The 139,267-nt window shown below is 50.5% G+C and overlaps 3 protein-coding genes across 8 annotated transcripts in view; all 3 read left to right on the forward strand.

Annotated features, from left to right (window-relative positions):
* The first annotated feature begins 609 nt into the window (after nt 1-609).
* On the forward strand, nt 610-57,764 carry ATP2A3 (ATPase sarcoplasmic/endoplasmic reticulum Ca2+ transporting 3). Of its 4 annotated transcripts, none has more exons than XM_059865627.1 (22): nt 610-820; nt 20,886-20,903; nt 21,322-21,404; nt 22,577-22,681; nt 23,363-23,501; nt 26,367-26,447; nt 26,796-26,881; nt 27,422-27,886; nt 35,153-35,241; nt 38,306-38,408; nt 38,607-38,738; nt 39,538-39,663; nt 40,750-40,968; nt 41,403-41,738; nt 42,490-42,710; nt 43,352-43,554; nt 44,319-44,404; nt 45,042-45,175; nt 45,590-45,707; nt 46,328-46,449; nt 48,720-48,777; nt 53,040-57,764. In XM_059865627.1, the coding sequence occupies exons 1-22, from the start codon at nt 703-705 to the stop codon at nt 53,094-53,096; spliced, it is 3,099 nt and encodes a 1,032-aa protein (XP_059721610.1). In that variant the 5' UTR covers nt 610-702; the 3' UTR covers nt 53,097-57,764. The 4 variants fall into 4 exon arrangements, with proteins under 4 accessions (XP_059721610.1, XP_059721607.1, XP_059721608.1 ...); XM_059865624.1 differs by having other exon boundaries at nt 46,328-46,445; nt 48,705-48,777; XM_059865626.1 differs by lacking the exon at nt 610-820 and adding an exon at nt 8,189-8,210 and having other exon boundaries at nt 46,328-46,445; nt 48,705-48,777.
* Nucleotides 57,765-62,856: 5,092 nt separating this feature from the next.
* Nucleotides 62,857-74,668, forward strand: P2RX1 (purinergic receptor P2X 1). Of its 2 annotated transcripts, none has more exons than XM_059866089.1 (13): nt 62,857-63,188; nt 66,483-66,630; nt 67,036-67,107; nt 67,559-67,628; nt 68,125-68,221; nt 68,467-68,547; nt 69,739-69,880; nt 70,983-71,113; nt 71,718-71,808; nt 72,471-72,536; nt 73,168-73,260; nt 73,772-73,819; nt 74,135-74,668. In XM_059866089.1, the coding sequence occupies exons 1-12, from the start codon at nt 63,052-63,054 to the stop codon at nt 73,814-73,816; spliced, it is 1,173 nt and encodes a 390-aa protein (XP_059722072.1). In that variant the 5' UTR covers nt 62,857-63,051; the 3' UTR covers nt 73,817-73,819; nt 74,135-74,668. The 2 variants fall into 2 exon arrangements, with proteins under 2 accessions (XP_059722072.1, XP_059722071.1); XM_059866088.1 differs by having other exon boundaries at nt 74,138-74,668.
* Nucleotides 74,669-81,331: 6,663 nt separating this feature from the next.
* CAMKK1 (calcium/calmodulin dependent protein kinase kinase 1) overlaps nt 81,332-139,267 on the forward strand; it is a 98,192-nt gene continuing 40,256 nt past the window's right edge. Inside the window, exons 1-4 of one of the 2 annotated variants that reach the window (XM_059865958.1) lie at nt 81,332-81,391; nt 120,627-121,145; nt 130,557-130,604; nt 132,621-132,674. In XM_059865958.1, the coding sequence (XP_059721941.1) occupies nt 120,705-121,145; nt 130,557-130,604; nt 132,621-132,674 (543 nt within the window). In that variant the 5' untranslated portion in view covers nt 81,332-81,391; nt 120,627-120,704. Of the gene's footprint in view, nt 81,392-81,848; nt 82,069-120,626; nt 121,146-130,556; nt 130,605-132,620; nt 132,675-139,267 lie in introns of those variants that run through there. The other variant, XM_059865957.1, reaches the window with a different exon arrangement.

Consider the following 139,267-nt stretch of genomic DNA (forward strand, 5'->3'; position numbering starts at 1 on the left):
TCTCCTCTTAACTGCTTAAGACACAGCTATTTCCTCTGGACTGCTTCCACTGCCCACAAACCTGCCCACTTCTCAGCCTGGAAATCTGACAAAACACCGACAGGCTGAGAGAGCTGGGCTGTTCAGCCTGGAGAAGAGAAGGCTCCAGGGAGACCCTTGAGCCCTGTCCAGTGCCTAAAGGGGCTCCAAGAGAGCTGGAGAGGGACTTGGGACAAGGGCCTGGAGCAACAGGACAAGGGGGAATGGCTTTAGGCTGAAGGAGGGGAGATTTAGGTTAGATATAAGGGGGAAATTCTTCCCTGGGAGGGTGGGGAGCCCTGGCACAGGTGCCCAGAGCAGCTGTGGCTGCCCCTGGATCCCTGAAGTGCCCAAGGCCAGGCTGGACAGGGCTTGGAGCAGCCTGGGACAGTGGAAGGTGTCCCTGGCCACGGCAGGGGTGGCACTGGATGAGCTTTACGGTCCCTTCCAACCCCTGCCCCGGGCGGCAGCGGGGACGGAGCCGCAGCGCGGGGGTCCCTCGGCGCCGGGGCTGCCGAGGGGGCGGCGCTGGCCCCGGGGGAGGCGGGGAGCGGAGCGGGGCGGTGTCGGGGCGGTGCCGGGGCGGGCCCGGCGCCGGGCGGGCCGAGAGGTGCCGAGGCATCGCCGTGCGAGCGGCGCCCCGTGTGCCTCCTGCGCCCCCGGCCAGCAGCCCCGGGCCGGGGCATGGAGGCGGCGCACAGCATCCCCGTGCTCGACGTGCTCCGCCGCTTCGGGGTCAGCGAGAGCTGCGGGCTCAGCCCGGAGCAGGTCCGCCGCAACCGGGAGAAGTACGGCCCCAATGGTCAGTGCTGCGCGACGGGATCGCCGGGGGATGCGGGGCGGGGGTGGGACGGGGCAGCGCTAACGGGACACCGGCATCCCGGCTGGGACCCGACCGGGACCGGCACTGGCACCGGGATCCTCCCCGCCGGGATGGGGATGTGCACCGGGATCTTCCCCGCCGGGATGTGGATGTGGACCTGGACCGGGATCCTCCCCGCCGGTAGCGGAAGGGTCCAGGGTGCTGCCGTGGGTCGCCCCCGGAGCATCCTCCCGGCCCCGGCTGTGCGGAGGATCGCTGGGGATGTGCCGCGGGACACCTGTTGATCAGGGCAATATTTACCGGCTTTAATTGAGGGCTAATTACTGCGGGTTCGGGCGGCCAGGAGCGTCGGCAATTAGCGGGGTGTTAATTCCGCTGGCAGAGTGACAGAAAGCGGGGAGGGACAGCGATAGCTCGTTACCAGGAAGGAAGGAGGGGAAGGTCTCGTTGCCTGCGGGTGACAGAGGGAAGCCCCAAAAGAGCCGTGAGAGGTGTCCTGGGGGGGATCTCGCTCGCCCCCACAGCAGCCCTGGCTGTGGGTGCTGTGGGAGAGGGAGCGGTGGTGGGGACACCGTCCGTGTCCTGCCGGTGTCACACTGACCCAGGGGACCCTCTGCGAGCACCTGGGCATCTTCACGGCACTGAGAAGGGGAATTTGTAAACGTGTGTTTTGTGGGGTCCGTGTGCCCAGGAAGGGCTGGCTGGGGTGTCTGCACCTACCCAGGTGATTTTAGGGTGGCTTTGCTCAGGCTGTGACCGAGGTGGGTCGTTCACTCCGCATAGGAAACAGGGGGGTCAGGGTGGTTTGCTCCAGCGCTTGGAGCAGTGAGTCCCTTCTCAAACTTCTGCAGGAGATCAGCGTGTAAACTCTCTCCTGGGTTGGAGCTTATTGCATCTGCTTTTTGCTTGATCCTCACGGATGAGGCTGAGGAAAGCCTGAGTAGATGCTGGCAGCATTGCTGTCTGCATTTCTGTTTGTTGGGAGGGCTGTATTTCTGTTAGGTGGGATCAGAGGGCTGTGACTCCTCCAGCCCTGTGAGCAGCTGTCCTGTGCTGAGCTGTGCTCAGGGCCCCCCATCCCACCAGTGCTCCCTGTCCCAGGCAGCCTCAGCTCAGTTCCCTGAGCCAGCCTGGTCAGGGCTGCACTTGGGAGCTCTTGCCGTGGAGCACCTGCACAAGCTGCAAGCAATGGAGCATCACAGCTGCTCCTGTTAGGCTTGATTTTGGAGAAGGGCAGCTGGAGACCTGTCTGGTTAATGGGAGGAACCCCTTTGCTTTGGGGGCTGAAGGCAAAATACATCCTTAATGCAAAACACATCCTTATCAAACAGGTGGCCGCTCTGATTTCAGGGTATAATTGCAGCCAGTTTCTGGCCCCACAGGAGCCTGTGGCTGAGGGGTGGTCTGTGCTGTGCAGCAGGGTGCCACCATGGGCATCACCACAAAGCTCCTGGTGGCTTTGTCCCTCTGCTGTTTGCCCAAGTGAATCATCACCACTGAGTCAGGCACGTTGGCTGCTCGGTGGCACCGGGCTCTGCCTTGACAAAGGGAGCTCAAAGCTGTGACGTAGGTGCAGAGCAAAGGGTTAGTGGGGGTAATTAGTTTGCCTTTAATTTTTTTTCTTTTTTGCTTCCTCCTCTTGCAAGCTGTAGCTCTGTACTCTTCCCCACTTAGCAGTTTGTTCCCCAAGCACCCCAGCACTGGGTTTCTCACTGTTGGCTCACAGGAGCTGCTGACTTTGGGGTGTCCTGTGTCCTTCACCTTCCAAGCACAGCTCTGCAGCTCCTGTACTGCACAGCTCGCAGGGATGTGCCTGAATGTTGTGGGCAGTGCAACCCTCAGTGAAATGTGGTCAAAGGTTTTCAAGAATTCTGAACTTCTGCAATTTCTGAGCAGTACTTATATTTTTCTCATGGTGCAAATGGGACGTAGACAGTTTAGAGTGGCTTAAAACCATGTAGATAGGGACCTGTGTGGTTTGCTTGGTTTAAAACCTTAGTTTTAAGCCAAAAGTGGGGGTTTTGTCCAGCATGGTGAGAGCTTGCAGGTTGTGTTGTGGCAGCAGGCACCTTGGGTGTGCTGGGTAACCCCTGAGTGTCCTGTTTGGGAGAGCTGCTTGGGGTGAGGGTGCCACAAGGGAGCAGCTTGGGACAACGAGCTGGGCTGTATGAAATTGCATTTCAGTTTAGGTTTAAATTAAACTCTAGCAGCAGAAGTGTGGGGCAATTTGGTGACTCGTTTGAGCTCGCGCAGAAGGGGAAGAAAAATCTTGTGTGGCTCGAAGTGCAGAGCAGGCCTTGAGCTCCAGCTACTTTCATTTTCGCACCCTCCTGTCTCACATTCATTCATTTCCTTCTAATCTTGAACTCCAAACTGCCAGTGTGGTTGTGAATCACAATCTAAAATACATCATCTTTCTGAAAAACTGCCTCCTGACATGCTTCACAGAGCTGCTGGCTGCTGCTTTTTTATTGCATTTAAAAAAATGCGAGCTGCAGCGAGCTCTGACGTGAAGTGAGAAGCAGCCATCATTGGTGTGACTGATATAAAATTATTTCATTTTTTGGGGGCGGTATTCTTTTGGAGCTTAAAATTGTTTTTTCAGATCCAGGGCTCACAAACACGTTTGCAGGAGGAAGCAGAGAGCAGTAGTGATTATTTGGTATCTCCAGCTCGTGGCTGGGGAGCCAAGCAGTGTGGTACAGATTACTGGAGTGGAAGAAGACATTCCTCCTTTAGGAAGAGCTTGTGTTCTCGTTTCAGCTCTGTCATCAGTGCTGTCAGCATGGCCTTTCATTTGCCAAGGAAACTGGAGAAGCCACAGAACATTTAGGTCTCACCATGGCAATTCAGAACCTCCCAAGTCAATTTTAATTAATAAATGCTTTGGATGTCTCACATGTGCCTGGCAGGTGCTTCCCCATACCTCATCCCACCCACCAGCTCCAAGCTCCACAGGTTGTTTTTTTTTGTTTTGTTTTGTTTTTACCACAAAACTTTAAAAAAAACCCCAAACAAACAAAAATGCACATCTGTTATTTTATAACAGACTAAGCCGAGGGTGCAGGCATGCACCCTTCCTAAATGTAAAACCAGGGGCACAATTTCCCTTGAAATTATTTGATTTTTGCCAAGGAACGACAGATGTAAACAGGAGTTGCTTTGTGGACAGATAAGTGATTTTTCTGTTTTAAATATAGCTCTGATTTATCTCTTCTAAATGGATTTCTGAGTGTAAATGAGCATCCATTTCAGGCAGGATATTGCTGGCATTAATGTGTATGCATAATTTTATTTGCTTCATCGGTAACCTAAATGGGCTGTGAATGTCAGCAGAGTCAAACTCGAGGCTTCAGCATAGGGGTGTTTATCTCATCTTGTGTTTCATCTCCTCTGACTCCGAAGCAGAAGCCCTGCTGTGGTTGGAAACTCAGCTGGGCAGGACCATTCTGCCCATGGGCCTCCTTGGGGCTCACCCATCCTCCTCTTTGCCTGCCCTGCTCTGGGGGTGACCCCACTGTGGTACCCCATGCTCTGCAGATCCCGTGCCTTGCTGCAGGTGCAATGGAGCTGTGTCTAGGTGTTATTCAAACCAGCTTCAGCTCAAAGCCCACTAGAAAATTTGCTTGTTTTTTCCCCCACCCCTCCCTGTGTCTCTGCAAGCCTCACTCAGCATCCCCAAACCCTTGTGTGTATTTTCCCACGTGCGTGCCGAGCCTGCCTGGGCGGGAGGAGGAGACATCCCCGAGCCCAAATCCAGCCTGGGCTGTGCTGCTCCTCTCCTCAAACCCACCAAGGCTCATTCTCGAGGCATGAGCACACACCTGAGCCCCTGTTTTGCTGGAAACACCACTGATGGCTGAGTTGTTTGCACCCTTTTCCCGGGATGTGTGTGTCGGCACACGCGTGTGTCTGCGCCTGCGGCGGGGGCTTGATGCTGAATTAGCTGCTGGCGGTTGCTAACGAGCCAAGGTTATGCTCCAGCTCTCTCTTGACAATAATAAAAAGCCCAAAAAGAAAAAAAAAAAAAGAAATAAGATTTCTATTTCATGCTGAAGTATTTGAGGTGGCAGCAAGAAGAGGAAAAGCAGCATTTTCTGACTCATCAAACTCTGCGCTCTGTTCCTCTGTGCATCGCCCACCTTTCCACCCCCGAAACACACGCTGAACAGTCTGATTCATAAACATGCTACGGGTTGGGGGGGGGGGGGGTTTCTCCTCCTCCAAACCCTTTCCCTGAGGAGACATGCTCAGGCATTCAAACCTTGCGAGTGCCTTCAAATTTGGGGAGAGACTACACAAAGTTTTCGTAATTGGCAGGGAAACTTGGGATTTTCATCTCCGTGCCATCCTCTGAGGTTACCTGCATTCACACCTACCTTTAAAAAACACTGTGAATCAAGAGCAAGGTTCAGAAAAACTGACATCTGCTGTCTAAATGCTGCAGGAACCAGGGAAGGAAGGTTTGCAGGGAAAGAAGACACAGAAACTGCTGTGGGAGAAGGGATTGTGCCTGCAGGTCTTGTGTTTGCCCCTGGGGTTGGTCTGCCTTGTGGCACAAGTGTTATTTCATGAGTATTTTTATTTCATTGCTGGTTTTAAAGCTGGGGCTGGTAGAGCTGGTGCTGCAAAACAGTGATTTAAGAGGAGCTGGATGCACTGTGGGTGCCCAGATGCTGGCTTGGGATGTGTTGCTTCCAGTAAGGGGCTGGAGCACATCCTCCAAAAACACCATTAGCAGCAAAATACCCCCCTTCTCCCAGGGTAATCCTTTTCCTCAGTAATTCAGGTGTCTTCTTTGAAGTCCCTACTCCAGCCAGGAATGTATGGCCATCCTAGAGCCATACTTGCCATCACCACAAGGTCCCACCTCTGCTCTTTGCCATTTCAGCACCATTGGTCTTTCTGTGTGTTTTAAGTCTTTTCTTACCTCCAGATCTGATTTGCAGTGTTCCATTTCTGTGGTCATCTCCCCCCCAATGTAAATCCCTGAAAAATCCTATTGATAATTACGTTGCAAGTAAGTTTCCCTTTCTAAAGCTTCCCTCAAACCCATTTTTCTTGAGTAAAAAGCCTCACTCCATGCCTGCTGTTGCTGTTGCTTTCTTCCTCCCAAGGAGAATTTTAATTTTTGAGAAGCATCCAAGCTGCTGCCTTTTCACTCTGCGTTTGATCTGCTCCTGCAGCAGGGATGGTGTGAGAACAGGAGGCTCCTGGCTGTGGGCTGGCTCTGTCCTGGCACAGCCACAGCCCAGGTGCTGCCTCTGGCATGGTCCCCATGGCACATCCCTGAGGAGGGGCCAGGGGTGCAAATGCTGGCACAAAGCAGGGCTGGGCAAGGGAGACCTCAAGTGCCTTCAAGCAGGTGGTGGTTGTTTCTGGTGGTGGCAGCTGCCCTGTGCAGCTCTCAAGCCCAGGGCTGATCCTCTCTGCACAGAAGCTCCCTGGAGAGCAGCGTTCCCAGGGCTGCCCTGTGATTTGCATCAGGGATCTGAACTGCCCATCCAAGGGCACCAGGAACCTCACAGGGCTGCTGGCAGCCCCGAGGTGCTTCTGTTTTCATAGCCCTGAAAAATGAGGTGGTTTGATGCTTTTTGGTATGCTCAAACCTCTGGAGGAGCCAGCTTTGATTTTTCTCCCACACACAGCGCTTGCAGAGTCAGTTGGGATGCTGATACCCCTCCAAAATATTGTTGGGGGTTTTTTTAGGGTTATTTTTTGTGAGCTATGAGCCAGATGCTGAGTGTTTGCATCCTGTGCCTTTTACCCAGCTGGGGCTGCCCCACTCCTGGGGAAGGGGCTTCTCCCTGTGAGGCATTGCTGAGGCTGGAGCTGCCTCAAAGCCCCCCTCTTGGTCCATCGAGCTCACCTGGGGGGCCAGTGGATGCTCCACCCCTCTTAACATTTTCAGGGCTCTTGAAAGAAGGACTGAGAAATTAAGAGCAACACCTGGCTTGCATTCCATGGGGGGATTAGGGCATTAAAAGCAGAATTACAAACCTCTTTGGGCAGGTAATGCTGCACATGTGGGTGCTGACATTGCACAAGGGTGCTCTAGAATTCCTGCTCACTATTTTTGGTGGGAGAAGCCCATCAGGGCACTTCAGCAGTGCTCCCTGCCCAGCCCCTTGCTTCTCTCTGCTGATCAGGAGCAGTGGAGGGCAGGCATGAGGCTGTTTTCTCCTGGGCTGGCTGCTGGGATGTGGGTTAGGGCAGCAATGGGCTGGAAAAGGGGAGGGGAGGCACTGGGAGTGGGATTGGACCAGGAGCTGAGCAGGGTGATGTTTTCTGGCACTGCTGGTACTTTGGCCTCAGTTACAAGGTAAAAATACATGATTATCAGAAGAGTCTTGGGTTTTTCTGCTTGCTTTTTTATATTTCTTTCAGTTTTTTGCTTTTCACCCTCCTTTTTTCCCTTCCCCTGCTTCACCACACATGGATGAGCTCCCCTGGCATCTCACCTGGGGTGAAGGCAATGCAGGCAGCCCCTCCTGCTCAGCTGGAGCACCTTGGGCAGGAGAAAGAGCTGATGCTGGGGGCACTGGGATGGGCGGAGGAGAAGGGGCCTGTGGCCACTCTGGGTGGCAGCAGGACAGAGCTGTCCAGGGGTTCAGTCCAACCCAGTGCAATGTTAGCACACAGAAAACTCAGAAAGCACCAACCCCACGGCCTGTTTATTATTCTGCATAAGATAATTATTTTTTGGGTGATATTGTTACTTTTTTTTTTATTTATTATTTCAGTGTTGATAGCACTGGAAGTAGAAAGTATATCAATAACCTATATTTAAAACAAAATCCTCAGTACTCAGTGGGGCTGTTAGTACCAGTTACCTCGCTGGAAAACAGGCAGCAGAGATCTGGTCTGGGTCTTTTTTTTTTTTGTATTTCAGTATTGGTAGCACTGGAAGTAAAAAGTACATCAATAACCTATATTTTAAAAAAACCCTCAAAGCTCAGTGGAGCTGCTTTAAGTAGCAGCTCCCTCGCTGCAAAACAGGTAGCAGAGATCTGGCCTGCGAGTGTAGAAATGTTGAAAGAACCGGAGCCAAACAGCAGCAGAGAAAATTGTGGTTACTCCAGTATTTCCATGACGTGAGCGAGCACCGGAGGCTGCTCCGTGGGCGGTTAACCCCTGGCGGGCCGGGCTGCAGGGCTGCCTGCAGGACACGCAGGAGCCTCCCCATTCCCGTCAGGATTGATGGCATTCGTGCTGATGGCTCTCTCCATGATTCTCCTTCAGCCACCTCCTGAAGGAAGGGAGGACTCACAGCTGAGTCCATCGAGATGCAGAATTAGATGCCAGCGATTAACCCGGTGTCTGTACCGAGCATTTGCTGGTTTGCCGTGGGAACCTCCCGGTTTCTGAGGTTTGCCTGCTCGTTATCACTCTATAAAAACCTTTTCTCTTTCTCACCCGCGGAGGTGGCGAGTCTGAGGTCAGGCTGTGGTTTGGTGGTGATCCCATCTGCCCTTTCCAACACATCCCTGGACATTCAGGACATGGGGTGGCATCAGTTTGTGACCTGGGATGGCTGAAAGCTGAAATGTTGTACCTGCTGTTAAAGTCCAGATCTAATAGTGCTAAACCTGTGTCACTGCTTTGACCATCAAAATCCTCCCAAAATTTAAATGCTGAGAAACCTGCTGGATGTGCTGATGCAGGTCCTGGCTTTGTAGTCCTACCTGAGCCCACTTGAGATGATATATACACTTAAAAATCCCAGCTGTGATTTTATATACATGTTCTTCATTTGAGATTCTATATGTGTGTCCCATTTGAGACTACACATATGTGCTCCATTTGAGAGCAACATATGTCCCATCTGAGATTTTTATAACTACACATATATGTGTATATATATCTCCCATTTGAGATTTTATATATGTGTATGATTTCCCATTTGGGATTATATATATGTGTCTTATTTGATAACCAACTAATATAATTTATTAACCTACTGATAACATACATATGTATATATTATATATATAGTTTGAGATTTTATGTACATATTTTTCATTTGAGATTGTATATGTGTGTCCCATTTGAGACTACACATGTGCTCCATTTGAGAGCAACATATGTCCAATCTGAGATTTTTATATCTATGCATATATATATAGAGAGAGAGAGAGCATTTGAGATTTTCTATATGTATATAATTTCCCATTTGAGATTTTGTATGTATGTCTTATTTGATAACCAGTTAATATAACTTTTATACATATAATATATATTATATCTAGTATAAATATAGTATATATAGAGTGTATATATAGTATAAATATACTATTATCTTTAGTATATATATACTATATATAGAGTACTCTATATAGAAAGAGTATATACACATATATATTATACCTATATATATACATAGATATACAGTATATATTTTAATTATATGTATAATATATACAGTAGATATTTTAATTATGTGTATAATATATGCAGTATATATTTATTTGTATATTTATATTTATATTTATATTTATATTTATATTTATTAAAATACCCGGCCCTAAAATCTGCAAGTAACTCTGGGACACCCTTGAACTAAAGACCCCTTTCTGGAGGGAGCAGGCAGCCGAGGCAGTAACAAGCTGTTTGTCGTTCTGGGAGCCGGCAGGTCCCTGCAGGAGGGGGCGGCTCTCGGGGCAGGGCAGGTCCGGTGCCGGTGCCGTCGGAGGTGCGATGTTTGGGGAGGAAATCCGCTCCTCGCTCGGCGTGTCCCCTGTGCCCCTGGGTTCCTGCCCGCGGTATTTTTGCTTCGGGTGTTTCCTGCTGTTGGAGCGCTCCGTGTGTGTGAGAGCGGCGGGGGAGGCGGGAGGGGATGGCGGAGAATCCGGGCTGAGCTGGGCCGGGCCGGGCCGGGCTGAGCTGGGCTGAGCTGGGCTGAGCCGGGCCGGGCTGGGCTGAGCTGGGCCGGGCTGAGCTGGGCTGAGCTGAGCCGGCTGCTCTGTCCCTAAATGCGCTCCGGGCACCCGGGGGTCCCCAACGCCACCAGCTGTGCCCGGACTGCCTGGGAAAGCTGCTCCCTGTCCTCCTGGGGTCATCAATGGCCAAAACGCCTTTTTTTCCTTTGTTTTGTTTTGGTTTGGTTTTTTTTTTTTTTTTTTTCCTTGTGTTTCTGGAGAAACCCCCTGGAGCGCTGGCAGAGCTGTCCTCAGAGCAAATCCGGGTTTTTTGTCTTAGGCGTGTGCTTTATTATACAGGCTGGGTTTAATAATAATAATAATTATTATTCTTGTTGTTGTTTTGGTTTGGTTTGGTTTTCATGTTTCTTTTTCTGGTTTGGAAACAGTTTTCCTTGCATGGGTTGGTGATAGAAAGCAGTTGTTTTTTGGGAAGGCTGTGTGGGTGGGGGAGATTCTCTCCTCTTCTGCTTCCTTCGCCACGGCGAGTGAAAGCTCAGAGATGCTCGAGGAGGGGCTGAGCTTGGCTGGCTTGAGCTGAGCTTGGCTGGCTTGAGCTGAGCTGAGCGGTGTCCCGGGCTCCGGCAGTGCCCGAATCCCCCGGGACCCGGCTGAGCTGGAGCTTGCCCAGCAGGAGCCGCCGGGCAGCCGAGGTCGGGATAACCCTCCCCTCACCTGCCTGTCTGCACTTTCCTTTTTCCATTCTGAACCTCCCAAGTCACCAGAAGGGCTAAATTAAGGAATCTGTGGGGAGCGAGTGGAAAAGTAAAAATGGAAAAGGCTGGCTCAGCAGGGCGGGCGGGAGAGGGGAAGTGATGGAGCTCCGTTCCTGGTCCGTCACAGAGGGTTCCCCTCGGGTCATCCTTGGGCTGTTCTTGGGGGGTTGGCAGTTTTTCTGGGCTTTTCCACGCTTTGAGAGCCAGGGATCTTCCCTGTTCCCCTCCAGAGGGGATTCCTGCAGTGACCCAGGAGAAGGGGCTGCTCTGCAGTGCTGGTTCAGAGCCGCTCTGGGGTTCCTCTTCTGCTTATAAAGCCTAATTCAAATTGTTCTTCCCTTTTCCACACAAGTATATTTCTATTTCCCTGTATTTTTATATAAATATATAAAAGATCTTATCCTTAGGCAGAAATATATGTTGTGTATCCTGTTTGTATACATATATATATAACATTTCATCTTCATAGTCACACACATAGATATTAGCTATATTTGGAAGGAGATTATGAAAAAGAACCCCTAGAAGGGACTCATATTTCCAGGGATCTCCAAGTATCTCATTCCAGGAAAGGAACTCCTTCCACTACACAGAAATGTGTGATCCTCAGAGAGTTCATCCATGAAAAGCATTGATTGTCCAACTCGCCCCTTTTTCCCATCCAGAAAAACAGATCCTTTCTATCCTACAGAAATTTTTTTCTTGTGATATAATCCAAACTAAGGGCTGGGTAGACTTCATTTTCCATGAAAACCCATCCAAGGGATTGCTGAAAATAGACTGTTCTCTGAGAGCAGATACCAGAAAAAGCAAAGGGAGGGGTGGAGGCAGGTCATCTGGGGCAAGGAGTTCTGCAAAATAAATTAATGATTGATAATCTCAGTTTGAGTTAAAAGCAACCCATGTGGATTAAGGGATGCATCCCCCTGCAGACATCCTGCATGTGTTTTATCATCCTGATTTTATTGATCATGGGAGATGGGTTGGGATGGGATGCCATGTTCAAACTTTGACATTTCCTCCAGAAAACAAACAAATGGAAAAAAGACTCCAACCCAACTCCCTCCAGACCACAGCAGACTGAGGATGGAGTTGGATCCATTCAGCTCCGAGTTTGGGGCAGGGAATTTTTCCACCCCAGTGTTCACAGTCTGGGTGCTCATGATCCATAAAAGCACAGTTTGGGCCCTGGGGCCTGGCTGCAGGCAGCAGCAGGATTGATTAAAACATGTGGATTAAAAGATAGCAATTAAACAAACATCAGCTTTTGGAGGGGTCAGGGTGAGCAGGTTCCTCATCTTGGCAGGGAAGGGGAAAAGATGCAGTTTGGATTTAAAAGCAGTATCCTGTAGTTCTTGGTTTTGGGGGGTTTTTGTCTGTTTGTTTGTTTGTTTTGGGGTATTTTAATTTTTTTTTCTTTTTTAAATGGATGCTGCAAGTTTGGAGCTCTGTTTCAGTAACTTTAGTTACATTTGTAATGTAATTTATTATTTCTGTTCCTTACTTATTTTTATTATTTATTGGTTTATTTTCCAAGACATACAGATGTGGTATACTTAATGGTTGCTTACAGCTCCAAGAAGTTGCTTGTCTCAGTGTAAAGGGATGTTGGAGCTGGTCCTTGGGGAGGCAGTTTTGCTGCTCCCCCACTGAGCACAGCAGCATTTGCTGTGTTCTGAGCAGCATCTCTCCTCCAGAATCAAACACATCCCTGTGGCAAAATGCATCCTAGTCTCATTTTCTTACCTGGAGTCTTTTCAGTTCAAATATTTTTTGGAAAAATTGGATTTTTTCTTAAATCCTTTGGGATTTTTAGAAAAACAAAAATCCCTAACACGGTTCCACCTCATTCTTTCCCAGTTCTTGCAGAATTCAGCTGAAAGACTCAACCCAGTTTTGGTTCTTCCCCTGGAGTGTTTGCATCTTCCTGGTGCTGAGCTGACCTGGCAGTGAGGGCATCCCTGGGGCTCCTGGCAGTGCCACCTCTGCAGCTCCCTGTGCTTGGTTTCCTGAGCTGCTGCCCAGCCCTGCCAGGAAAATGTTCTTGAGTTTTTTCACTGGGTTTTGGAGGCACTGCAAGAGGCCAAAGTTTGCCCAGTGTGCCTGGAGGGGGCACAGACCCCCCCTGCACTGCCCCTGGCCTGGCTGGGGCTTTCTGGCCACTCTGCTGGCTCTGGGGGTTGCTCTGGGGAGCAGCTGAGGGCTGCAGCAGAGCCCAAAACAATGAGACAGAGATTCCCTATTTACTTGACACTTAGCCAAAGAATTGGGTTCAGGGTGATAAAGGAGGAAATAAAATGATATTTCTGGGGTGGAAGAAGAGAATGTATTGAGGTTGCAGCATGTGCCTTGGTTGGGGTTGTGGTAATTTTGGCAGAAGGTTCCCAGATGAGGCAGGGTCACTCCCTTGCCTTTCCCTGCACTTGTGGAAAGGGCCTGCCTGAAGCAGAGGTAGGAAGAAGCAAAAAAATACCCAACACGACCCCAAAACTAAAAATAAAATCATGGAACCTTTAGCTTTATTTTCTTCAAGCTCCTGTAGTGGCTGTGGGGTTTTTGGTTTGTTTTCTCCTTTTTCCACAACTGTTACTATTTCAAAGCAGATTTTTAGCTTTTCCACCCGGGAGCCGGAGCTGGAAATTCTTTCCACTGCGTTGGTGCAGGAGGGAACAAACTGCTGCTTTTAGTTTGCTCAAATAATCCATCCCTGGCTGGAGCCATGGGTTTCCTCCTTCCCACTCCCTCCCACTCCCAGAGCAATCCCAGGATCTGCTGGGGGTGCTGATGGGGACAGGGGTGAGGGCTTCAAGCCCCATTTCCCTGAGGTTTTTCCTTTCAATGTCTCCAAGACTTTATTCTTGCAAACACCACTGGAGGGGCAAGCCCGAGTGACAGCTTCGTTTTTCAGAGCAAAATGGGCAAAATCCTCTGTCCTTGTTTTCCTGGCAGTAGGGAAAGGAGGTGGGATATTGGCAAGGAACCAATTTGTTTTTCTGTGGCATGGGAGGAGGATGCTCAGGGCTGGGCAGGGTTTGTGGCCCTGTGCCAGGACCCCCTGAACTGCAGTGAGGGGAAGCTTGTGCTGCCCAACATTTTGGGGATGAGCCATTTCCAAGAATAAAGGAAGGGAAGTTTAAATTGGGATGGGTGAGGCTTTCCTTATTTATTTCACACTGCTTCTTGGACCATTGGTCTGATGCCACAGTCCCTCCTCCAGTCCTGTTTCCCTGTCCCTGGACAGTGGGGCATGGGCCTGGTGGCTTCTCCTTCAGCACAGGGATGTCACTTCTGATGTTCTGGGGAGAAGGAGATGGCACTGGGCTGGGTTTGCTGGTGCTCTGCTGCTCTTGGGGGGCACATCCAGGATCACTGCGTTTGCTGGTCCCTGACCTGCTGAGAGCAGCTCAGCTGGCCAAAAAAGGAACAAATGAGCTTTCAGCTTTCCCCTCTGGCCGAGCAGTGCCCCCATTTCTCCACTGGGACCCCTTCACTGTCCTGGGGGCATCGATGGTGCTGGGCTGGGTTCAGAACCTGGGAGTTTGAGGGAGGGATGAGCAGCTGGTCTGGAGCTCTGTCTGCCCCAGGAAGCCTTGTGACCCAAAGCAGAATTTTTTGGGGCTGAATTTTTTGCCAGCCGTTGACAGAGCCCAGGTGCCAGTGAGGAAAGCAATTGGATCATTTTACCCTAAAGCATTGCCTGGAAAACAGCAAGAATGTTTCTGGCCCTTAAACCTCTGCTATCCCTCCTCATGTGCTACTCACCCACCCTGGGCTGCTGCCTTCCCCAGCTGGCCTGAATTTGCTTATTTTTGGGGCAGTGGATCCCCCAGCCAGGAGGGTTCTGGGCTCTTGCAAAGTGCAGGGCACGGCTGGAGCAGGGGTGAACGCTGGGGAATGACAGGAGCAGCAAGCCAGTGGTGTTTGCCATGGGAGGGGGGGGTTGTGTCTTGTTTATTTTATCTTTCTGATGCCTTTTGAAGCAGCCCTGAATGAGTGGCTGTCGCTGGTGTGAGCAAACCTCACCTGGCACACAGGAAGAAGCAGCTGTGAGGAGATAGGCAAATAAGGGCTGGGGCTGGAGGGCCTCCCCACCCAGGGCACACCCAGAGCCACCACTGCCTGTGCCCTGCAGGGGAAAGCACTGCAGGAAACCCCCCCAGCTTTGGGACCAGCTCCTTGGGGGTGCTGGGGGACAGGGGAAGGGCTGAACCCTCTGGGACTGTACCTGGTTGTGGTACAAAGCAGAGCTTGGCTTGGCTGTGGCATCCCCCAAGGATGGGGATGGATGCCCCATCCCTGGAAGTGTTCAAGCCAGCTTGGAGCAGCCTGGGATGGTGGAAGCATCCCCAAAGCAGGGGGCTGGAACAGGATGATCTTTAAATTCCCTTCCAAACCAGTCTGTGACTCTGTGTCCCCAGTGCTGCACCCCCGAGGTGGTTTTTCCTGCAGGGTTATTTCCTGTGCTGCCAGAGGCTCAGCACAGCTGGAAACTCTGCTGGCTGCAGGCCTGGGGGCTCACACACTCTCCCTGCAGCTGTGCCCCCCCCAGGGCTGGGGTTTCCCTTGTGGGTGCTCAGGCTCAGTGCCCCCCTGCCAGGGGGTGCCCCAGGACAGCCTGGGTCTCGGGGGGCTGCCTGCCTGGTGGGTTTAACCTTTGGGGCTCTTCTGGGGGAAGGCTAAGTGAGCTTTGGGGTGTGTGTGCCCCCACGTTGGTGCAGTAGCAGGTGGGGATCACAGAATCCCAGAATAATGAGGCTGGAAGAGACCTCTAAGACATGGAGTCCAACCCATGCCCTAACACCTCAGCCAGACCATAGCACCAAGGGCCATGTCCAGTCTCTTTTGAAACACATCAGAGATGGTGATTCCACCACCTCCCTGGGAAGAGCCTTCCAGTACCTTATTATTCTTTCAGTGAAAAATTCCTTCCTAATACCCAACCTATCCCTTTTCTTAATACCCAACCTATCCCTTTTCCTAATACCCAACCTGTACCTTCCCTGGTGTAGCTGGAGACTGTGTCCCCTGGCTCTGTCAGAGACCGACCCCACCTGTCTCCAGCCTCCCTTCAGGAAGGTGTAGAGAGCAATAAGGGCACCTCTGAGCCTCCTCCAGGCCAAACAGCCCCAGCTCCCTCAAACGTGGGGTGTGGGGGCAGAGGCTGAAGGTCCCTTTAGCTGCACCCTGAGGGTGCCACTGTGCCCGAGCACAGCCACCTCCTGCCCTGGCACACGGTGCAGGGCCAGCTCCAGGGATGCTGTGGTGCTCAGGGGCTGTGCAGGAAGGGAAGTGGTGAGGGTGAGTGAAGTCATGCACAGCCAGGCACTTGGACCGCTGAGTTTTGTCCTCTGGCAGCATTAGCACCATCAGGCTTTGAGTGTTTGCATGCAGATAAGGCTGAAACACCCAGCACACAGCTCCCAAACGCTGCCTTTCACACTCCTCACCTCCAGGGTGGGATTTATGGGCTGAGTGTGAGCTGGAACACCCCAGCAGAGCCTGTCCTGCCCGTGCAGCCCAGCAGTTCTGGGGGGTGGAGGTGTGCAGTGCTGGCTGTCAGCGGGGCTGAGGCAGAGCAGACATCCCTGCAGGATGGGATCCTTCCCATGCAGCCGGCCCTGGGAAAGGCAGCCAGTTCAAATAACAGTTTATCCTGCCTGCTGTCGTGTGGGATGGTGGAAGGATCCCAGAGCAGCCCTGCCTGGGCTCCTGCTTTGTGTCACAGGACAGGAGCTGCTCTCCCAGCTGGGGTTGTTTGAGGGTTTTCTTGCCCTTTTCACTACTATTTTACTGCCTGTCAGCAAAGTCCAAAGGAATTGGATTCATTATTTTGCACATCCATTTCCCCCTCCCTGCATAAGGGAAAAAATATTAAAGGTGGGGGGGGGGAAGAGTGATTACAACATAGAAATACAGCTTGAATTAAGTTATTTAGAGCAGAAAGCTGGACGTGGTGCTCATCATTATTCTCCCAGAGGGCATCATGCTCTTCCCACATCATCTGGGGGCAGAAGGGTTTCCCATGAGGGAAATCTGATTTTATCCAAGGGAAGCTCCTGAAATGGTGAGGGAAAATGGAATTTCAGGATGTTTGCTGTTGTGGATTGCACCCTGGACTGGAATGTGCACCAGGAGTTGCTTTGCCACGTGCTGGCCTCTGAGAGTGTCACCTTGTTCCTCGCTTTCCCCAAAGCAGAGTGGGATCAGTGCAGGATGAGAAACACCAGCTGCTGCAGGGATGTGCTCCAGGGACTTTTTGCTCCTGTTACAGCAGGAAAAGCTCAAACATTTCCCTGAAGAGCCCCAGTGCCAGCCTGTCCCTGTGTGTGTTTGCTGGGGCTGGAGCCCGGGGCAGGGGCTGTCCCAGAGCCCTGGGGCAGTGCTGTGCTGTGCTCCTGGGTGCCACCACTCTTTATTTACCTTTTCATCCCCTGGCTGCCGTGCCCTGCCGTGCTGCAGGCCCAGCCCCTGGGCTGCCAGCCCTGTTTGAGTTGGCAGGAGCTGGGGATTCACCTCCTGCTGAAACAGCCCCACGGCTGCCCGGGGTGCCTGAGCTCCTTGCACACCCTTGGAGCATCTTGTGTGGAGATTTTGCAGCCTGGCATGGGCTAAACATCCCCACAGATGTGATGGCACAGTGGGGAGAGATGTGATGATGTGACAAGCTCAGAGCAAGTTGCAGATGCTCAGCATCCCTGGAGCTGTGGATCCCTGCAAGGCAAAGCCCTCAGAGGTGGTGGTGGTGCCTTAACCCAGAGGGGACAGTGCTCTTTTGCTGGTGGGAATGGCCCTGAGACATCTGAATTTGCTTAATTTGACTGAATTTGCTTATTTTTGGGGCAGTGGATCCCCCAGCCAGGAGGGTTCTGGGCTCTTGCAAAGTGCAGGGCATGGCTGGAGCAGGGGTGAACGCTGGGGAATGACAGGAGCAGCAAGCCAGTGGTGTTTGCCATGGGAGGGGGGGGTTGTCTCTTGTTTATTTTATCTTTCTGATGCCTTTTGAAGCAGCCCTGAATGAGTGGCTGTCGCTGGTGTGAGCAAACCTCACCTGGCACACAGGAAGAAGCAGCTGTTGGGATATCTCCACTTTCCTGGCTCTGCTCTCCAAAGCTGCCATGCAGAAGAGCAGGAGCAGAGGAACCACAGAAGTGTCCACAAGCTGCAGGTCCTGTGATGGGGCTGCTCAGCTGGGGAAGCTGGGTGTTTATGGTGCATGTGGGTGACCCATTTTGGGATTCTCTGAGCCACCTTTGCCACTTTCCACCCCTGGTGGTGTCACTGCATTTGTGCTCTGGCTGGGTTTCTGTGCTGAGCCACCCTTCAAAGAAAGGGGCTGTTCAGGTGCCAGCCAGGAGTTTCCATCCCAGCCTGTTTGCACTCACCATGTTGTCCCAAGGGAATGACAGGTTTGGGATTTTCCTGGTTCCCTGCCTGTGGTGGGTTTGCCTGCAGGGTGGGACATGGCAGCACTGCTGGTGCCATGGGGCTGACTCACATAGAACTTGGGGCTTGGGGAGTAGCAAACCCTCTTATTTCTAGGGAGACTTTGGATGTGTCAGGAGGAAGCTCCAGCCCCAAACCTTCCTGTTTTCCAGTGTGTTTTTATCAGTTCACACCCAAAACCGTGGGCTTACTGTGACTTTCTGCCCCTTTTCTCTGGGTCTTTGGTGCTGAGCTGCCACTTGAAGAGTGGTGCAAGGAGTCACTGGCAGCAGGAGCTGCCTGGTTGTCACTGTGCTCAAACTGGGGGCTTTGGGAGGTGCCTGCAGCAGCATTGCTGCCTTGAGGTTTGGTGGCAGCAGGGCAGTGTCCCTGTGCCCCTGCAGGGTTTCAGCTGCCTGCCCCTGTGCACGTGTTTCCTGAGTTCACAGAAACCCATTTTTGTGAACTTTCATCAAGATCTCATGCAAAGTCCCAGCCCTGTGAAGGGTGCTGCTGCCACTCTTGATGCAAGCACAGCGTGGGACAGCCCTGAGAGCACTGGGCTGTTCCAGGTGGCTGCTCAGCGTGGAGAGTCACCCTGGCTGAGCCAGGACCTGTGGCACCCCCAGCTGCCTCCCCCAGGGCACCTGCCTGCCCTCAGCCCTCTTGCACCCTTTAAAGTGGAGTCTGGATGGAAATAGCAGCAGCAGATCTCTTCTACTTTTAATTTTGGAGGCTCTCTGGGCTGGGGAGAGGAAGCTGGGGGTGGAGAGGACAGGAGCCACTTTGCTCTGACACGCTCTGCAGAGTGAGTTGAAACACTAAAGGTGCTCCAAGATTAATTTTATATATATATATAAAAATAATGATAGGCATTGTGTACTGGTCTGGGATCAGAGCAGCCTGACCCAGGGGGAATGTGGGTTTAAAGCAGCTCACAGTGGGTGTGTCTGTGAGGACTGAGGACCTGGTAGGGTTTGAAGCATGAGCACATTCAGGCTTCTTGTTTTCACTGGTTGGTTTAGTGAAGGTAGGTTTGGGTTGGGTTTTTTTTTCATTCCTCTGAATGAAAATAGGTGATGGAAAACAGATGAGCAGGTTTCACTTCCTGCTTTCACTCAGGGGGTGTTTGGAGACAGCCACAGTGGTGGGGCAGCAGTGTCTGCCTTGGGCTGGTTCCTCTTGGACTCATCTGGTCCCTTATTCCCTCCCAGAAACACAAGGAGCTGGAGAAACATCTTGTTTGGAAAACACCTTTGAGTTCATTGAGTCTGAGAATTAACCCACCTGTTTCTCTTCACCCCACGGGGTGCAGAAGTACCCTGAGAGATCTGGGGGGAGGAGAAGGCTCTGGGGAGACCTCAGAGCCCCTTCCAGTGCCTAGAAGGGCTCCAAGAGAGCTGGAGAGGGGCTTTGGAAAAGGGATGGAGTGACAGGAAAGGGGAATGACTTCCCACTGGCAGAGAGTATGGTTGGATGGGACATTGGGAGGGAATTCTTCCCTGTGAGGATGAGGAGGGCCTGGCACAGGTACCCAGAGCAGCTGTGGCTGCCCCATCCCTGGAAGTGCCCAAGGCCAGGCTGCATGGGGCTTGGAGCAGCCTGGGACAGTGGAAGGTGTCCCTGCCAATGGCAGGGGGTGGAACAAGAGGAACTTTAAGGTCCCTTTCAACCCAACCCACTCTGGGATTCTGATGGGGGCAAGTGGAGACAGACCCCCATGAGCCCCCAAAATCAGGGGGGTCACTCCTGAGCCCTCCCTGGGTGAGGGCTGGTCCTGGTGCCAGCCTTGCCCACAGCAGGGCCAGCTCACCCCGTGCTGCCCAGGAGCAGGAGGATTCCCTTGGAGGGCACCAGGGTTGGAGCACTGATGCCTTTTTGGGACTACCTAAAAACAGAGGCCAGGCATAATTAAGATAATAAAATCAGTTTATTTATATTTATTGAAGGGCCTTCAGGTACATTTGGGGCAGATGAAGCCCCCCAGGGGCTGCACCCAAAATGGACAGCAGGTCAGGGGTTTTCACACTTTTATAAATTTGGTTCATTTGCATATTGGGGATTAATCTTCCAATTACAGCTTCAGGTAATGAAGTCATTTACCCCAAGTTTGCTCCCCCAACTCACTTTTGTTCACATCTCTTGGGCACTGAAGCAGTGAGGTGTCCTTGATTCCCAGGTCTGGGGAGGAATTGCTTTGTCTGACCAAAATGGGAAAGCAGCAGCTCACACTCTACATGGAGTTTGGAGTTAGACACTAAAGAACTGCAGGATTCCAAATATATGGAACATGGAAAAGCTCAGCTCTTAGGGATCACCCTGCCCAGTGGTGGTGGGACCCATGGCTGCCCACAAGGGTCCCAGTCACCTCCTGGGATGTGGGAATCCTGGGCAAACTGTGCTGGGTGCTGGGGAGCCCTGGGGTTTCTCTCAGGTTCTGCAGGTGCCTGGGCTTGGGTTTGGCTGGGAGCAGTGTGGCTGGAGGCTCTGCACCCCCTGGGGTGGCTTCAGGAGGACAGCTTGGAGCAGCTGAGCATCATCCCTGGATTTGTTTCCTAGAGCTTTGCAGGCTGTAATGTACAACAGATTAATAGGAAATATGGTCTGAAAGTTACAGTCCCCAGTGGGGCTGTATTGGGTTTCTGGCAGGGCATTTTATGGGATGGTTGGACTTCTGTGTCTTGGATTTGCGGAGGGCAGCTCCTGAGGAATATTTTTTTAGGCAGGCTGAGTGTAGGAATAAATGCTGCTGGAGCCACTTGAGCAGGGAAATGAAGTTTCCAGGGCTGCTCACTTGGTGTTGGACTGAGAAGTTTGAGGACAAACTGCCTTGATGTGGGAATTTGTGCAGAAAAATTTGCATTTTGGGATGCTGAGTGAGGCATAAGGGAAGGGATTGCTAATCTGGGTCCAAATCACTAATGATCTTTTTATTTTTATCATTTGTTGCTCTGTTGTGCTCCTTGGGCTGTTGATGGAAACCCACAGAGCTCCCTGCAGAAGAAGGTAAGTCATGGGCTGGAGGTGGCAGTGCATGCCTTGAGTCTGGGTGTAGTGTGCTGGGGACAAGGAAGAGGAAACCTTTGGGGTCTTTTAATCTTGGTTTTAACCCCAGAGAAAGCTGGGCTGACAGTAGAGCTTCCCTCTGCTGGTGAGGCTACTTCTGTGAATAGAAACAGAGAGGATTTTTACAAACCAGACCCAGTAAAAGCAGGGCAGTGCCAGAAATGGAAGCATTTCATTTTGGAGAGAAGCCCCCCCTGCAATGCTGCATGTCCTCACCAATGCCCACGGGGCACTGGAGCAGCCCTGAAGCAAGCAGGGGTGTGGTTCTGTGGGTCTTAGGGCCTCAATGGTCCACCTGTCTTCTGGGGATTTTTTTTTTTGAGCACTGATTGTGCTTGGCTTCATGTTTTCCCACCAGGAAAGTCCCTCTGGGAGTTGGTACTGGAGCAGTTTGAAGACCTCCTCGTCCGCATCCTTTTGATGGCAGCTTTTCTGTCCTTTGTGAGTACCCAGAGCTTGGGGTGGCACCTTCTGGGGCACACACAGCCTCGGGTGACATCTGAAGAGGAAAGGAGGGCAGGTGCCTGTGGGATGAAGGAGATGCAGCAGCAGAGCCGTGGTTTCTCAGGCATGGTGGCAATATCACTGCATCTGCTTAAAGATGGGTCTGGAGGATTTTTCAGTAATGCTGATCAAAAAGCACCAAGAGTGATCTCAAAGAGCTCCCTGGGCTGCCTGTTGTTGACAGGGGGCTGTTCCAGGCTGATGATTTGGTTTGCTGTGCCCCAGGACTGAGCTGCCAGTGCAGTTTTGCCCACAGCCTACCTTGGGAGCATCTCTGTGTGAGGAGATGTTTCCCACCAAGGTGCTGGAGAACAACTGGGGGGTTTTTGAGTGTAAGTCAGTGTGTTTGGCAGCAGGATGGCAAAGCTGAGACTCCTGTCTCTTCCTTTCAGGTGTGGGCCATGGGTAGGTTAGGAGGAAGGCTGGTCCCTTGTGGGGTTAATACATTCCCAAAACAGCCTGCAATGAAGTGAATGTAGGTAAAGCCCTGTGCCTGAGCTCAGGTCCTTGTGCCAGTGCCTCTGTGACAGAGCAGAGAGGTGCTGCTGTGTTGACCCAGTGCAGGTGGATGAGCAGTTAAATGGAGTGGAAACATTTGTGTGTGTGCTTCGTTTGTACAGTGGTATGAGGCCTTTTGGGATGGAGAGGGGGGCTCAGGGTGGTGGAAGCCACAAGGTCAGCCCCTGCTCTGCAGGGCTGCTCTTACTGCACGGATTATTCGTGTTGCTTCACTGACCTTTGCTCAGGAGGGGCTGCAGTGCTGCCTGGTCTCTCCATTCATCAGCTCATGGCCGTGGTCTCCCCACAGGAGCACTGAACACAAAGGGAGAGGCTTTCCTGCTGCAGACACTCATTCAGGCATTGCATGGCTCTTTGCTCCAGCCCCACTTGCTCAGTGCTTCAGCTTGTCCCAGCAGAGCAGTGGAGGCTCCAGCAGTGGGATGTGGCAATTCCACTCTTTGACCAAACCATGTGGGTCTGGCCACCTCCAGGTTGTTTCCTCTCCAGCAAATAACCACCTTGTTTGGCTCTTGTTTCCATCATCCTTCTTAAGATGCTGCTGCTCTGGTTTGAACCACATTGTGCTCCTTCTTTTCTCTTGCCACCAGATCCTGGCCTGGTTTGAAGAGGGGGAGGAGACCACGACAGCGTTTGTGGAGCCCATTGTCATTATCATGATCCTGATTGCCAACGCTGTGGTGGGGGTGTGGCAGGTAAGGCACAGCTGCCCTCAGGGTCTCTGCTCCACGAGGCTCAGAGCCTTCATCTGAAGGTCTGATTGCTTCGTGCCCTTAGAAATTAATTTTCCAAAGGTTCAGTTTTCATGTTGGCCATGCTTCCCCATCCCCTGCACATATGGCTGCCTCTTGGCTCGTTCTTTCAGTCTTTTTTTGGTTGGAGCTTATCTTGCACTTATCCAGGCAAAAACTGCTTGTCTCCTGGCCAGGGCCAAATGCATTTTCCAAGGGAAGGTCTTTGCTCTGTCTGTCCACAGAAAGCCACAGTGCTGCTGCCCCTCACCTCACTGTGTCCCTCCTGGGGAATGAGCAAGTGATGCTCCTCTTTTCCACCTATTCATTATAAAGCCATTTATTTATCTGCAGCTTGGTCTGAGGTGAGGTTGCTGGATGGGGAAAAATGCAGTTGGTTGGGACATACTGCATCTCAAACCAAGAATGAGATGATCAGCCCCAAAGGTCCAGGCAATGTCCAGGACCTGGGGTGGTTTGAGCCAGCAGGAAGCATTTTGCAGAGGCTGAAGAAGACGCACTGCTCGTCCCATCCGTGGTGGGAGTGGATTCCAAAACCAGAGCTGGGCTTTGGGTTTTCCAGTCTTTGCAGTGGGTGGGAAGGAGCCTGCTGGCACCAGCAGCTCTGCTCCTCTCTGCTTGCAGGAGAGAAATGCTGAGAGTGCCATCGAGGCCCTGAAGGAGTACGAGCCCGAGATGGGGAAGGTGATCCGCGCCGACCGCAGCGGCGTGCAGCGCATCCGCGCCCGCGACATCGTCCCCGGGGACATCGTGGAGGTGGCAGGTAGGGTGCCACCACCCCGGGGTGGGGCTGGATGGGAAGGTGGGACTGGCCAGGGAATCCCCAGAGCTGAGGCTCTTCAGCCCACCAAGGCTTCGCCTGAGCATCAGGCAGTAGAGAACAGCAGAGAGGAGAAAAAAAATCTCCATTTCTGACGCGGGTTTTGGGTCTCGGGAGGGTTTTCCCTTTTTCTGGAAGAACAAGGAGAACTTTTAATTTTCCACCGAGATTCCCTGTTTCTGGAAGCTGCTCTCCCACACACATCCCTGGACAGGGCGTGGGTGAAGGGCCAGTGCTGGGTGCTGCTGCAGGCACCTGTGTGGGGAGGCTTCCTTGGGAGCTGGGGCTGCTCATCCAGGCAGGGGGGATGAGCTGCAGGGTGATTTTCCTCTGGGTGGGTGGTACCCCCCAGCCCTTCTGTTGGAGCTTGCCTGGGGGTCTGCTGCCTGCCCCAGCAGAGCTGAGGAGGATTCATTCCAATTATTCTGTTTTGTTTGTTCCTAAAACGATGCCGTAAACCCCCAGAGCCACAAAACTAATCCTCTCCTTTCCTCCTCGTGGCCCTGCTGGTGGAAACATGCTGCAATCCCTCCCTTGCCCAGCCAGCTTGCTGTTATTTATGTCTTCAAGTTGGGCTTCAGCTGGAAGATGAATAAAAAAATAGTGGAGGGAGGATCAAGGCAGCCAGATCCTCAGCTGGGTGAGCTGGCAGCACTCCCAAACTAGCTCTGACAATGCAGTCCAGCTGCTGACCTGGCCCTTAATTAAATGAATGAATTATTAATAAAATTCTGCCATCTTTCCCCATATCAAGTGCAAACTGCCTGCCCATCAGCAGCCCAATATTACTTTTTAATGGCACAATCAGCATTGCAACTGGAATGGAAAGAGCTGGGCTGTCTGGAGGGGTTTTGCAAATTATTAGCAAATTGTGGGTTTAGGAGGTTATGGAAAGTGGTGAGGGTGCTGTCAGGTGCCTGATAGGAAAGCACACCAGGAGGAAAAGCTTTGAACCTGCCGTGGACATCCAGGTGATGCCCTGGATGTGTGACAGCACAGGCAGGAGGGGCTGGCTGCTGTTTGCATGTGCAAATGCAATGAATTTGGCAGCAGGGAGCAGGAAACCTGTTAGGCTGAGACAAGGAGGGGGTGGCTGGAAGTTGGAAGGCTGCTCAGCCCTGCTGAGTTTTGCCCTGTTATGACAAGGCCATGGAGGTGAGTCCTGGTGCAGGCAGCTTTTGCCTTTCCCAAAAAGGGCAGGCAGAGCCTCCCTTTGGAGCACCAGAGGTTGCTGTGACCCCATGGGGCTCAGGCAGGGCCAGTGGCCACAGCCAGGCAGTGTCCCCCTGCTTTCCTCTCTTTCTCTGGGGAGATCTGTGGTGCTGGGGGGATCAGCACATGTTCAGTACCTGGCTAATGGTCTGTCCTGTGGGATAAGAATCACAGAATCCCAGAATGATGAGGCTGGAAGAGACCTCTAAGATCATTGAGTCCAACCCATGCCCTAACACCTCAGCCAGACTAAAGCACCAAGGGCCATGTCCAGTCTCTTTTGAAACACATCAGAGATGGTGATTCCACCACCTCCCTGCAAAGAGCATTCCAGTACTTTATTATTCTTTCAGTGAAAAATTTCTTCCTAATACCCAACCTATCCCTTTTCCTAATATCCAACCTCTACCTTCCCTGGTGTAGCTGGAGACTGTGTCCTCTAAAGAAGGCACTGTGCACCCTGCAGCAAGTGCCACCAGGGCTCTCTCTGTCCCCAGATGTTGCAGGAGTCTTCCTCTGCAGGTTTAGCTCCTGTTTGCAAGTCCTCCTGCCTTTCCCAGGGGAAGAGGAGCTCTGCTCCCTCTGAGATGCTCCAGCCCCCTTGGACAGATGCAGAGTCTGAGTCTGTGCTTGATGTTTTGGGGAGGTCTGTGCTGGCACCCCCAGACAGGTGTGACAGGGAGCTGGGGGGGTCTGGCAGATGCTGCTGCTGCATCCTGGAGCGTTGGGATCTGCAGCTGGAATAACTGGCTGGGTGGTGGAGCAGTGCCAGCCCCCTCCTGCTGCTCTGGTGGGGTTTATGAGCCCCGGGAGGAAGCACTGGTTACAGTCTGGGATTGGAGAGCATCGTTAGCAGCCAGGCCAGCAGTGTTGTGTAAGGGATGGGAGGGGCTGGGAGCCAGGGCTCCCCTCAGTATTTCCAAAACTCAGAGCGTGGCTGTGTTCAGCCGATAAGGGAGCAGGAGGAAGAGCCAGGGGGAAGAAACCCATCAGGAAAAGCAGCTTAAAATGTGTTTTAAAGGAAGCACTAGTGCCTTGGGTGGTGTTAGGTGGCAGTGGATGGGGCAGCTTTCACCTGTGCCCACTGTGCCGTGCCTGAAGAGCCAGGGATGGTTTTTTGTCTTGGAGACAGAACATTTTCCACTGTTAACAGCTTCCAGTCAGCCCAGAGAGACCTGAAGCAGGGTTAAGACTGGTGTTAGGAAGCTCAGATGCTTCACCTTGGGGGTGTTCTGGTTTTTTTGCAGGGATAGAGGCAAGATGGGGGTGCAGGGGGAGATTGCAGGGAAGAGGAGAGACAGGGACATGGTGGGGAATGGATGCAGCACAGCAGGCAGGGCACCACCAGGGTTTGGCTGGGGGCACACTTGTAAATTACAGACAGACAAAATTAAACTTCAACAAAGCTGTAAATGCAGAAATGAGGTGTCCCAGGGCAGGACCCCTTGCCAGGGGCTGCGCCCCTCATTTCTCCAGGCTGGGTGCTGCTGTGCACCTGCACGTGGCTGGTCTCATCTGGGGGTTTGCTGTCCCCATTCCCAGGGTGTTGGGTGCTGCCAGTGCCACCTGACAGAGCTGCTGTCCTTGTCCTTGCAGTTGGTGACAAGGTGCCAGCAGACATCAGGATCATCGAGATCCGCTCCACCACCCTGCGGGTGGACCAGTCCATCCTCACAGGTGAGTGTGGGCAGCTTCCTCCTGCTGCCTTCCTGGAGGCCAGCTTTGGAACTGATGCTGGGATAAGTGCTTTGCTGGGGTGGGAGAGCAAGATTTAGGTGATGGTTGGACCCTCCCAGGTCCTCAAAGGCACGGCATAGGTGAGATGTGTCTGGTGCTTGGGTGTCCTTCCTGCAGAGCACAAAGCCTGGGGCTTTCCTGGGTGACTCGTGGGGTTGGACATCCCCGTGGTGGATGTTTGGGTGGTTTGGTGGCAAAGTGCTGCTCCAGAGCACTGTGTGGAGCAGGGATGGGCTGGGGCTGGAGAGGAAACATGGGTGGTCCATCTCTCCCCTCTTGTCTTGGCAGGGGAGTCTGTGTCGGTGATCAAACATGCTGACCCCATCCCTGATCCCCGGGCTGTCAACCAGGACAAGAAGAACATGCTCTTCTCTGTAAGTCCCTTACACCTGTCTCCACCTCTCCTGTGCTTTTCCAACGTGCAGAGGCTGGTGGATGTGGGAGATCTCTGAGCAGAGAAAGGGAGTGCATGCCTAAGACCCAAATCCATAAAAAGAGCCCCAAATCCATAAAAATAAGAACCTGCTTCTTTTGGATTCCATTTGGGCTGTGGCACATGAGGACTTTAAATACCTTGGGCAATCTCGGAGCACTTTTTTCCCATCAAGCAGGATGCATTATGGATGGGGAAGAGGTTTGTGGTGAGCCTGGAGCTATTGCAAATTTGGGTTTCCTCCTTTCTCATGTTCTTCTCAGGCAGAAGCCAAGTCCTCGAGGGGTTACAACTCTGAGGAAGGGCTCTCCTGCTCCTTAGGGTGGGTTTATATAAAAAACCCAAGATGTCCCATTTTCCCTTTAACCAAAGGGGAAAAAGAGCAACCCATTTCCCTTTCACAAAGAGCAACCCATTGCCCTGCTCAAACCAAGAGGTTTCATGCCCACATATCCACTCTGCTGCCTTCCTCCCCTCCCAGGGCACCAACATTGCAGCTGGGAAGGCCGTGGGGATCGTCATTGCCACGGGGGTGTACACGGAGATCGGGAAGATCCGGAACCAGATGGTGGAGACCGAGCCTGAGAAGACGCCCTTGCAGCAGAAGCTGGATGAGTTCAGCCAGCAGCTCTCCAAAGTGATCTTCCTGGTGTGCATCGCCGTCTGGGTCATCAACATCAGCCACTTCAGCGACCCCGTGCACGGCGGCTCCTGGTTCCGCGGGGCCATCTACTACTTCAAGATTTCGGTGGCGCTGGCGGTGGCCGCCATCCCCGAGGGCCTGCCCGCCGTCATCACCACCTGCCTGGCGCTGGGCACGCGCCGCATGGCCAGGAAGAACGCCATCGTCAGGAGCCTGCCCTCCGTGGAGACCCTGGGCTGCACCTCGGTGATCTGCTCCGACAAGACCGGCACCCTCACCACCAACCAGATGTCCGTGTGCAGGGTGAGAGCCGGGCACGAGGGGCAGGGGAGAGGCTGGAGTGGGGGGCTAAGCCCTTTTCTGGCCCAGAGATGGGGCAGCTGAGAGGTGTTGGGTTTGCAGACAACCCCGACGTGGGAAGAGATGAGGATCTTGACTCCGTGTTTCAGAAGGGTGATTTGTTATTTTATGATATTTATTATATTAAAAGAAAATTATATATTAAAACTATACTAAAGAATAGAAGAAAGGATTGCATCAGAAGGCTAGCAAGGAATAGAGAGGAAAGGAATGATAATGAAATCTTGTGACCAGAGACTCTGAGACAGCTGGACTGTGATTGACCATTAATTAAAAACAACCACATGAGACCAACCAAAGATGCACCTGTTGCATTCCATGCAGCAGATAATTATTGTTTATATTTTGTTTCTGAGGCCTCTCAGCTTCTCAGGAGAAAAAAGATCCTAATGAATGGATTTTTCATAAAATATGTCTGCGACAGAGAGGTGTTTTAAAAACTTTTATTCTCAGTCTCATGTGGAGGGTGAGACAATACAGATGTTATAATTCACGCCATCACAATCAGAAGCCAACTATCTCCTAATTACAATAGAGTATAAGCATATCTTGGCCACACAATGCTGTAAATGCCTTAACGCAAATCATCTAGAACTACCCCCCGTGGGTCCTACCACAATGCATCTTTCATGGTTCTATTTCTCCAAAGTATCCAGTTTTGTTTGCAAGGCCATCCTTTGAAAGTTGTTTCTAGCCCCATTTCCCTCTCAACAATCTCTGTCCTATTCCATGGCATTTCTCAGTCAGCATTTCTCATCTCAAGGTTTGCACACAAATGCACACTGTGTGGGATTTCTGTCAGGCCCTGAAAGCTCTCTACAAATCCATTTCCCACACTTCCCATCCTGTGGTGGTGGGCTCTGTGTCCTCACCAGAGCTGTGTCGTGGTGGCTGTGTGGGGCTTATAGGAAGCCCTGAGGTTCCCCAGGGGTCAGGGGGGATCAGGGCTTCTCTTGGCTGGGGTGAAATTAGAAAACTCACTTTTAGCAGCCCACCTTTGTGGAGGTGCTGTGTTGCAGTCTCATTTCAGGGGTCACTTTCCAGGGAATGTTTCTTCCTGCTGGGATGTGGCGCTGAGACAGAGCTGATGGCAATCAGCCTCCTCTGCTCTCTTGCTCTTTTCCCTCTGTTTTTAACCCAACCAGTGAGAAATCCTGGACCATGCAAAGTTACAAAACGTGGACCCATGAAAAGCATTCTTGATGGAGGGAGCCCTGGGGTGGTTTGGTGAAGAGTTTGAAGGCTCCTCATCCACCAGAGAGTTTTGCTCCCACATAACTGGCCGTGTGGAGAGGTGACTTGTTAGGAAAGCCTGGACCATCTGAGTACTTCTCAGTTTTCCCATTAATCCATGAGTGTCAGGAAAGCTTTTTACATGCCTTTGGCGTGTTGTTTTTATAGGAGAACCTTGGAAAATGTGTTGCTGTGGGAAAAGAAGGAGCTGGCCAACATCCCTCCTCTGTGACACGCAGACAGTGTGGTGGGAAGCTGTGACAGTGCTGCAAACCAGCCACAGGCTTTGGCCACTGGTTAGCCCAGCACAAGCTGCAGATGGATGGAAATGTCTGGTGTTTCTGCCCTGTGGATGATCTAGGGCAAGACAAGGCTGGAACAAAGTAGGGACCAAACTGCCCATGTCTCACAGGAGGAGGGAGTTCCCTCCAGCCCCATTTTCAGAGCCAGTGATGCAGGGAAGCAAGGGCAGGGTGACCCCAGTGCTGAGGGAGTCCTGAGCTCTGCCCACTGCAGGAGGAGAAGGAGGAGTGACCCAAACCACTTCCTTCCAGAGGGTCTGCTCTTTGAACTTGGGAGCAAGTGCCACCATCCCCTGCAGTGTGGCACAGTCAGGACAGGCAGGGGGAGGGACAGAGTGGGGCAGTGGCAGACAAGGGCTTTGGCATCAAAAATTATTGTCATCTGCAGAATGAACTCAGCAACTTTAGAAAAACTAAAAAAAAGCAATTAAAAAGTCAAAGTATCCTCCAGCCCATCTCCCCATAATCCTGTGCCAATATCTGTTTATGTACTTGTGCCCTTCTCCCAGGGCCCAGTGCTGGGAGAAGGGCTGGCCCCAGGACACAGAGCCAGGGCTGTTGATGTTTCATGGGCAGGGATTCCCGAGCTGACGTGGGCAGGACGGGGCTGCCTGCTGGGCCCTGTGAGTGGCAGGGGAGTAAATATTAAATATTTGTGCTGGGCAGCCCTTGGCGTGTCCAGGACACGCTCCTGTGCCAAACAGCCAGCCCAGCCATGGGCTGAACAGCCAGAAAACCCTATCAATAACCTGGGGAAATGTATTACTTGAGTGTGATTTCATTAAGTTGCCCATTAACAGGGTGAGTGCAGCTGCTGAGCGGGGCCTGCTCACTGTCTCGCTGCTGGCATCAGCTCTGTGAGCTCTGAAGGGACTCTGGAAAGGCTTCAGGTCTGGTTTTGGGAGCTGTGCCATGTCTCTGGGTCCATCCCAGTGCTGGGTCTCATGGCCAGGGTGCTGTCTGAGCCAGGACACACCCAGGGGTCAGCAGGGGTGAATCTGTGTCCCCCAAAGCCACCCAAAATGAGGGGCCTTGTGCTGGGCACTTTGTGATGCTGTCCAGCCAGGATGGCCAGGGCTTTGGTGCTCTTGCTCTGACCTCAAGTCACCCAAGGTTCCAGTGATAAAGCCACAAACCCACTTAGTAAACCAGAGAAACCTGTGGTTTGTGTCACTGCATGGTCACCTGGGGGTCTCTGAGACCACCATGTCCCCCAGCCCAGGGCAGGGAGGAACCAGCAGCAGCCTCCTCCCAACCTTTAAATAACCATGGAGCTGGGAGCAGTGGGAGCCTGGCAGGAGGAGAAGGGACACAGAAGCATCACGGCTCTCTCTGCTCTCACAGGTTTAAATCACTCTCCTAAAACTTGCATGCAGCCTACCTTAATTTTCCAGGAAGGTGGCATCTGAAAATCAGGACCCAAAGAGGAGATGTGGGCTTGGGGGTGGGGGGAATGATGCTGGCACCCCATGTCTGGGAGGAGGTGATTAGTGGTATTTGGGGTGATTAGTGATTGATATTTGGGGTGATTAGTGGTATTTGGGGTGATTAGTGATTGATATTTGGGGTGATTGGTGATTGATATTTGGGGTGATTAGTGATTGATATTTGGGGTGATTAGTGATTGATATTTGGGGTGATTCGTGATTGATATTTGGGGTGATTAGTGATTGATATTTGGGGTGATTAGTGATATTTGGGGTGATTAGTGATTGATATTTGGGGTGATTAGTGGTATTTGGGGTGATTAGTGATTGATATTTGGGGTGATTAGTGATTGATATTTGGGGTGATGAGTGGTATTTGGCTGCCTGAGATGGCTGCTGGTGTTGTGGGGAGCAGGAGCAGACAGGAGTTTATTTTGCACAAAGGTTGTAGCAGAGCCTGGATGTGCAAAGTGCCATCCCTGGTGCAGTCTCCAGGGCACTGTGCCTTGGCTCAGCACTGTGGTCTGTCCAAACCTGTCACTAATTCCTGGGGGGCCTGGCTGGGGGTCCCCAGGGGCTGTGGGTTGGCTGGGGCTGCTTCCTGTGCAGGAGGAGAATGATGCTGGTCCATGGGTTGGTTGATGGAACCGTGACTGATGATTCCAGCTCTTACAATTCCAGACAGCCATCCTGCCTTGTCTCCATGAGCAGTTCTTTTAGAGACACTGCAGGAAACACAGAGCAGTGCAGATCAGTCATTCACAAGCCCACAGCTGCTGCCATGTGCTGCTCCAGGGGTGCTGCATCCACAAATGCCCTTTTCTTCCTAGAAACACCCACCAGCAGCACCCAGCTGTGTGCTGCAGCCCCAGGCTGGGCAGGATCCATGGGACAGGAGAGGGAGGGTGATGCTGGACCCTTTGGGAGAAGGATGCACTCTCTGTCAGCATGTAGTTACATTTTCCTTCCAGCCTCTGTTGCATTAGAGCCCCAAATCACTGGCATGGCTTTAAAAGGTTCAGGGCAGGGGGAAGCCCAGGGGTGCTGCTGGCTCTGTTCCCCTGGCTGGAGCTGCTGTTCACTGTGCTGTACAGGAGGGTGGGCAGCCCCTCTGAGAGCCTGACTTGTCAGCAGCCCCCAGCTGAGCTGCAGCATTCCCACCTCCTGCTATTGCTCCTAATATTATTTCTATTATTTTTGTGATGGAAACTTTAGTTCTGCTCTTAACTTCTTAAGACACAGCTATTTCCTCTGGACTGCTTCCACTGCCCACAAACCTGCCCACTTCTCAGCTTGGAAATCTGACAAAACACCGACAGGCTGAGAGGGCTGGGCTGTTCAGCCTGGAGAAGAGAAGGCTCCAGGGAGACCCTTGAGCCCTGTCCAGTGCCTAAAGGGGCTCCAGGAGAGCTGGAGAGGGACTTGGGACAAGGGCCTGGAGCAACAGGACAAGGGGGAATGGCTTTAAACTGAAGGAGGGGAGATTTAGATTAGATTTGAGGCAGGAATTCTCCCCCATGAGGGTGGGGCTGCCCCTGGATCCCTGGAAGTGCCCAAGGCCAGGTTTGAGCAACTTGGGATGGTGGAAGGTGTCCCTGCCCATGGCAGGGGGTGGGATGAGATGAGCCTTAATGTCCCTTTGACCCCAAATCATTCTGTGGTCCTCTGATCACACCAAAACCCTGCAAACACCTCTGCAGTGCCCTGGCTGCCCCCATGCTTGGCCAGTCACGCAAGCTGGGAGCAGCAGGAAATTTGATATAACCTCTGGTTGCTGTGGGTTATGTAGCACCTTTTTTTTTTAAAGGCATGGAAAAATGTTGTGGGTTTTTTATTTCCCTTTTCCCCTTTTTAATAAGAAAGACACTATTGTGAAAGCAATAATTGTTTTGTAGCCATGGGCATTTGAAAACAAACAGGCTCATATCAGGCAAACCCATCAGGCTGGGGTGGGTGCTTTCAGCTTTTTAATAAATGAGTCTGGTTGGTGTTTCAGGAGTCCATTTTCTGAAGAGACCAGGAGATTTTGATGACGTTGGATGTCTCAAAAAAGATGATGGGTGCTTAGCCTTGGAAGGTTCCTTGTGGTGGTGTCTCAGACTGGGTTTCTTAGCTCAGGTTCTGGGTCTGTCATCTCTGGGGAGCTGTTACCAAAGGAAATAGGATTTGCTTTCTTTATTGAGCTTACACCCACTGCCAGAGGAGCCCAGTGCCTCCAGGGGACCTGGGACACCTCTTGTGCAGCACTTTGGCTCATTATTTCCTTCAGAACCTTTCAGGGATGCTGATGGGCCTCCCTGATGGGCCCTGGGAAAGGAGCTGAGGGCACTGCTGCCTTGACAAGGCTGATCTAGAACAGAGGCTGGACAGAGTTAAAGAGTAAAGTAGGGATTTATTCAAAGGATCTCCTCCATGGATCCACCTTGGGCAGCACCAGAGCCCAGCCAGGGCTGCACCCAAGAGGAACCAAAATGGGCACAAAATGCATGACTGGTCACAGGGTCTCTCACTTTTATCAGTTCTGCTCCTTTTGAATATTAATTGGAGTTAATTGTCCAATTCCAGCTCCAGCCCATGCAGTCCCATCCTTCTTGTTTTTCTCTCTCCAGCCCACGTTGTTTGTGCTCTTGGGCTGAGATTTGGGTCATTTTCCTTGGTCCCCAGCTAGAGAAGGAATTGTTTTGTCTCCCTGCTCTGTGCACAGAGCTCAGCATCCCATAATATGAAGCCCAGACCCACACACTAAAGCAGCACAGAACATGAAAAATATAAAAGCCAAAACCTGAGGCATCAGCACTAGCCCAGGATAGGGTTAGTGGATATCTGCAAGTAGCTGGGAAGCCAGGGTGAGGTTGTTTTGGGCTCAGAATTACTCACACAGGAGATGTGTGCTTTGAACCTGCTCCTTTGATTTACCTAATCCTGTAAAACAGGGAGGTGAGAAACCCCTGGGCTGTCCTGGTGCTGAACATGCTGGGAGTGTGCTCCCCTGGACATGCCCCCTGTGGCTTGGCTTGTCCCCAGGCTCATACCTGGGGACACCTCCTGTGTGGGGAGGCTCACACCTGCCAGCATGGCTGCACTGATGAGGTGTCCTTGTGTCATTAACAATAATTAATAATAATAGCAAGTGAGCCTCTGTTTGTTGCCAGAGGAAATGAGGAAGGCAGAGGAGTGGGTGGTAACAGGAGCTGTTGCATCTCTGCTGCTGAGTGATGCCTGCTGATTTCTCCAGCATCTGTTGCTTCCCTCTCCTGGGGAACAACACAAATAACCAGAGGAAAATAAATAGAGAAAAAACAATTATTTTGAGACAGGTTGGAGTGGAACACTTTTCCCTGCACCTGTTTTCTGGAGGCACTCAGCAAATTCACGGAGCTGAGGAGAGCAGCACTTCTCTGCATCCAAATTAAATCCTGGCCTCTCCCTGCAGCCAGGGAAATGCATTTGCCAAAGCAGTTTCATTTCTTTATTTCTTTATTTATTTACTTATTTATTCAGTTGCTTTTGGGCTTCAGTTGCCTTATTATTCAGGGTGATAAATAATGAGAGGCAGAAATGAGCATCTCTGAACTCTCTCCTTGGCTGGGCTCAGGCCCTGCTCTTGTGCCCAGGGATGCTGCCCTCAAAGGTGGGCTGTGCTGGGGGGCACAAGGGGGACTGGGAGAGCTTGGGGAGAGGAGAATTTTAATTTTGTTTCAAAGTCTGAGGGATTTGTCTCATTATAGCAGCAAAAGAAAAACTGGAAGGATTTTGAAAGATAAAAATCACTAAAAATAGAGTGTGGGGGACTTTAATGGCTCACTGGGGTTTTATTGCTGAGCTGAGCTGTGATCCCAGTAAGGCACAAGGCTGGTGGCTGAGAGCTGGGTGGGAAGGGGTGGCAGGGGCAGCCACCCCTCCTTGGATCCTGCTCTGCAGAGGCTTTCCAGGGCAGGGGTGGAAACCTTGACCCTTCTGTGCTCCAAGAAAAACACAGGCACTTTCTTAGGAACAGGCTCAGCATCTCTCATCTCCTAGGGAAGGAAAGAGCTGGAGGAGGTGAACATGACAAAGACAGAGGAGAGCTGGAAGGATTTGGGTTCAGCCAGGAGTAGTGGCTGACCAGGGATTGGCCTGAGCCTGGTGCCAGCAGGGCTGTAGTAACTGGGACAGTGCCAGCTGCTGGCTTTCCAGGCTGGGCACGAGGGTTGTACCCAAAATGTGCTGCCTAATGCTCTGTTTGCACCTCTCCCTCCCCCTGGCAGATGTTCATCATGGAGAAGGTGGAGGGCAGCCAGTGCAGCCTGCACGAGTTCAGCATCACCGGCTCCACCTACGCCCCCGAGGGACAGATGTGAGTGAGGGTCCCCTCCCCTCCCCTGGGACACAGGGTGGCCCTGGGCTGGCAGCAGAGCTGGGGGAAGATGGGAGGGAGGGGTTCATGGCCATGAGCTGGGGAGAAAGGAGGGGTTTCCATGGTGGTTTGCAGTCCTGTCCCTGGGGATTCCCCCTGGGCTTGCAGGTGTTGGGTGATGGGCTGTGCTCTGCTGTTCATGGGGACCAGGGCAGCGTTTCCCTGTCCCTCACATGCAGCTCCTGCCCCACCTGGTTTGGGTGGTGCTCACCCTGGCTCTGCCTTCCCACTGCTCAGCACAGGGGTTCCACACTCTTGGCTCTCCCTTGGTTAGCAATCCCAATAGAACAAGGCCACCTTGAACCAAAGATGACAGATGTGGGGATGGTGATGGATGAGGCTTTTTGCAGCAGAAGGTGACTCTCCATGTTTCTGGAGCCTGCACAGTTTGGGAATTGACTGGTGGCTGTTGCCCCTGTCCTGAGCAGGATGCAGGGTGGGCAGCGTGCCTAGGAGCCACCAGCAGTGCTCAGGGGGACTTGCAGATGGCTCAAACCCACAAGGACAGTGCTCCCTGAGCCCTGTGCCCACAGCAGGGATGGCTCCCATGGCTGGTGTGCCCAGGGAAGCATCCTGCTGGTGGCAGGGTGTGTCTCAAGGCAGACATGGGCAGAGGGGCTGGGGGCTTTTCTCTGAAGTGTTACCACACACATGGGGTTCTCTGCTGTTGTATTTGTTTTTTCCTGTTCCTGAGGTGGCCCCCAGTGTGGCAAAGTCTGGGAAGAAGGCAGATGAGAAGCTCAGCTGGTGGTGGGAGCACTCTCTGCTCCCCTTTGCTTTGCTCAGTGATCCCAGACACATTTGTCAGCATGGTCCCTTCTGCTCATCCTTGGAGCAGCTGTAATTCATCTCAGCCACAGACTTAATTTCATGAATATTTATAGAGCCAATTTGATCCTTGGCTAGGAATCTCCATTAAAAACCGAGCCAAGTCATAAGCTGGTGTCAATCAGTGCATTTCAATTAAAACTGAGGAGGACCTGGGGGCTGAACTTGTGCCTGCCAACCTCTGAAACTCCGTGTCCCCTGCCCTCTGGGGGCTGCATTCAGGGCCACTCTGTTGGTCTGCAAGGTTTTTTGTTGCTCCTGAGTTTTGCTTTAGCCCTGTTCCTGTGTTGTGTATGGAGAGGGATGTGTGGGTGAGGTGTCACAGAGAGAACCCCCCTTCCCCCAGGGCTGGTGGCACTGGAAGGCTTGTTTGCTTTAACCTGGCCTTGGCAGGGGGATATTTCCTGCAGGACCCTGGCTTTGCTCCCACAGCCCCCAGCCAGCAGCCCCTTTGCTGATGTTTTTCCCAGCACGTGGGTCTGACCATGCAGGGACTGCTGACGATGGGGCTGTAACCTCCATCCCTTCCCAGCAATTCCCAGGGGATCCCGTGCTGCACAAGCCATGCTTGCTGTGTCTGCAGCTCCCTCCTCCACCCACTGTCCCTTCCTGTGAGCCCAGGGCTGGGCAGCCTCTCTGGGCAGGAGCAGAGGCTCTCCCTTCCCACTCACAGCCCAGTGTGGCTTTGTCTCCCTCAGCAAACAGATTTTTCAGATTTTCTTGGCTGCTCCGTGTTTTCCGCTCCCGAGCTGTAACAAGGGCTCCAAAATGTTCTTTCCATTGGGAACCAACAGTGGAATAAGCTGATCCTGGTAAATGCCTGACAAATTGTTTTTCCAGCCAGCAGATGACCGGCTGGGTTTACACAGCTCTAACCTGCAGTTACCTCTGCTGGAACCAGGAGAATTTTTGATTTCCTTCAAAACCACTGCTACCATTCCTACCACCAGGAGAGGAGAAGCATCTGGCTTGCCTGGAGTGTTCAGGGCTGCTCCTTTCCGTAGCAAAGAGCTGCTATTTAGGAAGCAAAGATCACAGTTCAGCACTTGCTTGGAAGCACTCACAGCAGTGCAGCTGCTAAAGTTCTCTGCTGCTCCTAAATGCTCCCCTGGGTTCCCTCTGGAGTGTGAAACAGCATCACAGGGAGGAGAAGGGACTTGCTGTTGGTTCCACAGCTCCTCTGGATTCAAAGCAAATGGGAACCCCTGAGGGGGTGGATGTTAGCATGAATTTCTTTGCCCCTTTCTGGTCCATCACCTTCTTCATCAGCCTGTGAGCAGCCCCTGCTTGCTCCTTTGAACTCCTCTGCAGCCCCCCTTGTTCTGGGCCACTTGCAGAATTTATTTGCCTCCTGTGATATTTTATTTGCAATTTAGTGCTGCCCCATTTAATAAAGTTCAAAATGTGAACCCAAGGATTTATTGCCAGCACTGGTGCTTTAACTGGGCTTTTGCTTCCACTTTCACAAGAGTGATGTGTAGGCTCTATATCCCCCTAGGAGGGATCTTTAGGGTGAGCTAACAGTATTTGAAGGTGTGAACTGGTGGGAGGCTGTGGGGGTTGTGTGGTGGTTCCAGTTGTGGGTTTCTCTGGGTCAGGATTGGAGGCACTTGAGACAGTAGCTCATGTTCAGACTCAAATGTTTATTATTTCTTATCAGTAACACAGTCTCACTATGGTGAGTTGGGCAGTAGGCAAACTCACAGTAGGCACAGAATGGCCAACAATCTCTTGGTACAAGGTCTTTTCAGACTGAACTATCCAATTAAGAACTGACACCTGGATTATTTCCCTTTTAACCCAATAACTGATCCCACAGAGCCCACAATGGGGACTTTTCTGCCCAATTACAAAATGCCACCCAAACCCATGGAGAAGGAGGAAGAAGAAGCATGAAGAAGAAACCCAGGACAGCACCCTGTGCCCTCCATCTTGCTTCCATCCACAACATACTAAAAATCCCAGAATCTATTTTTCTCACCAAGTGACACACCTACACTGCTCTCTATTATCTATTTCACACTTTTGTGGATTCCAGTCTATTCTGGAGTTTAGGAAACTTTCTCCATGAATGAGGGTCAAAGTCAGTGCTGCCCTGGGGGTCAGGGCACCCCAGAGCAGACAGAGAAATGTTCCCAGTGCCCTGGGTTTCCCCATTGTTGTTTCCTGCCTGCAGCCTGAAGGACGAGCGGCCGGTGCAGTGCGGGCAGTACGACGGGCTGGTGGAGCTGGCCACCATCTGTGCCCTCTGCAACGACTCCTCGCTGGACTACAATGAGGTGTGGGGGCACCAGGGCCAGGGTGGCACGGGGGGGATGCTCTTGCTGTGCTTCAGGGCAAAGCCAGTAGAGTTTGTCCCTTGGGATCCCCTTCCCTGGCTTCGGCTCATCCCCAGGGGATGCTCTGGTGTGGTGGGGGCAGCAGCAGTGTGTAGAGGATGTCCTCTAAAGCATAAGCTCTTTTTTTCTGCCTTCTAGTCCAAAAAAGTCTATGAGAAGGTGGGGGAAGCCACTGAAACAGCCCTGACGTGCCTGGTGGAGAAGATGAACGTCTTCAACACAGACCTCAGCAAACTCTCCAAGGTGGAGAGAGCCAACGCCTGCAACTCAGTGAGTGGGGAGAAGCCCCTGTGACCTGCAGCACTGGGGGATAGGAGGGAGAGGAGGGATTGAGGATGGCTGATATTTGGGCAAATAAACACTTGCAATGATCTAAGGGACTGATTTGGCACAAGGATGTGATTTCTGGGCTCTTGTGGTGAGCTGTTTTTGGAACAGTGGCCCCTGGGGGCTGATGCCAGGGCCTTGAGGACCAGCCTACACGGAGCTTTGGAGCAGGTGATTCCTGAGGCTCCAACTCAGTCCAGTCCCTGCTCAGGCAGCAGAGACCCTCTAAATGATAGCCTGAGCTCTGGCTGCAGATGAGGAAGTTTGGAGTTATCTTTGGGTGCCCAGTTTGCACTGAGCAGCCACCCTCCAGCAGGAACCAAAGCCTATTCCCCAGAGCCTTGCCTGCCCCAGTGACATTTGCTCCTTGGAAACATCTATTTTTGACATGAAAATATCTTGTGCTGACTATTCCCCTACTCCAATGTCTCCCTGCTCTCCTGGGTGAAAACACATTTTATTTTGGGTCTGTATTTCCTCTGCTTTAGATCTTACAATGTCTTCCCTTGCTCAGAGGGCTCTCTGTTCAGCATTTTCCCCAGGATAGATCTGTGCAGGCTGTAATAAATCTCCTGACTCCTTTCTGATAAGGAAAGCTTGTAGCTTTAGCCTTGTCCCATCCTTCCTGGCTCCTGTGGCTGCCTTTCTCCTCCCACCCCAGGGGCTCAGCAGGGTTGTCAGCCAAGGCAGAGAGCCTCAGTGTCCCTGGCATGTCCTGCTCAGCCCAGTGCTGTCCCTGCAGGTGATCAAGCAGCTGATGAGGAAGGAGTGCACCCTGGAGTTCTCCCGGGACCGCAAGTCCATGTCCGTGTACTGCACTCCCAGCGGGCCTGGCAACAACTCTGCTGGCAGCAAGATGTTTGTCAAGGTAGGGCTGAAGCACCTGCAGGGTCCAGCTGCCCCTCACACACCCAGCAGCATCTGGCCCTGGCTGCACAGGGCAGTGGTGATGCTCTGCAGCTCCTCTCACACTCTGGGGAATGTCAGAGGAACTGCAGAGCATCTCCTGCAGTGCTGGAGGAAACTCTGGGCTGCCTGGGGAGCCAGGATCCAGCAGGTAGGCTGGTGGGGTCAGGTGAGTCTTTGCCATATTGATTAGGGAAAAAAGGGGGTGAGATGGTTTGGAGGAAGGGAAAGGTGCTGAGTGTGCTGGTGCTGGGGCAAGGGAGAGCTGCCCTGGTGCAGAATTTGGGCACTTGCCTTTATTAAAGGCTTGGACCCTCCGGATGCCAGTAATGCCCAAAGGATGATGTCCAGTTTTCCACTGTAACCAGAAATAAAATAGTGTTTCATAGGACATTTTCTTCCCAAGAGAAGAGATGTGGTGGAATTTCTCCCCGCTGACTCTGAGAAGATTTGGATATTGTTGTTCCCACTGGGAGATTATCTGGGTGGGTGAACTCTGCCCTCCAGGGCAGGCTGGGACCCTCTGAAGCCTCTGGATCTGTGGCCCTGGGAGAGCTTTTTAGGAGGTGCAATGGAAGGATTGCAAGTTTTATATTAACGAGTAATGTCAGGGTTCTTTGTAAGGTCAGGAGGGCTGGGGTGAGAGGCTGGGGTGCTGAAGGACATGTTTTCCTGAGTTGCCAAGGCATCACAAGCATCCGCTGAGTATCCCACATTTTTTCCCGCACAGATTTACAGCCCTCATCCCCTGCAGGTCGGAGCAGGGGTCTGTGGGGTGGGGTGGGAGTATTTTGGGAGGATATGCAGGTTGTGCAGGAATCAGCTGGCTCTCCAGCAGAACCTGCTCTTGGTGACCTGGGTGTGATCCCAGTGTGTTCAGTCAGAGGCTGCCATCTAGTGCCCTGAGCCACGGGGCCGGGATGTGTGCTGGAATTCTGGGGAGATTTCCTCTGCTTTTGCCCAAACTTGGTGCCTTCCCTCCCTCTGGCACTTCCTGTGATCCTCCAGCTTCACCCCAGCCCCTGAGCCCCGCTCTCCTCCTCCGCAGGGCGCCCCGGAGAGCGTCATCGAGCGCTGCACCCACGTGCGCGTGGGCACCGCCAAGGTCCCGCTGACGGCCCCGGTGCGGGACAAGATCCTGGGCAGGATCCGGGACTGGGGCATGGGCATGGACACCCTGCGCTGCCTGGCCCTGGCCACCCAGGACGCGCCCGCCCGCAGGGAGAGCATGCAGCTGCACGACTCGGCCGCCTTCGTCCACTACGAGGTACGGCACCCCAGCTCTGGCCTTGGTCTCTGCCTTCCTTGTTTCCAGAGTTTCCACAGCTGTCCCAGCAGTATTTTCCCTCTGGTTTCTCCGTGGGCAGTGGAATGGCTCATCTACTCTGCAAACCTCAGGGGCTGATCTGAAGGATAACAAGCCTCATCTCATTGAGCATGTTTTCCTCTGGAGTGACTGCTGAAAGGGCCTTGGAGACCATTGGGAGGGATGGGGAGGAGGGGAGCAAAGAGAAAACGTGTGAGGAGGAGCAGAGGGATGAGAGCATCCATTGGATTGGGGCTGTAGAGTGCATCCATGGAGCAGTTGGTAGGAAACCTCTTGGAAGTTTCTTTCCAGGGGAAATCCCTGTGAAGCCCAGGGTGGGAAGTGGATGCATCCCAAGGCTTAATGTAGGTCTGGGGTGTGTTCCTCCCTCCCAGAACAACCTGACCTTTGTGGGCTGCGTGGGGATGCTGGACCCTCCCCGCAAAGAGGTCACCTCGTCCATCGAGATGTGCCGCAAGGCCGGCATCCGCGTCATCATGATCACCGGTGACAACAAGGGCACGGCAGTGGCCATCTGCCGCCGGATCGGCATCTTCTCCGAGAGCGAGGACGTGTCTGGCAGGGCCTACACGGGCCGGGAGTTCGATGAGCTGCCCCCCGAGGCGCAGCGCCGGGCGTGCCGCGAGGCGCGCTGCTTCGCCCGCGTGGAGCCGGCCCACAAGTCCCGCATCGTGGAGTACCTGCAGTCCTTCAACGAGATCACGGCCATGGTGAGCCCTCGGGGACACCCTGCCACCCCCTGTGCCCTCCTCCCTACCCTGCTCAATCCTATTGGAGTATTTACCAATACAGCCGGACAGGACGTGCCTGAGCTTGTCTGGCCCTTGGTGCTGAGCCAAACAGCGGCACTGTGGTGTTTCACCCCAGAGACACTTTTGGCTGGCTGGGTGCTGCAGCTGGGCAGGTGGGAACAAGTCCAGGCATGCAGGAGCTCTGGTGGCTGTGGGATGGAGCTTCCCTCCATAACAGGGGCTGCTTCTCGGGTTTCCCTCTGCTGGAGAAGCTTTAAGGCGATGGTGAAGGAAAGGAGTCGGTTCTGATGGAGGGTTTGGATCCAGAGCTTTATTCTGGCCCACAGGCCTCTGAACCCAGCAACAGCTCCAACAGAACTCCCAAACCGTGTGGTTGCTGTTCCTTTTAACCCCGGGGAGAGGGGGAGGGAAGGGGTTGGAATCCCACCAACCAGGTACACAGAAGAAGGTCTTAAGGGACAGAGGACACCTGGGTGGCCCAATGCCCCCCAGGGGTAGAGGGCATCCTTTGAATCTGCCAATCACTGCCAATCCGTCTGGAATTCCAGGACTGACAGACAGTACTCAGCAGGGGTCAGGGTGTGGAAAGGAGAGGTGATTGACACACCTGGGGAAGGAATCTTCAGGGAGAAACCTGGGGTGTCTGAGGCAGACCATGACATCACACCACAGCACACTCCCTTGCACGCTTACCCGCGGCTGTGTGCAGACAGGTGACGGCGTCAATGACGCTCCGGCGCTGAAGAAGGCAGAGATTGGCATCGCCATGGGCTCGGGCACGGCCGTTGCCAAGTCGGCTGCTGAGATGGTGCTCTCTGATGACAACTTCTCCACCATCGTGTCGGCCGTGGAGGAGGGCAGAGCCATCTACAGCAACATGAAGCAGTTCATCCGCTATCTCATCTCCTCCAACGTCGGGGAGGTCGTTTGGTGAGAGCCTCCCACAGCAGGCACCATGCTGCAGTGGGGGGACATGTCCCCTGGGACAGGTGACCTGCAGGCAGCAGCATGTGGTGCCCAAACTGGTAATCCCAGGCACCATGTCTCATTCCCCAAGGGCAGAGATTTTTACTTTTTTTTTGTAGTTTTACAATCCTGCCATCCTGCAGGACCCGTTCTGTCAAAGTATTGCCTATTTAAGCTCATGCAAATGCCTGATCTGGGTGCAGATATTTGTGCACAGGTTGCTGTCACCCAGTCACAGCTATCCCTGCCCCTGCCCATCCCTCTCCATCCTCAGCAACATCAGCACAACCTTGGGATCATCCTTTGCTCTTGCATTTCAGCATGGGTGTTTGTGCTGGGAATGGGAACCTTTGTGGCCTGGGGACATCAATAGTTGGGTTACAACTGCAAAGCAAATTTTTATAGGAACAGAAACTAGTTTTAGCTGCAAAATTCAGTGCTGGGCTTCAGGTTCCTTATTAGGGTCTGTGAGTTCATCTGCAGGACTTGGGGTGAATATTCAGTCTGAGGCCTTGGATCCAGATGCTCTCTCCCCCTTGCATGACGCAGAACCATGGCTGCCAGAGCTTGTCTAATTTCACATCTCTTTTTTTTTTCCCCTGCAGTATCTTCCTGACAGCCATCCTGGGCTTGCCAGAGGCCCTCATCCCCGTGCAGCTGCTGTGGGTGAACCTGGTGACCGACGGGCTGCCGGCCACCGCGCTGGGCTTCAACCCCCCCGACCTGGACATCATGGACAAGCAGCCCCGCAACCCCAAGGAGCCCCTCATCAGCGGCTGGCTCTTCTTCCGCTACCTGGCTGTTGGAGGTGGGTGCTGCTGGGTGGGTGGGTGGGTGTGTCACGGTGTGCCTGGGTGTCCTGGGCTGGGGTCTGATGGAATATGACCAGTATAGATGGACAGGATGTGCCCGAGCTTGTCTGGCTCTTGGCGCTGAGCCAAACAGCAGCACTGTGGTGTTTCACCCCAGGGACACTTTTGGCTGGCTGGGTGCTGCAGCTGGGCACGTGGGGACAAGTCCAGGCGTGCAGGAGCTCTGATGGCTGTGGGATGGAGCTTCCTACCCTGGAGGGGCTGCTCCTCAGGTTTACCTCTGCTGGAGAAGCTTTAAAGCGATGGTGAAGGAAAGGAGTCGGTTCTGATGGAGGGTTTGGATCCAGAGCTTTATTCTGGCCCACAGGCCTCTGAACCCAGCAACAGCTCCAACAGAACTCCCAAACTGTGTGGTTGCTGTTCCTTTTAACCCCGGGGAGAGGGGGAGGGAAGGGGTAGGGAGCCACCAACCAGGTACACAGAAGGAGGAATTAAGGGACAAAGGACACCTGGATGGCCCAATGCCCCCCAGGGGCAGAGGGCTTCCTTTGAATCTGCCAATCACTCGATGCCCTTCTGGAATTCCAGGACTGACAGACAGTGCTGGGACGGGTCAGGGTGTGGAAAGGAGAGGTGATTGACACACATGGCAGGAAATCTTCAGGGGAGGGACCTGAGGTTCTGAGGGTAAACCCTGAAGTCACAACACAGCAGGGGTCCCTCTCTGGTGCTGGGGTAAGGGTGTCTCTCTTGGCCACAGTGTACGTGGGCCTGGCCACAGTGGGCGCAGCGACCTGGTGGTTCCTGTACGACGCCGAGGGACCGCAGGTCTCCTTCCATCAGCTGGTGAGTCAGGAGGGAAACAGGCTGGCAGCTGGAGAGATGGGTGAGGGTGTGCATTCATGTCTTGGAGTCTTTCACCTGTCTTTCCTCTGTGTTGGTTGTAGCATTCCCAGATTCCTAGTGGAGAGGACAGTAATTTAAACCAGAAGCAAATTCTCTCACTCGGGCTGTTTTCAGCCTTGCATCTGCCAGCCACCAGCATAGTAGGGAAAGTTTCACATGCAGAAGGATTCAGAGAAGATGAAAGTAGCTTCTGTGCCTCATCCCATATTGGAAGGGATCTGTTCTCACATTACATTATTGCAGCTAATGTGAAAACTGCAGGGCAGGGGGAAAGCAGGTGCTGTCACATCCCAGTGGCAAGTGAAATGCAAGATGGATTTCTGATGGAGGCACGTGTGTGCTCTAACTCCTTCCTAACTGCACCTGAGAGCCTCAAAGCCGCTGTCCAGCCATGCCCCTAAGGCCCAGCCCCAAGAGAAGCTGGGTCACTGCAGGCACTTTATTGGTTGCTCTGACCCATGGGATCTTTAACAACACCCCAGTTCATCGTGTGCCCCCCAACCAGTCGACTCTTCCTCCTCTCCTGCCTTTCCTGCTGCTCTGCCATGTATTTACCAGCAGTTTCCTGTGCTGACAGAGGAACTTCATGAGGTGCACTGAGGACAACCCCATCTTCGAAGGAATTGACTGTGAGATCTTCGAGTCGCGATACCCAACGACGATGGCTCTGTCTGTGCTGGTGACAATCGAGATGTGCAATGCTCTGAACAGGTGTGCTGGCCACAGGGCTGCTCTCTTTGCTTTGTGCATGACTGATTTTGTCTCTTTGAGTGTCTGTGGGTGGGCTGAGGGCTTTGCTTTGGCTCAGCAGAGCCGTTCAGAGCATCCTCACAGGGGAGCACTGGGTTATCCATAGAGGAACTCCTCCTAGGCAGTGTGTTGTGGCTGGGAGCAGTGAAGGAAGGACTGGATCTGCATTCATTAGTGGTTTGGTCATTAATGGTCAGCCCTAATCCATGTGTTGCTCGTTGTATCCACATCCAGTTTGCAGCAAAGCCTGGAGATGAAAAGCCTGGAAAAGAAAGGATGTAGCATATGGCCTTGATGTTGGAGGGAAATGAAATTCGCAGCGTGGGCAGATGCAGGGAGGTGTCTGGAGCTAACGTTGTCCCCTCACTTTCACAGTGTCTCTGAGAACCAGTCACTGCTGCGGATGCCACCCTGGCTCAACCTCTGGCTGCTGGGGGCCATCATCATGTCCATGGCTCTGCACTTCCTCATCCTCTATGTCAAGCCCATGCCTGTGAGTGCCCTCTGTCACCTCCCTGTGCCCTCTGTGGACAAGGACATCCTTGGAGCAATCTTTGGGTTGGGAAACTTCTGGGATGGCTGTTCCCAGAATGTGCCCTCAGGTCCCATGGAACCCAGCATGGAAAACAGGAGTCATTCTGCCCCATGAGCCAGGAGTACAAAACTCTCCCTATGGGCAGTGCAAAGGCTCTAGATATCTCCAGAAGGTGGTTCAGCCCTTTAGGAGTTGTCTCTTTTGCAAGGTTGGGGGTGCCTTGGTTGATGCCCCAAGATGCTTAAGATGAAGTGTGTTTCTGTACCCAGGAGGTTGCATTGTCCCTTGTCACCTGCTGAACACCTGTGACCACATAAACACACAGTCCTACCTTGTGCCTCACTTTCCCCATCTGCAGGAGAGGTGAAGACTATAATTCTTTACTAATCTTGGCCAAGACCCACCTTGTATCATGACAGATCTTGAAGAAATCCTCCTGTTTGGGCTGTCTGGATGCTCCCTCTTTATACCTGTGATGACCCTCTCTCAACCTTTGCCACACAACAATGTGATCCTTAAAACAACAAAATATCCCACCTGCTTCCCTAGTGACATGTCCAACTCTTTCCACCCTGCAGCTCATCTTCCAGGTGACCCCCCTGAGCTGGCCACAGTGGGTGGTTGTGATGAAGATCTCCCTGCCTGTGATCCTGCTGGATGAAGGACTCAAGTACCTTTCCCGCAACCACCTGGATGGTGAGCATGGTCTGCACCCCCCTGGGATAGGGTGGCTCTGTGGCACTTTGCTTGGGGTTCCTGGTGGTTTTGTGGACCCCTAACTCACCTCCTCTGCTCGTGTGATGTCTGCACCTGCACGTTCACCCACCTTTGCTGTGCAAAGGGGCTTCTCCTGCTCCCTCCCTTCCTGGTGCCACGCCTGGCAGAGCAGTTGGTAATTACATCTGCTTGAAATGCTCCCTTTGGAGCTGGAGCAATTGATAAACTGCCACAGGTTATTAATTCAGCTCCTCTTGTATCTCCAGGAACTGGATCCCTTTGCTTCTGAAGCAAAACAAATCAAACATTGATTTGTAACAGGAACCTGTAGGGGGATACAGTGTGGGTAAATGAAGGTGGTATAGAAGGTAATCTTATCCCCAATGAGTGCAGCTGGACCAGTTACTAAAGATCAGAAGCAGGCCTGATCTTAACAGGCCACACCTGTAGCTAATAAGAACAAGTGGTATAAAAGAGTGGATTGGTGGGGTCTAGAGTGAGAGGAGTTAGAGGATTGCTGCAAGGACTGGGAATAGGTAGTGTATAGAGGAGCTGCTTGTGAGAAATATCAAGGAGGTAAGAAGCTCTGGTGATGTGAAATCCTTGCACTATAATGATGTTAGAACTTGTGATATCTAAGACAACAAGAACCCTTGCTTTTTTTTCCTCTCAGATTTCCACCCCTCTTTGTCCATCCTTATTTTGTGTTGGCATTCTTTATGCTGATATCAACTGAGAGCTGAACATCTTACAAACTGGTTTTAAACTGGCTGCCCTTTGCCAGCCCCTCTCAGGATGGAGCCCTTGGCACAACCAGAGGAGAAGCAGCTCCTGTGACAGTGGAGCAGCAGTTCCTGTGTGCTCCTGGGCTCTGTGCTGTAAATCCCAGCATGTCTTTGGGCAGCCCTCCAAAGGGATGATATCATCTTTTCTTTCATTTCTTGTAAAAGGTGTCGCTGTGGGGGATATCTCAGCACTGAGTTAAGCCCACAGGTTTTCCCAGGGGTGGCTGCCCAGGGCTGCTGAGCAGTGCTGTGCCTGCCACAGGGGTGGCTCCTCTCCAGAAAACAGGATTTATTTATTCATTTTTTTGGGGTGAGCTTGCCCTGACAGTGATAGCAGGGAGAAGAGCAGGAAGGGCACTGTCCTTGCTCAGGGAAGCTCTGGGGGCAGATGAACAAACTGAGTGTGAGGACTGCATTTCCTTCCATACCCTCACCTTGCTCAAACCATCTTTTCACCCCTTAGGCAACCTGTGTCAAAGCAAACCCCTCTTTTTCATTTCTCACTGTAATAACAACCCAGAAAATCTGTGCAAAGCCACTCTTGCCTTTCCAGGCTGAGGGCAGGTCTGGCCAGCCCTGCCATGGAGGGCTTTGGGGCAGTGTAACAGCTGTGTTTGGTTTCTCATGGAGCAGGGCTTTGCAAGTACCTGGAAATATGGGATGGGAAAGTATTGCAGGCAGGGAATGGTCACAAACAGATCTCCCTCCCCATCAGTGAGTCCTGGTGTGCAGGTGGTGCTCATGTCAGCCTTTCTTCCTGTGTTGAGCTGATGCAGAGACTCAGCAATTGCTCAGACAAACAGAAATGCAGGGTTCCTGTGTTTTACAAACCAAACAGAAATTGTTTCTAGCCCGTTTTCATTGTTTCATTTCTCATCAGACACCCAGGTCTGTTTTATCCCACAATTATAAAACTGTAGCAACAATTCTCCAGCCTGGCACCGGGCTGGGGTGTAGGAGAGCTGGTTCATGTTGCATCCCATGCATGCCCTTGGTCTTCACTTCATAACCTGTGGTCTGAGGCTGAGTCTTTCTCCCACGCTTTGTATTTCTCTATAAAATCTCAGCACTGTTGGAGGAAGGGCTTTTCTTTGGCTCTGCCTGCACAGCTCCAAGCACTGTGAGGTTTCTGGTAGGCACACAATCCTCTCAAGTGCCATCACAGCAGCTCAGTTTTCTCCTCCCATGGCACACTCTCAATGTTTCAGGTGCTCTGAGCTTCCCTCATCCCCACAGTCATGATGCTGCTGATGCTCATGGGTTGCTCTGTCTCATGGATCCAGGGTTTCCCGGGCAGCTCTTCTATCACAGCTGTGTGGCAAAATCATCACACTTGAAAGAAGGAATTGAAACTCTTCATCTTCCTGATTCCTCTGGGCTTTGAAAAGCAAAGGAAAAAACCTCCAAAAGCCACTTTTATGTGTGGTCTTGTGTTTTTTTTTTTTTTAACCAGGTATTCTCAGGACAGTAAGACCCAAGTGGAGCGGGGAGCACCAGTTGAATACCTGCAAGACTCCAGAGCAAGGGTTGGCTTCCTTACCTGTCTCATCCCTGAATGCTGCATCCCTGTGCTTCCTGCAGTCTTGTGGGGACCTGCTTGGAATGTGTCTGGGTGAAGAAGGCTTAGCTATAGAACAGAGATACAATAACAGAGCCAAGATACTCTACCCAGACAGGATCTCCTTTCCCACTGTGGTCTCTGTGTTTTGCTCAGGCCTAGCAAGCCTGTGAAGTGGCTGTTTGATGGCAGGTTTGGCCAGGAGCCAGGCTAGCACTTGGTCTTTGCAAGACAGTGCTTGGGAATGGTCTCCAGCATGGGATCTTCCAAGGGATGGCTGAGGGTATTCAGCTGAGGAATGCAGATGTATAGCAGTGAGTTCTGCTGACTCAGGAATTGCATGGAAAAGTTTCTCCTTTGAGATTTAGATAAGTTGTGTTTCTATTATGCTGGATTTTCCTTGTCCTTGCAGTGGCAGAAAGCTGAGACTCTTCAGGTCTCACTGTGGTCTCAGTGCTTTACATTCCTCTCCCCATCACTCTGCTCACATCCTTTGCATATCTGGCTGCCTTCATTGCTCTCTGGCCCCTCTGAGGTTTCTGCTGTCTCAGTTTTGGGAGGTGATGAGAATGTGCACAGCTGAGGTTGGCTTTGTGTGAGCTGCAGACGTTCTGGTCAGGAGCCATGGAGCTGTTCTCAGGGGTCTGTCACACACTGACAGCTCACAAGGGCTCACCACCCTCATGGATCCCTTGCTGTAGTATCTTTAATATTTTCCATGCTCTATGCATTCAAGTGTTTGTTCTCTCAGAATCCTGAGGCATGCAGGAAGAAGGTTTCCAGGCATCTGTGCCAAGGCCTTGCAGAAGTCTCTTTGTCTCTTTTCTAAGTGGTTCTCAAGAAGTACCAAATATAGGGAGGGCACTGAGAACCCCAGTGCTCATGTTCCTCTGTGCAGCATCAGCCACTGGTGAGGTCACCCTGCTCCCTTCCTGCACTGTCCCTGCAGCTCCTCATGTTCACCATCCCAAAGCAAACCCCTCACAGGTGTTGGAGTTGCTGCTGTGGTTGTTCTCAGTATGATGAGCAGCAAACCCTGTCTGGGTACTGAGCATCACCATTTCTCACCTGTGCTGTGGTAAAAGCAGGGGCAAAATCACAAAGCAGGTGTTTTCTGCCCTGACAGCAGCAGGGCCACTGAAAATTGGGAGTTTGGATGCACAGGAATTGACTTAGTGTCTTTTGTGGCAGATTAGCATTTAGGCAGCTGTTTGTCCCTGTGCCAGTGAGGACAGCAGCCCCCAGGGTCATTTTGCAGGAGGTGCAAGATGGTGGCAACCCCACCCTGTTCCTGTTCCCTCTCCCATGGCAGCCAGGTGCCCTGCAGTCTCCTGCCACTGCAGCTGATGTGCAGCTGAGGTTGCTCCCTGGGGTGAGCATCTCCACCACCGAGGGAGCTTTGGGCACTTCTCTGCAAAGCTGGCATCAGCTTTAGGCTTCAGCATCCTCTCAGAGGAGAGTGGCTGGCAGAGGTGGCAGTGCAGTGACAAGTGCATCACACTCCCTGCCAGGGGCAGATGCAGCTCTGTGTCTGACACAACCCAAAATTTGCAGGGACCAAAATCTCCATGTCCCAACACAAAAAACCCTCCAGCATATAGCAAAAAGGAGCTGTTCACCCTCATTTTCCCCCATACACCTGCACCTGGGTACGAGGGAACCTCCTGAAAGTCCCCCAGGAGCACAGGAGCTGCTGCAGCTGCCCATGTTCCTGCAGAGGAGGCAGGCATCCCTCTCCCTGGCACGCAGAGCGGGGAGCGAGCGCCTGCCCTTGTAGGGAAATCTGTGCCTGGAGCTACCTTGGCTGGGTGCTGGCAGAGGAATGTGTCCCTGTGGGCCAAGTATTCCCTTGAGCTGTGGGATGCTCTGCAGGAGAGCAGTGCTGCACCTTCCAGTGCTGGAATATCCACACAGGATTTTACAGCTCTGCTGCCTCTCTTTTTGTATTTATTTCTCTCTCTCTCCTGCTTTTCATGTGTGTCCATGTGTTGTGCTTTAGAAATGGAAGAGCAGAGGGAAGCTGCCAGTGTTGCTGCCCTGGTATTGCAAAGGGATGGGGGGACAATTTTCCTTTTGGTTTTCTCCTGGGGTCCAGGGTCTCAGCTGAAGCTCAGGGTGCCCTGCTGTGATGGGGGAGATGTGCAGTTTTCAGAGCTACAAGGGCTGCAGCCTTTCCCTTGCTGAAGGAGGTGATCTGGGCTGGCAGTGGGAGCCTGCATCCCTCCAGCAGGAGGGAACAGGAACCTGTTGAGGAAAGTCAAAAGCAGTAAGGAAAAAACCTCCCCAAAAGCCTCAGCTGTCTGGGGGGAGCAGAGCTTGGAGGAGCTGAGCTCACATTGTCCAGTTGCTGGTTTGCAAGTGCTGGAGGGCTGTGACACCCCTGGTGTGAGGCAGCATCCAGAGGGACTGTCACCATCCCATCATCCCTGCAAACATGTCCTGCATCCCCCCTGCTCCTGTCACCTGTGTTAGGGAAGGACAGATGGACACTGGCATGCAGGGACCTGCATAGGTGGGAGCTGGACCCTTGGCTGGTAGAAACACCTGACTCACTCCATGCCAGGATTGTGTCACTTTAGAGACCTGAGAACAACTTTGTGAAGAGCACCCACTGTGGTTAAACTCTGCAGCCATGTCCCCTTCCTGTCCCTGCCTGCCACATGCCATGGCATCTTCCTCCCTGTTTGCACAGCCATGGGGTGATGTGTTTAGGGGAAGTGCCATGCTTGGCAAATTACTACTGGTGTGTCACCCAGTGGGACTGTTCAGCTACTGGAGGAGAGGGAAGAGAGGCTGCTGCAGTGGGGAGGAGATTATTTTGATGCTTGCAGTGATATTTAGTACAGTGCAGTTGCCAGCATCCCTGCCTTACACCAAAGCCCGTAGTGTCATCCAGAGGGATGCTGCCATCACAGCAAACCATTTAATCCCAGCACACAAGAGCTGGGCTCTGCAGCCAGCACTGGAAAAAAAATTTGGCAGAAGTTGCAAAAAAGCCTTTTCCCTCTGTCTTGCCTGTTATTTATTAATTCCCCTGAAAGCTGTCGGCACCAGGGCTGGCAGCAGGCACAGAGCCCCGCGGGTAACCCGGGCAGGACCCTTATTTATCAAGGGCACAGGAACAGCAGTCCCCAGTGAGATGTATTTTGTGATGTGTGCAGTGATGAAAGAGAGAGAAATACAGTCAAAAGATTTGTGATAAGGGATTTTTCCAACTTTCCTTAGCAAGTGCTGCTTCTGGGTGGGTTTTTTTAAGGAAAAAGATGTGTTCTGAGTAAACCAAGCTACCCCAGGCTGGAGGGCAAGCTGCTGCCTCAGGGATCAGGGACACTCCTGTCAACTGCTTGAAAACTGAGGATCTAGTTGCTGTAAGTCAAGTTCTGGCAGGGATTTTGAGGCTGCTCAAATGGAGTTTGAGCTGGTACCATCACTTTCCTACAGGCCATATGTTGCCTGTTACCTTCCCTGTCCAACCCTATGCACGTGGAGGGAGGGAGAAGGTAAGAGGACAGCCCTGGGACAGTGGCTGTGATGAGTAGGTTGGTCCTTGCCCATTGTTTTGAAAGTATTTATGGGTGTAGGTACATGGGTAGTGTGTGTAAGTGGTGTGAGCCCATGGAACAGTGTCCATGTCTCTGGCTGCAGCAGGGCTGGGGCTCTGGGGTGGTGGGAGGATGCAGTGAGCTTCCTCCTCTCTGAGCCACTGCTTTTCCCTGCATAATGCCTCATTGGGAGCAGTAAGGAGGGATCCTGCCTCCTCGCCTTCCACGTGGCTCTACCTCAGGTTGGATATTAGGAAAAGGTTTTTCATAGAGTGATAAAGTTCTGGAATGGCTGCCCAGGGAGGTGGTGGAGTCATCATCCCTGGGTGTGTTTAACAAAGCCTGGATGTGGCACTGGGTGCCAGGGTTCAGTTGAGGTGTTGGGGCTGGGTTGGACTTGATGATCTTGAAGGTCTCTTCCAGCCCAGTGATTCTGTGAATTCTGTGAACTCATCCCTTTTCCTAACTCTTGCAGAGACCTTCCTCACCCAGGCACCAGCATCTTCCTCCTCCTCACGCAGCCTTGAGCTGCCCCAGCTTTAGTCCGGGCAGCTCTGTGCAGACAGGATCCCAGGTTCCTTCTGGGATCAGCCCAGGAGCAACCACTCTCAGTAACAAAAACACGGAGCTGGTTTCCTTTTGAACCCTCACCAACACTTTTATTTCTCTCTTTTGCCCTTCCTTTCAGGAGAAGAGGACAAGAAATGAACGACACGAGGGCGACTCTGAACTAGAGGATCCCTAACTTGTAACTGGGACTGAAGTCTTGCATGCGTGACCATCGCTAAAGCCAGCAGGACATGCATGTGTCCGACTCTCAGACAAATGCGGGTGAATCATCAAAAAGAAAAAATCCTGATTTTCGTTTTGTTCTGTAGCTTTCTTTTTCCTGTACATATGAGTGCAATTACTGGACAGCTGGCCTAGAGCTTGGGGATGGAGCTGTGTGGATCTGAGTCATTGTAATGTGGTTCCTTGGGATTTGTTTTTGCCAAATTTGAGACCCTCTTTGCAATTTTCACCCTGAATGAGTGAGCACGGGCAAGGTGGCCTTCGTGAGAGATTAAGGCATGAAGTCTGGATTTGAGGCCACATCCCCCAGTGGGATGGGATGCACAAGGCAGCTTCAGGGGCCGGGAAGGGCTTGGCAGTGAGTGAGGGCAGGGAGAGAGGAGAGAGGGCTGTGTGTTAGGGTTGTTGAGCCTTGATGATGTCCATAGTGTTGCTGCTGCTGTGCTCTCCTCCAGTGGCTGCAGCAGCTGGGCATAGCTTCAGAGTGTGTCCAACACTGGTGTGAATCTCATGTGTGTTTATACCTTGAGGTCAGGTGCATGTGGTGGAAAGTGAAGTTCTCCCTATTTATCACACTGTCCTGTTTGATCCCTGGATTGTGGAAAGCCCAGCACCTTCTCAGGCTCATCCAGCACCAAAGCATGATGAAGTCTTGTCTGTTCTCCATCTGGCATCTTGCTAGATCCCATCTGCACTATATAAGGCAGTCCTTCTCCTTGGAGGGGCAGCCATGTAAAGAAAAGCAAGGGGATGCCCACCTTGCATTCCTCATGTCCACCACACCTTCCTGGTCACACTTTCTTTCCTCAGTGAATTTTTAACTATTTCCCCAGCAGTAGTAGAGCTTAAGTGTTTAGGAGCACATCCATGACTTCATGTGCTCTGCTTTGGAGAACATCACTGACTTGCACAGGGCATCCCTGCCAAGATGGCAATGAATGTATGCTTGTACATAACGTGGGCTTTCCGTGAGTGGTGTTTGTTGTGGCATCCCTTTTTGTAAGGCACCAACTTTATCTTGCCCTCTGGGGATTTTTTCCACAGCAGGAGTCAGACAGTCTTCAGTGAGGATTTGTAGACCAGGAGTGGATTTTGGGATCCATTAAGTTTATCTTTCTCCATTGAGCTGCATCAGCTGAGAAGCTGATAGTGGGTGGTTTCTTCTCCAGCTCTCCAAATCCTCCCTCCTGTTTTCCTCACGGTCCCCTAGGATCCATCCTGATGATATTGAGTTAGCCAGAGCCTGTATCTTTACTTTCTCTTACATTCCAGCAACAGCACTAGAGCCAGGGTCTGGGATAGCATTTGCTCCTTTGCTGTTGGGTTTCCTCTTCTACTTTTTGCCTCTTAAAAGCTTCCAGTGGTTTTCTGTATCATCTGGGCAAGAGCATCTCTCCCTCCGTACAGTAGGTGCCAAATATCATCCCTCCTTTCTTTTCTCCATCACCAGCATTGAAGATGAGCAGAGCCTCCAGACCAATGGGAATGTACAGAATTGTTATACTACTGAGCTGATTTATTGTACAGAAAACCTTGCATGAAATGTTGTTACTGTATTTAATATATAATGTATTCAAGGAATTTTAATATGGAGCTCTTTAAAAAGATCTTTATAGATACTCTGTGGTTAGAAGATTGTTGCTGATTTTTTTAAATCTTATTATACTTTGTCTTGAAGAAGTTTTATTTTTCAAATGTGTTCTGCCAAAATGATTTAATCAGTTGACCCCATGGGATAACCAATTCCTTTTCAAAGATTTTCACCATGGATGAGACCCACCCTGGTGTAGAGGACCAGGACATGACCCAGGTACTGTATAAGCCTTCAAAATAAGGCTTCAGTAAGACTAATGCTGTAGACATGTGATTTGCCTTTCCTCAAAAGGGTGGATTTCACCTTATTTTAGTACAGGACACAGAAATAAAGAATTGTTGAAGTTGGGAGAGACATCCAAGATGATTGAGTCCATCTCCATCACTCTCTGCAGAAAAACAGCCAGTGGGAATTTAGTCCAGTTCCAGCTCAGTGTCATCAGAGGAAGCAGCTTCTCTGTTTCTCTGAGGCTAACATCTAGTTTGGGAGAAGCTGGGCTGGGTTCAGAGCGTCCCAGCCCTGTTTGGAGGGTCCAGCAGGGCCTTCAGCTGCCCAGTGGCATCTCCCTAGTCCTTTGTGCCTACAGGAACCTTTGGTCCATCCACCACCTGAGTTACACTGCTTTTCCTGGACCAAATGTCTGGTGGAGGATTATGAATTTAACCCAAATGTGTGTGGTGTGGAGAAGTTTCTTGTGTAAAAGCCCAGGCAGTGTCAGTCTGTTCATGCAACCATTGGGTCACAATTGTAAGCTCCCAGAGCCTGAGCCATCATGGGCAAGAAACCAGAGCTCTGTCCCAGCTTGTTCTTTCCAGCAGCACCAAATTGGGTTTATTTCTATTGTGAGCCTTCAGAACTATCTAGAAAATACCCAGGTAATCTGCACTAGAGCTGCCTGGAGAGGGTTGGCCCCCTTGCTAGGAGGGACCATTTTGACACGTCCCCATTTCCCCTTCTGAATGTTTGACCACATCTCTTGTCTCTCCCCACATCCTCTAATTATTTGGAGTACAGATTTCACTCCATACTTTTGATTACAGAGGCTTATACTTCAAACATCTTAATGAAGTAGAAAAATATCCATAGATATAAGTATTTTTCCCTTATTCTTCAGTGAAAGGTCAGGCTAGATCACAGAGTAGTTATTTATTGCATGTATGCCAGCAGCAGCATGCGGGGAGCTTTTACAGGCTGGAACATGTTCTTATGTAAACTTGGAGGTCCCAGAGCCAAGACCATCACTTTGGGACAGGCTCTTGTGTCTTACCAAGGCATCTGACTGTGCAATACAAGGGAGATGGACACTGGGTGGCTGTTTTGCCCTAAAGCTTTTTTTAAAAAGTAGTTTAGGGGAAAACCTCTGGCATCCTTGCTTTTCTTGGCAACAGAGGTTAGAAATTATTTCCTTTTTTGTTTTATTTTGATGGTGCTGCCTGGCATATTCGAAGTCTATAAATAAAGCTCAGGTCTTTCCAGCAAGACCTTTAGCATTGGTGGGCTGCTGTGACAGATCCTCCACAAGATGCAGGGCAGAGGAGGTGCTGGATGGCAGCATGGGATTGTGATTATCCATGAGCACTTTATACTCCTTCCTCAGGGGCCAGGCACCGTGCTGGGGTACAGCCAAGGTGGGAGGGAAAGGTCCTGTGTTCCTGGGGTGAGCACCAGGGGGATCAGCTGTGGTGGAAAGTCTTTTGTACTGTTTTGGGTTATTGTGTCATTGCTGGATGAGCTCTTCCCCCTGTGGTGTGTGATCCCATGGGGATCCCACGTTGGAAAAGGAAAAAGAGCAAAGTGCTCCATCCTGCAATTTATTTGTGTCGTGTGGCCCGGGTCTGGATGAGGTTTGTGTTTGTGTGTTTGGGGTTTTGGCACTGTGAGTGTTCTGTGTGTGTGTTTCTGGTGATGCTGGGCTCAGCCAAGGCTGGATGGCACCACCAGGCACTGGGGGGCAGTAGGAGGGACAGGCTCTATGGAGGGGCTGGGGGACTTTGTTCCTGTAAGAGCATCAGATCTGGGATTGAGTTGGACTTTCTGCTCATGGTGTGGATGGCACAAGGAGGAGCAAGAGGAAAACTCAGCATTAATTTTTGGTCCTTTTGTACATCAGGTTGATAATACTGCTTCCCAGTCAGGGTCCTGTTCCACCAAAGCTCATCAAATAATGATTTGAGCTGTGCAGGGGCCCTGGCTGGGAGATGTTCATGAGGTTCAGTGACCTTGGCATTACATCACTTCTGAAACTCAAACACACCTGAGTCCCCACTACCAACTCCTGAGACTAACTGTGATTTTTGGACCATACCTGGCATGGCCATTGCTTTGTGTAAATGATGCCAGAGATTCAGTCCCATCTGGGGTCTTTTTCCTCCCACTTCTGCAGTAGTATTTTCTGTCAGGGGAGACAGCCTGGGAGTACTGACCAAGGAGAGGGCTTTACCCCATCCAGATCTTGTGTGGCACAGCTGGGGTTAGGATTTGCAGAGCTGCAGCGAGGAGACACAGGGTAAATTGTGCTCCCTGGACCTGTTCTTGTGGTGCCATTCAGCTTTTGGTGTGAGTGGGGCTTTAAGTGAGCCAAAATCTGTGTGTGCCTGGAGTGATGGGCACGTGGGACCAAGAGGAGGGCAACCACTGAACTGCCAGCAGGTGCCCTCAGTGGCTTCAGTCTGGGAATAAGCTGATTTTTTTAATATGAGATGCCTGAACAGCCAAATGTAGAAATCTCTGAGATTGTGCTTCATAGTAAAAGGTAAATTGTTATATCTTGGGGGGTGGGAGGGTGTTATCTGAGGGACAGAACTGAAAGAAATGAGGTTTCCTATTTTATTATATGAGAGATATTTTTCCACTAAATTACTGCTTCCTAAACCATGTCCTTTGTCTGACTGTAAATAGCCAGGTGTGCCGGGAAGACGTGGGAAGGCTCCTTGTGGTCACATCCATACAATCCACTCTGTTCACACAATATTGGGCTGATTTGTTTTATACTTAGAAAATTACAGAAATAAAAGCAATTTTACTGGATGACTGGGGGGTTTTGTGTCTATTTCATTGTTGTTGTTTTACCTTTTTGGGTTTTTTTGCTTTTCTTGTCCCGTTTGTGGCTGATTTGGGGGACATTTGGGAGCCCATGGAGCCATACGGGAGTGCCTGAGGGCATTCTTCAGCCGTAAAAGGAGTTGTGCTCACCAGATCAGGATTTCTTGTGGGTTTTCAGAGGAGCCAAACTAGAAATGGAGCTGAGCTTGTGCCTGGCATGGGATGACAAAGGCAAAATGAGCGGAGTGGCATAATACGACTGTTGGGAATTTTTAAATTCACTCTTGGGGCACGAGAATACAAATAACAGTGCTAATTTTGACTGTATTCAAAATAGTCATCACCTTATCTCCCCCAGCTGGGAGGGGAGGTTTAAATAAGCCCTGCAATAACCTCTACAAGAAATAATTGTGAAATAAATAATAATTAAATCACTTGGCCTCCTCTGGGGGGATGGCACAGGGCTTGGGGCCATGCGTTTCCATCTCAGCATCACCCAGAGCTCTGCCCATGGTGATGTTTGAAGCAGAAAATCCTGATCCAGCTGCAGGTCCTGTTTTGGAGCAAATCTGTGCTCATGGCAACATCTACCCTTGGTGCTTTTTCACTGGCATGTGGCCCCACGTGTTCCTTCCCAATGTGTGAGCAGGACAAAGGTGGTGCACAAGGTAAGCCAAAAGCTTTGTGACCCACAGAGGGTTACAGAGAGGGACATGGGATACCCTGGCACATGCTGGTTTTGGGAAAGGGCCATTGCTTGGCCTCCTCTTTGCTGGTGCAGACTGATGTCAGAGCAAGAGGAGCACCACAGCCATGGCTGGAGGTGATCCTCAAGCCAGTCCCCCACACCAGAAGTGCTGTCTCAGGACACAGTGGTGAAGGCAAAACCACCCCAAATTCCCCGCCTGATGTTGTGTCAGTCCCTGGACCCCTGGGTACCTTCACCTGGGGCTATGCTTGTCTTTTGAAGGCATGATTCAGAAAACAGGTGTCACCCTACCAAAAAAATCCCAAGGGTCCCTGTATCCCATGGCACAGGTCCAGCCCCCACCCTGGATGTGCATCCACATTTCTGGAGGCCACAGGGCCACTGACACCTTTTGGTACCCCCAGCACCTCGGGTTCATGTTTGGCATCAGCTGAACTGCAGTATTTCCAGGGAGATGAGATGTGTTGTCTCAGCAACTGGGGATGGAAATGCCACTTCTGAGGGGTGAGCACCACCAAAAACATCTTGTGCCAGGGCGTTGCAGCACGGGACAAGTACAGAGCCAAGCCAGCCCTGCTGGGAAGGAGCGAAGAGAGGTCAAGGACAAGTTAAAATTGGAAAGAAAACTGAACATGCTGTTTTGTAGGACCTTGCTTGCTCTCATCTGCCAATTTTTTTCCACCCTCCCCTTCCCATTGCCAGTGGTGCAGTGTAAGCACTTCCTGCAACTGGTGAGGGCAAGGGGGGCGTGACAGCCAAAATTATTGGGAAAAGCCACCAGCTCTCAGGGGCTCTTCTTGGCAACCTCAAGCACAGCAGGTCCCCTCTGCACCCACCCTCATATTTTAAACTTTGCCTCCATGTTACTCCTCCCCATCCATGGATCTGCAGCGTGCCACACATGTTTGTGCTGAAATTCAGAGCTCTGTGCTAGACCCTGCCAAGCATGAGTCTGGGTTGTGTAATGAGCATCATCTATTATTTTTCTATTTTCTTTCCCCCCCTATCAATGTCTGAGAGCCTGGAAATACCTGTTAGCTTTTATGCCTTCCACAGTGGTGCTTGCCTGGGTGTGGGTGAGCTTGAGCCCCATGCAGAGGTTTTTTTCCTCTTTGTGCTCTAGCAGTTCCTGTCCCAGCTCAAGCAAGACATTTCCAAATGTCTCCCTTAAAAATAGCAGATTTTTCATTTTTCTCTCAGCCCCAAGCACAGGCTGAGTGTGTTTAATGGGCAGGGGGAAGGAGTTTCTTTCACAGCCATGCATGGACTCCTGTGCTACCCCTGCACAACACTGCCAGGGATACCCTTGCAGGGTCACCAGGCCTCAGTGTCCCTGGCATCTGGCCCAGCTGGAGATGCTGGATGAGGCCAAAGTCTGGCACTGGAGATCAGTCAATGCCAGATGACCCAGGAGAGTGTTTGGGAAATCTGGCCCTAGGTCTTTGCAATCTCAGACACAAACACAGGGGCTTTAGAGCCTCATTTGCTGTTTCTGCTTTCTTTTTCCCCTCCTGTGGGCAGTGGAGCTAGATGGGCTCATTTTCCTTATCTCTACCTGGTTTTAGAGTCATAGAATCACAGAATGGTTTGGGTTGGAAGGGGCCTTAAAGATCATCTTGTTCAAACCCCCTCCCATGGTCAGGGACACCTTCCACTAGACCAGGTTGCTCAAGGTGTCATCCAGCCTGGCCTTGAACACTTCCAGTTCCACTCTCTGTGTCCCTGTGTTGTCCCACTTGGTCCTTTGTTTTCATAATGCACAGTTCAAGTCCAGTTCAGCACTTTCTGTGCCCTGGGCAAACCCATCCTCAGTGCCCAGGACCTGCTGCAGATGAACTCAAGCTGCCACTGCTCCTCCAGCAGCCCCTGTTCCTCCTTTCTCCAGGCAGAGCACCCCCAGCACCTCCTGCCTGCTCTGCTTGGAAGCAGCCAAGAGATACAAAAGTTATTCAAAGGAGATGGCTGGGAGTGTGTTGTGAGAATTCAAGACAAAACCATCCCCAAGGTCCCAGCTATGTGTGGGAATTGGTGCAGAGGGTCATGGGACACCCCCAGGCTGCACCTTACACAGTAGGCTGATAAAAACCTCTTCCTCGTAATTCTATCTTTATTTTTCATTTGGGTGTTAGAGGAATGCATTTATTATCACAGCACACAGACATCCCAACCTGGCCTCAGGAGAGCCCAGTGCCTGCACCACAGCTGGAAGCATCACAGCCCCATGATCTCAGCATCTCTGGGCAGGTCAGTCAACAACTGAACAGCCCAAGCAGGGCACTGTCCCTCGATAACCACCTGGCAGGGGCAGGAAGGTGTGTTGGCACCATCTTAGCACCATTGCAGGGCCACACAGGTGAGCAATCCCTGTGCAAACTTACTAAATTCCCTGTGATAAAGTAATTTAAGGAGTGGCAGTCCCAGGGATGGTGTGGGTGTGGGAGAGGTGTGAGCCCACAAGTGTTTAGGCTGTGGTTTTTTCAAACATTTGGATGCTGTGGCCAAGTGGGTGCCCATGCTGGGGACTGGTATCAGCCCAGGAAAAGATTCAGGCTCTGTTGGTGCTTCAGGCTGGGGTTTTCTGCTCTCCACATCACTCTAGATGGGGTCTTGCCCCACTCTCCAGCTGCAACATGGCTCCTAGAGATTATAAAATGGCAGATGCCCATTATCTCCCAATGGAAAGTATTTTAGCTAAATCCATGCTATAACCATTTTATTGACTCCAAGTACCAGAGAGGAGGTTAGAAGTGACTCTTTTACAAGTCATTTTGCTGTTAAATTTAGCTGTCCTATTTTCATTATCCCCATGGCCTTGGCAAGGGTGAGCAGCCTTCCCTAAAAGGCCTCGTTTCATACAGTAAGTTATTTGCTTCCCTCCTGACAGATATCTAAGCTTATAAGGTTTGCCTGCTCCACTCAATAGCAGGATCAGCCTTCAATCTGTATGATTAACATCAGCATTTTGTATTTGCTTTTGGCTCCTTGTCTGACAGCTTTCCATGTTGCTGAGGACCGGGGCATTGGGATCGCATCACGTCACTTGCAACGTGGGATCATCTGATTTTGATTCCCAGGCTTCATGGTACAACCAAAAGATTCAGATAAATTATTCAGTTGCTTTCCCCCCAGTTTTGCTTATTGTCCAGCAAAGATAATTGATTTTTCCCACTTCTTTCACAGTTGTCAGTTCTGTAATGTATTGAGTCAAAAGGTAAATGTGACAGTGAGCAGTCAGCAAGTGAACTTGAGAGACGGTGATGCTAAAAGAAATATTCCTGAAAGGAAAGATTTATCCCAGCAGGTTTAGATTTTTCCCTACTTTCAAAACTTATTCCTTCTGCAGAGAGGGCCTTTATGCCAGGCTTGGTGGCTGCAGAGAGCCAGTGTCTCCTTTGAGGCCAAGGGAGGCAGCAGATTAACTCAGGCTCATGGATCCTGTCCCTGCCTGGAGTGCTGAAGCAGCTGAGTGATGGGATTTCAGGGGAAAACATGCTCTCTTTCTCCCAAAAACACAAACCCAGTGCTCCCTCCTCAGCCCCAGTGCTCCCCAGCACAAAGTGTGCCCTGGAGCTGCCCACTGGGATGCACTGAGGGCACAGGATCCCCCATCCACAGCCTCTGTGCTTTCCCCAGCAATGAGCCAACCCCCTTCAAAGCTTTCCATTGCAGCTGTTGGCCCCCACATTTCAGTCTGGCACTGTCAAATCCAGTCCCTTTCTCAGTGATATTTGTTTTAAGTGGTGTCTGCACCACCCTGCAGAGCATCGCTCACAGTGACCCCAGCTCGCCTGGCCCTGCTCACATCCAGGCCATTCAGGAAATGCTGGAAATGCTTCCAAATGCACCCAGCCCAGCCCAGAGCAAGTGCTGGGAAGAAGCCAAGTCCCAGCTGTCTGGCCTCACCATGGGAGGGGGCCAAGCTGGGCGCCCTTCTTCTCCATGGGTCAGCTCCAAATTGCTGAGCTGGGCTTTCTGGTGCTCCCCCTTTTCTTTCCTGACCCTTTTTCTGGGGCAGCTTTTGAGAGACAGAGTAGGACGTGCTCAGGACACACAGCCTGAGGTGGCTGTTGTGGTAGGAAAGATGATACCCCAATCCTAATTCCTAAAATTTCTCCCGGGACCCCCACAGTCTCTTCCATCCCACTGTTGCCCCCCAGGAATGCCTCGTGGTCTCTGCTCATCCCAAGCCCTGCCTGCAGCCTCTCTGTCCCCAGGGAAGGCTCCTGCTGGGCGAGGGAGCATCACTCACAGTCAGATGGCTTCGTCCTGGTGGCATGTGGGCTTGGCAACAGGGTGGCCCTGCACCCTCCCACACCCTGTCCCACCCCCAGACCATGTAGGGCACCCGCTGTTCCCTGCCCAGAGCTTATAGGAAGAGGAAGCCTCATCCCTGCGCAGAGGAGGAAACCCGACAGCCCAGATGTGCTCAGAGCCACGCCGATAGCATTCTTATTTTGTTTTTTTTAATCTGCAAACAGAGGAGCTGCCGGAGCGGCGGCAGGCACGGCCCAACCCAGGGCACAGTGAAGAGCTGGGAGGCTGTGGCACAGCCCTGGCACAGCCATGGGGCAAAAGTGCATGGACAGGGTGTCCTCCTTCCTCTTCGAGTATGACACCCCTCGGATGGTGCTGGTGAGGAACAAGAAGGTGGGACTGACCTTCCGGCTGATCCAGCTCATCGTCCTGGCGTACATCATCGGGTAAGGCTCCCCAGCACCTGCTTTCCCTGACATTTATGCTTTGCCACTGGGTTAAAAAGCAGTGGAGAGAGAGGGGCTTCTATATCCCCTATATCCCAGTGCAGGGGGGTTATTGCTAATGGATTCACATCCCTCTGGTTGTGGCTGCTCCCGTGCAGCCCAGCATCCCACCATGGCTCTTTCAGATGGCTGCTTAGTCCCCATATCCTCCCCAGAAACTACTGTATGTCCAGGCTGGAGGCTCATCCCTGCCCAGCCCTGCTCCGCACACTGGGGCCCCGTCTTCTCACTGAAGAGAATCCAGATCCTGCTCCAGCTGCTGGACGGTGGCCTGAGAATCTGTTGTTATTTTTATTTTCATTTATATTAAATAAGAGGCATTTGGGGCCAGTGCAGTGATTTGTGAGACCCAAGCGGCTCAAGACAGGGCCATAAATCTCCCTGTTCACCGCTCTGACGCTGCGGCCGAGACGCAGCTTGGCTCCAAAATTCCTGGTCTTATTTGCTTCTGGGAGGCAGCTCCAAAAGCAAGGGCAACTGCTTAAAAAAGGCAGTGAGTGGAGCAGGCGGGATCAGAATGGGTGAGGATGTGTGTCCTCAGGTGCCCCTGGGCTGCTGCTCCTGCTGAAGTTACTCTGTGCCAGTCCCCTCAGTGTGGGACGATGCTATGGGATGTGATGGTTGGTAAGCCTTTGCTGTGGCCCCGTGGCTGCTGTGGGATCAGCCCTAACAGGAGACCAGCACCCTTTCATGGGTGCTCCCAGCTAGGCCAGGATGTTTGAAAGGAAAGGGGGTGCCTGGCCATGAATTGGAAAACCTGGGAATTTTTGGGGTGCAGAGTGTCTCATGCAAAGGAAAGGCAGTGGTTCCCAGGCCTCAGTGCAAGCAAGTTGCTGTGGGGAGCAGAGGTGCCCATCCCTCCTTTTAGCACAGACTCCCCGGAAAAGGTAAAAACATTCCCAGAGGATGAGTGTGGAACCCCCCCGTTGGTCCCACCCTGCTCACCAGCACTTTGTCTCCCAAGGGTAATCCTCATGCAAAACTTCAACCGAGGTCTCAAGGATGCTCTGTTGCAAAGAGTTTTGCACTGGTGTTACTGGGAGCAGCTTTGTTTTTCCTAAGGACTGAGCCTGTGAAGTCCCAGGGCTCCAGTCCCAAATGTGGCTGGGGGCAGCTGCTTTCGTGGTTGGGGAACTGGCACAGATGGGTGTGCAGGGCACCTAAGGAAACGTGGCTTAAGCAACTTGGCTAAACTGAGACAGACAACCAGGAGGGAGCAGGAAAAGAACCAGGGGGTGACAGCCAGTGACAGAGGAGAGGAATCTGGCTTGAAGTTGCTGTAATTCCCAAGATTTCCTGGTTTGTTGGGATGGGGCTCTTCTAGCAAGGAGGAGCCTACGATTGCAGCTGCCCACAGCCCCACCAGCCCCTGGCTTCCCCTCGCTGCTGACAGCACTGCCCCCAGTTCCCTTCCCACAGCACTACTCCCAGTTCTCTGCCCAAAACACTGCCCCCAGTTCGCTGCCCTCACCAAGCCACAATGCCTGAGATTTTCTATCCTTTGAAAACAAATTTGGCAGCCAAATGTGTATTTATTTACCATTCTCCCAGCTTTTGTCCTCCCTTACTAGCAGGCATGGGATGCTCATGGAAATGTGTGCCAATGCATGACTCTGCTAGAAGGACATCCGTGGTGCCATCAGTGCACAGAAGTGGGGCCAACCCCCCTGTGAGACCCCGTGTCACCCCTGGGGAGCAGTTCTTTTTCCTGTGATGGCTGTGATAAGGTGGTATCACTGCTGCCCAGGAGATGCCGGGTGCTTTCTGGGTTTCGCTTCCTGAATTCTTGCATGCAAGGAGCTGCAGGCTGAGCCACAGGATGAGGCCAACAAGAGAAGAGGGCTTGGTGGCTCTGCCACATCAGGGAGTGGTACCAGGGGACTTTTACAACCTGGGCAGGACTTGCTGCAGCATTTACAGCCTCACAGGAAATGGTTTTGTTTGTCATGACCTTGGCTTTGCCACAGGGGAAGTGGGGTTGCCCAGCCCTGTGTGCCCATAGTCAGCTCTGCCAGAGGGGGATAAGGTCAGCAGCAGAGTCTGTGCTGGAGGCTGATCTAGAGAAATGTTCTGCCCCTGCTGCTGCCCAGTTCACATCCTCCTGCAGCCCTGAGCACATTGGGGAAGATGCCCACTGTAACCAGTGTAACCCAGTATGGTCTTCTGCCTTGGAGGAGGATGTTGCAGCAGGGTGTCCCAGCTGGGGTGGCAGCAGTGCTGAATTTCTGCTCCCATCCCCAGGCTCTGGAGCAGATGCCACCCCTGAGGTCCTCTTGCCCTCAGTCCCAGGATGCTGATGTGGTCGCAAGCTAAAAATCTCCCTCTCCGAGAAGGTCCAGACAGCACCTGGGATTCCCCATTTTCCCCTCTGCCCATCAGCCAGGCGTCAGAGGAGAGGTTGACACACCAGGCTGGTGTCATGGGCTGTCCCATGGGTAGCCTGCTGCCTGTGTCATGGCCAGCGGGACCGATGCCTGCGGCAGTGGGGACAAAATCCAGATCGCTCCTTTTTTAGTGCCGAGAATGCTCCGCGGCGCCGGGAGCGCTACCCGACATGGTTGCTTGCCCATGTTTATAGTGTCCCTGAGTCAGAGTTAATCCAGCGGCAGCTTGTTTATGCTGTAGGTTAAATAGTGTCAGGAGCCTGTCCTAATGACTGTGTGATGGGCTGGGAAAGGCAGGCAGAGCCCTGTTCTGGCCACAGAGTGTCCCTAACGCTGCTCCTGCAGCCCTCTTGCACACAGGGCCATTGCTCCACATTCCCTTTGCTGGATGGGGAACAGTGGCTCTGGATGTGAACCCTGTCCAGACTCATCTCTGTGTTGGCCTTGGAGGCATTGGGTTTTGGAGAGTTCCTCTGCAGTGGATCACATCAGGAGTGTTGGAGTAGGTCATTGAGACCAGCAAGCTGCAAACCTGCCATAGGCTTTAACCCTAAATGACTGATGGCTACTGTGCTCCACCTGCCTTCACACATCCTCAGCCACAAAATGTGTCCCAGTCCCCAAAACACACCATCCTGGCATGAAGGTCGAGTCCTGTAGCTACCACATGCCTCAGGCAAAGGGTAGGAAATTTCAGCAACATGTCCCTCATCCAACGGGAAGAAACTTGGCAAATGATTCCCCAGGTGAGACTTGGTAGAAAAAGCCCCAGTCCACAGGTCTGTGCTGAGAACTGGGCAGTGGAGAAATGCTGGTGGCCACACTCACCCTGCCAATTTTCCCTGTCCAGGTGGGTGTTCCTCTACGAGAAGGGCTACCAGTCTCAGGACAGCATTGTCAGCTCGGTCTCAGTGAAGTTGAAAGGGCTGACACTGACCAACGAGAGTGTCCTGGGTCCTCACATCTGGGATGTGGTGGACTACGTTTTCCCACCCCAGGTAAGGAGTCAGGGTGGGTGGGTTAGGGATTTGCTTTTGTCCTTGTGGCTGCTTTTCCTCATATGCTGGGGTGTAGAGGGGTCCTTGGCATAGGCTTTTCATGGGGCTAACTATCACAGGGTGTCCCTGTGGTGGAAAGGAGGTTTCTCCGGTCACAAACCTCTGCCCAGGTTCTCCCTGGGGAGCATTTGGTACTTGGGACCCACTGTGGCTGAGGAGGTACATTGGAGGCTGCCTCCAAAAGGATTGAGGGTCCTCCAGGGCCTCTGGAGCAGTGTCTCAGGCAGCAGGTGGGGTCCTCCACTGTCCCTGGGGCTGGTGGCACTGCAGGTCCCCAACCAGGGAGAGGCTCCTCACAGAGGAGACCCTGTGCTGGCTGTGAGCTCGTTGGCTGTGTCTCCACAGGGGGACAACTCGTTTGTGGTGATGACCAACTTCATTGTCACTCCTGGACAGAAACAAGGAACCTGCCCAGAGGTAAAAGCACCAGCTTCCTTCAGTGGGCTAAGCTTCTGTAATTCAGGGGGATTGTGGTGGTGCACTGGGGAAAGACTTTTTCTGACATTGGGAGGTTCAGTAAAAGCCAGGGCCTGGCCCCATATTTAATGCTCCTGACCCCTGTGTGCTATGTGAAGACTTTTATTCTGCTGAAAAACAAGCAGCATCCATTTAAGTTTTCTTCCCTTTGAGATGATCAAGCAGAGCAGACTTGAGGCTTAAATGAAAGCACCTGCCTGGAGTGAATAAACTGCCCCTTTTTTCCTGCTTTATCTGGACAGCCTTGGTTGGGAAGCAGTGTATGAACAAGGCTCTGGCTGCAGTTGAGCAGTGTATCCCCCAAGAAAACTGCTGTCTGGTGAGGCAGGAGGGACAGGGGCATTGAAGCTGCAGGGTGGGATGCTAAGAGGTGGCTGCTTTCTCCAAACAGCTGCCAGATGCCGGGCTGTGCACACGGGACAGCGACTGCAGCAAAGGGAAATACAGCCGGCAGGGACAAGGTATGGCACATGGTCCTGGTGTTTCTGGTGAGACAACACAGAGAAAAGCTGCCTGGCTGGGGTGTCCCCTGGCTGGGGGACCTGCTTTGAATGGGAAAACCTCTGACATGCTGGTTGAAGGTCCCACATGGGCTGGTCCAGTTCTGCTCTTTTGAAAGATACCTGAGCTGCAAACAAAAGTTTGTTGTTTTTTTTTTTTTTTTTCAATCAGGACTAAGCCATTTCCCCCAAACTTTTTCCTCTTATCAGCCCAGCATTTTCTCCAGATGTGTTTTAACAAGAAAAATCCCCAGCTGCTCCCCTGTACAACACTGTAAGAGAAACCACTTCCCTGAGCTGAGAGGCCACAATTAATTTCCCAGTTGTTTTAGAAAGGTGCCAAAGCCCTGAGCATTTTGTGTCTTGAATGCCCTTGGCAAAGCTGAAGCCCCATCCACCCCAGTGTGAGGCTGAGATTTCACTGGATCCAGGGTGTGAGCAGCTGTCTCCCCCACAGGGCTCATGACTGGCAAGTGTGTATCCTTCAACAGCACTGTGAAGACCTGTGAGATTTTTGGCTGGTGCCCTGTTGAAGTTGATTACCATGTTCCCAGGTAAAGAATGATGTTGTTGCTCTCTTTCCCATCCCAGCTGCACTTGGTGTGGAGCAGACCAAGTAGGGGCTCTATGGCATGTGGCCAGGACAGCCTGTGTCGTGAAAGGCCAGAAAGGGAAGGGAGGAGACCACCAGTTTTCTGGGTCTGCTTGTCTCAGTTTGGGTGAATTTCCACCAAATGGAGCTTTCTCTAGAGCCTGGAGAGCCAAGTGATGGACACATGCCTACACTTGTGTTTTGCAGCCCTGCCCTGCTGTCAGAAGCAGAGAAGTTCACCTTGTTCATCAAGAACAGTATCACCTTCCCCAAGTTCAAGGTGTCCAGGTAAGGAGAGGTTGGGGGGATGGCTCCTGGTCAGTTCCTCCAGCTGTGTCCCTCAAAGGAAACTGTGGGTTCAGCTGGATGAGTGTAACTGGATGCTTGGTACAGAGGATTGCCTACCTCATCAGCATTTCCAGGACTACTCTAACTGCTGCACTGAACCCCATATTAGCTCATAGGAACTGAGACATTTCCCTCCCAAATCTGTCCCACCTCAGCTGGTAGCTGTAGTTACTGGAAAGATTTCCGGAATTAACCTCTCCTCAGTTACCCTCACAAGCTGCAAATCAGTTACTCTGATTTTTCATTTTTCTTCTCTGAAGACAAAATTAAAATACTACATGGCCAGGATAAGCTTGGTGCCCCAGAGTCCCCCTTAACATCACAGATCCCACCTGTTTCAGCAAAGGGTGGGCTTGGCCCCTTCCTGGCAGCACTGGGGGAAATGCTGCTGGCTGAAGGCACGCTCCTAAGAGGATTTGTGATGGCACTGACCATATATCTGATTTGGAACAAATTAACAGAAGCTATTTGTGCTGTAGACAGCAGATTCTTCTCTCTAAGCTGATCTTGTCCCTGTGCTGCAGCCAAGGTTAAATGTCCTGGCAGCCAGCATCCTTGGCAAAGTCCTGGGCTGACCTCACACCTCCCAGGAGGTGGCTGGGAGAGGGGATCCCCCCCAGCTGCAAGGAGAGGTGGCCCAAGTGAGGACAGGCTGAAGAGGACACAGAGGAGGAGCAGGTCCTGGCAGTGAGGGTGGCTGGGCTGGCTGCTGTGGGGAAACTTCCTGCCTTTGATCACTGCTGACAATTTACTGCTGAGCATCAGCGGTGGGATCAGTATGAGCAAGGCACAAGTCTTACAGAACCATAGGCTTCACAGACAGGATGTTTTTGGGCAAAAGAGCAGAGTGAGATGGAAGACAAGAAGTTGCCCTTTCCTTTTAACCCTTGCTGTAGGAGATACCAAACTCCAGCTAAATATAAAAGGTGTGGGATATACTCACTATCCATGAGGCATCCCAGATAAGAATTGCTGGAGCTCAGAACACTGCCTAGCAGAGCCCATGGACAAGTGGCATGTGAGTGGGAGAGGGACATGGACTGGGCAAGGGACTTACAGAGGTTTTTCCCCCCCAAAATTATTGTGTTACTGAGAATTTTTCTCACTTTCTTTCTCTCTTTTCATTCACAGGCGCAACTTGGTTGAGAGTGTTACCAAGCAGTACCTGAAGAAATGCACCTATCACAAAGTCACTGATTCCTTGTGTCCTGTGTTTGAACTGGGATACATAGTGAAGGAATCGGGTCAGAATTTTACCTTCCTGGCTGTTAAGGTACTTCAATTTCAAATTATGTTCCTTGCTGTTGATGGGAGAGGGACACTCAACAGTGCAATCATCCTCAGCTGTTGAGATGATTTTCAGTTTTCTCAAGAATTCTTGAGAAAACAAAAGTGTCAGAATTATCTCATAAAGATTATGAATCTCCTTGGACATGGCCTAATATTTACATTTTTCTTGGAAACTCTTGAGAAGATTTGACCCACTGGCAGTAAATCCCAGGGTTCAGCTTGTTTTAATTTGAGCAGTGAATAACTAGATCTGTGTGGACAAATCCCATCTGACTGAGCTTGGAAATCCCAACTGGATGGTCAAATATTGGTCATTTCACAGTGCTAACTGCAGCCTTTCCCCTGGCTCCAAAATGCAGCTTTGCCTAACACTCCTCACACTGGTGTGTGGGAGTATCTGCTATCTCTGCTGCAAAACCTTGTGATAACTTTGCCAGCCATTGAATAAAACCAGAGGCTTGCATACATGAACATTTATTTCATGGATTGGATCAGATTGCCCAGAGAAACTATGGATGGCTGCCCCATTCCTGCCAGGTTGGACAGGACCTGGAGAAAACTGGTCTAGTGGAAGGTGTCCCTGCCCATGGCAGGGTTTGGAACAAAATGGTCTTTCCAACCCAAACCATTCTAAGATTTTACATATTAAAGGTGTAAAAATACAAACCTCTGGGGCACAGCTATTTACAGCCTGGAGTGAGCTCAGGAGGGAGGAGGGACTCCTGCATATCTCTTGGGCATAACCAAGGCAAGGGAAGGCTGTCCCATGAGGACCAGAAGGGATCTGGGGTAAGCACTATTTCTCAGGACTGTGCCTTGGGCACAGGATTCCGATCAGGAACAAGAGAGCATGAATTTATTTGTGTATCCAGCACTCAGGACAGAAACAAGAGCCTTTTCAAGGGGTTATGTACAGGCCACAAAGCCATGGCTGCCCAGGAAGGCTGAGGCAGCAGTGGGGTCCATGCATCTGGAGAGCCAGGACACCTCATGGCATTGAGACAGGACACCTAGGAGGGAAAGCATTCCCCTGTGTGGGCCAGGTCCAAGGAGGGGCAACCTCGTGACTCCCCTCTTGGCTGCAGGGTGGAGTGGTGGGCATCACCATAGACTGGAACTGTGACCTCGACTGGCCCCTGAGGTACTGCAAACCCATTTACCAGTTCCATGGCCTGTACAATGATGACAGCAACGTTTCACCAGGGTTCAACTTCAGGTAAGGAAATACCTGCTGATTCTCCAAGTGTAATTCAGAGGTGACAGCTTCTAGGTTCCCACTTAAGGGATGGTGGAAGGCCAGAGACTGTCCTTCAAAATACTCACTACCTTTGCAGGGCCAGGCAGCAGTATCAGTGCTCTTTTAAATGGCATGAGAAAAGTGATAATATACCCCTTGGCTTGAAAATTGCCCCATTTCCTTTCCATCTCCTCCCCCTTGCAGGCTCTCCTGCTTGGCTGAGCTTTTGGGAAGGCCCTTGAAAGACTGGAGATGGTGTAGGATCATCTCATGTGTTCCCATAGTGTCTATCCTCTGCTCTGGGTGACACTGTCACTAGTGCTTCACTATCTGCTGCACACAGAACTTGGGGACATCAGATCAAACAACAGGAGCTGGAACTCCATCCTGCAGGCAGGCAAAGTGAGGCACAGAGGGGAGAGGTGCCAACAGCCCAGCTCCTTCAGGGGGTTTAAGGAGAAGGTCAGGAGCAGGTCTGTGATAGCACATTCCCAGATCTTTGTCCAAGATCCCAGTGCTGTAGGGTTGTGGGGGCTGTTAGACCCCCTGGCAGACCATTAACACTCACCATCCAATTGCACAGATATGCCAAATACTACAAAGAAGATGGGATGGAAAAGAGGACACTCTACAAGGTGTTTGGGATCCGGCTCGACATTCTGGTGAATGGCAAGGTAAGGGTGCATCCTCTGGGTCCCTGGGACAGCAGTGCCACGTCCTTGGAAGGGACCAGCTCTGTAACAGAGTACCAGGGTCCTGTGGCATCAGGAAATCTAGTGTGAATGCTTTCCTTGGGTGCTGGCCTGCTCACAGGAACCATTGGGAAATACTGGGGAAGGGAAGAGGGGAGGAAAACATGTTTTATAGGTCACATCTTTCAGCTGTGGCTTGATCAGTGGTTTTTGTCTAAAAAAATTCGTGATGCAAGTGGGGAGGACCTGTGGAAACTCAAAACCTTTTACTGATATTTCCAAAAGCATTTGCATTTTTCTATTTTGTCTTGTTCTTCCCACTGGGAGAGATTGCTTTCCTTATTGTGTTCCCATGGAGAATATTCAAATTGTATACTTTTTTGTTTGGTTGCTTGGTTTTGGTTGGGTTTTTTTATATTAAAAATACAGGAAGAAAAGTAAGTTCAATTTATTTCAGCCTAAAACCAACCTACATTTTTCTGTTTGACCAGCTCTTTCCCAGCTCCTGTTTCTCTGTGTGCTGTGGTTGTGGTTTGGGTTGCTGCAAGGCACTTTTGCTGAGCCCCACCTACAAGCTAGAGCACCCTTTTTTTTTCCCCTGGGCTGACTGTAACTTATCACCCATTTTCTCTGACTTTATCCAGGCAGGCAAATTTGACATCATCCCGACCATGACCACAATTGGCTCTGGAATTGGTATTTTTGGAGTGGTAAGCTCAGATCTTTCCAGCCTCTATATGGAGACTCTCAAATTATTCTTCTTGCCTGTGACATCCGTGGGAAGTGTCCTTGAGCTGCAGTGAAATACTGGCTACGGATCAGGGAATCAGAGGATGAGCAAAAGGGGAAAAGGAGGTGCTCTCCTGCCTTGCCAGCTCAGGAAAATAGATTCCTGCTGGTCCCTGGCTGGTGTGAATTCTGCCCTTCTGATGAAGGGAAGGCTGGCTCTCTTGGCAGGTCTTGGTATCCTATAGTTTCAAGTTAGAGCTGGCATTGAGGGAGGGTCTGCAGGTGATTGGCAGTATTTCATTCAGGACAGAAACCCAGTGTGTGATTTGGTTATGGTTGTTAAAGACTTGGGAATGGCTCAAAGGGTGTTGTGCTCTGCACTTACCTAAAGGGGAAACATTTCATTTCTGTTGGCTTAAATCAGTCACTGTTGAACACAGCACAATTCACTTCTGTCCTAAATGGACACTTGGAGACTTCAGCAACTGCCATGTTGTGGGATGAAGCAGAAGTGACCCTAAATTTTGGAGCAAACTGGGAAAAACTGAAAGTACAAAGTGGTCCAGGTAATCTTGGAGGGCAACTCCAAACCTAACTGCACTTTGATTTAAGGCCTCTGTCCTCTGTGACCTGCTCCTGCTGCATTTTCTCCACGGACGAGACTATTACAAGCAGAAGAAATTCAAATATGCAGAACAGGAGCCTGTAAGTAACAGCGAGTGCTGCCCTGCAGAGGTTCTTGGGGAGTTGTGTGTGGATGTGTGCATGAGTAATGATGCTGTAACACAAACATCCACACTGAGGGGCAACCAGGCGCCTTTCTGAGCCCTTGGGACTGTTGGAGACTGGGATCCATGAATCTTCTCTCCAAAATTACCGAGATGTTGTGTGTGACTCATTGTTAATAACTTTATTCTCTGCCTTTAACCCCAGATATTCCAATATCTGGTAACACTTGCATTGCTTTAAGGGAAGCAGGGGCAGATCTGTGCTTTAGCAAACTAGTAAATGTCTCTTTTTCTGCTCTTTGAGAACATCTCCATGACCATGGAATGCTTCATGGCCTTTAAAAGGACACAAAACCAGTTCCCTTCAAATTCATTTGAAAATGTTGTATACACTGGGGGTTAGGAGTTGCTGCCCAGTCACGTTTCCCTGGCATTAGAAAGGAGCAGGTCTGTAAAAGAATCCTTATTTTCTCTCCTTTAACCCCCAGTCGAAGTCGCATAAGAAGGAAAAGGAGCCAGACAACACACAGTGAGAGGTGAGTGGTGTTTCCCCAGCCCTGCTAGCATACATCTGTCAGGGATGAGGGCTATAGGGCTTGGGGCTATTCCAAGGTCTGTGAGAAGGCAGGAGGGTTTCAGGAAGGCAGCAGGGTTCCAGGGAAGCTTGGAGGAGACCTGAGCTGTGGGCTGTAGTGCCTAACATGGGGTCAGCACTTCCCAGCATAAGCAATTGCTTGGGGCAGCAGTGGATACAGGATGTGGGACTGACATTGCATCTTTGATGGCAGCATCCCTTGAAGAAGGGCACTGGGGGGCAAGAGACCAGAAATCACTGTGCACCTCTCTCTCAGCAGGATCCACACTGACTGACAAACCTGCACCCCTCTTCCTCCTCCTCCTCTTCTCTTAAAACTCGGCTGCCATCCCGTCACCTCCCTGGGCCAGCCCCAAGACCAGCAGAAGCAGCATCCAGCACCAGCTCATGGGAGGTGGTGCCCAGCAGCCAGGCAGGGGCTGGCTGGCCCAGCACACAGCCTGTGGTGGGACATGCCATGATGCTGTGGATGGGTCACGCTAAGGGATCTTGGGGCCCTCTGCCAGCCCTCTGCAGGGCACTGGGTCTGCTGCTTTGCAGGCCCTTCAGAAGGGCTCGCACTGCACCTGCCTGGTGTGCCAGGGTCATGCCAGGTCACTTGCACCTGAAGACCCTGGGGAGAGAACAGCTGCCTCTTCTGACCCAGAAGCACCGTTGGACAGTTCCAAATTGAGAAGGGGAAGGAAGGAGAGCTGGCAGGAACCATACCCAGCTCTCTGCCTGGGAGAAAAATGGTTATTTTGTAAGGATGTATTTTATTAAAAAATAAACCTTTAGTTTTTCTACTACATCCCTTTATGGTGCCTATGCTAGCCCAAGAGCATGGTGTCTGCAGTGGTTTCTGGAGGGTTTATGCATACAAAGTAATCCCTTTAGTGATGATTCCTTCACAAACTGCCCTCCCATGCAGGGCCCCTGGGCCTCTGGCCACAAGCAGGGGCCGTTATCAGAGTTGTCACTTGGGTTTCCTCCTCAGACAGGCTGGCTGGCAGGGAGCACTGGCACACTGCCACCCATGGCCATCCACTGTCCTGTGCCAGCTCTGCCTCCACTGCCCACACTGGTCAGAAAGACTTTCTCAGCAGCAGCCTCACAAACCAGCTCTCTGCACCCAGGAATTGAACATCCCCTCTGTGCTGGAAGATTTGCACTACTCATCACGTGCAGCTGCACATCACAGGCTGTGCTCAAACCCCTCATCCCTGCGAGCCAACCCTGCCCTGTGCTGCTGGCTCTGTTCTATTCTCCAGGACACATCAACCCTGACTTGCTGCATAGCCCCTCTCTGAATGTCTGTTTTTACCTCCCTGGGGAAAATGTTGCTTTTGTTGCTTTGAAAGTGGATCCCAATGGCCATGGCAGAGTCGGGGGAGAAGCTGTAGGGCTGTAATGCTGCCAGAGCCTGCAGCAGCACTGCTCTGGGCTCAGGGACACAAGAATGTGTGTCTTAAAGAGATGCAGGTGATACTTGGTCACAAGCTCAACAAACATTTCAAGCCATACCATCAAGCCATACATTCCCCAGGGCAAGATCATTTGCTCTCAGCAGGATGCCTCAGCTTTCCCAGGCAGGGTGGGGTTTTGCAAGGTTATCCATGGTTAATTTTTTCACTCTTTCGTGTGCTGCTGTTCTGTCAGAGGTGCCAAGTGCTTATACTAAAGATGCAGAGAGGGTAAGGGAAAGCCTCCTGGTCTCTGGAGGAGTCGGTGCCTGTTCAGTGAGGGCTGGGGATCTCCAAGCCCCAGGGGCTCTCCTGCAGCGTCCATCGAGGACCAAAGCAAGTCCCATGTGGTGGCACGGTGCAGCTCCCCAGCAAGCTGCCACCAGCAGAGGGGACTGCAAGACCATTTCACAGAGACTGGGGAAATCCAGTTTCCATAGACAGAAGCGAGAGTGTTCAGGTAACCTTTAGTACCCACTTACACCGGGTCAATCTCCGGCCAAAACTTAAAATAACAAACGCAAGGCTGCAGGTAGAGCTGCGGGATGTTTCTGCCTGCTCAATCTTTCAAGCTGTTTGTAATACAAAGTTCTTATTCCTTCCTAGGAAGAATTAAAAAGCAGAACATGAAATCAGGAAAAAGGCAACTTGTAAATGATCCCCTCTAGTTGCTACTCTAAACTTCCGAGCTGGAATCCCTAAAAGTCCCAAGGCTGCTTTAAAAAAACATGGAAGGATTTATTTTCATCTCTTTATCTTGTTTTCTTTAAATGCACAATCTTTGGGGGTCCTTTGCTTTTCTTTTCATTCATCACTTCTGCAACCAGCAGAACGAGATATTACAATTTTAATTCTTTCCCCTAAACAATCTCCTCCTCAAAGCCAGGGGGCCCAGGCCCTGTGGCTCCCAGGTGGGTGACAAACAGCAATGGCTGTCGGGAAGAAACTGAGCAAGTGTCACATTTTGACATACACTGGTCCCCTCTGCTGTATGAAAAGGCAGGCAAAGCCCATGGCACTTGTTTCAGGCCTTCTTTTGCCATAGAGGCTGGAGGTGATGGTCAGAGATTGGAGACCAAGGAGGAAGGGCTGCTCTGTTCAGCCCCCTAAGGAGCCTTCCTTGGCACAGATGCTCTGCTTCAGCATTGCAGCTCCCAGCCCCCTCCCAGTGCCTTCCAGTTTGGCAAAACTCACACAAAGTTACTGAATGCACAACAGGACACAACAGTTAAAAGCTAGAGCCTCACAAATGGAAATGCTGACTGGTTAAGACACCTGGTGTTGCAACTCTCAGTGTGGAAATGTGGGTGACCAGCAGGATCATCTTCCTGTTCTCTTGGCTTGACCTGATCTTGTTCTGAGGATCAGGGGAGAATTTACTGTTTTAGAAGAATTTCTTGGTGTTGTGGCCCGAAAACAACTGCATTTGAAGCAGTTAGGATGTGGCCAGTGTGTCCTGCTGCTCTCTGACCTCTGAGTAGTAGGATGAAGTGTTACAGAATCCCAAAGGGATTTGGTCATCTTCATGTCAAAACCCCTTCAATGACAGTGTGCTGTGTTACTTCCCATTCATGTTGTGGCCAGTTGAGGGTTGGGTGGTTTGTGGGGTTTTTTTAACTCCTTGTTTGATTGCATTTTGGTTTTTACACAGTTATTAACTAATAGAAAAGGAACTTCCAGCAATTCAAGCACTGTCCCAGAAAACACACAAGAAAGAATGTATATTATCCAACTAATCCCTATTCCTTACAATCAGCAGTAACTAACAAGCCCTTGTATGTGATTATGTCAGTGCTCCAAACGACAGAGGACTCTTGCCTTGATCATGGGTGTTAGACAACAAGAGCAAGCAATGAGTGCAGTGTGACTATTCCCATTTTATAGAAACAGAAACCAAGATACAAGCAAATAAATTTTGAACATGGATTTAAATGTAGTGAGAATTTTCTGCTTCTGAATAGCTTTTCTTATCTGTAAAGGCTACTAGGTTGGACCTCATAGAGATATATCTTTTCACAACCTCAGGCAGGGTTATTTTGAAAAAAATCAAGTAGCACAGATATTCCAGAAGAGCAATTACAGAAAAACTTATTTGGCAATAATTATGCTGGTTAGTGATTCTGCAGAGATGAGGAATTATCTTTCAATCTCTGCAGAGCTGGCAACATTTAATCATTATGTTTGTGCTCAATTCCCAGCACAATGAAATCCTGATTTCCACCTGGTGCTTCCAGACATGTAACAAGGCAAATTAAAATGACTAACACTCAAGAAGTAGATAACTCCTTTCCTGTGCAGCCTCTCCTATCTTTAAGCCCACTCATTCTTTCTCTGGCACAGCAGACTCCCTGATATTTTTAACCCAGTTCTCCGCTTAGGACATCCTTGGATTTTTCCCTAAAAAAAGCACCTGCCTTTCTGGTTACACTATTTCCCTTTCTCTTTTGTTGTGGGAGCATGTTTTCAGTTGGATAAATCCTCTGGCTGACACACAGTGAAGGACTGGCAGGAACATGCATATCCTCCCAGCTCTGAAGGATTCTTTTATTTCCTTCTGTCCCACAGCTGGGCATTCTCAGGCCAGACTGTGCTGGGTGGCAAGAGGAGCTTCTTGGCCATTTGAGCACTTGACATCTGCAGCTCAGCCTGCAGCACCTCTCCTAGGGACAGTGCAGTTGTTACAGACCATTTTCCCTGCTGCCAGCCCTGTGTTAATTATGCCACACTATAATCTTTGGCTGCCTTTGGTGAAGTGCTCTCTCCTTCTGTTATTTGTTTCTAATTGCTTTATTGCCTTATTTTTGAAAGCGTAAAATTCAAAACTGTCCAAATGGGTTCTGAATATAGCAATAGCCTGGTCACCTGATGGGCTCCTCAGCAGGGGTGAATCAGGATTGCTCCAGTTAACAGGGCTCTGCCTACCAGTACCAAGCACAGATCCTGTTCAGCTTTATGGAACCTCTAAGAGATTTCCTAAAAAAATGATGGCTTTAAATCTTCTTTCACCTAAATGTACTAGTGACATGCCTAGGGAAATGTAAGCTCTTCCCCTCATGACTGTAACTCAAGGGCAGGTTAAATAAACACATTCCCAGTCCTTGCACCCAAAAAAACATGCAACATCAGTTAACCATACTCAATCATTATTGAACAGAAATATCAAAGTCTTAATTTAATATTGTTATAGCCATTTAAGCATCAGAGAGACATTGTCTGTGACTCTCTTTCCACTGGCCACAACTGTTCTGCAGTGAATCACCTGTGTGTGATGAAAAGGGAACCTGAGGCACATGATTTGTTTGGGTTTTTTTTTGTTTTGTTTTGGTTTTTTTTTTTGTTTTTTTTTTTTTTGTTTTTTTTTTGTTTTTTTTTTTTTTTTTTTTTTTGTTGTTTTCTGGAAGAAACAGCACGTTCTGACTGAGCTGAGCCAAGCAGGTTATTTCATTAAATCAAGTGCTCACAGTCTTTGCCAGAGTTGACTGTTTCAAACCTTGATATTGGTGCTAAACTGTGCCTCAGACATCTGGTGATTTAAATCACTTACTGGTGATTTAAACTGCCTGGTGCTAAAGGAGGCAGATCCTTAGGAGACAAATATCAGCACTTTCTAAACAGCCAGCATCTCATAAACTTCTCAAAGCCAAATGAATCAGCCCAAACGACTTCTGAAAACCTCCTCAGCAGTAATTAGGGCAAGAGGAGCAGGAGGCTGAAAGGTTCACTCATTGCTCAGGAGAAGCTGAGTTGGCCCTGCATGAGCCAGGCCTTGAAAGCCTCTGTGAAACAGGTCAGTGTTTTGGCTTACATGTTATGGTCTGTCAGAGCACCTCTCATGCCCTGGAGCCACAGGAGCACAGTCCCTCCACAGGCACAGGCACATTCCTGGGTGGTGGGCTGGGTTTGCTGGGGTTTTCCCTCCGGCCTGGGAGGAAGCTTTGCTTTTGCTCACGGGCTCATCTTACTTTTCCCGAGAGTCCACTGAGGCAAACACACAGCCAGGAGCTCAGGCTGCTGGCTGCCTTGAGATGATGTCTAATCAGTGTCATTAGCTGACATCCGGAGCTGCTGGAAGACAACAGCAGCTTTGGAAGCACACAGCCAAGGAGATGGGGCTCTCTGCTGTGCTCTGACCATCACAGAATCATTTCAGTTGGAAAACACCTCTGAGATCAAGTCCAGCCACAAACCCAACGCTGACACTAAGCCATGTGCCTAAGTGCCACATCTACATGTTTTTGGTTATCCTAAAATGCAGCAGGCTCTGCCATCCCCTCACTGGTTATCACGCTGCTCTTCACCTGCCCCAAGAGCCCTTCACTGCCCCAGTGCCTCCTGTTCATGGAAGATCTCTGCTGGGTTTTCTCTGCGAAGAGCTGAAAACACAACTCTTTGTAGCTTTCTAACAAGGATCATTTCACTGAATGCAGCAACTCTTTAGTAGTCAAGATTTGAGCCACATAACATTTCAATTCCAAGTGGTTTTGACTGAAAATTGGCAAAGAGAATGCACAAATATTTTAGATGGAAGTGACAGGGTATTAGCCCTGAATAAACCTGTTCATCTGTAGAGTTGCTCAGCTGCCTGTGACCAGCCAGGGTGACAAAGCACATTTCTGCAGGAAAAGTAAGACTTGGATGAACGTAGCAAATAGCTACAATAAATATACCCACAGAATGAGTAAATGAAAAAAATGATGCTCTTTGCTAGGCTTACAAGATGACTTTGCTGTTTTAATGCATAGTGCCTCTTAATTACAATTTGATACTTCTCTCAACACAGTGACAACAGGGGAAGCTTTTTTGAGATGAACAAGTTGGTAGTAAACCACAAGATGCATTATTATGTGTTATTTCGAGTTATGAAACCCACGGTAAGGAATTAATTTGTTTCCAAAGCAGAGGATTATTTGAGACTCATTGGAAGCGGGCACAGGCATTTCTATCTGCTTGTTGTCACAGCAGGAAAGAGCAGCAGTCTGCAGTGGGTTGAGTCAGGATGTGGATTTAATCCATTTAGCTTTCTGGCTAAATCCAAGATTCCTGGCGGGGACCCTGGCTGTGAGTGGAGTCACAGCAGAGCCCAGTGTGTCCTGCCACAAGTCACTTGTCACAAAATCAACATTTTCAAGAATTCCACTGCAAACGCTTCACTGCTGGGTGCAGTGGGAACCCCTCGACCCAGGGGTACAGTCCACCACGAATCAAGAAGGTAAAAGAGAGTGGGAGGGAAAAATAAAACCAAAACATGAGCCAAACCAAAGAAGGCATCTGCTTGTAGGGATTCCTTGAAGAACAGCAGTGGGATTAGTTGGTGTGCAAGACTAGCAAGTTGCTGCAAGACTTGAGCAAGTGTATATGGTCAGGCTTGGGTGTTTCTCCTCTACAGACAGAGCCTGGGTGAGGGGACACCCGTGTGCGGGGATCCTGGGCTCCTCCCGCTGCGTCCCTCGCTCGGGGCCGGCGGGGACTCCGCGCCCTCCGCTGCCACCACGGCAGCGCCACCGTCCCTGATCGTACGTGTTCGGGAGAACTTCTTCGCAGAAAGGGTGATTCGGCATTGGAAGGAGCTGCCCAGGGAGGTGGGGGTGTCATTTTCCCTGGACGCGGTTCTCAGTGTTCTGTTCTGTCACAGGCTGGACGCGACGATCTCAGAGGTCTTTCCCAACATCACCGATTCTGTGATTAGCAAAAAGCCCCGTGTTTTCACCCAAAAGCGCGCACCCCAGGTGCGCTTCTTTCTGGACACCACACGTCACCAAAAAAAAAAAAGGATTTTTTGGTTTGATTTTTCTTTTTTTTTTTTTTTTTTTTTTTTGGCCTTTTTGCCCCAAACCCCAGCGCCACCTGCCCCCCCCCACCCCGTCCCCCGTCTCCCTCACGGCCACACGCGCGCGCGCCCCGGGAGGCGCGGCCGCCCCCAGCCAATGGGCGGCGCGGGCGCGGGCGGGGCGGGGCGGGGCGCGGCGCGCGCCGGCCCCGCGCGGCCAATGCGGGGCGGGGCGGGCGGCGCGAACGGCGGCGCCGCGGGGCGGGCGGGACCCGGCGGGAGCCGGCGGCAGCGCCGAGCGCAGGTGAGCGGCCCCGGGGACCGGGCGACCCCCGCGAACGGAGCCCCCCGAGCTGCGAGCCCCGAGTGGCGCGTTGGGGGGACAGCCCGCGGGGACAGCCCGCGGGCAGCGTCCCGGCCGCGGTGGAGGGGACGCGGGTGGGACCCGGCGGTCGGAGCGGGTGGACACGGGCGCCCGCCGCATCCCCCGGGCTGCGGGAGCCGCCGCCGCGGCGCGGCCGGGGATGCGCCCGGCAGCTGCAGCTCCGGAGGTGATGGTTTTACCGAGCTCAAAAAGAAATGGGAAAAAATAAAATCCTTCCGAAAGCTGGGGGTTTGAGCAGTTTGGGCAGTGCCAGCCATCCCTCGCCCTTTTCTCGAAGGGGCAGAGAAGGTGAGGAGTGCGGTGAGCTCCGTGCAGGTTTGTCACGGCTTCCTAACCTTCCTTGCTGCCCTTGGGATCGGCCTGAGCTCCTCAGAGTTTGGGTTTTCCCGTGGGTGGGTGCCCCGGCCCGAGCCGTGCTGCCCCGGCCGTGTCTCAGAGCACACACCTGGCAGCCAGGTGAGAGGGGCTTATCTTCCTCTCTGCTTGCCTTGGCTCTGAGGGACAATAACCTGCAGCTCCCGATGGCCTGTGTGCTGTGAACAAGGAAAACTGCTGATCCTGCCATGGTACCACTTTCTTCAGCTGCTCTGATGAAGGTAAAATTACCCTTCTGTTGTAGTTGTAACTTAGTGGAGAAGGTTTTATTTAATAGGAAGCTGTTGCTTTTCTGTTTACAGTAGTCTGCAATTCCACATTAATCTTCCCATCATGTGTTAATTTCCTCCCTGTGAGGCATCTCTGGCAGCCTCAGTTTGTTCTGGAGTTTGACACAGGATGGCTTTGAAGTGTTGCTTTCAAAACTGGATAAGGAGAGCAGAGAGCTGCTATCTCAGTTGCTTGAAGCACCAAAGCCAGCGTGCTGGGGCTGTGCTCCAGCGTGTCCTGTGCACGGTTTGCTGAGTGACCCCAGTGCTTGGGCTGGGGTGCCTGCTGTGAATGGGATTAAACTCCAGGCAGAGCAATAAATTTGCTTTCCTGGGCTTGCTCCCTTGGCTCTTGCCTGGAGAAGGTCAGATCTTAGCAACCAGGAGCGTAAGCACCAGGCTTTTATCATTCCAGCAAGGAGTTCAGGCATGTCATGGGTTGGTATGGTCTGAAGGCTGGGCTTTAAGTCACAGCAGGTGCCAGGCCACCGAGTCCCAAGAGATTTCTTTCCTCCAGGGAAGCTGTGTTTGCTGGTGTGAAGTGCCTTCTGTCTGGAGCTGTCTCCAGCTATTTCTCCAGGAGTTTGGGATGGCTCTTGTGGGTTGGAGTGGGGTATGTGTGAGTGCTCCCAGGACAGCTCCTGACTTGGAGAATATGGGCAGAGCTGCCCATGCAGCTGCTCCTGGAGTGAAGCTGCCAGGGGACCTCACCTGTCCTGGCATTGCTCAGAGCAGTGAGTTTCCCCTTCACTCCACACAGCCAGAAGGTGCTGAACTTCTGCCATGGCTTTCAAACCTGTGCTGCTGCTCTGTGCTCTCTAATTAATGTGCTCATTAAACCCTAAATGTCTTTGCCTGATACAATTAATTGTCCTTGCACTAGCTAGACTTTCAAGGCCCAGCTTTTCTTTTGATGGGAAGGGGTTGTGGGATTTCCCTTCCCCTGCTGGGCTCTTGTGGGGTGGCTGCAGCAGGGATGTGCTCAGCCTGCAGCAGAGGGGATGGCTGGAAGGATGGTGTCGCAGTGTTCTCTTTGCTGGAGCAAGAAGCACTGTTTAGGCAGTGGTCATGGCAAAAATTTCTGGTTTAGACCTTGGCTGGGTGTGAAGAGGTAGCACTGTGCTGTGTCACTGTGCTTCAGCCAAGGCTGTGCTTGCAGAGTGCAGCATCTCTTTTTGCTGATATTTGTTCCCTGAAGTTACTGAGGGATGTTTTAACCCTGTATTTGTGCTACTTTCTGATGAACTGTGGAAAGAACAGTTCTGTCGGAAAGCCAAATCTTCTCTTCAATGTCAATGCTGACCTTAGAAGAGCCTTTATAGGCTTGTTGCTACCTAGGGACAGGGGAAGGAGAAGCTTCTTCTGTAAGAGGCTTCAGGAAAAGGCTGTGGTTGCTGGATGGCTTCTAGCAGGTTGGCTTTGGTCTCCAGAGGAGATATCTGCCTGGCTGAGGGCAGAGAGGATAAATCCAGGCACACCAAGCTAGTGGAGAAGGGCTGTGTGTTGGTGAAGAGCTCGGTGTGAGGATTTTGTCAGTGCTGGAGCTGTGGAAGGCAGTTTGGTAGGATGTGAAATTGGTGTGTGCAATCAGTCTGCCTTGGGGAGATGCCTGGAGAGAGGATACCCTTTGGTGCCCTAAAGCACAGCTGGATGGGTCTGTTCAGCTGCTCAAAGCCCTGACAAGTGCTGGGTGTAGGGCCAGGCAGGTTCTTCCTGTGTGAGAGATCTCCCTTGGTTCCAGGCCCTGCAGGGATGCTCAGTGCAGCAACACAAGCAGGTGAAATGGTTTGTGTGGAACCAGCAGCAGAGCCCAGCTTTGGGCAGCATCAGGCCATAGCAGGAGCTCCCCTGAGTGGGAAGGAGGATGGGGAAGCAGGATTTTTGGGTGGATTTTTACCTCTAACTTGGGATGGGAGGAGACTCCTCCTGCACAGCCTCTGGCAGGTGCTCTCTGCTACTTTCTGCTGCAGCTTGGCAGGTGGAGAGGGAGGCTCAGGAAGCTGAGCCATCCCTTTGCTGAGAAAGAGCAAGGAAACAAGTTACCCCTTCATCTCTGGGATGAAAGCAAGGCCTGAGCTGTCAGCCTAAAAGCCAAGTAGAGAGTTGGTATGAGATAAAATGTTCTTGGCTTGTGTCATAAACTGTAGCAAAGCAGACCCTTCTGAGGACAACCACTAACCCTTGTGAAAATTCTTCCTCTTAGGTCTTTGTCTTCATGATTGCTCCTCTGATTTTCAGTATTTTTTTCCATTTTTTTTTTTTGGTGGGGGGCATGGGATGTCACTTGCTTTAAGAAGCAAACATCCAGCATGGAGGAAGGTGACCCAGTCACCAAAAGTAAGTGGTGGAAAAAGGAATGTGTGTGGCTGGCTGTGGGAATGATTGAAGTGTGCAAAGCAATTGTTGATAGAATGCAGTCATTGAGGCAGGGCTGAAGGTTGGTTAGGGGTATTTGTGATGGATACAGTGTCAGGTACAGCTGGTAAGTGAATAATACCAAAAAATGCCATGTGGTCAAGCATGTTGTTTTATTTAAAACAATAGTGAAGCTTAGCATGGTTGGAGAAAAGTGTCTGAAGCCTTCTAAAGAAAACAGATCCTAAAAACTGATAAAGTGGAGAAGGATACTGATCTGAAAGATGCTGTGGTGGGAAGGAGCCACAGTGATTTCCATCCATGAGTGGGAGGGTGGCTGTTGGTTTGTGCTGGTGGGTGAGGTGTGAGTACATGTGTTCCAGCCCTTCAGAACAGGGGTGTTTCAGGCTTGTGTATTTGGGCACAGGTGGTGACTTTATGGATTGAGTCCTTAATCAAAGAAAAAGATTTTATAGACTGTGCCATTGATGCTGAGGTGCAGTCAAGGACTGCAGAACTTGCAATTCTAACTTACTTAGGAATTTGCAGCCTGGATTTGTTGGCCACTTCTTCTACTGGCTTAAGTTTTTAGAAAGATTTTCTTGTTTCATTGCGCTCTTCAGTTTTATTATATATTTTACATATTAGACATTCACTTTATTTTATATTTTTGGCACAAGTGATATGGATATAAACAGAGGGAGAAGCACAAATGTCATATGTCAAGTACCTGACACTGGAGAATTTTTGTTTGTTTTCAGGTGCTGGTGTCCCTGGATGGGGAAGTTCTCCTGAAAGCCCAAACCCTTTTGAGGACAAAGCTTCTCCATGGGCTGTCCCATGGCAGCTGGGAGCTTCATATCCCACAAAGCTGCTGCTTTAGGGAGTGAACCTGGCTGAGTATAAACCCTTGTGTTTTATTTCTTGATGGCACCCAGTGCATGAGCTGAGTCATGCTTTGTGCATAAGGTGTGGTTAGATGAGGACTTGTTTCTTTTGGGTTGCTGCCCTGGGAAGGCATTACTTTTGGGTGAGTACTGCTGAAATAGTTGTAGTTTTGGCTAGAATCTGTGTGGGATTAATTTAGGCTGCTTGTGTCTGGGGTGATTTCAGTGTTTCTGCAGAGTGGTGGCTGTGAAATGTTGTGATGAATTCTTCAGTATTGTTCAGAGAATAGATGGTGAAGTTGTTAGCTATTTAACAGTGACTGCTCTAATAATTCTGGTGTGAGTGTAAACAGCAAGGCTGTGATGAGCTGGAGCAGCACTTGAACATGTGTCTTTCTGAGGTGCAGACATGCTTCTCCTTTCTCCTGTTCCTGGGCTGTAGTCTCTGTGTATGCCTTGGACAAGCAGAAAAGCCATGCAAGTCCAGCTTTCCTTTCTGCTGCTCCTGGTGCCATGTGGCAGCTGCTTCCCTGTGGGCAGTGGAGCCAAATTCTTGGCCTCACTTTTTTTGCTGCCTTCTGCAGTTCCCTGTCTCCAGTGGTTTGCACTCCCTCACAGCAGTGTAAGTGAGGTCTGTCCTTTTTAAAGCTGGGAGGTTGGTGGGAGCCCTTGCTGCAGAGCAGATTAAGCACAGAGCTGTGTGCCAAGGTGGAAGGCAGCAGATCCCTGAAGCCTGCAGCTCCTGTGCAACATCCCATGAATATTTTTGGGGTGTGCTGATTGTTTTTCTCAGCCAGGTGACACTGATTTTGTGACCATGTGAGGACAGAGCATTGAGTGCTGGGGAAACCCAGGCTAAATGACACTTTCTGAGGATGTGTTAGTGTTGTATTTGTGACTGGTTGGGATGGAGGTGAGAGTGTGAATCAGTGGTCCCAAGGGATGTGAGATCATCCTACCCTGCTGACCTGGACTGTGGTGCCAGTGTGTGGCAGTTCAGAGCTGGGCTGGAGCCCTGCTCCCAGTCAGGTGCTGCTGCTCTCCTCCTGCTGCTCCTCAGCTCTGCCTCTGCTGCAGAGATTGGTCACAATTCTGTCTTGCAGCCTTAGGAGTGCAGCAGAGCTTTGACCACCCACTCCATAGTCTGTCTTGGTTTTGCTTTGCTTTTGCAGGGTGTATTTATTAACTCCAAGACTGTTTTGCTGTCATGAGACTATCGTGGGTGCCTGTCTCTTCTTCCCTCTCCCACTCCCAGCAGTAGTTCAGATTTCCATTCTACACAACAGAAGTGAGTCCTAAACCCCCAAAGGAGCTGCTGAGGATGGATTTGGTGTACACAAATAGCATGGGCACAGCCCTCTGAAGCCCATGGTTAGAGGCTGTCACATCTACAGTAGATAAAGCTGAAGGAATTGGGCAGCAGTAGCAAAAAAAACGAGCCAGCACAGCTTTGCAGAGTAGTGTGTGCATGTGTGTACCTACCTGGGGCTGGCTCTAATTATCACAGCTCCCCTGCTGTCCTGCTGTTCAGTCCAGCCCTGTCAAAGTTACTCTCAACTACCTCCTGCCTTTGTGCTTCCTCACCGTGGTACTGGCAGCCTGCAGGCATTGCCAGAGCTTTTCTCCTGCCCCTGCACCTCCTCGTGTGCTGGATGCTGCTGGTGGCCTTTGTGTGCTCTGCTGCTCTAGTGTGGTCTCTCAGAGAGAATTTGGGATGCTCAAAGGGACCCCTGCCTGGAGGAGGGTCTGTAGCTGTTGCTTCATGCTGGGTATCTGCTGCCAGACCCTCCCTCTCCCTCATTCCAGCCCAGCCCATGGAGTCCTGACTTTGTGGACAAGGAGCTGAAAGATGTGTGAGCTGCCTGCTCATTAGGAGCCTGGCAAGGATGTGATGTGAGCATGAACCACAGCTCCTCTGGGGAAGGAGGCTTCTTCCTGCAGTGTGTGAGCAGTGACTGATGGTAGCATGAAAGAAAAAGGATGAATTTGCCTCTCAATGAGTTGAGTGCTGCCTTGGAGAAGTGTGTTCTGTTGCTTCAGAGCTTCCTCCCCTGTCTTTTGCCAGTGCTTAGAGGTCAGTGTGGAAAACTGGGAGGGAAGGAGAGGTGTAAGAGCCTGAATGAGAGATGTGGGACTCCAGGCAGCTCTCCAAATGCAGTTTATTGGATCCAAGGTGTTACAGCAGTGCAGGGTGGTGGGTGACAGAGCTGTGCCCACAGCTGGCAGCTCCAGCTGCAGGCAGCCCTGGAGACCCTGAGTTTAGGTTACAATGCATTCTAGACTTTTCTTTGCTGAGCATCTGCATACAGCAGAACCAGTCTATGCCTTAACTGTTACCTACAGCCCATCATAACTGCTGTAATTACCATATTCATGGCACTGCTCTCCAATCACTAGAAGTCAGCACATTACAGTTTAAGCTAGAAGTTGTTACTCAGTTTTCTTGCAGTTGAAAATTCTGAGCCCTTTTTTCTCCTTGCCACATTTGCTGACTTGTTTGCCTGTGCTCTCTTTCTGCTTGGTAAAAACATCTTGTTTGGGGTGGGTTTATCCTTTGCTCTAAGCCATAAAAACCCCTTCTAACAAACACACCCTTTGCCCCCTTGGTTATCCAGTAAGACTGGCTCAGAAATTCTTTTCTTCTATATCAAAACTTGCTTCCATCTCTATTCCTTCTTCAGATTCTACATTCAAAACTCTTCCTGCTAAGCACACATATCTGTGAGACTTTCTTGTCAAACTTTCATCCTTCCCAACAGGGAGAGAACTGGGTTTGGATACTGGTGATGTGTAGAAGGTGGTAACCTTATGCCAAAGAAATCAAGGTACTTGAAAGGCAGGAGGACCTGGGGCAGTGTTCCTGTGACAAATTATTCCAGTACCCATGTGGAAGCCAACCACTTAAATGAGCCAGGTCTTAATGTTGACACTTCCTAACACCTGGTGTGGAAATGCTGTCTGGGCAGTGCTGTTCTGGGATATTGTTTGTGCTGGAACCAAGGATTGGGGTCTGCTTGCTGATGGTGTGCCTGCTTCAAGTGCAGTATGAGGACAGGAGAGTCATCTGCTGACCTCTCACTGGTGAGGTGCTTTGATGCTGAAATCTGGGTTGACCTTTCTGTGGCTGTCAGGCAGCTTGACTGACAAAGGCTGATGATATCTGAGGCTAGTAGGCAGAGTGTAAAACAGAGCTGAGATGAGACCTTTAGCCCTTCTGTGTCAGCACCTCATCCCCAGGCTGACAGATGGGGCTGGAGAAGTGAAGGATGTCCAAGTGCAGGTTGTTGGGCCAGTCCTTGCTGAGTGCAGGGGAAACAGGGACGTGTCCCCTCTGGGCTGGGGTGTGGGGCATGAGCAGGATGTGAATTGTTAGAGCAGTGAGAACAAGGGCCTCTGGCTCAGCTTGTCCTGTGGTAGTAGTGGGCACGAATTTCAGTGTTCTCAGCTGTGTTACTAATGTGCACTCCCAGGTTAGAGAGATCAGGCATCTCTTCCAGGGTGCTGTGTCCCTTCTCATGCAGTTTGATGTGAGCAGTGCTTGTAATTTGCCTTGAAGAGTGGTGGAAAGGCATGCTTTATTCATGGTAATTGCTTGGAGTCCATTCCTTAATGCCAGATAGATTGATTTAAGTCTGAATGCAGAATGGAACTGGTATTTTTGGGTAATTTTCAGAATTTGCTGTTTCCAAGGAGCTGAAAAGTGTCTGTACTCTACCTGAATGCCACTGGATCTGTCTTCCATGCAGAGTGATTATCAGAGATGCAAGAGGACAATATGAGGTTGTCCCACCTGTGGGAACTGATTCTCCTGTGGCACATCCTCTCAGCCACCAGAAGAATGAAAGAGCAAAACCAACACAGCTTTCCTTGTGCTCACCCATACATCTGCCTGCTTGCCTCATTGTTTATTGTGCTAAGAGCATAAACTTCACAGCAGGGACAGCTTTTCTCTGTGCAGCATCAGGCCCAGGTGATAACACTGAAGTGCCCCAGTAATGGCAAATAACCCTCCAGATCTGAGTCAAAAAATGGCACTGCCATTTGCTCTGGGGATGCCCAGGGCACTCTGTGTTACCTAAAGAGGTGCCTTCTGTTGGGCTCCAACAGCAGCATGTTGCTGGGCTGCCTTTGCTTCAGAGCCTGCCCAGAATGGCAGGGGAAGCCCCCTCCCCTCGTCCCCAGGAGGTCCCTGGCTCTCCCTTGCCTGCTCCATGCCCTGGTGCACCAGCCTCCTGCTGATGCCATGGCTGCAGTGCCAATGTGCTTTTGAGGTTTTGCTGTGAGCTGGATAAAACCACCTGGGTTCATTAAGGATGTTTTGTGGTTACTGCAGAGTGCTGAGAGTCTCATTCCACTCAGGCCTTGTGGAGGAAATGAAACCCAGAGTCTTTAATATTCCATGCTCTTTAGGTATGAATAAATTTTTCCTTGCCCTGAAACCTTCTCCTGCTGTGAAATCCATTCCAATCTCTTTGTCTAAGACAATCAATCTCCTTCCTTTCCTCTCTCCTCCCATGCCCCAGCTTTTATTAACCTAGAAATGTGCTGACATTTCACCATCAAACTGGTTAGAGAGCTCTGCAGAGTATTTTTGCAAGGTGTCAGTGTAGCTACCTGCAAAAGAAGGGGAAGATGGCTCAGAGTTGTTCATCTCCTGGGGAATTTGGTTTTCCTAGCTGATGCCTTTCTGCAAAAGTGTCTGACAGCCCTTTCCATGTCCTGGTCTATCTGTTTCCCTCAAAAGGAAGGGCATCATTGTGTTTCAATACATTTATTTTGCCAGTGCTGTAGCAATCCCTGCCTCTCTGGAGCTGTCCCTTGCACTGTCATCTCCTGTGGATCACTCAGTGCCTCTGCAGTTGTTCTGCTTGCTTGGCAAGAAGCCTGTGCCTCACACTGAACCCTCCCTGCTGCACTGCCCAGGAGGCTGAGGTGTCCCAGAAGGAGTTGTTTAATTCTGCAGTGAGCTGGGGTGGTGGCAGTGTGGCTCCTGAGTGAAGCCCCTGTGCTTTCCTGCAGCAGGTCAGGCACTGCCTGGGATGGAGGGAGCTGAAGCTTGTTTGGACCTGACAGCTGATACCTTGAAGCAAACTCATCCCAGCCACTCCTAATTTGGTGGCATTGAGAAACACCATTTCCAGCAGCAGCCTGGCTATTCCAAAGTCCTTGACCTCCTCTGAACTTCTCTGTGGCCTTGGCATCTCCCAAGCTGGTAGTTGGCAAGTTTGAGCCAAACACAATCAGCTCTCCTGATGTCTTCCAACCCAGCAGTGCCTGGCTCTTGCTGCCCTGCCCTGCCCCATCCCCTGGCTGGAGAGATTCACCAGAGCCAAAGGGTCTGGGGGGATCTGCTGAGCAGCTCCTGGAGGCAGGCAGGAAGCCAAGAGCTGGAGCACAGGCTGGGAAAGCCTGTCCAGAAGGGACTCTGAAAGTCCTCTGAGGTCACTGGTAAATGTGAACAGCCACAGCATCACACAGTTGGGAACTGACCTGCAAAACCTGGAGCCCTGAAGGATGTGACAGGGGAGGGAATAAAACACCCCTCTGATGTGCCCCTGGGCTCTGTGGCCTTGGAACCCACATCCTCCTTGCCTTGCTCCTGTGCCCAGCTGGGAACACTCCTGGGAACACTGCGGGGTGTCACTGGCCCCAGCTGGAGCTGCTCAAGGGCTAAGAGGAGCAAAGCAGTTCCTTTACTTTGGAAGCTGCAATGGGAGCAGCTCCTGGGCACTGGGGAGGGTGGTGCTGATGCTGATGAAAGCAGATTCCTGCATTAATACCAGATGGAACGCAGCTGCTCCTTCCTGTGAGAAGCTGGAAACCTTTGGGTTCCCCACACCTCTCACAGGTGCTGGGAAGCAGCTGCTCCTTCCACGGTGCCAGGCAGGTCCCACATCCAGCTCTGCAGTGTGTCAAACCAAACATGCTCTGCTGATTGGGCTGGGCAGAGTCAAATTATTTGTTCTGGCTGCAGTTTTGTCTGCTTTGGAAACTTGTCATTTTCTAGTCTTTGGAGACCACCTCCCAGAAAGCATGGGAATTGTAAGTATTTAGACATATAATAATGATGTAATTAAAATCTTTAATTTTATTTTTCTTGTATGAGTGTAATTCCTTTGATTTAAAGGGTGGTGGTAGCTAATTGGATTCTGGGCCAGACTTGCACAAGCAGCCAGGGGGGAGGGACTGCAAATGAGTCTAGCCAGGAAATTGCACATTTAAATATAGTTCTTGGTAGGGTCAGCAGAACACCCAAGGGACAAATTAAGAGTAAAATTTCTACTGTAATGTGTTCATTTAACTGCAGGCATAATCTTAAGGAAAACAAAGAAGCTTGGGAGTGAGAGGAGCAAATTTCAGGTAGATGTCCCTTCTGTAGAGCAACTGTGTGTTGCTGCAGGTCTCTCATAGGCAGGTGCATCCTTCTCCTGGCTCTGGGCTGTCTGGTACATTGGCTGATCCCAGAAAGAAACCACTGAAGGGATTTTTGGGTTTGTGGGTGTTAGTGGCTTCACTGGAGGATGGAAATCTGTAGTTTACACAATGCTGTGGGGCTGCTCCTGCTGTTACCAGCTTTGGCACAGATCACACTGTGGGAGGGAGATGGGACCAGCCACCACCTCATTCCTTGGGTTAGTGGGGACAGCTTTCCCTGGGAGGCTGCTGCCTTCTGCCTGCCTGGCATGGGGCATCCCCTCCCATGGGTGCTGACCTGTGTCTCTGAACAGGCATTCAGGAATGTGACTGGGCTCTGTGGCATGAGATGGATTCAGCCTGAAAAAAAATAAGATTCAGGGAATTGAAGCACTGGGATTGTCCCTTTGGAAATCTGCAGCCTTGTGTTTTTCCTGTTGGGACCTGTGACCCTTTCACAGATGGACAAGGTCATTGTCCCTGCTGGGGACATGTGTGAGGAGAACAGTGAGGAGTAAGCAGCCAAAACCCAGGGTGCAGGACACGGAGCACATCTGGAGTGACCCTGGCTGAGAGCCAGCATTGCTCTCAAGTCTGACTAACAACATTAATTTTCCAGCCCTGATTATTTTCTGACTCAGGCATAGCTCAGACCATGTGCAGCAGAGCTCACCTACTCCCTGGTGGCACTTGGGAACAGTCTGAGTGAGTCCTTGGCAATTGTAATTCCCTTGAAGGCAAAGTTAAAGAAGTGTTGCTGGTGATGGGAGATGCAGAAGAGCAGCTTGTTTTATGTTTCCCAGGCCCTCAGAGCCAGCTCTTGGTGCTTCCCCTTTCATTTTGACTGTGTCCCCAGGGGAAGGCCACGTGTTCAGGGAGGGAGGCTGAGCTTGTTGGGAATGAAGCCTGATCCCACATCCCTCCCCTCTCTGCAGAGCTGTTCACTCTAGCTGAGTAAGATTCCACGAAAGCTGGGGATCATCCCACCTCACCTGCAGTGCATCCACTGGAGGGAGATCAGCCTGACAGGTCTGCAGGTGTGACCAATTGCATTGTGCATCACTTGTTTTGTACATTCTAATTAAATTGTTATTAATAATTTATCTTCTTTTTATATCCTATTAACCGGTTTTTATCTCAACTCACAAATTTTATTTTTTTTTCCTCCCTCAGTTCTCTCCCCCATTCCTGGAGAGGGATCTGTGAGCAAGCAGCTGTTTGGTGTTTACCTGCCTGCCAAGTTAAACTACAACATTTAAGCTCTATTTTTAAAGCCTGCTTTGATTCTAAGCTCTTTGAGGCAAAGCTTGCCTTTCTTAAAGCATTAAGCACAGTGGGGCAGTGAGCTCTCTATTAATTGATGCTGTTGCCAGGCTATTGAAAAGTTGTAATAATGTGGCCAAATTTTCGAGTGTGGTCTAGGCTTTCTGCCTGCATGTCAGAAAGGGAAAGCTAATTACAGTGTGAACCAAGGAGAACAGGCTGGCTGGAAGGAAATGTCATTAAGGTTCTCCTCAGGTGCCAGGTCAGCCCATGTCAAATCACAGCTGCCTCAACCTCTAAATTTCTTCCTCCTTCCCTTAAATTACTTCCAAGTGATTTCTTGCAAGTGTAACCACCTTTTATAACAAGAGAATGAAAACTGGCTGTTTTCTTTAAATACAAACAATAGAGCCTGGGCTGGGGTTGCAGAAACAAATAGAAGAAATCATTTTCTAACCTGGGCATTTCCTGCTGACCCTGGGCTGTGGTCATGGGGGTGTGTATGTGGTTTATCTTCTCTGACACCCTGTGGAATTGGTGTTGGGATGCCTGAACTCCCCTGTTTGCCTGGCAGGTGTGGCACAAATTGTCCTTCCTGAGCAGTGCTTGTCATGCTGCAGAGATCAGTTGCCTGCAGTGCTGTGGAGACTGAGAAAATAGCTTCAGATGGGTTGGAGACAAATTCAGAGATGTTCTGTCAGGGCTCCCTGAGTGACTGCTTGAAGCCAGGAGGTGCTGTCAAGAGGCCAAACTCTAAACTTTTTCCTCATTATCATGACTATTTTTAAGCTCGTAGTTTCTGCAGCAGCATTCCTCCCAACATCCACTGCTGGCCACTGTTAGAGACAGAAATCAGGGCAGAGTGGATACATGGCTTGACTCAGTGTGGCTTTTCCTATAAATGCTCTGCTGACTTGTTTTCTAGAAGCTCTTGACCTCCATCTCAAACTTGGTGCTGGTTCAGGAAGGAGCAGCAGTCCCAGTTCCATAATGCACGTGTGGGGAAAGTTTCATCTCCTGCAGCTCCCTCTCAGCATGGAAGGTCTTGGTGTCAGCTAGAGCTGGCTAGGACTAGGACCATGAAAATCAGAGCTTTCTGTAAAAAAATAAATTTATTTAATCTGTTTTCCTTCTGAAATGAGACCAGTGTGAAGCTCAAGCTGTGCATCCCTGTCTGTCAGTCCTGTCTCTCACTCTGCAATCCATCAGCTTCTGGAGCCTTTGTCCTCCTGCCCTCAAGTGTCTTGCAGTGATTAGGGCTGCAAGGATTTGTTACAAGTGTTCAAGGAAATGGATGTCCAGGTAGAGGGGGAAGATGTTATGGTGAGGGGAAAGTGAGGGGCTCCAGTCATGACTTCTGCTCATACCAGGACAAGAAGCTTATGCTGCTTCTCTCACCTTCTGTCTCTTTCCTGCCATCAGTCTGGTGCCATTCTTTCCCTTCTCCTGCCCTTGATGCTTGGTCCTGCAGAATCCCTGTCCTGTGACCTCTTCTGAGGGTCAGCAGGGACTGCTCTGATTCAGGGCTGGGCTGCTAGGAGAGCACTGCTGGCCAGAATTTGGGTTACTTGGAGAAGCAATGGGCAGTGATGGTGGGGTGTGTAAACATCAAGCCTCAGAGCTACTGCAGGTTCTTTGTGGTGGAGCAGAGAGAGTGGGACACCTTGGAGGTCCAGGATGCAGGGAGGTTGCCTGACCACAAATTTTACAGAAACCTGAACCCTAAGAGAGCTTAAAACCCTTCACTGCACTGCCAGCAAGGCTCACTTGGTTCACTCACTTGATGCCACCTGGCCAAGCCATTGCTACACTGATGGAGCTAGTGTCACTTTTCATCCTCTAGGATGATCCACCTTGGCCTGCAGTCCTGAGCCTTTCTGAGACTGTTTTTCCCTTTAAAATTTCACCTGGGAGCTTCCACAGAACACAGAATTTGTAGTTCTCTCTTTAATACTTCATCATCCTCCTGCAGTGTTGAGCCTCTTGTCCAGAGGGAGGAAGGTGCTGTGGTTTGAGGTCAGGGTGAGCTGAAGGGTGTCAGGTTAAGCACAAATTTATCTCCATGTCTCAGATCACAAACCATTAAAGGAGTTGGTGGGATGTTTGCATGTGGGTAAGAGTGGGCAAACTCAGTCCAGCTCAAGTGCTGGCTAATAAAGAATCTAGTACAGAAAATAAGATCCTCAGAGGAGATTTAATAACTGGGGAGAATAATTGTAAACTACTTCAGAATATTAACCAAAGGCTGAATGCATCCAATTAGCTTAATGAAGCCGGGTGGTTGGGTTCTTTTTTAATCAAACAGATGGGCAAAACATTATGCACAAAAAAATGAGATCTGAATACAATGAACACATTTAATTAACAAATAAAAGACAGAGAAAGGGTTTGTTTTTCAACTTGAGAAGTGAAAGCTTCTACTGCACCAAATACTCAAAAAAGATCCTTAAATGTCATGGTGTCTTGAAAGTCTCAGATACTTAGAATTTTTATCTGCAACAACTTGGGTGTTTGAGATGGGGGGTCATCCTGGGGCTGGCTGCACCTGCAGGCAGGTGAGTGGGTGTGGAGGCAGAGCTGCATCACCAACCCCACCGTGCTGCAGAGCCACCAGCAATCCCTGGCTGCTGCTGGGGGCTGTCCCCAAGGGCAGGCTCAGCAGCAGTAACTTAAGCTCTGCTCCAAAACCTTTTCCCTGCACGTCGGTGATCACCTGTGTTCTGCAGAAGGAGGAGCCCAGGGCTCCTGGGTTAATCAGGTGTGAGGTCAGTGGCCTTGGTGTGGTGCTGGTCAGTGTCCTTAGTGTCCTGAGGAGTGTTTCCCTGCTGGCCTGTGCTGTGCCCTTGTGTGTGGAGCTGCTGCAGCCACCCACCCGTGCTGCTGCTGGCCCCAGTCAGGGAGATCAGCTCCCACCAGGTTTCCCTGCCCTTGCTGCACCATTCCTGCTGGTGCCCAGGACAGACAAACTCCTCTCCTGTCTGTCTGACCAGTTTTACTGGGCCACAGAAACCTGGTGCAAATCAATGCCTTCCCTCTCCAGACAGAGACTCCTCTCCACACAGACCTGCAGTGCTTATGTAAGTGTGCAATACAGAGCTGTAATATCAGTCTTGCCAAGGCTGGCAGTGTTTGCTCTAGCCTAATAAGCTGAACAAGCCATTTTGATATTAAGCCTATAATAATAACACCTTGTAGCTAAAGAGTGTGTTTTTCCCCACTGGTGGATTACTCAGCCCTTTTCTTTTGAGGCAGTGTTGAACAAAAGCAGAGACTTCCCCAGACTGTGTTTAATTAAACACAGCTCAGAGATCTCTTCATTTCAGTGCTCTGCAGTCTCATCTCCAGGGCAGCTGCAAATGGAACTTGTGCTCTGCCAGTGCATGGGCTGGGCAGGTTGCTGTCTCCTGCCCAGATGTGCCTGTCCAGATGTGCCCAGTGGTGGGGACATCCCAGAGGGGCTCTCATTTGTGGAGACCCACAGGCTCCAGCTGGGGCTTGGTCTGAGCTGTGTAGCCCATGCAAGTGGCAGCTCAGCCAACAGGCAGCTCAGATCTGGGGTCCTAATTTCCACCTGCTTCCTTTTTTGGTTGCTGATGTAGCTTTGGGAGCATTTTGAGTGCAATGGCCTGGTTATCAACAATCACATACAGAGTGAAGGCTTTAATTTGAAGGCTCCTCATTTCTGCCTTAGGAGTTACCCATGAGCAGATGGTGATATGCTCTGGTTTTGCTTATTCTTGCAGATTATTTGCCAGATAATTTTTCTGACTAATCCTTTGGCCTATAGACTGTTTATAAACCTGGAGTCAGGTTCCGGGTAAAAGTACTTGTGTTTGCAAATTTTAAAATCTGTTCCTGTGCTGGCTTGCTGGTGTCACTGTGAGCAGGAGGCTGTTCTCTGAGTGGCAAATGCCCTCTGCATCATGGGAGAGAGGCAGCTCCTAAAGAGGAACCTCCTTCCCAGTGACAGGATGGGAAGAACCATGCTCATGCCTTGTTTGGGGCTTATTTTATTTTAAACTATGATATGCTGAAGTCCTAACCCCAGCATCAGTGCTGTCATACAGATTGACCCCCCCTGAGGTCACATTGCTGGTTCAGATGGTGTGGCACTTCTGCTGCCACAGAGGTTGTGTCCTGTGCAGGTGATGCTGCATAACCTGTGCACAGAAGAATTTGGGGGATTTGCCTGTATATGGCTGGGCAGGACACTGGTATCAGCAGTGGTGAGGGCACTGCAGCCACTGGCACAGCTCTCCCTGAAAAGTGCTGAAAGGCTGTGGTGATGATATTATTATTATTATTAATAATAATAATAATAATAATAATAATTTATTATTATTTTAAATTTTTATTATTAATTTCTTGTTATGTGGTGGTGATTCTAATATTATCAATATTGTTGTTGTTGATGTTATTGTTATTACTGTTGTTGTTATTGTTTCCCCCTCATCTCTTACCACCTCTACCTTTAAAAAAAAAAAATCAGTCTCTTGGATGTCTCTGGAGAGCTGGCAGTGGTAACTGCCTGACTGATTTATTCTGGTGTTTTAACATTTACTGGATTTACATAACAGCCAAACAATCTGTTTCAGGAGTTTAATATAAACCCAGCTCTAGTGAGTCACATCCATGTTAGCAGTAATGCAAAGAGAGGCAGCTGGGGGAGTGAGGAGGTGACTTTTTCTGGGTTTCTGCATGAGAATATATTTCAGGAATGGCTGCCTGAAATATCTCTGACACCTCATCGCTGAGTGATGCTGCCAGTTCTCCTCTGCCATCAGGGGTTTGTTCTTAAACTTTGAAAGAGCAGTGGGTGCATCACATCAGTGCTTCCATTGCTGCTCCCCCCTGGGTCTGGGGGCTTTTCCAGAGCCCCCCAGGCCCTGCTGTGTGTCCCCAGCCCCCCTGTGTGTAAAAACCTTTACAGGTATCTGTGTGCTTGGAGGAGGGAGCTGTGGGAGCAGCGAGATGAGGCCTGTAGACATTTGCTGTTGGCTTTTCTGAGTTCAAAACCACCTAGCATTTGTTTGTGCCAGACTTTGTGGGGCTGCTCCCCGAGAGGTGCAGATCAGCACAGCAGCAAGTGGGGTACAGATGTGTGCCAGCATTTCCACCTGGGCTCTGCTGACCCAGGGGACAGTTCTGGGGACAGGGCTTGAGCTGGCCCTGTGCTCCTGGGCAGTCACAGCAAAATCTTGGAGCTGTTGGGGAATCCCTGCAGGGAGTCCCTCCAGGGCTCTGAGACTCCCCTGGCAGAGCCAGGTGAGCAGGGCTTGTTCCTTGGGGACAGCAGGAGGGAGAGCCATCAGCACAATTAACAGCAGGGCTTTCCCAAAGCCTGGTGTGTAACCCCAGGTCCTTTCCAGGCGCTGTAACTTTGGAATTCCTACAGTTGTATGAACACAGCAAATCAAATCTGCCACGGGCAGCCTGTCCTCTCCTGCTCCAGAGGCTCAGAGTTTTCATTTCTGAAAATCCCAAGCAAGACCCAGCTGGGTTGGAGCAGCCTGGTTTGTGCTGCTGCCTGGGTTTGAGGTCGGCTCTTCAGCTAAGCAAGCGCTTCTCTTGCTGCTTATTTGAATTCTTGTCTTCAGAATGGAAAATAAATGCTGGCTGATGAGATCTATTACAGCACTAATTTTAGAGCATGCCAAACAGTAGGAAATTGTTTTCAATCTTCACTCTCATTTCTCCTTTATTTCACCCTTCCATTTGTGAAAATTGCCTTTGTCATTCTTTTAAGTGCCCAGTGATGTCCTGCTCACTGATATCTTCAGGCATTCTCCTTCCAGCCCTGTTTTCTGACATTTCTTTGTTCACCCACTTGACATTGCAGTTAGAGGAGCTCTCTCCAGGGTTCAGGCAGCAGTGTTGGCACGGTGCAGGCACTGAGTGCTCAGCCAGCTGGGGTGTGAGATGCCAGCAGAGCCCCTGTGAGCTGGGGGAGCAGGGGAGGCAGCACCACAGTGGAATTTCTTATCCTTGTGTGCCCAGGGCTTTGTAAGTCTTTCCAGCCCCACCCCAGCCTGCTTTCTTGATGAGCAAGAGGGAAAATATGAATTTCCCTCTCTTCTGGTGAAGAGTTTAAGAAGCAGTCCCAAAGCTTCAGTGTTTGTCCTTGGCATTAATGAATACCTGAGCCATTGCTCAAGAGGTTGGAGCAGGCAGCAAGTTAGCAATCAAAATGCTTCACCAGTGCCAGAGGGAACAGTGGTTCACAAAGTCTGGATTTTTAGGACATGATTCCTCTTCATAGATGGAAAGTCCCACTGGTTTGAGAAGAGCTTGGATACCTGGCTGGTGGTCTGCTCTGAAGCCTCCAAGGTGACTGCAGACATCAGTCCCTCCCTCAGCCCTGCTCCTGGCTCGCAGTGCTTAGCAGAGCTCCACATTAAAGCTGGTGGCACAAGTCCAGTTGTTTCACCCTCTGGACTTTTCAGAGGCTCTCTGGAATACATTTCATGGTTTTGGCAAGCATGTGTCCCTGGCAGCAGCTGCTGTGACCATCAGCACAGAGACTTGGTGCCTGCCCTGGAGGGCTTTGAAAATCTCTCTCCTGCCCCTGGCTCCCTCACCCCTCCTGCTCCTTCACCCTCCTGTCATCCCTTGGCTGGCAGCTGACAGTGGCTTTATTCCTCAAACAGAGCTGTCTCTTGCCCTGTCTTGTGCTGGAGAGGGGTAAAAAGCTCCCTGTTCCTACCAATTACCATTCCATGCCTGTCCCGGGTGTGCTGCAGCTGCTGAAGGTGTCAGTCCCCAGGAATTCAGTGGTGAATGTCTTCAGAGTCTTTGTGAACATAGCTGAGATTAAGCCCTTTACTGAACTAAATGTGGTAACAGCTAATCCTCTGGAGACAGTCACCTGGGCCCTGCACAGTGAAAAGAGGCTTTGCTGCCCTGGCAAGAACATTAACTGCTGGTTCTTTTTGGAAATGAAGAGCACCTCTCCAGGAGAGTCCAAGGGATTAGGTTCCAGCTGGAATATAAAGGTAGGGTTTTTGCACCTTCCTGCTAAATTTGTAGCTTACAAGTCTGGTCAGCCCTGGTGGGATGGGTGATTTTGGCTGTGTCCCTGGGCTGTGGTGGAGAGGGGACTGAAGCCAGTGTGGAGCATGCCTGGGAGGATGGTGGGGGTGAGCAGCTCTTGGTGCTGACTGCCTGTCCCGGGCTGTCTGCAGGGCTCTGGGGCTCACTGCCATAAATTAAGCCCTGTCAAACTGGCCAGCCCTCACAAAGGGCTGAAGCTCATTTAAACCTTGCTATGAGCCAAATGACAGTAACCTTTTCCAGCCACTTAAGGCGAATGCCAAAGGCTGTGGAGAGCATCCCAGCTTTTTTCACAACTCCAGTTTCTTTTGCTGGGGGGATATCTGCACTAATTTCTTGATTATTACCTTTTAACACAACAGTTTCCAAAGCCCAATGTAGAAACTCTGTCTACATTAAAAACACAGCTCCTGTACTTCAGTGAAGGTTTCTTGGGCTGTGTTTTCGAGGTCAGGATTTTATCTTGGTGCTGGTTTCTGTGAGGCTGCATGGACCAGCTGTGCCCTGGCAGGAGTGCAGCCTGAGCAGTGAGCATCACATGTGACACTTGCTGAAGAGAGCTGCAGACCAGCAGCCTGACTGACTGAAAGGATTAAAACAGGTGTAAAAACTTTGTCTATAAAATAAGGTAGGACTGAGAAAAGTTTAAATACTTCTATTTAGTATTCTTTGTTCAGAGTACATTTGAATTCTCAAGCTACTTCCAAAATTCTGTTACCTTTCAACCTGTCTTCTATAGAATTTTCTATTTTAAGTAAATAGCACAGAGTTAGCTCAAAAGGGAAAAGATACAAGTGTCACTGTCCAAAGTGTGCTTTATTGGTTAGATACTTGTGGGAGACATTCAGGAAATGAGTAAACACTTGAAAATATATGTATTATTTATTATTGTAGCTGATTAATTACCACTTGAAACCTTTTGGTCGGTGTTGTGGCTCTCTGCAGTCTTCACCAGGCAGTGCTTTTGCAGAGTCTAAGGTGGCATTTGTCCCAGATAAATGTTTCAGGAGATGCAGGTGCTGCAGTGGATTTATGGACAGTGGGAGTGTGAGCAGGGGAAGGTGACAGTGTGGCACTGAGATGTGGGCCTGGGAGGTGCCTGGTGATGGCTCAGTCCTCCAGCCCCAGCAAGAAACTTGCTGGCCCCAGTTTGTGGAGAAGCACCAAGGTGGGGTTAAGGTGTCTGACTCTGTCTGATGGAGTGATGACAGCCAGGAGTTTAAACTTGGCTCCCAAGCATTGGGCTGCCAGCAGGGACTTGTGCAATGCTTCTTCACTGCTTCTACAGCAGTGGTTCCTCCTCCAGGCTGGAATAGAGAAGTGCATAAAAAAACCAAAGTGGCTCTTACCTGCCCCAGCCATGCAACTGGTTGTGAATCCAAGGGCTCTCAGGGCACACTCCAGCAGCCTGCTGGCTCCACGTGCTCCCTGGACCCGTTGTTAGATGTTACTGTATGGGAAACCATGCACCAGCATCTCTATTCCTGCCCAGGCTCCTGAGCTGTGCCTGGAAATCCTCTTGGATTCATGCAAAGCCTGGTTGTGAGCAAAGCACAGATCCCATCCAGCAGTGCTTCCTGAAGCAATGCATGTCCTTAAGCATTTGCTCAGCTCTAACAAGACTTAAGCATACAAAGCATGTGTTGAGATACTTACTTACTTCTAATCTGCACATCTTGAAAAACAGTGTGATAAAATCACAGTGGAAGGGGTGGCAGGACTCTCTGCCTTCAGCAAAGTGGATGTCATGCTCAGGTGCAGTGGGAGGAATCCTCTCTCCCTTGCTGTCACTGTTTCCTCTGGCACTGGCCAAGCCTGCAGGAATGTGCTCATTTAACCCTTCCACAAAAAAAAGTTTGCAGAATACTACCATCAGAGAAGTTCCTTCATCAAATGACTCCTCTGTGGGAGAGGAGTGAGTGGGCCTGGAGAGGAGTGGAAGAGTCATAAGAGAGATGCATGAAAATGCTTTTTCTGGAATGAATAATTTCTGTTCCGGAGGCGGCAGCGTCGTATTTCTCTCTAATTTGGGCATTTTTGGGGAGCGCGTGATCGATGCCCCACGAGGGGTGCAGGAGGCTGTTTCTCAGCAGGCTGTATCCCCTTGCTCCATTCACCTGTCAGCTCTCCTGTGGAGACTTTTCTCACTCTGGATGCCATTATTCCTTTCCCACAGCACGTCCCTGCAGCCTCTCCCGGGAGCCAGAGGCACAGGAGGGCCCATCCCACCTGTGCAGCTGTGGGAGCCCCTCTGGAGCTGTGCTCAGGCTCCTTTCTCCTGGCTGTGCCTTTGCTGCACTGGTGAGCAGGAGAATTCCTGCCCTGGGTCCACCTGTGGCTGTCCCTGGCCTCCCCAGCCCTGAGCTGGGTGGTGCTCCAGGCTCACTCCAGCCAGCACAATGTGCTTTTCTTTACTTTGCACGTGCTCACCCCTGGCTCCCCTCTGTCCCTGACATGCTCCATCCCCTGGGAAAGGACTGGCTCTTGCTGTGCCTGGGCTGGGACCTGCACAGACTCTGCTGGATCAGGAAAGGTGTTGCTGGCACTGGGGCTCTGCTTTCTTCCATACTGGTAGTCCTGCCCTTATAAAAAAAGCCATTAAGAGTTTTGTTTTGCTGCAGTATAAACTTCAGCCAACTCCTTCCTCTTGTCCTGTCCCCTTAATGAAGAGTGTGTGTGTTAAATGCTGTGAGCCCGAGCAGAGTCTCATTGCAAAGCAAAGAGCAGAGTGGGACTTAGGCAGGTCTTTTGTTACTGCTGTACAGGGCTTATGTTAATAACAGCTGCAGAGATTGAACCCAATCCCCCATGAGCTTTCCAAGAGTCTGATTAATCTGTTTAACAATGGATCTGGGTTTTTGTTTTGATCTTTTCCATAGGAGTTAAATTTTTGTCCCTTTCAGAGTAGCTGTGGATCATGTAAGCTCAGCAGTATTGTTATCCTAATTGGCTTCAGGTCTGTCTCTATCCATTGTGTTTAAGGGCTTACAAGATGCACCCATCACCACGGCATCAAAATGCTTCCTGTGCCAAAAACACTGGATAAAATCATGCATACATGTGCACACACTTATTTTGGTCTGTTGGAAAGTGCAAGGACATTCTGATGGAGAATCAGGCATGACTGTATTCTCCAAATAGTCACCTTTGCACATCATGCTTTTCTGCTCATGCTGGCTCTGGTCCATGTGCCATTGGAGAAATGTCTTTCCAATGAGCTTTGGGCCAGCCCCTGGACAAGCAGAATTTTGCATTTATGTTGTTCATGGTTCATACTGGGTGATGGCACTGGTGCTGTGCACGGATAGGGTTGGTGACAGACCCTAACTCACTTATTGTCTAAAAATCAAGATACAGCAAACAGAGGAGAGAAGATGGGGAAGCAGGGGAAAGAGCACAAATTTTTAGCCAGGCAAGTCTCCTCTGGGCAGACCACAAATGCTCTGGCCTGCTTTGCCTTAGTGAAAATTACAGCAGCAGTATGGGGAAGCAGAACATTTAAAGTGAAGATGCAGATGTTGAAGGTAACGGGATTTAAAGACTGCATGGCACAAAATACAAGGAGTGTTCCACTATTTATAGCAGAAGCTTTTTCCTCTCTTGATTCTACCTCTTCCTGAAGGCACTCAATGTTTACTTTTCACGTGTGAATGCTTGTAAAAATGGAGCTCCCTAAACAGACGTGAAATGTTTATATGAGTTAATGACTTCAGAGAGCTCTGGTTGTTTGAAGCAGAGTGGCAGGGAAGCTGCCTTGGCTGCAGACAGTGCCCCTCCATGGAGCAGATCCAGTGCCAGCAGTGGGACAGGATGGTGGTGGCTGCACACGGATCCATCCCTGGGGAGCTCTCTCATTATTGACTTCACTAATGAGCTTATGGTGGGGTGGGAAGGAGCCTTCCCAGTGGCTGAGAAATCTGTGTGAAGTGTGTAACCTCCCTGGGAGTTGTGCTGAGTGAAACCCTCAGCTTGAAATGGGGGGCTTGTAATTGATGATCTTTATCAAGTGTTTTACCCTGGGTGTTGTCCTGCTGCTTCTTTGCTTCCCTCTGAATTGAGTCGCCAGGAAAGAGCTGGGGCATTGTGTTGCTGGCTACCTTGGGGGCAGTCCTGCCTTGTCCATGGGCTGGATGCAAGCAGCTGAGGGGATGGGTTTGCAGAGGTGAGGTTGTCCTGAGGCTTCTGTAGAGAACTCCCAGAGAAAGGGACTAAGGAAATCAGTAAGCTGCTTTGTACCTGCCTCTCTCTTCCCCCAAGGTACAGCTATTTGCCTGCTCAGAGGATCTGTCTGTCCTTGAATTCCCTTTTCACCAGTTCCAGAGGCATAAATTCAAAGGGCCATGGCACCATGCTGGCCTGCAATGCTCCAGCAGCCAGTGAGTGATGGCCAGGGCAGCTGGAGGGGGCCAGTGAAGCCCTGCTGCCCTGTAAGTGCTTGGCAGAGTGGCTGGGCAGAGGCAGACACTGAGCAGTTATCCCAGTGGGGAGCAGGCAGATCTCATCCTGCTACAAGCACAGCAGAAGAGGTGGTAATTTTTATTTTGAAGGATGCCTTTAACATGAGAGACAGGATGTGTTTGCCTGAGTGTGAAGTGGATTTGTGTTGGAGCTGCTGTGCACTCTTGAAGGCTGTTGGGTTTTCCTCCCTCCTGGAGACTTTGTTGGTGCATCCCATTCCATCACCATGGAGAGCAATGGAGGATGATATGCTGGTGGGATTGCAGCTCTTCCCTTTATCCTGTGTGCACAGGTGTCTGGGAAGGTGTGTGTGAGGGCATGTGCCATCCTGGGAGCAGCTGGGCTGTGCTCACAGCTGAGCTCTCAGTCCAGGGACCCACATCCAAACCCTCTGGGGGTGAGTGTCAGCCCACTACAGCTTCAGAGGTGTTTGCTGTAACAGTGCTGGAAACCAGTTTATCCTCTGTTAATCTTGTACCTGCACCTGCAGGCAGCTGTGGAGATTTTCAGCCTTTTCATCTTTCTTCATCAGTGCTGGCAGCTGCTGCTTTGTGGTAGCATCAAACTTTTTCTGGGGCTGTTTCTTTGTTTTTGTCTCTTCATCCTCAGGCCAGCTTGTTGTGTGGGCTTTCTTCCATTCTGCTTCCAGAGGTGGGATCTTCCCTTTTAGTAGATTATTTTGTGGTGATCTTGAATTTCTTGGAGGGATGTGGGATGTAGAAAGGTGGTCAGGAGCCATGGGCAGACATGATCTAATGTTTCAGACAAGGAAGATCACTGCCACACCAGCACAGCAGCTGTGAAGCCAAGGCTGACTGTGTTTAGGGGATTAAGTCCTGTTATTTGACCTCAGTTTGTGAGTTGTGGTCCCTGGATTTAGAGCAAAGGGATGAAAAGCTTTCCTCAGTGCCAAAGGGAATAATGGAGGCAGAGCAGCCTCAGCTCCGTGGAGGAGCAGGTGGGTGGTGGCAGCTGTTAACATAAAGTCCAGCAGGGGCAAATTGCAAGTTCAGCCCTGGTGAGAAACCTCTGCTCTTTTACCCTTGTTTATGTAAAGGCAGATGCTCACAGGGCTGGCCATTCAGGTGAAAACCCTGGCTGTGTTCTCCTGTGATTCAGAAACCCTAAAGCTGTGGAAATGCAATGCCAAGGCACTGGTCACAGTGGGATGTCAGAGGAATGGTGTGGAACAACTCCAATTCATCCTTTGAAGTTATTCCACTTACAAGTGGTACTTTTTGTGCTGTGCTGCTGGAACACAGAGAAAACAGCAGCCCTGAAGAAAGGCTGTGCAGGGGCCTGTAAGCCAGGCTGAACAGACTCATCATTTTGGGGGTGCCCAGGCTGTTTGCTGGGTGCATCACTGCTGCTGTGCTTGGGGCTGGGCTGTGAGGGACCCTCCAAGGACAGGCCAGACCTCACCAATGTGCTCACCAGCATTTTAGGAAGAGAGCAGGGGAACATCAGCCACAGATCTCCTGTTGGATCTTAAGGTAGCATTTAAAGGCATCAAGGTATCTGTTGGGGTCTGTTAAGAAGGATTCTTGGGGATCACATCTGTTCCCTGCCTGTGAATGTATCCCACAGGATGTTTGGGAAGAGGAGCAAATGTGCTTTGTGATGTGCTGGTGTTCCTCCAGAATGGAGAGCTATTTAAGCCTCATTAGTGGTTTGACTTAATGCTTTTGCAGCTTCATATGAGAGCTTTTGGGAGAGCAACAGGAGGAGGTGGAAAGCTTTTGGCTGCAGTCCTGGCACAGCCTGCAGTGAGCCCTGCTGGCATCCTGCTGCCAGGAGCAGGGCTTGTGTTTGCCTTTGCAGGGTGCTGAGCTGCACAGGGGCTGGTGCCAGCACAGCTTAACTCAAGTGCTGGCTGAGGCTGGAGGCATCTCCAGAGCTGACGTTCAGAGTGCTGTGTAATGCAGACTTGCTGGGAGGTTTTGCTCTGCAGGGTTTCCTGGCTGTGCTCTGTCTCTCATAGCAGGACAAGATAAGCTGCAATTACCTTGGTGTTGGAAACAAGAGCTTCTTCCTGGCCTTGGAGTGCTGCTGCATTAATGGATAAAATGGATAAAGGGTTTAGGTAATGAAATGACTTGGAGATGGTCATGGATTGAATAAGATTTCCAGAGCCAATGTGCTTACTCATCAGATGACTCATGTCTTAGTCACTTTTAGAATAAGTGGTTCTCTTTTGGGTGCTTCCAGAATGGGATGGGTGGGGATGAGCTGAAGATTTCCACTCCTGCCTTTGATAATTTCTTTAATAGCATCTAGAACCTGATGGAATGTTTCATCAAACAGAAGAGGAAACAGCTCTACCTTGTGAGTATGGTGTATCCCAGGAAATTTTCCTTAATTCCACAGCAATGCAAGACTTAAATGTTGCTGTTTTCTTCCTGGTCAGGCAGAGTGAGCTCAGGCTTTAGATTAGACTTCTCAAGCTTTGTTCTCAGCTTACTCTAGTGAGTCCTTTTTGTGGGTAGGTGCAAGTCTGAGCCTATTCTCAAACTCCTGTGCCACCAGCAGTGAGTAAAAACACCCTCAGATGAAAGCTGCCCTCTGAAACAGTCAACATTGCTATGCAAATAAAACCTTGTTCTCAACTTTTACTTATATGTAATTCTGTTTTTTCTATAACCAAAATATTGATGAAATTGAGTTATGATTGTTCAGAAGTGTGCACATGTGTAAGCAAGTGAATAGCAGATCTGAGGGCCTAGGGAAATTCCTTTGTAATCCACTGTAAGCTTTATAAAGCAAGTAAACCTATTGGGCTTCTCTTCTTCTTTCTGATCTTTCATCTCTCACAATCATAAATAGGCAATTCCTGATCTAATTCCTGATTAGTGTGGGTTCCTGGTGGATCAGCTGAGCTCAGTGGGATTTCTGCATCTCACTTGGCTCCTGTGGCTGGGCTGCAGCTGAAGGGGGAGAGTCACACAGGGCATCACCTGGGGCTTTGCTGCTGGCTTAGGCTTAGGCTTTGCTAAGCTGGATGTGGCTAAACTCTGATCTCTGCTTCCAGTGTTGAAAATGGGGATGCACTGACTGTCAGAAGCAGGTCTGAAAGCACAAGCCCAGTTTTGGTTTGTGTCAGGAGTGATGATGTGCTGTTGTTATTGGTCTATTCTTACAAAGGTGTGCTCATTATAGGAAGAGTACAAAGGTGCATGAAATAGGCAGAGTTCAGGAATCAGAAATTTGGGATTCTCTCACTGACCATTGAGGTGGTGTCTGGGTGGCCCTGAGCAAGAGTGTCTCTTCCTCACTGCTCTCTGTAAATGTGGTTCTGGCCCTTGGTGAGTAGGCACTGTCTGTAAAACACAGGTAGGTCATGGCAGGTGACAGGCACTGTGGAAATGCATTAGGCAAAATTTTCAGAAACAGCTGAAGAATTGGATTTTATTGTTAAACAGAACTGGTGAAAGGAAAGCTAAAAATAGTTTTCCTACGGGTGTCTTTTGTCAGGTAATAGAGAATAATTCACAGGCTTATAGGTTTTCAGTTTTCAATAGTTGCCTGTGCTAGATCTCCTGGGTCACAGGTGGGGAGGATTTCATCAACAGCTCCTCTCAGATAATTCAAGTCAAGAGGAATCTATCACTTCCTCAAGAAGTTTTCTTGTTTGCTTTGTCTCTTAATTGCAGAAGAAGGGGGGTTTTGGGTTTCTGTTTTAAAATGTTTTTTAAATTCACCTAACTAATTTAGCTATAGTTGCTAGCCTCAAAGGCAAAAGAATGGTACTAATATGTTATTATAATATGATCATAATAACAATAGTAGTAACAGAAATAATGTCAGTGTTTTGCTGTTGTTACTGAGCAAAAAGCCCTCCCAGAAGAAGATAGTTGAAAAGCTGCCTCCAAGGGAATCCCCTCTCCTCACTGACCATGCAGAGCTTTCTGAGTTGCAGTGTGCACTGGTGAAAGGAAGAAAGATGGGTTGAGGTAAACCCCTCCTAAGAGGATTAATGCAATGAGAGTTATTTCTGATAATGCCTTGACAAGAGCCCTGCAGGCCTAAGAAAATGGAAATGTGGAAGAAAATGTTGTTGGCCTCCTGTTCTCCTGGGAAAGGAGCCCTGGGATGGCTCCCACAGTAACTGGGCAGCTCTCTCTCAGAGACATGTGAAACACATTTCCCCAGACACTCCTATGAGCATTTCCACATGTTTTAGGCTGAGATTTTCTGTGTTGTTCACGCTTTGGCACATGGGTGATCATCCCTTCTGATGTCCTGAGAGCGCAGTTGAAGTTCAAGAATGTGTTTAAGTGTTTTGCTGGGGTGGAGCCAACATCTCCATCCCAGAGGTGAGCAGTGTGTTGGGAAACTCAGTGGCTGCACACAGACTAATTGTTCTGGGATGCAACCTGGAAGGTGCAGAGCACCCTGGCTGGCAGCCAGCAAGGCTTTTAAACACATGCTTTACTTAGTTTTTTCACATTGTTACCAGTCTTGTTCTTTGATTTTTCTCCCCATAGAAACTAGAGAAGGATATCTGAGTAGCCAGAGCAGTGCAATTCCTTTGCCAGTGACACCCCAACCTGGACCACAGGGATTTCTTCCAGGACATGGGATGCAGCTGTTGGGATCAGCTATTGCTACCAGAGCCCAATTGGCTTTAGAGCTTTCCTTCTTTGCTCCCTTCCTGGGCAGGGGCAGGCCAGGCTGTGAGAGCAATGCTCAAACTCCATTTGTCAACCACATCCCATCCTTCCACATGTCTTTGCTTGCTATTAAACTGCACAGATCATATTTTCTTATCACCCTTTCCTCTTAGACAGTGTTTGCCTTTCCCCTGCCTTGAAAATTTGAGCAGCAAACAGCCAAATGGAGGTTTTATTTGCAAGTGGTATCAGCTGCAGTGGAGCCCAGGGCAGGGAAGAGAGGAGCCCAAAAATCCTGTGGAGGCTGATGGCTCCTAACTCTTGTGTTGAAGGTTTTGGCTTTGCCTGCTGTAAGCAGCAGGAAGGTGCTGCAGCCCAGCTGGGAGGCTGGAAGGTGACTGTGCAGAGAGGTGCCCCGAGTGGCTGTGTCTGTCTGTCTGTCCCTGCAGCTGGGGCAGTGCCTCCTGCAGCTCCCTGGGGCCTGCAAGGCAGGACTGCACCCTGGCTTGTCAAACACTCTCTGGACCCTTCCCTGCCAGCAGATTTACCCTCTGTTCTGCTCCTGCACCTGCTGACACGGTGACCAGAAACTTGCCTTGCTCCTGTGGCTTTGCATCATTTGTAACACTTGAGAAAGAGCCCAGCTGGTCGAGTATGTTAAAAACGGGACAGAACTCCTGGTACTAAAGTGATTTCAGCATTTATTATAATAAAAAGAAAGCCCAAAAGCAAAGGGGTCTGGGCGGAGCAAGAGCGTTCCTGCCAAGGATGGAGCAGCGCCGGCGCTGGGGCTGCTCAGCAGTGATGGCTCCGAGGTTCCAGGAGGAGCAGCACGGATTCCCTGGGTCAGATGCCCCTTTTGATCCTGTATTTTGTCCCTTTGGATTGGTTTCTGTTTGGATCCTTCATTCGCATGAAGGTTTAAGGAGCTTGATTGGCCCACTGCAGCTCTGTCCAGGCTGTCTCTGTTTCGCTGGGGGTGCTGCACTTTACTGAGGTGTAATTTCTTATAATTACCCTTTTAACCCCTTTTACCATAACCAAACTAACAGTACATGTTAGAAACGAGAGCAGGCTCCCGGTACTGAAGTGATTTCAGCATTTGTTACAATAAAAATATAGGCCCAAAGCCAGGGGGCCTGCGGGCCGAGCAGGAGCGTTCCCTGGAGGATGGAGAAGTGCTGGCACTGAGTTTTCTTTTCAGCAGTGATGGCCCCGAGGTTCCATGGGGAGCAGCACCTGGCTTCCCTGGGTCAGATGCCCCTTTTGATCCTGTATTTTGTCCCTTTGGATTGGTTTCTGTTTGGATCCTTCATTCACATGAAGGTTTAAGGAGCTTGATTGGCCCATTACAGTTCTGTCCAGGCTGGCTGGTTTAGCTGGGGGTGCTGCACTTTACTGAGGTGTAATTTCTTATAACTACCCTTTTAACCCCTTTTACCATATAACAACCAAACTAACAGTACATGCTTAACAATTATCAACTATTTTACAGCAGTTTCTAACCTATTTTTAACAGAGTACAATGCACAGCACTTGTCCTGAGCCACAAGAACAGGAGCACTGCTTTGGTGTCCCAGGGCAGCCTGGAACCCCAGGCTGGGTTCAGCCTTTTCACGATCATTTTTTAACTAAAGCTGAGCCTGGGAGCTGTTGTTGGCCCTTTGGTGCTGTAAAGCCTTTTCACTCTGACAAATGCTGAGTTGCCCTCAGCCTGAATTTCAGGGATAGCATTGCAGTGACTCTAAAAGAACAGCTTTCTCCCCAGCAGCCTTTGCCTGGATAATCTCCAGTCATTGACCTCCGGGCTTTGAAAGTGCATTTAGGCTTAAAGGGCTAAAGCTTAAGGCTTCAAAGGAAGTGGGAAGCCTGCTACCCTTTGCATTTCCAAGTGTGGGATGTGTGTGCAGGTCAAGGGTAATTGTTGTGGTGTGCCTGGTTCTGACTCCTGTGGGATCTGTTGTTCATCCCCCAGAGCCTGTTCCCTCTGTCCAGAGCCTCTCTGCTGCCTTTGATACTGTGCAGGTTATCTGAGGACATGTTTTCAAGTCCTGGGGTTTCTAAAGACATGAGGATTATCAGAAGATGGAAGTTATCCATGTGGAAATAGAACAGATACTTGGAGCTCTGAATTTGAAGTCCATTTGTCTTGTCAAACAAAACAGAGTTCACTGGTTTTGCCTTGCCCTGTGCAGTTCTGTGCTTTGCCCCTTGCCTGGGGCTATGCAGATTGGCAGAGCTGGTGAAGCCCTTCAGCCAAGGGACATTTAGAGATGGATGCTGAGATAATTTCCCTGGTTTAAAACTCTTTGCAAAGATCACCTTGAATAGAAATCTCTACCTGTGTTTGTACTGCTGGGAAGAAGAAAGCCTGCAGTGTTTTGTGCTTAGACTTTTATTGTAGATTTGCAATCCTGGAAGAGGTGGAAATTAATGTTTTTAAAATGCTGAAAAGACTTTTCACTGCAGCTGGCTTACAGAACTAAGCGACTTGATATATCCCTTGAAATACCTCCAGATCTCTCAAAGGCAGCTGAAAGCTTTCTCCTTATCTGGGAAGGAGATAAACCTCTAAGACCTGACATATATAAATGCTAACTTGTTCTGCCTGGTGGCTTGTTCAGCTCGTTGTGGATGCTTTTTAAACAATTGTTTAAACGGTGCTGGTCTGTGCTGTGAGATCTAAGCCTGGCAGAGGTGTATGATGCTGAATTCTTTTGCTGTGTTGATGATCTGTATATGTCCTTCCCCAGATCCCACTGTGCTGCTATTAGGCTGAACAACCAGCATTGTTCTGCAGTGATTTGCTTTCTATAATTGAATTCTTATGTATTGAGCAGCAGGGGGAATTCTGTGAGCACCTGGAGAGCAGAGTTAGCCAGGGCAGTCAGTAGAGAAGGTGCTGTGGGTGCAGAGGGGGCAGGAAGAGCTGAGAAATGGGCTGGTGAAATGAATACCCTGGGGAGGAGGGCAGAGATGTCCTGGAAGCACTTGGGTGCCAATGTGCAGCTTGGGCTGAGCCTCTGCTGTAAAGCAGCAGCCTGTCTGTATAGCTCCAGGTGTGCAGCTTCCCTCCCCCCTAATTGATTTAATTACTAGTGTATCTCCTGGGCTCTGCTCTGGAGGCAGGATGCAGTCCCACAAGATCAGCTGTTGTGTGCACTTGGTTTCTGTTCCTCAGGGTGACAGGTTGGTGTGTGTGAGAGCTGCCTTGCCTGGCTGCCAGGCTCCCTGCTGCTCCAGAGCCTTTGCTGCAGGCTGGGCTCACCAGGCTTAAAAACCAGACCTTACACCAAAACCAGAGGGCAGGTGCCTTGTGCTGTGGCTGTTCACACAGATCTGTGCATGAGCTCATTGCTGTGAATTCTGCTCTCAGTTCTGTTTCTCCTCTATTCCCTTTTCTCCCTCTCTGTGCCACAGAGGTGCTTTCCACAGGCTGCCTGCTGCTGCCCTGCTCCTGCTGTCCAGCAAAGTCACCCCAAGGCTCTGGTAGCTGCACTGGCTTAGGGACAGGTTTGGTTTGAGTGCCTGGTTCTGCTGCAAGAGATCAGTGGGGATTTGGCCATTGTGGAATATTAGACTTAGCCCTTGCAGTCTGAGAGGCTGTTCAGGTCCTCTTGATTTCTTCATTTTCAATTTGTTTATCACAACAAATGGTGATACACGAGTCTGTATCATCTTCTGGGGCAATTTTGAGGTTCATTATGGATTGCAGCAGAACATGGCTCAACTGAGACCAATCTCTTTCCCTTAGAACAACTGAAAACCTTTTTCTTTAACCTGCCATTTACCTGGCTAGGGTACAGATGTTTGGAAAGCCATTATTGCAATGAAGGCCCTAAATATTAAAGCCTCCCTGCTTCTGAGGCAGTTATTTTGCCCATTAATCAATAAAGTTTGGCTACTACCTTACTTGTTAGTATTTTACAAACCATCTAAGTCTTTCAACTTTCATATAATCTGACATTCTCAGTTATTTTTTTAAGCACCCCCTCACTGGCTGTTTAAATCCACCTCCAGCAAGCTGTGCTCCCTGCCAGGGCTGCCTCCTCTCCTGGGAATCACTGCCTCTCAGCCCAGCAAGTGACAACAAGCCATGGCTCTTCTTCCTCCTCTTCCTCCTCCTCCTCTCCCCTGCTCATGTTCAGCCCCAGGAGCTGCTCCCTGCATGGCACAGGTCCTGCCCTGACCCTCCTGGGATCCTCCTGGGTGAGCTGCTCTTGTCTGTGCCCACCTCGAGCTGTAGCACCAAGTACTCTCACAAGTGCTGCTTTTCCAGGGGATTTCTGGGGAGCAGCTTTCCCTGCAGCATGCAGGTTGCATTTGGGGTAACTCCTGCACTCTTGATGCTGACTGGAAGAGGGCGTTGGGCTAGGCAGGCTCTGAGGTCTGAGTTGGTGTTGGCTGAGAGCAGCTTTAGAAATGGGTTTTTGTTCTCCCCTGACACCTGAGTAAGGGTGCCCATGCTGTCCAGGCTGTGTGTGCATATTAACATGCCAAAATCCTTCCCATTGCTGTCCCTAGAGTCACTTGGTAGTGGGAAAAGCACCCAGATAGGCTGGTGGTCACACAGCAGGACTGGACTTGGGCTCTCTGCCCACACCAACCTCCTCCATCCTTCCATCCCTCACTGCCACCCTGCCAGGAGCTGGGATCAGGCTGGCACAGTGGCCAGGCTCCTTCCCCACAGGGCTTTTGTGTCCCTTGTCACAAGGGCAAATGGGATTTGTTACAATCTGAGCTCAGGTTGTCACCAGAGTCAGTGTGGAGGTGTGTGCTGGGGTGTGCTGGTTTGTGGTCACTTGGTGAGTCACAGCACCTGGCATCACTGAAAGCAAAAACTGTGGGATATGTGGGCTGAGTGCCTCTCACTGCCTGTTCCTCATGCTTTCCCAGCTGTAATTTGCAAATAAAAGCTGCTCTGATGCTCATACAGTGATAAACAGCTTTAAGAGATTAAAGCAGAAGTGAATGTAGTCCAGCAGCAGGAGCTGATGCCCACAAGTCTCCCTGAACCTCTGCTATGGAACACAACAAAACACAGCAGCCAAACCTGTCCTGCCAAAGTCATTTGTAGCCAAGGCTTGAGTACAAAGGAGCACAACTCCTCTTCAGTTCTCTGGTGTTGTCCCCACCAAAGACATGGTTAAAATGTGCCAACAGAGCTGCACTCAGATAATGCTCTGGCAGGGCTCCTGCTTCACCTGCATTATCTGGAGTGTTTAATGTTAGTATCACTCTCACTTAGATAGACTTGGCATTCCTCAGTGTTTTCTTCTTACAGAAATTTCCTTAAGTAGAAACTTTTTTCTTCAGAGCAATTTTTGGTTGATTATTGCTTATATATGCAATTAGTGTAATTGCATCTGATTATGCAAATGTATTTAACCATATAATTAGAACATGGAGGGATGAAATATAATGCAGTTGGGAAATCTTTTGTAAAACTTCACAGGCTCAGGACTGTGCACAAGGTGATTGTTATCTCTTGAATTGTAGGTTGGTAGACTGGAGATCTTGGTTCAGCATCCTGGCTAGTTTCAAAACTTATTTTAAATATATGGTATTAATTGCTCTGAAAAGTGGTTACACAGCCTTCATGGTGTGTAGCTTCTGTTTTTTACATGGAATATCAGGAGATCACTGCTGAGCTCAGCCTGTGTCCCACGTGTGCATCTATACATCCAGGGCCATGAAAGCCTCAGTCCTTTATCAGATCAAAACCCCAGATTCTGCCTTCAGATGGGGCCTCTCAGGGAGAAGAGAGGAGAGCAGGACAAGCACAGAGTTGTGCACCTTGGATTGCTTGTTGTCTGGAGCTCAGGGGCAGAAGTGGCCCCAAAATCCCTTTGGAAGGCACCCTGCCTTGAACAGGACTGAGGAGGAGGAGGTAGAATGCTGCATTTTCCAGGCTGTGGTCTGGAGATGTTTGTTGTCATTTAGGAAGCCTGGCAGGAGCAGGGGTCTGAACTTGCTTTTCAGATTTCTCACCCAGTCCTTCAATTGCAGAAGCTGCTGTTCTTTCTCATTCCCTGGTTCCTATTAAAGCTGTGTGAGGAGCTTCACACAAGTCATCAAAGCACCTTGCTTCAGATCTGGTTTTCAGCTGTGGCACAACAGCCAGGCTCACTGCCAAGAGCTGTGCAGAGAAGAGGGGCTGGATGATTACAGCAGGATTGAGTGATTTCCCAGCAAGATGTGCTTGTCTGTGCCCTGAAACAAGAGCCTTGTGAGCCCTGGGACAAAGCAAACATGTGGGGTGTGTGCAAAAAGCACCAACAGTATGTTCTTATTTATCATTTACTTGTGTTAATGTCTTCTGCTTCTAGTCAGAAATCAGTACCCAAAGTGATTACTGCCCCTTCCCGGGGAGGACACAGTCCAAATGAGCAGTGTACACCTGCCTTCATTTTCTCTGCAAAGTCTGCAGGGATTTGCTTCATTTCAGCTTCACAGAGCTGCAACTTCTTATTGTCCTTTGCCTCTTGCTTTGGGCTGCCTTTTGGCCAGTGATGTCTGAAACTGGTTGTCACAGATGCCAAGGAGCTCATTTGCTTCTCCAGGGCCTGATTCCTGGCAGCAGCACTGTGAGTGGAGCTGGGCAGAGGCAATCTCACCCTCAGGTGCCCTGCTTGGTGTGCCAGGGGTGGGCAGAGCTGCAATGTGTGCCAACATGCTCTGAATTTAATTACTGCAGGAAAAATGAACCCTCTGGCTGCTCTCCCACCATACAGCGAGACCCATAAATGGCTGGTGCATTTATCTGTAGTTCCATGTGTTGCCAACTGCTTGTGGGGTTTGTGGCAGCTCAGATGTTGCTCCAGGGCATGGCTGTGGGATCCAAGTTCCCCTCAAACTTCTCCAGGCCAAAGGTATTGAAGTGGGCTTGGGGCAAGTGCCTCCCACGTGTATGGAAGGTTGATGGGGTCAAAGTGGGGGGTGTGGAATTATCTCCCTCATTCCAGGGTAGCAGTGCTTGGGGAAATCCTGCACAACTGGGAGACACTCCAGGATGGAAACACTCCTAATCTGTGTTGCTTGGTGTGAGGAGACAGCTTTGGCTCTGGAAGGGACTTGCTGGCCTGTTATTTCGAAAATGTCATTGGAGGAGCTGTCCAGGGCCTGGCAGCCCAGCCCAGGACGTGCTGCTGCTCTCCTTACAGGGAGTTTCTGCTGCTGCTGGCAGCACTCAGAGTGGATTCCTCATGGTGGCTGTGCTGCTGGGGCAGTGTCTGGAAAACACACACAGGACAGGGCTGGGTGTGCTGCCAGCTCTGCCCCAGGCAGGAGGGGATTCCTGGGGGTCCCACCTGAACTGGTGGATGCTGGTGATGGGGATGACAGTCTTAAGCTGCACCAAGGGAAATACAGGTTGGATATTAGAAAAAAGATTTTTACAGAAAGGGTGATAAAGTTCTGGAATGGTCTGTCTGGGAAGGTGGTGGAGTCCCCATCCCTGGGTGTGTTTAACACAGCCTGGATGTGGCACTGGGTGCCAGGGTTTAGTTGAGGTGTTGGGGCTGGGTTGGACTCGATGATCTTGAAGGTCTCTTCCAACCTGGTCATTCTGTGGATTCTGTGTGAATTCTGTGACATCCCCTCTGCAGGCAGCCAGTCCTGGGGCAGGGATCACTGCACTGACTGGAGAGCCTGGCCTGATCCCTGCCCTTGCTGGTGCAGAGTAAAGCTGCAGTGGCCTTTGGGAGCTCTCTGTGCAAGTGCCTGTGGGTGCTGTGTGGTCAGGAGCAGCTAAAGGATGTGCCTGCAGGGAGGGGCTCTGGGGGACATCCCTGATGGAGATGCCAGCCATGAGCACTTGCAGCCTCTGACTGAGAAGCAGAGAAATCTGCCTGAACCCTTTCTGTGCAATGCTTGTTACAGTCATTATTCACTGGGATTCTTTCCCTGCAATGGCCTCAGCACAAGGCAGGTGTGTTCTCAGGGACACAAAGGAGAGGCAGCATCATTCCTCTTAACCTGGAACTGCAGCAAAGCCATAAAGTCACTTTTCTGCAGTCTCTAGTAAATTTGGAAAATGAAGCTGGGTTTGCTGTGGCTCAGGGCCTTTTACCCTCCCCATCCTTTCTGACAGGAACATTTCTAGTTGGCCAAGAGGATGAACCAGGCAGTAAACTAGATTTACATTTTTTTATTTTTCAAACAATGCTTGGGAATACTTTATTGAGCAGCAAAATGAGTTGCATCTGCTCATCTCCCACTCCCATATAAAATACAGAGAGGTTTTCCCTGGGATCATATTCCTTTCAGAAGGGTTTTTTGTACCATTCTCTGCTCAGTGCCAGTCTGGGAAACACATGCAGCCGTTTGATAAATATATTGTGAAAATCATGGTTGAAGTGGCAATCTGCCTGCAGCAGAGGAAGAGCTACAGGGAGAAATGGTATATAAGATAGCTGTAAGTAAATTAATTTTGCTCATATGAGCTTGTTTGCAGCTTTGGTTCATGTCTGCAGCGTTTTCCTCTGCCCTACAGCAGGTGTTCAGTGTTGTGGGGGACCAGCAGGGACAGCAAAGCTGTGCAGGAGCTGGGAGATGGTGGAAGCAGAATTTCTGTTTTGCTGGGATTTCCCATCACAGCAAGGTATGGTTGTGCCACAGCCTGAAAAACTGCAAATCCATCATTGATTTAGCCTTGCAGAAATTAATAGTTGCTTTTTGTATTGAGTTTGTGCACAGTGAGGCTGGGCTGCACATAACTGATTTGCTTATTCAGAAATCTTTGCTTTCCAATACAGTTTTGGAGGATTTATCAGTGAAAAGGAATCCTTCAAAACTGCAGAACTTGAAACAAAGCCCAGCTCTACAGATGAACAAGTATTTTATTTAAAGTCTTGCTGGATTTTTTAGCCTGCTTTTAGCAGCACTGTGCTATTTGTTTCAGCAGTGTATGGGTCTGTTTGTTTTGATGGGATGAACTGATTTATGGGGTTTATCTTCAGTTTGTCTAGTTCAGTTTTCAGTTAGCTGAGGATTTATTTTGCAGCCTGTGCTGTGGGTTGAAGCTGAGCAAGTTTGCTTCAGCTTTTGAGTGGGAGACACCCTGTGTGCCTGGTCTGGGTGCTGAGGAGCTGCTCAGGTGACTGACACAAGCATCACTGTTTGCTGGGCTGCTCTTCCCAGAGCTCCTGGCCTTTTTTCCTGCTGGCTGAGCACCAGGAGACTCACAAATGTTCAGTGCAGGTGGGTGGTTTGTGGGCTTTCACACCCATCCACACAGCAACATGGGCAGATTCTTCCTTCCCCTTGCTCCCACTGAGGGGAAAAACCTGGTGACAGGAGGAGGGAAGAAGGTGTAGGAGCTGCAGGCTTCAGGTGCAGATTTATTTTCCTCTTGGTGCTGCCTGGGAGTGAGGTGAGCTGTGGCTGTCCAGGGGCTCAAGCTGCATCAAGGAGAGGCCTTGGGTTTGTTCTCTGTGGGCAGAAGAAACATCTCTCAGCACTGGGTGACCTGGAGGTTTCCTCCTGTCCTTTGGGCAAGCTGGGTTAAATGGTGGAAGCATTTTTGCTCCCTCCTTGCCTTCATTCAGAATGATTTCTGTGATGGAGCAGCCTGGAAAGCCTCTGCAGAGGAGCTGGGGTGACTGCAGGCTGGCAGTGGCCCTGACCTGCTGCTCCTTGTTTAGCTCAGAAGCTCCCCAGGCTTCCCAAAAGCATTTTGCAGACAGCAAACCCTTGGTGGGTTCCCACAGATTGGTTTTGCAGGGTCACTGCTGGTTTGCAGCTGGGCAGGGAGGTCTGGCAGAGGGGAAGCTCGTGCTGCTTTGCCCTGGCTTTGTGGGACCACGTGCAGGGAGTGCTGGGCTGGACCCCAAAGCCTCCCCTCACTGCTGAGAGGACCCCCAGTGCCTGCACCCTGGCTCCAGAGGGGATTTGTGCTGGGGGATTGACGTGTTTAAATATAGCTTTAATAGAAGCTTTTAGAGCTGATCTCACCATTTCATTACTGTTTTGAGTGAGTGACACTTCTGTCAATTAGTTTCAGGCAAGCCTGCAGAAAAGACAGGAGAGGGGAAAGGAGGTGAACAGTGGGATGTGGAAGGAATATCTTAGATTTGGATATTCCCTTTCTGTGACACCAAGTGCCCAGCTTGTCTCCCTGTGATTGGCACATGACCTAGGGTAAAGCCTCCAGTCAAGGTCTTAATCTTAATCAAGATCTTAATTTTCTCATTGATATAAAAGGTTGCTTGAGCTTGGCTGCCATGGGGGACTCAGGAGGTCATCCCTGTGCAGCAGAGCTCACTGCAGTGTGTTTAACTGGGCATTGCTGGGCAGCTTTGGGCTCAGCTCAACCTGTGCTCCTTGGCAAGGGTTGTGAGTGTTCCCAGGCTGATGCTGGATGGGGCTCTTTGGACTCACTCACCCCCACCCTGTCCCTCATGTAAATGAAATGGAGAGGAAAGTGTCCCCTGGCTTGCAGGGGTTTTATGCACAACCTGCTTTGAATACAGAGAACCACAGGTTGCAATATTTCAGGGTTAAGCCCACTCTGGAATTCACTGGATGCAGGCTGGGATGCTGTGAGTGAAGTCAAGTACTCCTCCTGTCCCCAGGATCTGGGCACAGGGATGGAATGATGCAGTGCTGCATCTTCAGAGGCGATTAAGTGCTGACAGCCCTGTGCTGCAGAGGATCATTTCCTGCACTGCACTGTGCTGGGAAGACTGAAATCTGTTTTAAATTGAGACTGAAATTAGCATCCAGGAAACAGTGATTTTATGCAGCAGTTTTAGCTTTGTATTGCACTTTTGTGTTCTGTAGGTCTTTTCCCAAGGAAAAGCTGATTCCCACCAGGCTTTAATCATTAACCATTGTTGATTTGCAAATCACTGTAGCTTTTATATACAGTGGGCAGCAGGATTAACTTGTGTTTGCACACAGACTGCAACTGTGTAGGGCCAGGGGCGACCCTGGAACCGGATTTGCTTTTAAATTCTGCTTTTGCTGACCACGTTGCAAATGGCAGTGTGGAAGTCAGCAGGCTTGGCTGTTCTGTGACACTCCCTAAGGCCCTACAGGGCAGCAGGGAGACTCCTGGGGAGCCCTAAATGGCTGTGGAGTTGTTGTTATGCCTGTTGGGTTTCAATACATGCCAGAAGCTCTTGAATCCTATAAATAAGAATTCAAGAGTTCAACCCTTGGCCCTCAGCTGTTGGGATGCTTCTCCCAGTATTGTAATCTCTGGCTGACTGTAGGTCTGGCTACAGAAGGAGAAGATCTCTTCAGCTGTGTCACTTGTTGCACATCAGATAAAATCTCATTTTTATCTCTTTCCTATCTAGCTCAATGCCTGGGTTTCCCTCTTAATCTTTGAGTGTTTGTACCTTGTTTACAGCCTGCCAGTGTTTTGCCTTCACTTTCCTGCATGCTGGAAGAAGCCAGAAATGACTGGTTGTGTTTGTGTTGAGGGAACATTTTTATTCAGTTTGCCTCTGTTTGTGATTCCTCTCAGGTATTTCATGGAGCCTTTGAGCACTAACATCACTGCTCTCTGTGTGACCATCTGAGAGCAAGCGAGCTGGACACAGCCATGGGGGACTCTCCAGCACATGTCCTGGATGGAAGCATGGACACACAGACTGAACTGGTGGAGAGGGTGGCAGCCATAGACGTGTCTGTTGTCCCAGACAGAAGTGACCAGAATGGTGAAGACAACCCTGAAGAAAATGACACAGTCTTTTCTGATAACATAAAGGACATCCAGAGAAATGGAGTCAGCAGTGACGTGGGAATCAATGAATTTCTGCCTTCCCAACAGTCAGAAGATGCTCACTTGAGGCACGTTCCCAAGAGACCTCTCACCAGACCTGGTCTATCCAGTAGGAAGCTGTCCCTTCAGGAAAGATCCTCAGGAGGTTATTTGGCTTCCAGCAGCACTCCAGGCTGTGGCCCTTATGCCACAGGGCCATCCCCACGTATAATCAGGAGACCAACGATAGAGTCCCATCGGGTCTCCATATCAGACTCTGAGGTAGGCATGTTCTCCCTGCAGCTCAGGTGTTGAGGTGAGGTAAGTCTGTCTCAGGTGCTAATGGGAGCCTTCAGGCTTCTGGAGCAGTAGATCTGAAAGCACTCTTGTTTCTGAGGGGGGGAAAAATCCCTGGAGGCAGGGATGATGTTAGCTTGGAATTGGAGAGCTCTGCTGGGTGTAGCCCTGGCCCTGACATTGGGCTCCTTTAGCCCTCAGCTGCCTGGGACAGTCTTGCTAAGGGACCACGACCCCTGTGCCATGGTAGCACACAGGAATCTTTCAGGTTGTTCAGAGAAAGGGCTGTGGCCAAATGGCTTTGCTCTTGTGTCCCTGCTGGAGGTGCCCTTTGGGAATTCATCTGTCACAGCAGCCTTGCTGATGGTATTTATGGATTTAAACTTCTGGAGATTATGTATCTGCTATTGTGTTCTGCCATAATTGAAGGCACAATTTAATTTTATAAAGAGCTTAAATGCCTGGCTCCTATCAGGGTTTTATTTTCTCTTTAAAGCATTTGTAACAGCAGTGGGAAGGGAAGGCTGTGACCCTGCTCTCCTTCAGGGGGGTGTCTGGGTGGCTGTGGTTGTTCTGCAGCTGTTCTCCTGGTCCCAGACCTGCCCTGACATGCTGTCAGTGGTCGAGTGTCTGGATGGAAGAGGGTGATGGTTGCAATTCCCAGTGCTGGATGTGCTGCAGTGGGGAGGGCAGGGAGCACAGGGGTGTTCAGAGCACACTGCCCACTGCCCCTAGATGCCTGCAGCAGCACAGGGACCCAAACCACTGGAGCTGAGACTTCTGCCAGTGTGGGTCAAGGAACCTGGAGCTAAACATCTGTGTGGCTTGGTGTTTCCCTTGGAGAAGTGGGTGTTTTCCCCTTGCACATCTGAGAGGATGGTGGTGCACACCAACCCAGCCTCTGTCCTCGGGGGAGTTGTGCAAGCCCCATCAGCTGTGGGATGGGTGGTGCATCCCCTGCTGGTAAGAGGACACATGCAGAAGGTGCACTGCAGAGACTGCAGCTTCTCTGGCAGCAGCCATATGCTTTAATAAGGGAGGCAGGGAGGGAAAGGAGCCAGTTCTTGGAAGCAGGACGTGACTTGAGTGCCAGCTCTCCCATCCTGCAGTGCTGTGACTGTGCCAGGAGTGAGGCTTTTCTGAAATCTTTCAACATAACTGCAGTCAAGTGTGACTGGCACATTCCCATCTGCAAATTCAAAGTACTCCATCCTCTTCTCCAGCATCTGCATCCTGGGGAGCAGGGGTTACTGCCTGGGGGTGGGCAGTGCTTACTTTGACATGCAGATGTGGAGCCCTTGTGCCCCTGCTCCTGCAGCAGCTCTTGACACAGTGCTGTGGTCACTTCATGGTCACTTGGATGTCACTGAGAGAGCAGTGCTGTGGTGCAGCCCAGCTGTGCAGCACAGCTGGGCCTGCTGGAAGCCATTGTTCCTGTAAGTGGGGAATGGCTGTGGGAAGGGAGCCTGGGTGAGCTGGAATCGTTCTGGGGTGGGTGCTTGCCCTCCCAGAGGTGCTCTCAGGAGCTGTGCTGCCCTTCCCACCTTACAGGGATAGCATCTGTACCCCATAAGGAACAGAAGGATTAGGAAAATGCATGCTTGGATTCAGGGTAAGATGTGAGGCTGGGCAATGGATGGTGAGCAGTGTGTGACAGCCAGGTGAGTGTGCAGCCTGCTCCAGTGCCCAGTGCCACCACTGCTGCTGCCAAGTGGCTGCTAAGGGGTTGTTGTGCTGTGAGAGGCACTGCCAGTTCTGATCCCAGCTGTGCAGCTGGGAGACACAGCAGGGAACTCTGACAGAGCTGCAGAGCAGGTCTTCTGTTCTCTCAGGGATTCTAAGAGTTACCAGGGTCTCCATGTTGAGGCTTTTGGTCCTATTGGGGATGAAATCAGCCTGTAATTAGAAATACAGTCATGGTGCACTTGGCAGCAGCTGCTGCTGGGTGTCTGGTGGTCACTCTGATGTGCAGACCCCCAGAGAGCAGCAAGGCTGGTGGGTCACTGACAAGATCCAGGTCACCCGACCCAGCACTGCCCTGACCTGCCTGCAAATGGCTCCTTGTTCTAGGCAAGCTGCACATTTGCATTCCAGTCGGTGCCTCTCACCTGCTTAAAGCCCTTTGGGAGTTGGTTCTTTGCCCTTGCTTTGGGTTTCTGGCATCCTCAGGCAGTGCCTTTCAGCAGCAGAACATCCACTGCTCCAGCTCAGTCAGAGTCTGTGCAAAGCTGGAGTTCAGGAGCACTCAGGCTTTATCAGTAGCCCTGTCAGTCAGGAGCAGGGATGGGTGGCACAGCTGCATGTCACAATTTCCTGTGGTGCTGATAGCCATCTCCCCTGAGCCTGCTTCCCTCTCCAGCAGGATGGCAGCTCAGTGCCTGCCTGTCAGTGATGCTGTATCCTGGACTGATCTGGAGAAATACTGGAGAGATGTGCTATGCAGAGAGAGTGGGGATACAGCAGAGCTGAATGCTCTGCCCTCACTGATGAATTATGGAAGAACATTGTGTTCTCTTAGAGAGATACTGCTGAGCTTTTTAATGCTGCTTTAATATTTGTTCACAGGCTGGGAGGAAAACTTCTGTTCAGGGATCAAGAGGTACAAGAGCTGAAGCTGAGGGAGGATTTATCAAGTGGCAGCAGCAGGCAGTGAACTGGGCTTGTCCTGTCACTGGGACCATTCCACAGACACCTCCCTTCTGAGCACAGCTTTTGGATTTGTTCTTGAGGCAGGTGGCAGCTCCTGGGCTGGCAGGGCTGCAGCAGGGCTGGGGCTTGTTGTCTTGCACAAAGATGATTCCCAGAGACACCAATTAGCCAACTGCCCCTGGACAAAGAGTTGGCAGCTGCTGGTGTCCTGCAGCCACTGCTGACAAATCTGGGTCTGCAGTTTTAGCTCTGCAAGAGAAGTAACATGTTCTGCTCTCCCAACAATTCTACTGTGTTCTTAATTACCCTGATCTGTCATTTCTCTATCAAAAATTGAGCTGTAATTTTACAAGCTGCCTGTTTGTTCCCCTCCTTTCATAGATTATCCATGGGCTATGGCCTGGAAGGTTCTCTCAGTGCTGCCTTCCCTGGCAGGAGAGCCTGATGGGGTTTCTGCTGCCTTGCTGCCTATCAGTGCTTTGCTCTGCCAAGGGAATGGCTCTGCCCTTAGCTGTGGCACAGAAGTGATTAAGCTGAAGTTATTAAGGGTACATAAAGCTGCAGAGCTGAGGCACAAGCCCCAGAGTTTAGGCCCACTTTGCCTCTGTTGATGTGACATTTCTGGCTCCTGCTCAGTGCTGGCAGCAAGGCAAGAGGAGATGATTTTCCAGAGACTGCTAAAAGCAGCTTCTGCCTTGCTGCCCAGGTGATGCCCTGGTGTTTGTATGTAGCAGGGAAAGACTCTGAAATCTTGTCCCTGTGTGACTGACAGAGCTTGTCCCATCTATAACAGCAGGCCTTGGATCTGTGAAAGGGGAGAGGTGCTCTGTGTTGGAAAGTGCAGTGCTGGTGGGTTTGGTTTGTTGGGTTTTTTTTTTCCTATTCTGCTATTTTAAAGCAATTTTTTAGTTAGCCAAGAAAACCTTACTTGAAGTGTGGCTAGGAGAAAAATAAAATATGTCTTTTTTCAGGCTTTGTCCCCAGACCTGCCAGCACAGTTAATTGCTTTATACAGTCTCTTCTCCAGTCTCTTCCAGTTGCATTTCCTTTCCCTTTCACATGTTCCCTTCCTCTCCCTGAATCCCAGATCCCCCTGCCCTGGTGTCCACGTTGTCTCTCCACCCTCTGGGATGTAGGAGACCACTCCAGGTGTCCCTGCAGCCATGGTAATCAGCTGCAGCTGTGTGTGCTCCAGCAGGACTGGAGAGGATGAGTCAGGCCAGGGCCTTCTCCCTCCCTGGAGATGCTCCTGGCCTGCAGATGCAGGGAGGAGAACGAGCTGACAAAGGGAATTTTCCTATGCTGGACTGTCCATGGCTTACTCCAGAGGCTGGAAAATAAATCACTTCTTTGTCCTTTCTTTCCTTGTTTTTTCTCATCTTTATCATAGCCCCCTGCTTGATTGGCCAACTGGTTTGGAGCAGCTGGTGGGTGCCAAGAGCTGAGAGGCAGTGCCTCGGTGCTGACCCAGGTCTCACACTCCTCCAGGGCCTGGGACCTGCCTGGCTTTCTTCACAAAGTGATTTCCTTGCTGTGCACAAAGGTGAACTCAGCTGGGGCCAGGGCAGAGGCAGGAGCTGAGCTCCTGCTCAGCATGGCCTGAGAGCTTCCCTTACTGTTCAAACCAGAGCTCTTGAAAAGATTACAGATACTTGGAAAACATTTCTTCAAAGAAGACTCCCTCACATGGCTAATTTCTTTTCCTTGGATTAATTAACCTTTATTTAAAGTTGCATTTCCAGCTTGTCTGAGGGTGAGGTTTGAGAGGAGGGGAAAGCCCAAAGCTGCAGCTGGAGGGGGGCTGGGAGGGTCTGCCCTGGTCCCACGAGTCCCAGGCTCCTGCATCAGCTCTGGGGCCTCAGGTGGGTGAGCCCAGTGCTGAGCTCTGCCCAGCCATGGCCAGGCCACTGCAGCAGGGCTGGGCTTTCTTTTTGCACTTCTTTTTGGATCTTGTTTCAAAATCTGTTTATTTTCTTACCACCACGAGGTCTGGGCTTCCTGTCTATCCTGCTCTGTCCCTTAACAACTTTCTAATTTGAATTCATTGCTGCCCTCAATACTAATTTTCTGGCTTTTATTTTCATTTTTGCCTGTTTTCAGAACTGCCTTCACTTCCCTTTCTAGGCAGGATGAGTTTAAACCAGTGTTTCCTCATTTTCCTTCCATGCCTCTCTTTAAGGTATATCTCTGAATTGCTGAAATTTCTTTTCAGATTGGGGAATTTGGCTTTGTTTAGGGGACATAATTCTCTGTTATATCTGTATTTTCCATGTATGTATTCTCCATTATATATGTATTTTCCATTATATGTATGTAGGCTGTTTGTTTTCAGATATGTCTGTTTTCAGAAAGGTCTGATTTTGGAAATCATCTCTGGTTCCCCCTTCCCATCCCTGCATCTCCCCTGGGACAGCAAAGGCTCCATTCTCAGTTTCTCAGGGTTTTTGTCACCCAGTGGTGGCCACAGTGGATTTCTGGAACTGGGCCTGGACTGCACTGTGCTTTATGATTTTTAACCAATTTTTGTTTTCTGTGGCATTGATTTCCCTCCCTTCCTCTCTTGACTAATACCTTGGACTTGTTAACACAGAGGGCATCTTGTTTTTTTAAGGTGAAACAATTATTGCACACTAGGACTGGCTCAGTCTAATTTGGTGACAGCTTTTCACTGAGGGATCTCATTAAAGTCCTGCTCTATTTGTATTTATCAGCAGCTGCAAATACATCAGCCTGATGAAATCAAGAGAATTGTACAATGTTATCTTAAAGAAACACTTGGCCAGAGATAGGTGTTTTTCTCTGATAAAGGAATAGGACAATTATCCCACTTCCTGCAGGAGAACCAAATAACAGCATAACAACCCTTCCAGAATGCAGCAGCACGTGGCAGGAGTCACTCAGCAGTGAATTATGGTCTTTTCAGTAGGAAGAAAAAAACATAGAAAGCACCTATAATCTGGTTTGATTTTTGCTGTGTGCAGCTCAAGTGCTGGAAGCCCTGCAGAGGCTGAGGGGATGGTGCTTCCCTCCAGGAATTGCCTGAGTGGAGAGCACTGGGGGTGTGGGCCAGGTGGTGACAGTGAGTGTCACCTATTTGTTATTCACTAAATTGAAAGAAAGACCAAATTATTTATTTGTTCCTTTAAAGAAAGTAGAGGAATTCGTCATTTCTTTTATTTGCATAATCCAAAATTCTTGCATTGCATTTGGGTAAAAAAATGCTGTGAAAAAAGTCAGTGATTTTTTTAAGAGTGATGGACCTTCCAAGGAGTGAACTCTGGGGGGCTGTGCTGCACATCTGGCCATTGCCTTTCCCTTGGAACTTTCTGGGTGTTCCCTCCCTGGGTTTATCCACCCCTTTCAAAAACCTGTCTCCAAAAATGGGGGTTCTGGTGCCACAAGCTCCATCTAGCAGCAGTGAAGCACCAGGGAGATGCTTCAGGTGATCAGTCTGGTGGGGATAAGAATGGTGATTTGTGGCCAGAGGTAGGAGGGGTGGTGGGAGGTCAGAGCCAAAGGAATTGGTGGCACAGGGATAAGGCACAGTCCCTGCTCCTGCTTTGTGGGGAGGGAGGGAGGGAGGGATGGAGGGAGGGATGGATGGATCAGGGATGGATGGATGGATGGATCAGGGATGGATGGATGGATGGATGGATGGATCAGGGATGGATGGATGGATGGATGATGGATTAGGGATGGATGGATGGATGGATGATTGATGGATAATGGATGGAGGGATGGATGGATCAGGGATGGATGGATGATGGATTAGGGATGGATGGATGGATGATTGATGGATAATGGATGGAGGGATGGATGGATGGATGGATGGATGGATGGATGGATGGATGGATGGATGGATGGATGGATGGACGGACTGCAACCCATACAAAGGATTCTGCTCCTTCTGGAAGGAGGAAAAAATGCCACCATGGCTTTCTTGGCAGTCTGTGAGCAAGAAGAAGCAGCATTTGGTGCTTTAGAAATGCCATCTTGGCTTGAAACAAGATCCTGAGTGCAGAGCAAAGGGCTGATGGCTGTGTGTGAAAGGCTTCATCTGCTCCTGCAAGTGATCCCTGCTAGGGAGGAGGCCTCCTAGCAAGACCTGGTTTGAAGAGCAGGAGATGTGAGGTGGTTGGAGGCTTTCTTGGAGGAATGGTCACTTCTCCTGCCTGTTCCAGCTGCTCCAGTGGAGTTTCTGCAGCACCCTCTGCAGCACTGCAATTTTCACAGGACCAGGTGAGGGGTACAAAGCTGAGCCCAGAGAAACCAGGACAGGAGACATCATCAGAAAAGTGTTGCTGCTGAATTTGTGAAAATCACCACAGCCTCACACTGGGAAGTGGATCTGCTGACACATGTTGCAGAGGAATTTGTCCTCCTTGTGTCCATACCCTGGGTTCCTGCATGCTGTCCCCTCCTTTGGGGAGGGACATCCTTTCAGGCCCCTCATGCCCTGCATTTTGGCTTTTGCTGGGTCATGCTTTCTCCTCTCCTGGTGCTCCTAGTTCTGATGGATTGGTTTTTACCTTTGGAAAGAAATGTGCTTTGCTAGCAGGAGAGTTAATACACTTCTATGGCCCCATTATTCACAGATGGCTGCTCTTCCCTGTCAAGGAGCTGGAAAAAACTTCCTTCCCTGGCAACAAGATCAAGATTTAAACCACTCCTTGTTTTCCTGACAAGCCATGAGGGGAAAAAAGTTATCAGTCCCCATTCCTTTCATTGTGATGATCTCTTGAGTCAGGAGCATTAGGAATGTTTTCTGGTTGGTGATGGAGAAGAGTTAAAATTTTCATCTCCACACCTATGCTGGTCCTGAGAGGCAGAGGAGTGTTGCTGTTGGTGGGAATGCTGCAGGGACTCACACTCCTGTTCTTACAAATGGACTGAAGGCATCTGGCACTGCTTTTATGTTGTGGTGCTGCTTCTGTAAATGGCAGGGCTATTTTGAGGTTTGTGGGAAGGCTAATCTACCTGTCTGCATGTTTTATATCAGCTTTGTTCCCAAACTAGTGCAGAGGCTTGCTGTGAATTTCCAGCCTGCTTTAGTGCTTGGCAGTTTTGGGGAGAAATGTTCACAAATGCTGGCTTGGGAAGTGCATTCCATCTGAGGCTCAGCCCACAGCATGTCCTGGGTTGGAAAATCCTCCTTTTCCTCACCCCTCCAAGGTGGGGGCTCTTCCCTGCCCTGCAGTGCAGCTCAGTGCTCAGTGAGGACAAGGCAAACTCCACTGCAGCCACGGTGCCTGGTGCCAGCACTGCAGAGGTGCCAGCAGGAGCTCCAGCTCTGCCCAGAGCTTGGCTCTGCAGCAAGGTGTGCAGCTCCAAAGGAAGGGTGCCTTTAACACCAGCTGGCTTTGTGGATCTTCTGATCCACCTTGTTTTCCCCTTTGGCCACCCCTGGTCTGTGGAGGAGCTGAGCACCCCATCCCCACATCCCCACCCCTGGGCTTTCAGGGCTGGATTCCTCAGCAGCAGAGATCAGAGCTGCTCTGGGGTGACTGATTTTAGCAAATACCATGTCAGTACCACTGTTTGATGTAAGAGCCTGAATGAGAGATGTGGGACTCCAGGCAGCTCTCCAAATGCAGTTTATTGGACCCAAGGTGTTACAGCAGCCCAGGGTGGTGGGGACAGAGCTGTGCCCACAGCTGGCAGCTCCAGCTGCAGGCAGCCCTGGAGACCCTTTGGTTTTGGTTACAATGCATTATAGACTTTTCTTTGCTGAGCATCTGCATACAGCAGAACCAGTCTATGCCTTAACTGTTACCTACAGCCCACCATAACTGCTGTAATTACCATATTCATGGCACTGCTCTCCAACCACTAAAAGTCAGCACATTACAGTTTAAGCTAGAAGTTGTTACTCAGTTTTCTTGCAATTGAAAATTCTGAGCCCTTTTTTCTACTTACCACATTTGCTGCCTTGTTTGCCTGTGCTCTCTTTCTGCTTGGTAAAAACATCTTGTTTGGGTGGGTTTATCCTTTGCTCTAAGCCATAAAAACCCCTTCTAACTAACACACCCTTTGCCTCCTTGGTTATCCAGTCAGACTGGCTCAGAAATTCTTTTCTTCTATATCCAGACTTGCTTCCATCTCTATTCCTTCTTCAGATTCTACATTCAAAACTCTTCCTGCTAAGCACACATATCTGTGAGCCTTGCTTGTCAAACTTTCATCCTTCCCAACAGTTTGTGTTGCCCAGCAGAGGATCTGGGCTCTGTGTGCTCCCCTGGAGGAGGAGCCCACCATGCAGGTGAGGGTTCCTCTGGTGCAGGCACAGCCAGAGGGGCTCTGTGTGTGCCAGGCTGGTGTTGGGGAGGGCACAGGCTCATGCTGGCACCCTGGGCTGGATGCTGGGGGCTGCCAGGCTCTGAAAGCCCAGGGAAGCTGGAACAGGGATTTTCCTGCCTGGCACTGAGCACAGTCCAGTAGAGAGGGTTAAAGTAAACAGGCCAGGGGCTGTTGGGCTGAACCTAGGGCAGTGTTGGGGGACTGGGGTGGCTTTACACCAGCACAATCAGAATCAGAATTCAGCCCATAATTGTTTTGTCTTGGGTTGTCAAAAAAAAAAAAAAAAAGAAAAAAAGAAAGTAAAAAAAGCAGTGCTTATAGTGTAACATACACCAGTGTAAGTGAGATTAGGTCTTTAATTATTTAGCACTCTGCCACTACTTGAACCTGATTCAAACTCAGTCATTTCCTTTACCAATACTCTAATTATGTTCTCCTTTTGATCTGCAGGACTGTGTGCAATTAAACCAGTACAAGCTGCAGAGTGAAATAGGCAAGGTAAGTACTGGGGTTCATGCTGGTCACACCAGCCTGTGTCACACATCTGAGCAGGGCTGGAAAGGCTGTGCCAGCCCAAGGGACATCACTGGCCAAGGCTCCTTGCAAGCTGTGTTTGGTTTGGGGATTTTTTTTTTTTTATTATTGTTTTTGAGGGTTTTTTTCCGTATTAGTTTGAGCAAGTTTTGTTCAAGGTCACAGTGAAGTTACTTCCTTTGAAATCTGGATTTATTTTTCCTCCCTCAGAAGGTGCTTAAGCTGGCTCCCTTTCAGAGGTGTTTCCTTGCCAAATGTAACACTAAGAACCTTTGATACATTAGTACAACACAACAAGGAAACAAAAACCCAAAAAATGATCAGGGCAGGTGTTTGTTCCCCATCAGGACTAGTTAAAGTTTTTACATCCCATGAAATGTTTGTTTAATTCCAGTGCATGTTTAAAAGCTGCAGAATGATTCAGAAGTGATTCCTGTGAAGTTCTGTAGAGGTCTGGGCTGGTGAGCAGCTCAGACACCTGCACCTCTGGCCGTGTGCCCCCGTTGCAGATGGCTCCACAGGCAGTGCTGCTGTCTGGGAGCTGTGCCTGCCTCTGCAGCTGGAGCTGCAGCCACAGCAGGCTGAGCTGCAGACACCTCCAGCACAAGTTTCATTTAATTAGCCCAAATGCCTCCAAAATGAGAGGCCCCAGGCTGTGGGGTGCCCCCCCCACCATCTGTGCCATGGGCTGTGCATTTGGCTGCTGGCAGGGGGAGGGAGGCTGCAGGTAGCACTGCTGGCACAGCAGGTGCCATCCCAAACTCACACACAGCTTCAGACTCACTTTGGGCTTCTGTGTGATTTAAGGAGAGTGTGAAACCTTCTCTCAGATGGATTTGTCCCTGCTCCCTCCTTCTCTGTGGGTCACAGCAAGCAGGTGGGCACTGTGAGGTTGGTAGAGGGTCTGCTGTGCTTCTGGATCAGCCAGATGGCTTGTGAGTCCCCCCTGAGACCAGAACCTTATTTCAGCTCTCAGTGAAGTCAAGAGAAATATTTTGAAAGCTCTGGTGTTCATCCCACTCATTTATTCAATAGACATATGTCAGGGATAATACCTGATCATGTCTTACTTGCAAAAAAAGAGTGTTTATTGGGACTTGGAAAAAGCAGCAGTTTGGATGGAGCTTGGCTTCAGGCTGTCCCTGGAGCTGTGGGTACAGCAGCAGTCCATGCCTGGGCAGCATGTGCTTGGTGAAAACAGGAAAAGTGTTCATGCAGAATTTCCAAATTTGCACCAAGAAATTGCTTCTCTCTGCTGCCCACCCCTGTGTGGGTTCAGACAGACATGGTGGCTTTGCTCAGGGCAGGGGGTGGTGGGCTAGCACTCAACTCCTCCAGACATGGATGATCCTCCAGAGCAGCCAAAGCATTCAGCCCTGCTGTAGGGTCACAGCACCTGCAGGCTGCTCAGGGCTAGCATGGCCTGGGGCCTTGGGAGTTGGGGTTTTTCCCAGCTGTGGTCCTCCAGTACAGGAATGTGCTCTCTGCTGACAGAGTGACAAAACTATCTTTTGTTCCCTTAAAAAGGAAAAAAGCTTAGAAGTTTCTTCTTTGATTGGGTAAAAAGACACTTCATAGAATTTAGGAGACTTCACTTCAAACTTAAGGATAGCCAGTTGGACAGGAGCCAAAAAGTCTCACTTAAGCAATTTACTAAAAAAAAAGAGAATAAAGAAACTAATTGCTTTTGTGAAGTGTTTTACTAGGAGCAAGAACTTCTTGCACATGGCTCAGTTTTTCTCTGTAAAGAGTTTTGTTATTCTGCCTTTTATTAAAACTTTTTCTGTTTCCAGCACTACTACAGAAGCCATCTCTCTAATTTTATGCTTTCTAAAGTAGCTGCGCTATCTTGAGTGGGATACAGATCTCTAAAAGCTTATGAGACTTGGCTGGAAGAAACCATCTATCACCCCAGCCTCGAGAGGCAGGAGGATGAGGTGGAGCTGCTGAGCTGACCCTGCAATTCCTGTTCCTTTTCAGGGCTCCTACGGCGTGGTGAAGCTGGCCTACAACGAGAACGATGACAAGTACTATGTGAGTGTGCCTCTGCTCTGCTCCTCTCTGTGCTGCTGTCCCCCCTGGCAGCTGGCTGCTCTCTGCCTGGCTGCTTTCAGCAGTGTCCCTGGGATTTTGGGGGGCTTGCAGGAGCTGAGGCTCCCGCTGGGCACGGAGCTGCTGCGAGGGAGGGACGGGTGGGTGCCTTATGTAACAGGCAGAACATGCTGCTGATCTGCCTTGGCATTTGCTAGCTATGAAACAGGTCACCTGAAATTAGAGACATGTGGGTGGTGGTGTTCAGCACCTGCTGTGTGTTGGAAGCCTGGCCTGGAAGGAGCAGGATACAGTAAATCAGGGCAAGCCCGACGATGGGGAGAAAATGATGCATCTGACTCCATGGTCAGCAGAAAGCTAATTAATGACTTTATTACACTGTATTATTCTATACTATATCACACTACATCTAAACTGAATCTGCACAAGCACCCAACTGCCCAGAATCTCATGACTGTCAGCCCACAGTCCCAACACACACCTGGCCCTGACAGGGCAAGGAACAAAACACCATCACTGTGGGTAAACAATCTCCACTTTGCATTCTACTTTGGCACAAACACAGGCACAGCAAATGAGATAAGAATTGTTTTGATCATTCACTGAGGTTCAGAGAATGTGAATCTCAGAAATATTCTTGGGAAGATGTGCCCTGCTTTTCTCTGTGAATGATAGGAGGGCTCCATGAATATCAGAAGGCTAATTAATTAATTTATTACACTATATTATTCTATACTATATTGCACTATGTTACATTACATCTGAACTGAATCTGCCAAGCACTCAACCCTGCACAGAATCTGGTGACTGTCAGCCCTCAGTCCCAACACACACACACACACCTGGCCCTGACTGCCAAGGAACCACAACACCATCACTGTGGGCAAACAATCTCCACGTTGCATTCTGCTTAGGCACAACACAGGAGCAGCCAATGGGATAAGGATTGTTTTGATCATTCTTCTCTCTCTGCTTCTCTCACTGCTTCTCTCAGGTTCAGAGAATGTGAATCCCACAGCAGGGGTGTTTTGTGAGGAAATGGGGCAGTTTCCCAGAAAAAGGCTGAGCAGTGTGCTGTGGCTGGGCACTGCCAGGCTCCCTGCATCCCACCCCCGTGGGGATGCCTGACGGACACTGAACCAGGCTCACTGCCAGGGCATGAGGTGTAGGGTGCAAGACTGAAGGCAAATCTTGGGGTTTAACAAAGCCAGAGTTGGAGAGTTTCATATTCCAAAAGGCTGCTTGTGCTGGAGGCTCCTGCTCTGGGCCTCCCCTTTCAGAGGGAGCTGAATCCCAACCATCCCAGCTGGAATTCCTGAGAAATCTGCCTGCAGATGTGCTCATGTCCCTGGGCTTGCCCTGTGGCTTGTTTTGTTCAGGCTGAGAGCAGGAGCTGGAAGGAAGGAAAATTTCCTTGCTATGTGTGGCTGTGCCTGGAGGCTTCTGGAAGGAACTTCCAGCAGTTTGTGATGGATGCCAGAGCAGGAATCTGCTGAGCTGTGTGCTTGCAGTGCTGCTGAACCTCAACCCAACACAGCCCTGCTGCTCCACACTATTTGGTGAGAGTGTGCTGCTGCTGCTCCTGCCTGTGGATGAAAAAGGCCCAGCAGAGCAGCCAGGCAGGCTGGGACAAAGGGCAACAAGAAGGTGCTGTGGAACATAAAGCTTGCTTATTCCCCACTGCTCCCCAGGTAGTTTTTCCTCCCTGACTCTTTATTACAAGTGACACACCAGGCTGAAGTGGTCAGGTGGGAATTGTGTGCCTGTGGGTATTCCTCAGCCTTTCTGGAACTGCAGCAGGAATGTCTTGAAATGAAGGATGGAAGAGATGAGACAAAAACCTGGACAAGGCGCCCTGGAGCTGGCCAAGGAAAGGAGCCACAATTCTTTCCATCTCCCATCCTTTCCAAGCTGATTCACAGCTGCACCAGAGCTTTTTCCAATGGCTCCTTTTCTCTGCTGCCCTCCAAATCCTCCCTGCCATGCCCTGCAGCAGGATGGTTTGTTCTGCAGAGAGTGATGGTGCCAGCCCTGGCTTCCCTGATCCATCTGTCCCACCAGCACAGGCATGCCAGCACCAGTAGCACAGAGTGGGAATGCATCACATCCATAAATCATGTTTATTGCCAGCTGAAAATACTTTTCCTTTTAAAATTGTCATCCTTACATTTTGCCATGTAAGGATTGTGTAATCCTACACAATCCTTGCATGGCACTGCCCTTTTCTTCAGGAAATGCCATTGAGGTGCCCAGTGGTGGGCAGGGCATCTCTTGCAGCTCAGCAGGGGAGAGCTGGCTGTAGGGTTGCACTGCCTGCTGCATTCCTGTCCCTGTTCTGGGTGCAGATTAACCCCATGGAAGCAGATTTAGCTGGTCACATCCAAACCAAAAGTGAAAGGCTGTGTGCAGGTTAGCCTGGTGTGTGTTAGTTAATCCCCACTTGATCTTGGATTCTAATCTAAGCAAACACTTTAAAGGTGCTGCAGCCCAGGAGGGGCACCATGCCTGGGGGGGTTTGAGCCTCACCTGGGGGCAGGCAGGGCACAAAGACCCCCTTAGTGCCAGCCCTGCAGGGATGTGCTCTTGGCTTCACCCCATCCTTCTTTTGGGGTTCAGCTGATCCTGGGCTGGGAAGGTGATGCTGGGAGGGAACTCTGAACTCTGTGTCCCTTGTCCTTGTTCCCCTCTTGGCAGGGCAGGGGGAGCTGTCCCCCTCCCCTGTGCAGCCACATGCCTGGCACCCTCATCCTCCCAGCCAGCTGTGCTTGTTTTCTGGAGGGCAAGCTGCTGGAGGAGACCCCTCTGCTTTTCCAGGACATGAATGCAGCTCAGGAGCTGGCAGACTTTTCAGAGCTTCAGAGGAACAGCTGATTGCATCACTGGCTAATGGTTGCTCAGCTCTCCACCTGCCTGCTGTGCCTGACCCTGGAGCTCTCCCAGAGCTGAGACAGCTTCCATCCTGCCCTGCTGTCCTTCCCATCCCTGCTCCTCAGCAGTGCACCCAGGGGTGCCTAATGACTCTCACCAGCAGTTAAGAGAAGCATTTGGGATTCTAACAGCTGGGAAGGGCCTTTTCTGTGTGTTTGTTTTCCCCCAGATTTAGCTCTGGAGGGTGTTTTTTGTCTCAGTGGTGAAAAGCAGTAAGAAGTAATTGGAGAAATCAGCCCTTGGTGATTTCCTTCAGTGAGCAAGGCCAGGTTGGATGGGCTTGGGGCACTCTGGTCTAGTGGAAGGGATCCTTACCCATGGCAGGGAGATGGAACTGATGATTTTTAAGGTCCCTTCCAACCCAAATCATTCTATGATATTCTGCTTCTATAACTGATTTTCATTTGCAGTGGTTCACAATGAGGCCAGGCTGTTGCTGCCTTTACTGTCTTGAAGCTAGTGTGCTGCAGTAACAAGGACCAACATTGTAAAAAAATAATAATAAAAAAAATTATTTAGGGGTATAATTCAGAGTGTGGCTCCTGATTCTTGCTGAGGTGTGGGAGCCTTTGCTAGCTCCCTTCAAAAAGGCAGAGTTTATAGGGAGCAAGGACTGAATAGAGCTCCTGTCAAAGCCAAAGGAAAGATTGCTGCTGCTTTAATGAGTTTTGGACCTAGCCTAGAATTAGGAAAAACTCTCAAGAAAAAAATTCAACCACCACATTTGGGAAAAGATGTAGATGGGTTGTGTTTACTTTGTGGGTTTTTTACCTTCCATTAAAGATGAGGGAGTGCTTCTAAGAGCTTTGCCCTTGGTTGCTGTGAGCACCACAGAGCCTGGCAGGGCTGGGAAGTGTCCTGGCTCACATCACTGGATGCAGGGAATGTGTCAGGCCATGGAAACTGGAATTTCTGCACCAGGAGTGTGAGCCAGTGCTCCCTCCAAGGAGGAGACCCCACTGGAAAGCAGAGCTGGCTGCCAGGGCAGAGGGCCCTGCTGCTCCTGGGGCACATGAAGCTGTCACAGCTGTGGGGCTCTGCCAAGGAACCCTTCACTCTGGAAAGGTTTCAGTGTCTCAGTTTGAAGGAGATGCTTTGACAATGACTAAGGGAAAAATCAAAGGCCAAGTTCTGTGAAAAAGCAGCAAATAAAAAGCAAAGGCAAATGTGTCCAGGGGGAGATCTAGATTGGAATCATTGTGCTGATGGAATTTGATTCTTTGATGCCTCAGGTCATGTCTTCCTCCTATTTTCAATCTCTAAATCAGCTTGCAAAGAAAAGTGGTGATGATGGGCATTTGTTATGCTGCTGCTGGAATAAGGCAACAGCATTTAGGTTGTCAGTGGATTTTTCTTTTTTTCATCCTTCTTTTTAAATCTTGTTTCCTAAGAAACAAGATTTGTGTGATTGTGCTCTCTGCCTCTGTTTGTACCTAACAGTCTTTGCACAGAGGGCTGTTTCCTACCAAGTCCCAGTGGTGGGGAAAAATTCTTTCCAAGTTTCTGAAAGGAGTGGCTGAACAAAGGGCTGCTGCTGAGAAGGCCAGCAGCAAGCCTTGAACTTTCCAGCCCCTGGAGAAGCCACTTTGGTTGCCATCCAGGAGGGAAGGGAAGGCACAGCTCCTGCATTTCCCATCCCCTGGCTCACGTAACAGCTGCTGAACCACTGCCAGCTGCTCTCCAGAGCTGTGGGGAGCAGGGAAGGCATCTCTGGCTCAGTCCAACACCTCGTGCTGCTCAGCTGAGGGCTCTGGCTCACCCAGGTGACAGCAGGATCCCTGGGAGGCACCTGGGGACAGGACTCATCCCTGCTGGGGTGGCACAGTGTGGATGGGGCACAGCCTGATGGTGGAATTCTGCTGGTGGGACAAAACCCAGGACAGGATTTTAAGGCCATGGCAGCTAAGCCTGTCTGGTTTAGGATTTTCTTTCAGTTCTAACACTCCTCTTTGCCAGCAGAGCTTCCTTCTCAGCTGCTTTGTCTGAGGGATGTTGTTGTTAGGCAGGCCAGGTGAAGAAGAGCTGGAAACACTCTCTGGTCTGTTCAGCATTCCCACAGAGTGCCCTCATGCACTAGCAGAGGGTTTAGGTGGTTAGTAGGGATTTTTGGGCAGCATCCCACTCCCCTGGGAGCTGTAGGTAGGGACTGTGCACAGGCTTCTGCCCTTGCAGCACAAGTCTCTCCCTTAGCAAATAAAATGACATTCTGAGCATGTGAGAGCATCACCAAGGACAGGTGATAAGTTCACTTGGCTCAGTAATTTTGTCACCCTTCCCTCCCAAAACCAATGGCCTTTTTGCCCCTGTCATTACCCACAGCTCGTGGTCCTGCTGCTGTGAGTCACAGGCATTCCTCCTCTCCATAAACCTGGGATCTCCTTTCCCTTAGGCAGCTGCCCCGTGGCTTCCAGCTGTGGGGTTGATAGGAAGAGAGCAGTAAACTTGGCTAATAAACAAACACCAGAGAAAAGCACTCAGTTCCTGCTGTTTCTCCAAGGGACATGTCCACGCTCAGGAGGAGGATGTGTGGAGGAAATCTCCAGGCTCCCTCTTTTCCTGAGAAGACTGAAGCAACACTTGCCTGTGCAAAGGGAAAATCCCTCAGCTTGGCTCTGAGCTGGTTCTTTATCAGAAAGGCATTATCTGGGTAATTAGCTCTGCCTGTGAGTACAAATGTCTTTGGCTCTGTCAGGCACTGAGCCTGGAAGGAGAGGTTTGCTGAAGCCTCCCTGAGAAGGAGAGGTTTGCTGAAGCCTCCCTGAGAAGGAGAGGTTTGCTGAAGCATCCCTGAGGTGCTCCCAGTGCAGCAGCCACCATTCAGGAGGAAGCCTGGTCCTGCCAGCTCACTGTAATGTAAGTGAGGCTTCACTGCCACGTGCCCTCCTCTCTGCTCTTGTGATAATTAAGTGGTTCTGGCCTGTTGCATGATGAACTTTGCTGTTTGTCCCTGAGTTTGTCAGCACACTGGGACAGGTCCTCTCTTCTGACCCAGCCCTGCCTGTGCAGCAGCAGATCCTGGTGCTCCAAAACTGGTATGAGCACATCCTGGTGCTTCTTTCCACAGTAGTGGTGCTTTGCAGTCACCTCCCCTGCCATGCAGTAACCCCCCACTGCCCCTCAAGTGTTCTTCAGGGAGTTTGGGTGGCAGCAGGAGCTCCTGTTCCTTCCATTTCTGTCCCCAAGAGCAAGTCCTGTCTTAGCTATGGCTCCTCTCTGTGCCTTCCTGCTCCCTCCAGCTTCTCCTGGGAAGGACTGTCCTGATGTGGGCATGGCTGCTGGTGATGGTTCAGTTCCTCAGGCTGAGGCCCCCAAGCTCCCAAACTCAGGAGCTTTCAGCAGCAAATTGCATCTTCTATTTCATCCTTTTTCTGAAGCTCCTTGCCAGAAGGCAGCAAGGACTCAAGATGGGATTGGAACAAGAGAAGAGTTCTCCTCCTGGGTTGGCAAGGGTTGAAAGAGAAATGGATGTGCTAATTCCTTTGATTTTTCTCATAAATTTTCATTATGGAGAGATAAAATGGGAAGCGTAGGAAGTCCTCCAGGCTCGGTCCTGGCCGTATTTGGAGGTGGTTGTGCACATCTTGGATCCTCTTCCAGCAGACCATGAGTCATTTGGCTGCCTGCATTGGACACAGAGCTGTGCTAAG

Source organism: Haemorhous mexicanus, chromosome 22, assembly GCF_027477595.1.
Source record: "Haemorhous mexicanus isolate bHaeMex1 chromosome 22, bHaeMex1.pri, whole genome shotgun sequence".
NCBI lineage: Eukaryota > Metazoa > Chordata > Aves > Passeriformes > Fringillidae > Haemorhous > Haemorhous mexicanus.

Excerpts from the sequence above, each read along its gene's own strand:
- ATP2A3 (XM_059865627.1), top strand. The coding sequence starts at position 703 with ATGGAGGCGGCGCACAGCATCCCCGTGCTCGACGTGCTCCGCCGCTTC. Across the intron at positions 38,409-38,606 it reads CCTCGCTGGACTACAATGAG|TCCAAAAAAGTCTATGAGAA; the intron begins GTGTGGGGGCAC and ends TCTGCCTTCTAG. Across the intron at positions 44,405-45,041 it reads AGGTCTCCTTCCATCAGCTG|AGGAACTTCATGAGGTGCAC; the intron begins GTGAGTCAGGAG and ends CTGTGCTGACAG.
- P2RX1 (XM_059866089.1), top strand. The coding sequence starts at position 63,052 with ATGGGGCAAAAGTGCATGGACAGGGTGTCCTCCTTCCTCTTCGAGTAT. Across the intron at positions 66,631-67,035 it reads ACTACGTTTTCCCACCCCAG|GGGGACAACTCGTTTGTGGT; the intron begins GTAAGGAGTCAG and ends GTGTCTCCACAG. Across the intron at positions 71,809-72,470 it reads ACATTCTGGTGAATGGCAAG|GCAGGCAAATTTGACATCAT; the intron begins GTAAGGGTGCAT and ends GACTTTATCCAG.